This window comes from Xiphophorus maculatus, chromosome 3 (assembly GCF_002775205.1).
Source record: "Xiphophorus maculatus strain JP 163 A chromosome 3, X_maculatus-5.0-male, whole genome shotgun sequence".
In the NCBI taxonomy this organism is placed as follows: Eukaryota; Metazoa; Chordata; class Actinopteri; order Cyprinodontiformes; family Poeciliidae; genus Xiphophorus; species Xiphophorus maculatus.
Window position 1 is genome coordinate 7,805,247 of NC_036445.1, and position 143,409 is coordinate 7,948,655.

The 143,409-nt window shown below is 37.1% G+C and overlaps 7 protein-coding genes across 8 annotated transcripts in view; 5 read left to right on the top strand and 2 right to left on the bottom strand.

The window, feature by feature from the left end:
* The first annotated feature begins 3,131 nt into the window (after positions 1-3,131).
* Positions 3,132-4,869, top strand: LOC111607631 (chondrolectin-like). The gene is made up of 3 exons (XM_023329766.1): positions 3,132-3,459; positions 4,445-4,533; positions 4,611-4,869. Exons 1-3 carry the CDS (start codon positions 3,255-3,257, stop codon positions 4,704-4,706), a joined length of 390 nt encoding a protein of 129 aa, XP_023185534.1. The 5' UTR covers positions 3,132-3,254; the 3' UTR covers positions 4,707-4,869.
* A 2,666-nt stretch (positions 4,870-7,535) lies between these two features.
* On the top strand, positions 7,536-11,318 carry LOC111608193 (macrophage mannose receptor 1-like). The gene is made up of 5 exons (XM_023331516.1): positions 7,536-7,581; positions 8,740-9,138; positions 10,118-10,444; positions 10,964-11,052; positions 11,139-11,318. The coding sequence occupies exons 1-5, from the start codon at positions 7,542-7,544 to the stop codon at positions 11,253-11,255; spliced, it is 972 nt and encodes a 323-aa protein (XP_023187284.1). The 5' UTR covers positions 7,536-7,541; the 3' UTR covers positions 11,256-11,318.
* Positions 11,319-15,441: 4,123 nt separating this feature from the next.
* On the top strand, positions 15,442-39,165 carry LOC102219478 (retinoic acid receptor beta-like). Its single transcript, XM_005799456.3, has 8 exons — positions 15,442-16,678; positions 23,907-24,067; positions 25,238-25,379; positions 29,592-29,758; positions 35,193-35,369; positions 36,182-36,386; positions 36,458-36,616; positions 38,354-39,165. Exons 1-8 carry the CDS (start codon positions 16,486-16,488, stop codon positions 38,512-38,514), a joined length of 1,365 nt encoding a protein of 454 aa, XP_005799513.2. The 5' UTR covers positions 15,442-16,485; the 3' UTR covers positions 38,515-39,165.
* Positions 39,166-42,652: 3,487 nt separating this feature from the next.
* nek10 (NIMA related kinase 10) lies at positions 42,653-73,901 on the bottom strand. Its single transcript, XM_023330654.1, has 29 exons — positions 73,872-73,901; positions 73,700-73,778; positions 73,543-73,610; positions 73,243-73,322; positions 72,271-72,357; positions 57,375-57,599; positions 54,324-54,433; positions 53,896-53,957; positions 53,749-53,820; positions 53,599-53,663; positions 53,048-53,150; positions 52,783-52,911; positions 52,570-52,707; positions 52,444-52,489; positions 52,235-52,356; positions 51,865-51,967; positions 51,706-51,781; positions 49,912-50,041; positions 49,762-49,832; positions 49,481-49,682; positions 49,317-49,404; positions 48,342-48,393; positions 48,175-48,212; positions 47,926-48,026; positions 47,247-47,357; positions 46,071-46,176; positions 45,860-45,903; positions 45,081-45,136; positions 42,653-43,910 (listed from the first exon to the last, which is right to left on the bottom strand). The coding sequence occupies exons 2-29, from the start codon at positions 73,773-73,775 to the stop codon at positions 43,892-43,894; spliced, it is 2,580 nt and encodes an 859-aa protein (XP_023186422.1). The 5' UTR covers positions 73,776-73,778; positions 73,872-73,901; the 3' UTR covers positions 42,653-43,891.
* Positions 73,902-76,644: 2,743 nt separating this feature from the next.
* On the top strand, positions 76,645-97,885 carry LOC102233905 (septin-7). The gene is made up of 15 exons (XM_005799427.2): positions 76,645-76,753; positions 78,227-78,228; positions 79,199-79,301; positions 82,407-82,513; positions 84,833-84,933; positions 85,016-85,150; positions 89,205-89,322; positions 90,250-90,342; positions 90,454-90,550; positions 90,696-90,747; positions 92,058-92,186; positions 92,601-92,621; positions 95,000-95,135; positions 95,445-95,587; positions 96,522-97,885. The coding sequence occupies exons 1-15, from the start codon at positions 76,750-76,752 to the stop codon at positions 96,559-96,561; spliced, it is 1,281 nt and encodes a 426-aa protein (XP_005799484.1). The 5' UTR covers positions 76,645-76,749; the 3' UTR covers positions 96,562-97,885.
* An 11,891-nt stretch (positions 97,886-109,776) lies between these two features.
* Positions 109,777-120,754, top strand: LOC102219989. The gene is made up of 12 exons (XM_005799458.2): positions 109,777-110,709; positions 111,604-111,743; positions 112,651-112,826; positions 113,566-113,726; positions 114,445-114,585; positions 115,661-115,782; positions 116,449-116,617; positions 117,471-117,616; positions 118,736-118,860; positions 118,940-119,066; positions 120,033-120,166; positions 120,548-120,754. The coding sequence occupies exons 1-12, from the start codon at positions 110,288-110,290 to the stop codon at positions 120,671-120,673; spliced, it is 1,989 nt and encodes a 662-aa protein (XP_005799515.1). The 5' UTR covers positions 109,777-110,287; the 3' UTR covers positions 120,674-120,754.
* An 8,402-nt stretch (positions 120,755-129,156) lies between these two features.
* LOC102220250 (collagen alpha-1(XXVIII) chain-like) overlaps positions 129,157-143,409 on the bottom strand; it is a 24,636-nt gene continuing 10,383 nt past the window's right edge. For both annotated transcript variants that reach the window (XM_023330483.1, XM_014468914.2), the window contains exons 14-35: positions 143,349-143,409; positions 142,948-143,016; positions 142,754-142,822; positions 142,137-142,205; positions 141,643-141,711; positions 139,753-139,824; positions 139,130-139,198; positions 138,962-139,033; positions 138,348-138,416; positions 138,203-138,271; positions 138,064-138,132; positions 137,900-137,968; positions 137,494-137,562; positions 136,089-136,157; positions 135,861-135,929; positions 135,674-135,754; positions 135,527-135,562; positions 134,661-134,697; positions 133,318-133,872; positions 132,028-132,215; positions 129,826-130,108; positions 129,157-129,712 (exon numbers count right to left, since the gene is read on the bottom strand). The exon at positions 143,349-143,409 is cut by the window's right edge and continues 8 nt beyond it. In XM_023330483.1, coding sequence (XP_023186251.1) covers positions 129,543-129,712; positions 129,826-130,108; positions 132,028-132,215; positions 133,318-133,872; positions 134,661-134,697; positions 135,527-135,562; positions 135,674-135,754; positions 135,861-135,929; positions 136,089-136,157; positions 137,494-137,562; positions 137,900-137,968; positions 138,064-138,132; positions 138,203-138,271; positions 138,348-138,416; positions 138,962-139,033; positions 139,130-139,198; positions 139,753-139,824; positions 141,643-141,711; positions 142,137-142,205; positions 142,754-142,822; positions 142,948-143,016; positions 143,349-143,409 — 2,383 coding nt within the window. In that variant the 3' untranslated portion in view covers positions 129,157-129,542. The remainder of the gene's footprint in view (positions 129,713-129,825; positions 130,109-132,027; positions 132,216-133,317; positions 133,873-134,660; positions 134,698-135,526; positions 135,563-135,673; positions 135,755-135,860; positions 135,930-136,088; positions 136,158-137,493; positions 137,563-137,899; positions 137,969-138,063; positions 138,133-138,202; positions 138,272-138,347; positions 138,417-138,961; positions 139,034-139,129; positions 139,199-139,752; positions 139,825-141,642; positions 141,712-142,136; positions 142,206-142,753; positions 142,823-142,947; positions 143,017-143,348) is intronic.

Here is a 143,409-nt window from a genome sequence, read left to right on the forward strand (position 1 = left end):
TCAGTGATGGTTTAAGAGGTCGGTTAGAGAAAGTAGAGGAAAAAAAACCCCAAAAAGAAACACAACAATGGAAACAATCGATCAATAAATAGATCAAATATTCAACTTTTATTGCTGCTGTTGCTACCGTGTGTAGTGGAAACATTCGCCTGCTGTTGTCGTCCGTTTCTCTCGTCGTATTGAGCTTATGTAATCAATATTAAGGAATTATTTACTTAAACAAGCTCTGATATCTTGCTGAAAAGTTACTAGACTATCTTATTTAAAGTGTACCAAGTTATTTGCATTAGAAACCAAAAATACTTGGAAAGATTTTGTGTTTCTGCAGTATTTGTTCCACTATGTTGGGCATGAATACATCCCTAGAGAACGATAGCCATCATTTAAATCCTATTTTGTCAATATCCAGGACTTTGCCTTGGCTCCTGCTCCCAGTTTCCACCACGCTGGTACTTCTACGTCAACCAGCCGCTGATCTGGACTGAGGCTCAGCAGTACTGCAGGGCGCATTACACCGACCTGGCCATGTTTGAAAACATGGACGACATAAACCGCCTAGAAGCTCCTTTCTCCTACTCCTTCGCATGGATTGGACTCTGGGATGACCCGAATGCCTGGAAATCTGCACTGGGCAAAGGGACCAACTCCTGGAGATGGTCTGCAACCGGAGAAACCAGTAAAACTGGTTACAAGTCATGGAATCCCACTAATCCAGATTACTACTTGGGAACAGAGACGTGTGTAAATCTGTACTACGATGGAACATGGACAGATGGAGATTGTTCATTTTTATACACATTTATTTGTTACAATGGTAAGAGAAACCATAAGTTTTATAGATTTTTATCTGCAGTTCATAATAAATATGACCAATTAGAAAGAAACTAATGCCTTCAGAAAGCAACAGTTTTTTAAATCTGCATCCCTCATTTCTTTATTTTTCCTTCCATCCTGTATTTGTTCACAGTTGTTTTAATTCTGCTTTTTAGTGAATTTTTAGTCCCATTTTCACCTATTTTCAAAGTAATGCTTCTTGTTTGTGAAGATTTTTTAAATCTAATGTATAAAATTCGAAAACAAAAACTCCTAAACCCGAAGAACAAACATTTGTTGAGTCAACAATATAGAAAATAAATTTAAAATTGATTGTTCATTTGTCTAATCATCTTCTAACAAAGACAGTAAATAATTTATGCTTCATTGAATCTATTAAAAACAAAAAAAACATCAAATCTTGACAGTCAAACTTTTTTTTAAAGATTTTTAGCACTAATGGATTGATTACCAAAAAGCAGATAATCAACTAAACAACAAAAACTCCCAATTTTACCAAGTATTTTTGGTTTAGTTTCTAGTCCAAATATCTTAGTTCACTTGAAATAAGACAAATATAACAAGTAACTTCTCAGCAAGATATAGTTGCTTGTTTTAAACCAATAATTCTTTGACATTGTGTTACAACAGTACTGGCTCCACTGGCAGATTATTTCACTTATGACATGGGAAAATGTCTCATTACAAGTGAAATAATCTACCAGTGCAACTATTACTTTTTCATCAATATTAGGGATTATTGGCAAGCTCCTAAATGCTTCTGCAAGATATAGGAGCATCTAAACTAGCTTTGTTTTATTTCAACTGTACTAAGATATTTGTACTAGAAATTAGACCAAAAATACTTGGTAAGATTTAGCATTTTTGCAGTGTATTGCACAGTTCTTGCATGCTAAACAAGAACTAGCATATCATGCTAGTTGGTCATGGCAACCTGTTGGTGGCCTTGACTTCCTGTTGGTGGCCTTGACTTCCTGTTGGTGGCCTTGACTTCCTGTTGGTTGCCTTGACTTCCTGTTGGTGGCCTTGACTTCCTGTTGGTCACCTTGACTTCCTGTTGGTGGCCTTGACTTCCTGTTGGTCACCTTGACTTCCTGTTGGTCGTCTTGACTTCCTGTTGGTGGCCTTGACTTCCTGTTGATCACCTTGACTTCCTGTTGGTGGCCTTGACTTCCTGTTGGTGGCCTTGACTTCCTGTTGGTCGCCTTGACTTCCTGTTGGTCGCCTTGACTTCCTGTTGGTTGCCTTGACTTCCTGTTGGTGGCCTTGACTTCCTGTTGATCACCTTGACTTCCTGTTGGTGGCCTTGATTTCCTGTTGGTGGCCTTGACTTCCTGTTGATCACCTTGACTTCCTGTTGGTGGCCTTGACTTCCTGTTGGTGGCCTTGATTTCCTGTTGGTGGCCTTGACTTCCTGTTGATCACCTTGACTTCCTGTTGGTGGCCTTGACTTCCTGTTGGTGGCCTTGATTTCCTGTTGGTGGCCTTGACTTCCTGTTGATCACCTTGACTTCCTGTTGGTCGCCTTGACTTCCTGTTGGTTGCCTTGACTTCCTGTTGGTCGCCTTGACTTCTTGTTGGTGGCCTTGACTTCCTGTTGATCACCTTGACTTCCTGTTGGTGGCCTTGACTTCTTGTTGGTGGCCTTGACTTCCTGTTGATGGCCTTGACTTCCTGTTGGTGGCCTTGACTTCCTGTTGATCACCTTGACTTCCTGTTGGTCGCCTTGACTTCCTGTTGGTTGCCTTGACTTCCTGTTGGTGGCCTTGACTTCCTGTTGATCACCTTGACTTCCTGTTGGTGGCCTTGACTTCCTGTTGGTGGCCTTGACTTCCTGTTGGTCGCCTTGACTTCTTGTTGGTGGCCTTGACTTCCTGTTGATCACCTTGACTTCCTGTTGGTGGCCTTGACTTCCTGTTGGTGGCCTTGACTTCTTGTTGGTGGCCTTGACTTCCTGTTGGTGGCCTTGACTTCCTGTTGGTGGCCTTGATTTCCTGTTAGTCGCCTTGACTTCTTGTTGGTGGCCTTGACTTCTTGTTGGTGGCCTTGACTTCCTGTTGGTGGCCTTGACTTCTTGTTGGTGGCCTTGACATCCTGTTGGTGGCCTTGACTTCCTGTTGGTGGCCTTGACTTCCTGTTGGTCGTGGCTTTTGTTTGGTTAAATGAATAGTTTTGTTATGTAAGCGTTGGTCCACTTTAAACTGTAACATGGCCGACTTAACATAAAAAATCTAGACACGGCCCTGGAAATCCATTGTTTAACTGACTCTTATTCTTTTGCAGTTACAGATCAAAATGTGAAGCAGTTTTTTTACATCTCAACTCAGAAAAACTGGAGTTCTGCTCAAACATACTGCAGGAAAAACTACTTTGACTTGGCAGTGATCGAGAACCAGGAGGAAAACAACAAAGCTCAACGAATGATACCGAACAGGGACATAAGTTGGATCGGTCTGTACCGAGTGCCGTGGACTTGGTCCGACGGGAACCACGGCTTGTTCCGGCGCTGGACCTCTTCCTCCCCATCAAACACCGGCGGTACTCGGCACTGCGTCACTGAGAATAATTTACATAACTGGAATGATGAAAACTGCAATACTCCTCATGTTTTCATCTGCTATCAAGGTGATCAGAAGCGTAAAAACTTAACAGCAACATTTTGGTTTATTCAGCCTGTCATATAAAAAAAGTTAATTTTTCAAAGTCATATTTTCCAAACGAAATATTTAGTACACTAGCTAAATATTTCTTTTGAAAACCAAATATTATGCTTTCAAATTAAATACTTTGGAAATAAATATTTTGTTAGCAAAATAAGTGTATAATCTGGAACTAAATATTTAGTTTCAAAATTAGATATTTAGTTCAGACTTAAGCATTTAGTTGGGAACTACATATTTAGCGTAAAGACTGAATATTTAGTTTTCAAATTAAATATTTACTTTGGAAATAAAACATTTAGTGTTAAACTAAATATTTAGCAAAAATAAATACTTAATTTGGAACCAAACATTTATTTTGAAAATTAAATATTTAACTTAGACTTAAACATTTAGCTAGTAACTAAATATTTAACTTACACACTAAATATTTAAATTCCTAACTAAATAATTTGAAAGCTATGTATATGGTCTTCAAACTAAGTAAACATCTTTGAAATTAAATATTTAGTTGTTCCAACACATATTTATTTGGAGAATAAGTATTTAGTTTGGAACAAAACATTTAGTTTGCAAACTAAATATTTTTATTTACCTTGGAAATCAGTTATTAGGTTGGACAATAAATAGCAAGCTAAATAAACGCTTAATTTGGAATCAAACATTTAACTAAATAGTTTCCTTAATCAAATTAGATTATGTATTTAATTTAAAAGCCAAATATGTAGCTTGTAAACTAAATATCTAGCTTGTAAACTAAATATTTAATTTGGATTGCCGACATTTATAAATGTGTAAATAACATGATGAAAATATGGCTTTAAAAAATTAAAATTTTTTCTCTCTATGACAAACTGAATAAAACGCTTAGCTTAGTTTTTTACAGTGTAACTTTAAAATCGACATTTTTTCGCTGCTCCTTTGTGACACTGAGTTTCGTTTCTGCTCAGTGGTAAAGAAGGCCGCCCTGGTGAAGGTGACGACTGTGACCGACGCCGACCTGACCGATCCAGACATCAGCGCCCAGCTCCTCCAGCAGGTACTCCAGAATCTCTGACCTCCTTTTGGTTCGTCACAACATCAAGCAGGAATTTAACACATTTCACTTTTCCACAGCTGGGCGCCGTACTGACAAGTCAGGGATGGACTGATTTCAAAGTACGATGGAAGAATATAGCAAAGAAGAAGGACAATAATGAAAACACAGTATAATTAATGTTCTCTGCATATTTACACTCCGTACAGAATGTGAACCACTGTTGGTGATAATAAATCTTCTATAGAACCAAATATAACTGTCCTCTAGAACCTCATGAGCTGTAATTTTAATGTCAGCCATTCAGAGATGACATGATCTTAAATATGAAAGCCAGAAGGAAACTTATATGCAAAAACTCTACACGTTTTTACGCTTCCATTCGGGTTTTAACTACTTCTAAAACAGGCCAATGCTTAAAAATCCTCCTTTGGGGATCAATAAATTGTTTTTGAATTGAATTGGAAGACGCCACATGTTTCTAGGCAATAATAATGTATTTCGTTGTCTGGAAAATGAGTTTCAAAAACCTCCCTGAGGTACAATCAACGTAGCAACGCCAGCCAGACAGTTACCTAGCAACCCAAGCTGAGCTCCAGCACGTTTAGTCAGCTGGGTTGTATGACTGCATATGTGATGCAGCCATTTTTAAATGCTGAGTTGGGGGCGTGGCCAACAGCACCTTATTTGAATTTAAAGTGACAAGACGCCTCATTACTGTTAGGGCCATTGCAGATAGAAAAAAAACTTGGAAACTTATGAATTTGGAAACTTAGAAATTTCCAAGATTTTTCATAGAATATTTCTGAGATTCATCTCAAAATTTCTGAGTTTGTGTTTTGCAAAATTTTGTCTTTCCAAACTTGGAAACTTCACATTTTTCTTCTAGAAAATTTTTTACTATTTTTCTTAAAAATGTTGAAATGTACTCCTTTTTTTCTGTCTACAAAGACAGAAAAAAAGAACTGCCATACTGAATGAGCTTCATGAACGTCTTTTTCAACTTTTGGTATAAGTTACTCATCTGAAATCTGCTTTTTTATTAGTGTATGAATCATCTCTCATACTTTGAATTTCCTTTAGTTATAATAATATCTTATTCCAGGATACATTAGAAAAAAATCTTCTGATATTGTTTACAATGTTTCCCACAATGTCATAATTCCTTTGTATATTTTTGTCCCGTCTTTACTTCCATAGGTGTGATTTATATATCGCCGTATTGTACTTTAATTGGGTTTTGATATCTGTGGTTTCCTGATTTGTAATAGTTGGTGTGCTGCTGTTCTTAGTCAGGTCTCTCTTGAAAATAGATTTTTAATCTCAATGCGATATAAATAAAGTTCACAAATGAACAAACAAACAATGTTGTCCAGCGTTGTTAAAGGCGTGGCAGCACCTTATGAGAAATACAACATTTTGTCTGTGAACTCAGAGGTAGAGCCGTAAGGCAGCATTTGATCGTAGGACTGAATGTTTTCCTCCATCTTTTATTTCAGTTTTAATCAGTAATTGTGACACAAATGCATTTTATTCTGACAAGACAAATAGCATCTACAGTTGGATTGAATTGAATAAAAGACCCTGGACATTGCAGTAAAAATCTCAGACTAAATACTTTTAACAACATATAAATTTAAAAATACATATTTTTAATTTCTTCTTCTTGCCTGTAAGTAACTTTTGTTGTGTTCACAATGAAGTTTATCAGTTTTATTGATTTTAGTTACAATACAAGAACATTTCACATAGCTGTCAATAATACAGGTGGAAAGTAAATGTTACATTATGAACAAAATCACGTTAAGTTCAACAGGGATGGGGTTTGCATGTGAAACTGACTTTCCAGAGTTTGCAGTGTGCATTTGTTTCTCTTTATTAGCATAAGTAAATATAAGGTAATAATGCAGCAGTGTCAGTTCATTTATGTCATGTTCCGTGTTTTTCTGTGTGTTTATTTTGAGTTTCCTGTGTCTCCATGTTGTCCTGTCGCCCTTTGATTACTCCCAGGTGTTTCTCGTTCCCTAATTACCTCCTGTGTATTTAGTCTCACCTGTGTCTCTGTGTTTTGTCTCTTGTTATGTTTTTCTGTTTGCCTGTTCATTTGCCACGCGTTTATTCTGTTTTGTGAGCCCTGGCTTCCGCTCAGCCGTGCTGCCAGAATCTTGTGGACCGTTTGGAACATTATTTACTGTTAAAACAACCATCTCTCTTACCTGGGTCTCCTGGCGTTCTGCCTCACCACTCATCCACCACACCTTACGACAATTCAGAGAGTTTCCATTTGTAGTTCTGGTATTTATGTCAGGGTTCGTTTTTCATCTGCAATTCATTCTAACTAATTTAAATTACAAAAATAACATCAATTTAAACTTCCAACATAGAAACTCTGAATTATTAACAAAACTGAAGTTTATTTTAGCGTTTTGATTATGTTGAAAATGTTTCTTCGTTCCTTTTGGCTAGTTATTAACTTTCTGTAATAATCTACAAGTCCTGCAAACATTTCAAACTTTGCATATGGAAATTGTGTCACAGTGAGAGAATGAAGTTAACAGTAAGCCTTGTGAATTCAGATATAAACCTCTTTTTGGCATCCAGAAGCTGCACGGTGAGTATTTGATGTTTTATTTTATACACATTTCAGAGATTAGAGTAAATATTCTAACTCTTTTGTCATTCACCTGCAATCTGACTGCAACAAAAAGCAAAGATGAAGAAAATGTGATTTTATTATTCAATTGCAATCTGAATTATATAGAAAAACCATCATAGAAATAGATTAATAGAAGCTTTCATGCTCCTTCTCGAGGAAAAACACCTTTCTCTGATTGTCTTGATCTGATTATTTGCTTTTATTTAATTTAATGGCCTGATCAGATCAGGCCATTAAAGCTACAAATTTGATCCTTTTTAGCTTCTTCCAATGAAGGTAAAATAAACTTAAAGAAATTCATTTCCACAGAGGATGTAAAATGGCTTGTTTGTTCTTGTTTGAAGAAAATTCAACAATGGATCACTGTTTCGCTCTGAGGACTCTCCTGTTCTTCGGTAAGAACTTAAACACAACGTGTATTTAAGTTAAATCCCAGTGAGGTAAATTTAATAGCTTTTTTGCTTTAGTAGCTGTTTTATTTTAATTAGCTTGTGTTTATCCTTGGTTACTTATTTGTTTTATGGCTAAACTTCTGAAAGGCTTTTAGAAGTTTTTTTAATATTGTTTTCATCAGTCACTTTTTGAATCTGGTTTCTATAATCGGCATTTTATGACATTTTATTAAAAAATTTTCTTCGTTGTTGATAGAAACTTTAAATAAACTCTGATTGATTAATTTTTCAAGATATGTATGTTAGGCAATAACTTAGGTATAAAATATATTAATGTGTAAAATTATTTTATTTTTTACATGAAACTATGAAATATATGTCTGTGTACCAGGGCCATTGTAGATATAAAAAGAAGTACATTTCCACCAAAAACTCAGAAATGTTGAGATTAATCTCTGACATTTAAAAGAAATCAAGGAAATTTCTGAGCTCCAAAAGTAAAGAATGTGTGAGAAAAAAAGCCCCAAAAAGACTAATTTAAAAAATATACAGTTTGTAACTGTTATATTAATGTTTAGGGCTGGACGGTATAACAATTTAAGTCTTTCACATCAGTCGATATACTGATTGATTAGTTATTTGTTTTAAACATGTGAAGTACCGCCAAACTGGTGGCGTGACGTTTCGTGTTTTATCCAGTTTTAATTCTGCACCGTTTTTATTTTTAAGCAGTTATGAGGCAAAGTGGAGAAACATTAAACTGCTGCTGCTCCAGTTACTCAACAGGTTGTTGCTAGGCAACAAAAGAATGAGCGAGTTGCTAGGTAACCAAAGAATTGCTGAGTTGCTAGGTAACCAAAGAATGAGCGAGTTGCTAGGTAACCAAAGAGCAGTTGATTCCACCAACCTTGCTTGAGAGTTTGAGTGGCTAAACTCTTTCCTTTGCCTACATCTCCCAGAATTCTGTGCGGTTCTGGGTCGGCATTCAGTGAATATTTTATATGTTGAATATTCTATTAGACATATTATCAATTATCCGTCTATCGTAATATATATTGTCATCGATTTGTTGCCCTATTGGCTTTCAAATAAAGTAAACTAACCACTTTATTTTAATATATTGAAGCAATTCAATAAACTATCGTCTCCGTCAACATCTAGGGTTTATCCTCAATACCTTCTCACAAGTACGGGAGTTTCACTACATCAACATGAGTAAGACCTGGGATGAAGCACGACAATACTGCCGAGAGAAATACACCGACCTCGCCAAGATCGAGAGCAAAGAGGACATCAGCAGACTGAGCGCTCCTTTCTCCTACACCTGGGTGTGGTTTGGACTCAGGGACGACCCACAATCATGGAAAGACACGATGGGTTCTGACGCAAACTCCTGGAGATGGTCAACATCTGGAGAAACCGGGCAAACTGCTTACCACACGTGGAGTTTGGGTGAACCAAACTACATAGACGCAAACGAAACGTGTGTAGTGATGACCGGTACGGGACAGTGGGCCGACCGGACATGCAGCCTGCAGAGAAACTTCATCTGTTTCACCAGTCAGTAAACGATTTAATCCTTTATAGATGTAACTTTTATAAACTTTCACGATGTGACGATGGAAGCAAAGCATATGGAAAAAAATTTAGCTTCTCTGCCTCTTTCCAGTCCTCACTGTGCTAATCAGAAGGTGGGTGAAAGTGGTGTCAATCACCCTTTATGTGGTGCTGCCCATCCTTACATCCCTCTCCCTTGCTCTCTGCTACGCTAGCAGTATGTGCTGTGTATGCTAAGGCTAGTTAGCATGGTCACCGATGGCAGCAGATAAATGGTTTTCCAGCAACAGTAAGTTGCTTCTCCACCATAAGCACATTTAGCAGCGAGTTCACAAGGATGATTAACAGCACTAAGACCCTCCTCCTGGCTCTGATTGCTTGTTTTTGGTTGGGAGCGACGCATTTCTTCAGACGGCAATAATAGCTCAGGAAGGTTATGAAGCAGTTGGATCTTTTCACAGATTTTCTGTCTCATAGCAAAGTCACAACATGGCGACAGTTTAACAAATATAAAAAAACAAAAAAATTTTAAAATAAAAGTTACATACGGTTTGAGCAACAATTCTTTAACTATGTAAATGTGTTATTAGGCGACAGAAACTAAATAAATTAGCGTTTGGTTCATATGAGATCAGAAGTCTAAAACAAAACACAAATTTATTCCTGGATAGTTGAAACACAGCATGAATAAATAATGTGATCTGAGAATTTATGTGTAATCAAAGCAAACAGTTAATAATACAGTCACTTTGAAATTATCACTCTTAGGTATATATATATATATATATATATATATATATATATATATATATATATATATATATATATATATATTTTACAAACTTTGTATTTATTAGCTAAGATGGAGTAGCTTTCAACAAATAAGCAATTTCCCCCTGGGGATCAATAAAGTTTATTCTAATTTGTAAAATGCTGAACACAATTTTGCTCTTAATCTGTTAACTTTAATTTACTTTTGTAGTCACAGAGAGAAACGAGAAGGAATACGTCCACATCTCAGCCCAGGAAACATGGAGCTCTGCTCTGACGTACCACACCGACCTGGCGATGATCGAGAACGAGGCCGAAAACGCCGAAGCCCGAAATGCAAACCCAGCGACCAGCGAAGTCTGGATCGGTCTGTACCGAGTGCCGTGGATCTGGGCCGACGAGAGCCAAACTTTCTTCCAACCGTGGCACTTCTCCCTGAATAACAATGGCGGTAAACAGCACTGTGGAACTGAAAACAACGTCCACCAGTGGGCTGACGAAGACTGCGGTGCCAGGAGACCCTTCATCTGCCATCGAGGTGACTGTTCAGTAGGAACTGTTTGTATCGACAGTAAATCAATAACAATATAGATCCCTATAGACATGTGATCAATAGCAACAGATGATACATCGGATAGAATATTTAATATGTAACATACAGAACCTCTCACAACAAACCTATAAAGGTTGGTGGGGTCAACCGACTCACTCGCTCTTTGGTTACCTAGCAACAACCTGCTGGATAAGAAGAAGTTTCAAATTCCCTCCCAACTGTGGTTACCTAGCAACAACCTGCTGAGTAACTGACGCAGTGGTAGTTTAATGTCTCACCACTGTGTCTCATATCTGCTTAAAAATTTAAAAATGGAGTGAAAACTGAATAAAACAGGAAGCCATGCTGCCAGTTTGGAAGCATTTAAGATATTTAAAACAAAAACCTGGTCTAACGATCATTCTCAACTGATTTTAAACGCTTATATCGTGATACGTTTTTCAGCCATTTTGTCCAGAGTGTGTTGAGCATCTAATTAGTTTGTTATTCTGATGTTCTGTTCAGTTTTAACGAAGTTGACGATTGTGAGGATAAAGTCTGTGACTGACATTGACTGGACTGATCCAGCTGTCAACTCCCAGATCCTGCAGCAGGTAAACACACCTTCATACATTTAAATATTACATTTAAATATTGCAAATTGATTACATTTAGAAATATTTTATTATTTATTATTCAGCTTGGTGCCTTGCTAACCCATCGGGGATGGACCGACTTGAAATTGCGATGGAAGCGTCTGCCAAGCAAAAACCACAAAGAGAAATGTGCAAAATCTGAGTGTAAATCACAAGTTTAGTACTGAATGTTTTAATTTCATACGGCAGCATATTTAGGACTTTGCAGATGGAAAAAAAGGAGGAGTAAATTTCTGGTAAAAAAATCTCAGAAATATTCTAGAAAAAACTTGGTAATTTTTACATTTTTGTTTAATCTCAGGAAATAATCTAGAGGAAAAACTCAGAAAATTTCAGTAAGTTGTAAATTTTCAGCGTTTGAAACTCTGAGATTTCCTCTTTTTTTTTTTCCTCAAAAAATTCAGAAATTAATTTCAAAATTTCTGAGTTTTTTCTATCAACTTTTCAAGCTCTGGGATTTCTTTATTTTTTCTACAAAATTTCTGATCAATCTCAAAATCAGTTTGTTTTTTTGGCAGAAAACTACTTCGACTGCCAGATTATTATTTCACTTATAACAAGACATTTCCCCATGAGAAAATATATCTGCCAGAGGAACTTTTTCAATCAATATTTAGAAATTATTAACTAAAAACAAGCTCCTGTACTTTGTAAGATAGTGCTTGAAATAAGATTAGACTAAGGTATTTGCACTGGAAACTAGACTTGGTAAGATTTTGAGTTTTTGGAGTGAAACAATCAATTTACACAAAATGCAACAATTTTCATGTATTTCATTAATCATTTTATGCCAAAGATTATTTAAATAATTGAATATTTACAATTAGTTTTTGTGAATATCTTGACCTTAACTTTCACTTTAACATCTATCCATTTTCTATATATCTTTAGCACTGATGCATAAGTAACAAAAAAATTATAATAACAAGCAAATAAAATGTTTCCAAATCAGTTTCTTTCAGTTTATGAAACTTTAGCAAAAACTGCAGGTGTGTCTGAGTGTGGTGAATTTTTGGTTAAAACTTGTTTGTTTTTCATTTAAGGGGTAGAAAATCCTGAAATTTTACTCAAAAATAAAATTACTCAAGTAAAAGTAAAAAGTGCAGAGTAGTAAAAATACTCTTAAAAGTACATTTTTCAAAAAAAGTAAATGTAATTGAGTAAATGTAGTTACTACCCAACTCTGGATGCAGGTACTGTATTGTTATTGATGTTATTCCTTTTTTTAATGTAGAGCAATGAACCAGTGAGATCAGGTTTGGATTACAACCATTTAACGGCCCCAATAAATTCTTTAGGAAATAAAACCCAACTTCAAAGAGGAGTTCAACTCCCAAAGAGCCTCTTTTAAACCAGTTACGTCCCCGTCATCCAGTGAGACAGTAAAAATAAGGAGATATATAGCACTAATAAATAACTCCACCATGGCGCCAAGCCCCAAGTTAAGGTTTACAACAAGTAGTAAAAAGAAAAACGAAGCAAAAGGAAGGTTAGGAATCAGTTAAGTGGGGTATAAATGACCAACAACGTGCCATTTGCTACGTTGATGAGTTTGGACAAAATGCTGGGAACACAAAAATGGACAAAATTAGTTTTATTTCGAAGGTTGGAAAGAGTTCAAGGTTAAACGGACTGAGTTCAAAACCTCTGCTGGTCATGCTGTTCATGCAAAAATAAAAACCAAAGGTTAGGAGTCATTATGTGAATAAATGAATGAAAGTTTTCTGCAGTTTGCAGAAGTTGGATTTTTAACAATTTAATTTTCTGTTTGATTGCGTAAGTTTTGTCAGAGAGCAAAAGTGTAAAACTGTGTCCAGTAAAAGCTGTAAATATGTTTCATTTGGTACTTTTTTTCAAAAGTAAAGGTAAAACGACGTAAGCACACATGGACTGAAAATGGTTATTGCCAAACCCAAAAAAACTCTTAAAAACTCAGACTTTTAATATTTATCTAAACTCACAATAGTACAACTTTTCTAACCTTTCTGACATCATTAGGCCTCGTTGCTGACATGTACTATACAAATATACACCCTACAATTATGTATTAGCGAGAGAAAGTGCAGGGATTTGTTGATTTTGCATGAATTTCCACAGTAATTTAATTTGTCAGGAAACAAATAAAATAATTGATTTGATTGATAAAATAATGTTTAAGGACACTGTTATCTTGATGATTCTATTTATTTGTCCCTTTAGAGTCTAGAGGGCCATGTAAAAAGCTGCAGAGGGCCAGATTTGGCCCCCGGGCCTCGAGTTTGACACTTTCAAACTGCATCATCTAAAACACACAGATCATCCACTTATCACAAACGCAACAGAAAAGACAGAAATGATGCAGAAAGGAACGGTAATATTTGGGGGAATGAAGTAATAAAAAATGTGATTAATGGGACAGAAGACGGAGCCTGAAGAGGAGCTGGGGGAGGATGAAGATGAGGAAAGAAAGAAGAGGGAAATAGCGAGCTGGGAGGGAGGTCCATCAGCAGCAGCAGCAGCAGCAGCAGGCTGCAGGAATGTTTCACATGCCTGTCCTCTGCATGACCTCGCCTCCCTGGAGTGTGGGAGATACTGGGAGTAATTAGCCTCTTTTAACATTGGAGCTGGGCTGCCTTTCCGCCTCAATGGGGTTAGCAGTGGCATTGAAGGAGATCAAGTGTATAATTTCAAACAAAGTAACTTAAGCTTTCATTCTGGGCGATGCAGACGATGCATATGCAGATCCCACTTGTGCGTTTTTGTTTATGTTTCAGTAGTTTTCTGTTATTTCCAGTTAAGAAAGAAAAAAGCTTAAATTAATTTAAAACAGAGGAGATGTCCTTCCCCCACCCGCAGAGCCATCTTGCTGCTGACCTACTTTGTCTTCTGCTAGATTTAATTATGATCTCTCAGACTGAAAATATTTCTCACTTAAAGTCAAGGATCAAGAATTCAGAAAGACAGAAATGAAGAAAAACTGGGCCTGAACTGCATCGATTTTTGTAAAAAAGGCCACAGCAACTTGGTTCTAATCACAAAATGTCAATACAGGAAAAAGAGTCACCACCAGCTTTACTTTAGTACTTTCTTTTTAAAACCCCGTTTTAAGGGTAAGTCTCTAATTTATTTTTATTTAAGGGTAAATCTCTAAAACCCACCAATACAAAAAGACTTATAACTTCAGAGGTAGTACGTTGAATATCTTTACAGCAAAATAATCGTCCATTTAGCTGATATTCTGTAAAAAATAAATGTTTTATCTTTTGTATTTCAAAAATAATCCCTCTATACGTTTTACCCTTTACTCTAAAATCTGGAGAAAAACCAGACACGGATTAACTGCTATGAACTACACAGAAATGTTAAGAATTTGAGCTAAAATGGACCCTAGATTATATGCTAATTTCTTACATGTGATCAAATTAAGTTTGTCAGACTTAATTTATTTACACCTGTTTAACGACTTAATAATCTTTATGTATTCACATGGATAAACTTAATTTGATTACTTGTAAAAAAAATTAACACATTTTTTACAGTTTAATCATCAGTTTTCTTTTTTCAGTGTAATCTATACAGTATCCTGTTTTATTTAATATCAAACTTTTATGGTAATTTTAGATTTAGAAGCTCTGTAACTTTATTTTCTTGTAAAAATGCAGTGACCGGCCCTTTAAGAAACACTGAATGTAAACAACCCTAAAACAACTGCATAATTATATTGTATCTTGGCAATAAAGAAATTTTAAAGTCAACTACATGAAATATAATATTTACTTACATTTTTATAGGAAACCACAGAAGAAGAAAAAGGTTCTGCCCAGAATTTTTAGCGAGAGCAAGTAGCAAGAACAGAACGCCATGTTTATTTTTAGCATTGATGCTAACCCAACCGGTGGCTTATTACCGTTGCTAACGGTTAGCAACCGTTGCTAACGGCTAGCAACCGTTTCTAACGGTTAAATAACTAATTAAATAACTAATTTAATGCACAATTACAAAGCGTTTTGCAAAGTGTTCTATTCATATTTATGCTAAGCTAACTGTAAGCATCTATTTCAAGCAGGATGTTAATAACACCAAGAGTTAGCCATTTTTAAGGGAGTTTGCAGCATATCCTAAAGTAATTTAAGATTTTATGAACGTGTACTTTCTTCTGTTTATGCTGAATACTTTCAAATAGAAGACCAAAGAATAAAACAGTTGATTTTAAAGTAAAGTATCATTTAAATCAGACATTATACACAGAAAACTTTTAAATATGGTCGACTTATCTTTAATATAAAATTATAAAATGTATCCAACGTCTTTTTTTGTTTTGTCATTTCCAAAGTGTTTATTGACAAGGAAAGTAAAGATACAATATTTGATTAAAAACTCCACTGTAACATTGATAGTTTAAGTTTTTCTGGAAGTTAATTTCGCACACAGTCTTTACATTTATTTAAGAACCCTCTGCACAATCAAATCACAAATTTAAACTGAATAAAGCTTGTAGCATTTAATCTGGCAGATATATAACCTAAAACACTCGTTTTAATTGTCCCTCGTTTTTGTTTAAGATGTGAAAGAAAGCCAACAGATGGATTTTATGATGATTTAAAATATTTTTTCTCTAAAGGACTTATATTTGCTTGTTTATTAACAAAATGAATCAAAATATGCTTCAATAAACTTCATTTTAGCTCAAATGTCCTGCCTTTGCGGTCAACTCCTGCTCACCTGTTCCTAATTACAGCTAAAACATGGCAAACATAAACCGCTGCATTATGGGTAATGTAGGCATCTGGTTTTCCCTCGATTATCTTGTTGTTGTCGGTCTAAAACAATTCAGAGACGAATGTTTTTTAAATATGTTCGACGTAAATGGAGGGTTTCGATGTTTTCCCACACTGCACTGGTTTGTGGAGGTTTGGTACTGGTTTCCAGAGCCGGTGATGATGTCACACCGAGGCTGGGTCATGTGAAGGGCAGCAGCGGAGGAGGTTCACGGAGAGTTCAGCCGCATACATTAGGTAATAGCGTCGCACGCCGTGACATAACTAGTGCGAAGCAGGTTGAGTTGAGACATTTATCAATAAAAAGAAAAAGCGGAGATAAGATTAAAAAGTCGTTCGGTAAACTTTGTTATGCAAAACAACCAGCAGACCTGGATGCGCGGAAGCTCCCCCACTCCAGCGCCCACGCTGCGCGCCAATACGCACAGTTTATGAGGAAATTAAAGGTCTGTTCCGGCGCGCACACGCCCCTCATAGTGCGATGCTCCTGCTGCATGGTCTGCGCCTCAACGCCCGGCTGTAAACCACAAACCTGCGGAGAGCCAAGTGAAAGTCGTCACCAACAGGAAGGACTCTGTTTTCTTCCTCTTCTTCATGAGGAGAGCATCTTCTCCAGCAGGACTCCGCTAAGGTCATGTTTGACTTCATGGAATTTCAGGTTTTCGGTCCGGGAGAAATCATGGACTTCTACTCGACTTCCAGCCCCGGCTGCGCGCTGCAGGACCTGGATCTGGACCTGGACCCGGATCGGGACCAAGACCGGGATCTGGCAGCTTTCTTCCCGGAGCTGATCGAGTCGGACTGGCCGGAGCATCGGTGCTCGCAGTGTAGGTCTAAACACACAAAAAACGAGTAATAAAATAATTTATGTGTTTTTCTGATGCATATAAATTAGAAAATCTGTGCTGCTTCTTTGCAGTACTGTTTATTCTTTCCATGCATCAGATTCTGCTGAAAGGGCCTGCATGTCATTACAAATAATAATAATAATAATAATAATAATAATTTGTTTAAAAAAAACTATATGAGAGTAAAGGGTAATAAAGTAAAATGTGGCATGTTGATTTATTTTTTTGATTGAAAAAATTTGTTTTGACAATATATTTGGGTAAAAATGGAAAAATGTGGATATTATGGTTGCACAGGTCTTCTCTTTGTTGGTTGATATTTTATTTGCATGCCAAATTTACAGCAGTTGTTGTTTTTTAATATTAATTTCTCTTATTTTTACAAAAATAGTCAAAAATTACGTTGTGAATAGGGCTTTTTGTATAAAACAATAACTTTACATGCAGTGATTATAAAAACAGATGAGGCAAACAATAACAATTTTATTAATTATTACATATCTTTGTAAAGCTTCTCTTATATGCAAGTTATTGCCTAAGGCAGTTCATAGTCTGTTAATTTAAAACAAAATAATATACTCTGATCCTATTTTACAAAATTTTCACAAAAAATGTTTGAAATTGTGAAATTTTATTCAAAAATGCAGCAAAACACATTTAAACACATAAAGCCAGTAAGAAAAATTGTTTTAAAAGTTCAACCAATCATAAAAAGACATATATTCTGCCCAACTGGCTAGCATAAAAAATATTTTAGTAGTGTAGGAGTTTAAGGTGTTTAATTTTGTTTTTATAAGTGAATGAGTGAAGCTCTGTGTGTGTTTTTAGTGAATTTGTCTTATAAACTCAAAGAAAACTAAATCTTCCTAGATTATCATCTGTTAGAATCAGTTAATTTTTATTGTACACTCCAGTAGTGATGAGCAAATGTTATGTAATAATACAAACTGGGCTGCAACTAACGATTGCTTTGTTATCAATTAATCTGTTGTTCTAGCGATTAATCGGATTTAAAATGGCACATTCTGCAGATTTTTCTTTATACATTATTAGAAACATACTTAAAGTTGCAAATAAACAAATAATTTATTTTATAAATTAAGAAAACAGGATTTCCTCAGTGAATGTTTGATCGTTTGTAGCAAAGGATGCATCTGCAGCAAAAAACATATGCAGTGTATGGTTGATCTGTTTATATTTTCTTTTAAATTAACCAATTAATAATTCAACTGCAGTTCTGAATTTTGCAGAGTTTGATCCAGGTGAAGCTACTTGAGGAGTTTTGGTTAGAAGATTTTTACAGAAAAACTTGCTATCTGTATGATAAATGAAAGATTTAAATATATATTGTTTTGTTCAGTTTTGTTATTTTCTCCTCAGAGTGTTATTCTTTCAGAAAACCTCTTTTTTAGTCTATATATTCCAGTTACTGACTAACCGATTGCTAAATTAGTAGACGATTATTTGAGTAATCGATTAATCGTGATTAATTTGATTAATCGATTCAGCCTTAGCGTGTAATAAACCACTGAGTGCGTGTTGTGGGATAAATTAGCGTTCAGAAGTATTACTGCAGCAGCTTTAAAGGCCAGTCCGGACCCAGAGTGAGGTTTTACCCGCCGTCCGGTCGTTATCTGGCCACTGTGAGGCCTGTCAGCAGAGAGCAGAGTGTGAACGCGGAGCAGCGCGGGTCCGTGTGGTGGTCTGCGTTTGGGACGGGGCAGAGCCGGTCAGCCGGGGGTCACCAGCGGGTTCACGGGACGGTCACTGGCTCAGGAGGTGAGAGGAGAGACAGACTGCTTTCCAGTGAAGGTGGAAGTGGAGAACCAGTTCAGCACCAGTTCAGAAAGCATCAACTGTGCAGATCCCAACTGGGAGTAAAATCCAAATGTGTGACACAGTTACTGTCTGGTTTCATAAATCAGGAAGTAAAGATCTACTGAGCTTTAAATGGTACAAAAATTAGCTTTTAGAAATGCCTGATTTATTTTAAGTCACCTTCAAAAATACTGTAAAAAAATAACTGAACATTTTTTTTATATTTTTTTAACCAAAATATTTAATTCAGTTTTCCCATTTTGGAAAAACAGTCATGTACCAGTTTGAACGAGACTCTCTTATAGTTACTACATGACAGTAATTATTATTTAGATTTATTATTTTTACTTTTAATGTTGAGTAAAAAAATCACAGCTTTCTTTGAATCCTAGTCAGAATGATCAATTAAAAAATACACAAGCAAATAAAACACTCTTACATAAAAAACAGGTTTAAATGTTGAAATCATATCTTTAGATTTAGATTAAATATTTAATATTTCAACAGGAAATATAGGATAAATAGTTTATATAAATAAATGAACTTGATTTGATTAACAGTTTAATGACTGAGATCAGAAAGTATTTTATTAAATATTATACTATAGATCCATTTTCTTATTATTATTATAAAAGATGTATTACTTCAACACAAATATTAAAGCAAAATTGTGAGGAAAACTAATATTTATTTCTTTATTTTACGATAGTGTATAACACAAATATTATATCTTTCCATTTGATTTATGGTTATTACTACAGATTTTGTTCAAAGTTTATCATTTTAAATGCCAAATTATGTTTTTAAATTGCAATAGTATTGGAATTAAATTTAACATAATTAATTTATTAGTAAGCAGGTCTAAAAACTAAAACAGTTGTATTTTGGTTTTGAGGTTATTTAGCATAAAATTGATGTAAAACGTTTTTAAAAAAACTTCAGATCTTCTCACTGTAGAAGCTATAATCAGTTTTGTTTGAGTTAGTTGCTACAGATGTAATTATTCCACGTCTACACAGGGTTTCCTCTAAACACCTGCACAGCCTGGTGGTTGGGCATCCAGCAGCCTGCCCTCTTTATGAGTTAAAACATGTTTAAACAGGAAATTTTAAATATCACTTGATAATTACATGTTATTGGACAATTAATGCTTGAACATTGGCTCATAGGTCTTAAAAATGCAAACGTAAAAAAACTAAAAATAAATCAGCAATTCTAAGCCTGGTGGGGGCACAAGTAAAACCTGGTGGCCCGCCAGGCTTATAATACTCTGGGGGTAATCCTGCTACAAATTCAGTTAATAATGTGACTCTTAAAGTGAGTAAACTTAAAGATAAATCACAAAATCTGATATATAAAAGACAATAATCAGTGAGACTGATCATAAAGTAAGACTTTGAGGTAAAAAAAGAAAAGATTTTTGTCAGCATATTGTATGTATGTAGCTCTGTAAATACACTGCAAAAACACAAACTCTTACCAGTCTTTGTTTAGTTTCTAGTGCAAATACTTCAGTTCACTTCAAATAAGGCAAAACTAAATTACAAGTAACTTTTCAGCAACACATAGCAGCTTGTTTTAAGTCAATAATACTTTAATATCGATGAAAAAGTTCTGGTTCCACTGCATATTGTTTATAATATGGGAAAAATGTTTTGTCATAAATAAAATAATCTGCCAATGGAACTAGAACTTTTTCATCAATATCAAGGAAACGAACGTAAAACTATCTCCTATTTCTTTCTGTTACTTCAAGCATGTTGACATATTTGCACTAAAAACTCGACCAAAATCACTTGGTTGGATTTTGTGTTTTTGAAGTTTCAGTTTCGCCTTTGAACAAAATCCCAGAGATTATTTACCAAAATTCACACAGCAGCACCTAATCCAAGCGTGGGGTGATTGTTTACCTCCCTCCGCTGATCAAATCCCTCCCACGCTGCCTTCATCCTCCTCATCAGTCAGCACGGCCCGTGGCGTGCTCCGGTATTGTTCTGCATTGGGGAAACCGTCGGCCCGATGGGGGTTTCCTCATCTGACCCGCCGACTGCAGGTTCAGTCAGAGGCCGCGGGTTCAAGGGGACGGAGACGAGCAATTCTTCTCATTTCAGAAGAGCTTTTCTTAGTTTTCTGTTGAGGAACGCAGCAGAGAAGGTGATCAGAAACGCAGGGGACGGGTCAACCCAGACGAGCCCGGCTGGAGGAGATCGCTTCAGAAAAATCAGGAGGGAGGAGAGTTTTGATTGAACGATGCGAGTGAAGACGCCTGCACTGCAAAAACACAAAATCCTACCGAGTATTTTTGAGCAAATATGTTAGTTCACTTAAAATAAGAAAATTAACTTACAAGTTACTTTTCAGCAAGACATAGGACCTTTTTTAAAAGTAAATAATTAATTAACATTGATTTTAAAAAGAGCTAGTTTCACTTATGACATGGGAAAAATGCAATGTTATAATTGATGATGATTATTATTTATTTCACAGACATTTCACCAACAAAACATAACGATAAAGACTTTCATTTTTCTAAGAGTGAGTACAAAACCTTGCTACCAAATATACATACTCAAGTACATGTAAATACACCACATGTTCAGTGACTGTGATATACAGTATATATACTGTATATATATATATATATATACATATATATATATATAGATATCTATATGTATACTGTATATATCCTGAACCAGATGACATAATCTGCCAGTCAAACTAGTAAATTTTTATCTGTACCAACAAATTAGTTAAAACAAGCTCCCATCTTCCTGAAAAGTTACTTGCTAATTAGATTTGGTGTCCTGAGATATTTGCACTGGATCAGAAAGTTAAACTCATTTTCATTTTGGGTCATATCAGAATCTGAATGCTCTTAAAGGGCCGGTTGTCCCAGAACGTATCGATAAAACCCATTAAAATTATTAATACTGTCCCTCCAGGATTTTGTGATTGTTTTTGTGACTTTTTGTAATCAAAATCACACATTTTGTGATGCTAATTTAGAAACATCTGTAAGGAATGTTTATATTTGCACCAATGTATGATATCAAATGTGACTTTATTTCTCGCCGTATCGATCACAGACTATAACTTAAAATCAAGTAAACCTGAAGCAGCAGTCTGTTGTTCTTGACCAATTTGGATAAAAATTTGCAGTAAAATAAAAAAATGTGGGTATCTGTTGATTTTGTGTGAATTTTGAGGATTTGTTGAAGTAATTTGGAGTCTAGAGGGTCACATAAAAAGCTGTGGCGGGCCAGAACTGGCAGTGTATTTATTTATACACTTATTTCAAGTGTATAGATAAATAATCATTTACTTGCTACAAATTTACCTGCAGGTTAGTTTTATCTAATTTAATTTGCACTAAGATATGTGCACTAAAAAGTAAACCAAGGTACTTTGTAAGATTTTGTGTTTTTGCAGTGATTAATGTTCAGCTTGACCTCAGATTCATTCACCTTCACAATGTTTGATCAGCTGGGATTCAGTCTACATTAAAAGCAATCATGGCAATCATGTAAAGTTTTCTTCTTGTTTTTAGTTTTTAAGCTCACGACTCATTGTCCTACACTGCAAAAAATCTATATCTTCAGTATTTTTGTCAAGATTCTCATGTAAAAATCTCAGGACATTTGAAATAAGACAAAAACTAACTTACAAGTAACTTTCCAACAAGATAGGAGTTGAATTAATGTCAATAATTCCTTCATATTTGTGAATATTGGTAGATTATTTCACTTATAACATCACAAAAATGCCTTGTTTAAGTAAAAATAATCCACCACTGGAACCAGTACTTTTTCATCAATAGTAAGGGATTATTTCATCATTCTGTATGTTGCTGAAAAGATTTTTTCTTTCTTATTTCAAGTGTATAAAGATATTTTCATTAAAAAATAAACCAGAAATACTTGGTAAGGGTTTGTGTTTTTGCAGTGTAGCTGCAGTTATGCTGGATGTTTGTTTTTTTGTTGACTCCCAGCTGCTGCTTCGCGACTCTTTAAGTGGATCATTTATGGTGACAGAGTCCTCACTCTGCTAGATTTTTCAAAGTCCCACTTTATAGTTTTATCTCGCTTTGTACGCCAGACAAATAGCTCCACATTTAACGAGTTCAAGCTGCCTGAGAGGCTTAGTGGGGGCAGGAATGTTTCCTTCTGTCGCTGCGTCAGGATCAGAGATAAAGACTGATGAGATTAGTGCAGATTATAATCCTCCAGCCATGATAGGTAAACAAACTGGAATGTGTCTTTATTTTGTTTAGACAAAAGACAGAAGCAGTGTGTCTGAAAATAAGCGCCCCCCATGAACTGGAGACTACCAGTTAACAATATTAGTAAATTAATTGATAATTATTTCAATAATTGATTAATCACGATTAATCATTACAGCCCCAAATAGAAGAATAGAATAGAAATATCCTTTATTGTCCCACAGTGGGAAATTTCTGTGCAAATAATCTCACACAATTTAACAGAATAAATAATAAAAATATTTCACAGTGAAGGCAAAAATTAAACATAAATACCAAGTAATTATAAAAACTAGTTCAGACCAGTCCAGAAAAAAGTGCAACTGAGCTGATTAATTAAAAATATACTAACTATTTACAATTAATGACAGTAAAAAACTGTGCAGCAGGAAAGTTGTACAGATACCAGCGTGGATGTGAAACATAGTGTCTGAAAATAAATCCTAAAAACAAAGAATCGCTATGTATGTAATCAGGATGAATCGATTTATCAATTATTGAAATAACCGTTAACTAATAAAAAAAGCAATTTGCTGAGAGAACAACACATTCAGAGCAGCGATTAAGTCAAACCTGTACAAAAAATATATACATTTTACATTTAAGATAAAAAACCCAACATTTTTGTAAATATGTTTAACCCATATCTCCTAAAGTGACGTAGTTTCAGCTTCATCTGGTTCCGATTCGGTAAAACAAATCTCCTCCGATTAATTGTCAAAATATTTGATTAATCGATTACTAAATTAGTTGTTAGTTATTAGTTGTTTTTCTATGTAATACCACTGCGCACATCCTACCAGAAATCTTTCTAAAGTAAATCCTAAAGGTCCTGGTGAACTTTGACCTCAGGTATTGTCTCCCTGCTGAAAGATTCTTAGCTTATCTTTGTTTTTCCTCCTGTGTGAATCACTCTGGATCAACATTATTGACTTTTTATTCTTTTGCTCTTTCCTTTGGTTTGTTATTTTGTTTGTATTTCCTTTTAATTCCTGTAAAGCAGTTTGCTTTGCCTTGTTGCTGAAAATGTGTTGTATAAATAAAATTACCTTTACCTCTGTGTTTTTGTAGAAACAAAAGGTTTGTTCTGCTGAGGGTCTGTAAGGTGTTACTCTGTGTGTTTCACAGCAGTGGAAAGCCAGAGCTCCAGCTCCAGCTCCAGTTTGGACGACCCGTTTGCCAGTCCGCCTTCCCCTCCTCCGCCTCCGCGCACCTACAAGCCCTGCTTTGTGTGTCAGGATAAATCATCAGGGTACCACTATGGAGTCAGCGCCTGCGAGGGCTGCAAGGTAGAACTTTGTTCATTCATTCAACAGCTTCGCTTTAGCAAGAGTATCATTTGGATGTGGTCCAGTCAAAGCACAGACCTGCATCTGGTTGAAAATCTGCAGGATGATCTGTGGACCGGAGGCACTAATGTCCAGACAGATCTGGAGTGTTTTTCCAAAAGTTTGATAATTTTGTCAATTTCAACCCCAAAAGATTTCAGTTCAGCTGCACAAGTTGCAGGTCACACTGAAGGTGAGACTGAGACGCTTCGGCCTCATTTTTATGCAAAATTCACATTTTGCACATTTTTATCCTTCCATTTGGATCTAAACTGCTTCTAAAAACAAATCAAGCACTTAAAACAACACTCAGCTGTTTTCTGGCAATAAGTTAAGTTTTTTTTAGATTGTTGATTCTATGTTGCAATTGCACAAAAATCCGTGAGGGACGACGGAGTCCCAGCTCGAAATCCTGTGAAAGAGGTGCGGAGCCTCGTGCCGGAAGCTCGTTGAAAGGCTGTTTACATCGTTTTAAACTGCGTGAGTGGGGATAAAAATAGCAATAGGTATTTCCTTCCATATGACACAGTGGGAGTGTAACAGGTTAACCTTTTATGGATGCGAAAGCAAGAACCCCCCACTTGATGACTTTGTGTTTCTATGTTTGATGTGATGTAAAGCACTTTGAAATGCCTTGCTGCTGAAATGTGCTATACAAATAAACTTTGATTGATTGATTGTACAATGGCTACTGGAGAAGACAAATGTTTTGTGTTGACTTGTCATTCAGAAACCACTCGCTCCATTCTTGTTGGTTGTACAGGAGGCTCCACTTCTGCTTTTCAAAGATGCATGTTCAGGGGCTAACAGCAACTTATTTGGATTTAAAGTGACAAGAGCCCCTAAAACAGTTCATTCTGAAAAGAGCTCAAAAAACAAGGACCAAACAGACTAAAATCTCATTATATAAAATTGATTTTGTGCAAATAAAGTAATGAACATATTTTGTACACCTCATAGAGCTATCCTAACCTGTTCAATGCAGCATAACGGGTCACCTTTAAACCACCTGCCATAAGGTGTGTGGACTTTTTGTTCCACTGTAAATTAAACCTTTAAGCATTTGAAGTTCCCACAAGACTACAACAGGTATTTCCTTTGACTGGGATAATCTGTTGTGTGTCTCTGCAGGGTTTCTTCCGCCGCAGCGTGCAGAAAAACATGGTGTACACCTGCCACCGTGACAGAAACTGCATCATCAACAAGATCACCAGGAACCGCTGCCAGTACTGCCGCCTGCAGAAGTGCTTCGCCGTGGGAATGTCCAAAGAGTGTAAGTGTTGGTTTTACTCTGATTCAGCAAAATAACCTGCAATCCAGGTGTTAAAATCATGATTTAAAGAATAAATGTACATTATAATATATTCCTGTCATTCCTTTCATGACAGGTACACTTAAGGCTGATTAAAAAATACTATATTGGATTAAACAAAATGTTTTTTTAACATCCAAACTGCAGCCAATCAATCAACAACTCAAAGTGATGCAGGCAGAGAGCAGCTAAAAAAAGCCCTGAAATTTTGAGATTAATCTAAAAAAATGTTTAGGGTGTTAGGACTTTCGAAACTCAGAACTTTCCATTATTTTCTAGAAAATTTCAGAGATTAATTTCGTAATTTCAGAGTTTTTTCCACCAAATATTTGACTTCACAAACTCAGAAATGTTTCAGTTTTTTCTACAAAATTTCTGATATTCAAACAATAACACTTCTTATTTTGAAAAGTGAAATATTTGCTAGAAAAAACTCTGAAATTTTGTTTCTTTTTTTTTCTAGAAAATTTCAGAGATTTTTTTCTAGCAAAGTTTTGACTTTTCAAAATAAGAAATTTTGTTGGCTTTTCAGAAAATTTCTAGAAAAAACAACAACAAAATTTCAGTTTTTCCTACCAAATATTTGGCTTTTTAAACTCATAAATTTAATTGTTTTTTCTAGAATTTTTTTAGCTTAATCTTGACTTTTCAAACTCTGAAATTTTGTTGGTTTTTCTAAAAAATTTCAGAGATTAATCTCAAAATTCGTACGTCTTGCAAATGTTAAATTTTGGAGATGAAAAATTTCCTTGATTTTTCTAGAAAATGTCTTTTGGCAGAAATTTTAAATATGATTAATTTCTAACTCCTAACACAGCAATAAAGACATTTTCTACTAGAAAATGTCTGAGAATAATTTCTCAATTTCTGAGTCTTTTCTAGCAAATCTTCAGCTTTTGGAGGTCAGAAATTTCCTTTGTTTTTCTAGAACATTTTAGTTTTCTGGCAGAAATTTTAATTATGATTTATTTCTCATTTTTAAAACAACAATATATTAGCACCATATGTAGGTAATTCAAGTAATGACATGAAATTTAAATTATAAACTTGAAAAAATAAATACAAAACAAAAGCCAAAGCAAACATTTCCAAAGTTTTCATAAATTTAATCCTTATTTAATCCCTACAGTGGTCCTAATCTTCCATCGTAAATGTTACACATATTTAAAATTTGAACGTTAAGAAACAGAGAGTCGTTATTAATAGCTCCATTTACTGAGCAAACACCCATTATAAAGATCAACAAGCATCTGTTTTCAAAAGATATTTTCCTTTTTTTTAAAACCACTCAGAGCTCATTCACGTCCTTCAGCCTGAAGCTTCGGTGCCTCCAGCCAAAGGAGTTCGTTCTTTCAGCTCCAACTGTTGTAGGCTTATATAATCTGAACAGTCCACTGAGCAAAGAGCCGAACGTCTCCTCTGTCTGAAACACTCTGCCTGGGTACAAATGATCAAGCATTCAGCTGAGTGGCCCATTTACGGCGCCGCATTCAGGACAGGAAGGAGTTTTTGCCCTGAGTCTCGCCTTTCAGGCTGCATCCAGGCTCTCCTGTCCTCTATTGGCTGAAGTTATCAGAGCTGAAAGCGGCTCGGCATAAAGTGCTGCAGACACCATTCAGAACTGAACACGACTTCCTTTGTACCGTCAATCTAGAGTTAGGATAAAAATATTAACACGCCTGGTACATTTAGACTCAACATTATTTTTGTTTAACCAAGGATTTCATTTGACTTTGAAAACAAATAATCAATTTATTATTTATAATCAATAATCAATTTATTTATTATGCTCAAGATGACCTACCTTGAACAGGGAAGAATATTTGCAAGAGTGAACTCTGAAATTTTTAGATAAATCTAAGAAACTTTGAAAAAAAATTCTCAAAATTTCAGAGTTTGAAAAGTTTAATATTTGCTAGAAAAAACTGACATTTTGAGATTAATTTTAAAAAATTTCTAGAGGAACAACATTTCTAACTTTGAAACGTTTAATATTTGCCAGAAAAAACTGACGTTTTGTTGATTTTTTTGTAGAAAATTTCTAAAATTAATCAAAAAATTTCTGAACTTGAAAAGTTAATATCTGCTAGAAAAACTAAAATTATGAGACTATTCTCAGAATTTTTCTTTAAAAAAAAACTATAAAATTTCAGAGTTTGAAAAGTCGAATATTTGCTTGAAAAACGTCAGAAATGTTTAGATTAAATAGAAAAACATGCACCAAGTAAGTCTGGGCAGCGCTGCAGCGAACAGCTGAAACGCGGAGCTGTGCGAAACGGTGACCTCGATAACTGAGAATGTGTTACACGACACGCGAGGACGTGTGATTCTGCAGGACGGAGGATCCTCCCAGTTTCATTTTCTCAGTGTTACTCACCCACATTCAGACACAAACACATTACATAAGCACATCACATGTATGAGACAGTTGTACGCCATGTAACTGCTCCCAGGCCGCTCGGTAAGTGTGTAATACGATCGCTGTCTGTTTACCAAATGACTGCTGGATGTAGGGCATCCAGAGAGAGGAGGAGGAGGAGGAGGAGGAGGAGGAGGAGGAGGAGCCGCTGGCGGTTGGAGGGAGGGAGGAAGGTAGAGGCCGAGCTGTTGCGTAATCCTGAGCTTCCCTGACATGTGCGTTGCTGCCTGAGCCAAATCAGCGCAGCGACCCAAAACGTGTCGACGCCAAAGCGATTATGAAAGACTAACCTGCATATTTACCTGCAAGCTGCTTTCACTGACGCAGACGAGAGTTGGACAAAATAAAAACAAAGCTGAAGGACTAGCTTTAAAAAACATTTCTATTATTTAGTAGAAATGTTTTTAAAAATACATTTATTATTAAATAAATTATTTATTTACTTATGCTTCTTTTTAGAACTTTTTAAAATCTGTCTAATTTTAATCTCTGTTTTTTTTCTTGTTGTATTTTGTTTCTTTGAGTTGCCTCTGGCTGAAAGTTATTAAATAAAGTTGCCTTAGATAGTTTTGAGTTTGTGTGTAAGGTAATTTTATTTATATATCACATTTTCAGCAACAAGGCATTTCAAAGTGCTTCGCGTGAATTACAAGAAATACAAACAAAACACTGAAGAAAAACAAAACAACAAAAGTAATTTCTGAACTAATAGGAGTTTATCTAGATAAACAAACTGATAGGAGTTTCTGTGGATCCTCAGCTTGTTCTAACAGGTTTTATTTATAGTGAACTCTTTAAACAGGAATTGAAAGGATGGTTCTGTTGTGCATGGCTTCTCACTTTTCTAGTGGCTGGAAATAGTTCAGTGTAATTTATTCCTGGGTAATTTGTCACGAAGCTGAAATGAGGCTTGATTAATAATCTGAAAATGCAGTTAGGATGTTGCTGCAGTACAAAACGTGTGGTTATTAATAGATGAACATTTTAAGTACCTGCATCTTTCCAATGTCAGAAGATTTTAATATTCTGGGAATAACTTTGCAATGATTAAAAATAAATAAAAATATCTACATCTGCACTCACCACCTGTGCTGGGGGGCAAAATGTGAACCATTTTTAAACCCATTATGCAAAATTTACATTTTGAGTCCTCTTATTTTTCCATTTGGGTATTAAATGCTTATAAAAGCAGCCCAAGTACTTAAAAAGCACCCAGACATTTTTTGGCAATAAGTTAATGTTTCTTGGTGTCTGTAAAATGAGCCCTTTCAAAAGTTAAGTCACAGTCAAGAGGCACAGCACTGTTGCCTAGCAACCACAGCCAAACCCAGTAAACTAGCATCCCACGCTGCGCTCCAGCACGTTTGGTCAGCTAGTTTTATCGCTTTATAATGGCTGCAGTTGTTGACTTACGTTCCAGAAACCACTTGTTTCATTCTTGTTGGTTGTGCAGGAGGCTCAACTAATGCTTTTCAAAGATGTGCGCCCTAAAACATCTCATTGTTATGAAGGACCTCAACTGACCAAGCAGAAATCTAAACTATCTAAGGATGATTTTGAGGAGAAAAAATGTAATGAATATGTTTAACACTTAGACCTGTCCTAACAGGTTCAAGGAAACATAATAGATTTTGTCAGAGGCCTCATAAAATCAGTCCAGGTACCACAAATGGCCCCCAAGCCACACTTTGAACAACCCTGAATGCTGTATTCTGTTAACTTAAAAAATAAATATTTTCATCTCTCTTTCCCAGCGGTGAGAAATGACAGAAACAGGCGGAGAGGTAAGAAGGAAGCGGTGAAGATGACCGTCATGGAGACGTACGAGCTGACGGCCGAGCTCGGCCTGATCGTGGAGAAGATCTGCAGGGCGCATCGAGAGACCTTCCCCTCCCTCTGCCAGCTGGGGAAATACACCACAGTGAGTCCAAAACAAAAAACATTAATTCTGCTGGGATAGACAGAAGTACACAAACGGAGAAATCAAATCAGTTCCTCCATGTCCAGCTGTTTTTATCCATTATGACTCCATTGTGAGTCTTGTGTCCTGAACTGTTCATAATTTATTGACTTAAAGAGTAGAAGATAGTAGACTCAACTCAAATGTTTTACAGTGTATAATTAGACATAGAAGCAGTATTTCTTTGTCCAAAAAAACAAGACTGAGGTAAAAATGTAAACAACAGGATGGATTTAAGCATATAAAATATCCAGAGAAGCAGCTAAAACACCGAGGGCTGTGAGCCGTTGACCTTTGAGCATGTAGAGCTTTTCCTGTTCGGGATTATTGTGGTTGGACGTCGGCGTCTGCTGTGATCCGCTGCAGGGAGGGATTTAAGATAATCGGCATTTAAAGCTCTGCAGATCTGGTCGTTATTTGGAGAGCCTCTCGTTTCTGAAAGGTCAGAGCTCAGCGGAAGAGTGACCGAACAAATGCCTGCTCCTGTCACTTTCTGTCCGAATCACTACTGCAGCGAGGAAACGCAGCACAACACAGCTGCAAGAAGGAAAATGTTTTGTTTCATTTCCACCCATCCTGCGTCTTTGGAGGGTGTGATTCTGATGAGGTTTGGACGTCTCCGCCTAATGTTGACGATGGGGGATGGGTTTTGATCGTCTCTGAGCAGAACAAAGGTCTCACAAATTGAACGTCCGTTGTCCAGACAATGGCGCCCGTCCCTGATTGGCTGGTCATTAGCCCCCGCTGAGCCGATGACGCTGCTGCTTCACGTCTCCAGATGAAACCGTCAGATCAGTGAACTCGACGGATTCCGACTCCAACAATGAAAAACCGACCAAGTATTTTTGGTCGACTTTCTTGGTACATTAGATTTAAGACAAAACTAAATTACAGGTAACTTTTCAGTGAGATATAAGCGCTTCTTTAATATTGATGAAAAAGTACTTATAACAGGAAAAAAAGTCTTTTTATAAGAGAAATAATCTTCAAATGGAACTATTACTTTTTAAAGTCAAAATTAAGGAATTATTTACTTAAAACAAGCTCCTCTGTGTTGCTGAAACGTTACCTGTAAGTAGATTTGTGTTATTTCAAGCGTACTAAGATATTTGTACTAGAAACTAAACCAAATGTACTTGGTAAGATTTTGTGTTTTTGCAGAGAAGGAAATGTCTCTCGTTTGTTAATTAATCTTCAAATTCGGCAAACAGGCGTAGAATTCTGTGCAATAATTGATATGTAATTAAAATATTGTTTTAGTTATACTTAAATTAAAGATAAATGGTTAGTATTACATTACATACAACTACAAAAGCAGTTGTGAGTTATAATTACCACAACAAAATAAAATCTACTTTAAATCTGTCTTTAAAAGTAAGTACACCCTTTGACTCAGTTGTAAAAGCTGCCTTTAGCAGCAGCATCTCCAAAATTATTTTCCGTTTGATTTTTTTCTGTCAGGCCTCATCAGCAAAGAGTCAAACATCTAAAGAGACAAATACATTTTTATGTATTTTGTCTTCTCATCCACATGAAAACGGTTTAATATTACCAAAAATGATCATTTATGAGAAAACTCCACTGGCTCTCTGTGTTTGCGTGTGTAAACGGTGCATTACAGTCAATATATCCACATGTTTGCCTCGACACAATTCCCAACATAAACCAACATCATGTTGGTTTATACGCTAATTGAAAGCTATTTAAAAGTAGCTAAAACCTACTTTTAAGCAAATATACAAGCACATCTTTCCTTTTTCATTCAACCACTAAGAAGAAAATAAATACCAACAAGCATCTTTAAATAAGTAAAGTTTCAACAAACAATGATTTTTGTATTGATTACATCAAATACGAGACGTTTCATGCAACAAATCAGGAGCATCCACCTCTTACAGGAAGACAACAGGTTTCTGTAATAATGACTCACTAGTTAAAGGGATGCATGTTGTTCTGGAGTGTCCTTTACAAAAACACTGTTCTGTTACATAACTGTGGTTCAGTGAGTCACTGGGAGGGATCGACGCTAAAAATAGGAAATGGGAATAAAACGCTGCTGGACTCAAACAATGCTTCCTGTTCTGTCCTGTCACTTTAAAAATAAAAGACAATGTTCCGCATTACTTATTAAATTAGTTTATGAAGCTGCATAAACCAGACTGAATCATTTTTACAGTGCTTTAGTATTTACTTATTTTTAATTTTAGTAGTTTTCTGTCTGCTCTTTTAAAATCTATCCTTAATTTTAAGGACAGATTTTAACACGTTTAAAGATCTGTTGCAGTTTTTTTTAGTCCAACTTTCTTGTAGTGCAGTTTTTTTCTCATGACCTCGTTTATCTGCACTTTCTGAAACAATACGCATCATGCCACAGAAATTATTTTGTTGTTACATCATTTTGGATAATAACTGAGTGTTCTGACCGCTCTGTAATGATCCAGGACATTTTTGAGACTGGGATCACGGATCCAGAGCAACACAAAGGGCTACTTGTTTGATACAGACGTAAATATTCTTGGCTCAGCCTTTATAACAATAATTCATATATGTAAACATGATTTCATGCTGCCTGATCATATTAATGTTAGGGACTACTCACAATAGTTATCAATAAGGACATTATGGTTAATTGCTATTATGTGATCAGAAGTTCTTAGTTCAGAGTTTTAAGTTGGTGAGGTGGGGAACGCCAAAGCCTAAATCTGATTGGTCAGTTTGCTTTTGTTTGTTTCACAGGTTGCCGTTTTTCTGTAAGCTAAACATGAATGAGTGGACTTTGAACCTCCCGTAGTTCTAAGAGCCCGCCTGAGCTTTTTACAGTGTGCGGTTCTGGCGGGTCGCCGGTTCTTTAGGCTCTTCTTTCTCAGGGATGAGCAAAGCAGACGGTGCTCATTTCAAAAACAAATTAGAAAAATTTGTTTTTGTAGACTCTTAATATTTTCATGACTGCAGTGGACTCGGTTATATTGAAGACCAAAACTGCAATATTTATTACATTTTCAGTTGCTGTGGTTCGCTTTCACACCGCACCGTATCAAATGACACGAACACTTTGAAAAACCTGTTCCCCTCCTCGCCTGTGGTGGCGCTGCACTAAAATCCACTGAAGGAAAAAACAAGAAGAAAACAAAAAAACACTGAGCTCAACTTCCTTCTTCACAAAATGTGAACGAAAATGGATTAGTGTTAGATTTTATCAGTTGTAATAATTTTTGCTATTTCTCCAGTTAGCGATAGACTCTCATGTTTGTTTTGGTTGTATCTACCCAGAATGCACTGCACTGTAGTCCACTTCCTGCTTGAGTTTGCTTTCTTGGTCTGCACCACAGATCAATTATGCATTCACACCTCCACAAATCAACTGGACTTTCTAGGCAAACGAACCGGAGTTCAATTAAAGCGGATTAAACGAGGCTGGTGTGAATGTATCCTAAATCCAGCTAAAGGAACTAAACAACCCTCCACTGTGGAGGACATGTTCTTGGTTATGGATGCAACAAGAAATTATACTTTTTAGGAGTTTTTCCATAGGTTCCTGTGCAAAATCTGCTTTTATTATCTACAACAATGTTTTCAAAGTAGCTAGCTGGAAGCTATGCTAGCTATCTTTCTTCATTATCCATCTTTATAGAATAGGCTCACCAGATTCTAGAAAATGTTGTGTTTCTTTTCTAATAGAGGATTCCGTTCCAAAATCTGTAAATAGAAATAAAGTTCAATTTAACATTGTTAGCTTTCAGAGTAAAACTATTTGTACATATGTAGAAAATAATTTTATTTCATAGCAGCAGGGGCAAAAGTGTTGTTTTGAATGGAAAAAGTTGCTGGCCCCTGCCCTGTGTGCTTGTAGCAAATTTTAAACATGATCTTTTGCTTTCTTTACACTACTGAATCTGTCTGTGTCATATTTGTACGTCATATTTGTGGACTGCGTGATTAATAACGTCAAATCATTCAAGTGGAGATTACATTTTAAAAAAAGACAAATCTAAAGTAAAACTACAGAAAAAAGTTTAAGTTGTATTGTTGTCTTTAGAGCTGGGGTTGATTTCGAACGTGTCTTTTTTTATATATATCATATCTCTTAGCAGAATATGAATTAATACAAGCAGGAACAAATTTGCCTCGTCATCCATTGTAAACTATTTTTGTGTGATTAGTTCAGTGACACACACCCATGAGTATTAGGAAAGCCAGTACAGTCATCACTGTTACATAAGTTATTCTGGTATATCCTGGAACATAATGATGCTCCACATACTTGTGGTTTGTTTTTCTGTGTCAAAGGGAACATTACTAGGCTACCGAATGCCTGGGAATCTTTTAGAAATGCCACTTCCTGGTCTGGGATCTCAATGAAATTCCTTTCATGTGTGAGAATTTTACTTCTTTATTTATTTTTACCAAAGTCAGCTTTTTTATAGACAAAAAAAAAATCTGCTTGTAGTGAGACATCTTACTGTGTGTCTGCTCATCTCTTGCCTATTGCCTATTTTCTGACAGTTTCTCTATTTTCTGTTTGATTTTGCCTGGTAGCTGAAACAAATAAACAATATGAATTAGAAGGTGTACTTGATTTACAAGTTAATGCTAATTTGAACTTATCTTCAACTGAAAAATAACAGAAGAATTAGCATCAAACAAACACTGTTACGAAGATAATGCCAGCTTATAATACAGCAGAAATTAAAAACATTAAATAAACAAGAGACAAAGCTAAAATTAGCGTAGAAATTTACACATCAAAGCATTGGTTAACGATCGTTAACGAACTGTTAACTAACTGCCGCTAACGGTTCAACGTATTCCTGAAGACCCCTTAGCTGCCTAACAAGGTGCCTGATGTAAAACACTAAGTTCGGCATTGAAGAAAAACAAGCCGCATTAAGACATTTATAACACTCCAGTCACCCTGGGTTCTTTAAAATTTCCCTCCAAGCAGTCATACTTTCATCACTATTTTAAAGTGATCTTGATAAACATTTCTCTGAAGTTATAATATTGTTTTTCTTTGTATTTTGGCTGCTTAACATCAGGTGGTAGAGCTTTTCTACCTATGTTTAAGTAAAAGTTCAATGAATAACAAAAAAGCAAAATACAATCCTTCAGTGACACAGGCTTACTATTGATCAGCATTTTTTAAAGATTACAAGAACATTTGGCTGTGTTATAAAGAACATCTAAAGAAATAAGTAAGAAAAAGTTATAAAGCATTCATAAACCAAACAACTTTTTCCAACTTGTTACTTTTTACTTAAAATGATGATGCAGGAGGTGTATATAATCAGTTTTTTTTAAATCCCAGTAATAATTATACTCTGAATTTGTTTTTGATCATTTTAAACTCCTCATGTATCCGTTGAAGGCTGAAGACACTGTTTCCTCTTTCACACAGAACTCCAGTTCAGACCATCGGATCCAGTTGGACCTCGGGCTGTGGGACAAGTTCAGCGAGCTTGCCACCAAGTGCATCATCAAGGTGGTGGAGTTCGCCAAGAGAGTCCCAGGCTTCACAGGCCTGACCATCGCCGACCAGATCACTCTGCTGAAAGCCGCCTGCCTTGACATCCTGGTAACCAGATCTGTTTTTATCTGCTTCACACTGAGGGCATTTATTCACCTTCATGTTTAACTGCCATTATCTACGTTTGAAAATGGACCAAAATTACCAAAAATACCAGTAACCGGTCAATATGGCACATTGTACAAACACGCATAACGACAGCTGCTCATGATTTCTTTCTGATTCTCTGAATAAAACTTAGATTTATAGCATGTAAATATGAATAATAAAAGATATATGTCATAATTTTTAGTTTTCACTTGTGTTTTGGCTTAGAACGATTATATTTAATTTTACATCAGAAAAGGAGGAAGGAAGGAAAGAATAAAGGAAGGAGAAAAGGAATGGAGGAAGGAAGCAGATAAGGAGGGGAAAAAGGAAAAAAGGAAAGGAGGAAAGAGAAAAGAAAAGGAGGAAAAAGGCAAAGAAAGAAGGCAGGAAGGGACCAAGAAAGGCAGAAAGGAAGAGAAAAACAAGGGAGGAGAAAAAGAAAGAATGAAAGAGACAAGGAAGGAAAAATGAGAAAGAGGATAAAGGAAATGAAAGAAAAAGAAAAGGAAGGAAAGAAGGAGACAAGGGAAAATAGGAGAAAGGAAAGAAGAAATGAAGGCAAAAGGGAAAGAATGGAATAAAAGGAAGGAAGGAAGGAAGGAATGAAAAAGGAGAAAAAAAGATGGAAGGAAGTAGAAAAAGAAGTAGGGGAGGAAGGATGGAAATGAAAGAGGGAAGGAAAGAATAAGAGAAGGAGGAGAAAATGAATGAATAAAATAAATCGTTCTAACTTTGTGTGAGCAGTGATATTTTCTCTCTTCTTGTCTCAGATCCTCAGGATTTGCACTCGCTACACTCCGGACCAGGACACCATGACGTTCTCCGACGGCCTGACTCTGACCCGCACTCAGATCCACAACGCCGGCTTCGGGCCGCTCACCGACCAGGTCTTCACGTTTGCCGGTCAGCTGCTTCCTCTGGAGATGGACGAGACGGAAAGCGGGCTGCTCAGCGCCATCTGCCTCGTCTCCGGAGGTACCGGCCCGCCTCACACGTGAGATACGCTTCGCCGCCGCCTGAAGTAACCGCGTCTCTGTGGCAAACAGATCGCCAGGACCTGGAGGAGCCGTCAAAGGTGGAGGTGCTGCAGGAGCCGCTGCTGGAGGCGCTGAAGATCTACTCGCGGCGGCGCCGACCCAGCATGCCCCTGATGTTCCCCAAAGCCCTGATGAAGATCACCGACCTGCGCAGCATCAGCGCTAAAGGTGAGAACAACCAAAACGTTTAATTAAATCAAGAATCTTACCCTGGTTTTCTGTAACAAATGTTACATTTACTCAGATACATTTACTTGAGTAACTTTTTTTTTTAAATTACTTTTAGAAGTATTTTTACTACACTGTATTTCTTTTTTTACTTGAGTGATTTTATTATGAAGTATCGCTACTCGTACTTGTTTTCCAAAACAAAAAAGAAGATGCAGAACTAGAAAGTTTGTCCAAAAGTCTCATATATACTGTATATATAGCTACAACTGGTTATCCCTATTTTTATTCTAATAGGGACACCTACTGTCAAAAAGGTGAACTGCAATAAGAGCAGAGTTGGGTAGTAACGCAACTATTCAACTCAAGTAACTTTGAAAAAGTTATTTTTAGGAGTATTGTTACTATGCAGTACTTTTTACTTTTACTTTAGTAATTTTATTGTGAAGTATTTCTACTCTTACTTGAGTTAAATTTCTGGATTTCGTACCCACTGAATGAAAAACAATCCAAAAATCCTCCAGACACACACCTGCAGTTTTTTAAAGTTTCATCAGCTTTTTAGTGAAAGAAAATTATTAGGAAATATTTTCTATGGCCTGATTTAGTTATTTTATAATTATGTTAATTCTATGAATCATTTTGGTCTTTAAAATTACCAAACTGTTCACTTTATATTTTGGTCCAGCTGTTGATATAATTTTTAGATATTAAATGATTGATAATTATAATACTTTTTGACTTTTAGATTTGTTTAAGTGGTGCTACTCTTACTTGAGTTCATGTTTTCTGTACTCTGCCCTCTGAATGAGGGTGAATAGCAGCTTTGCGATGTTGACAACCTAAAAATCCTGACAACTCTTTTTGAGTGCAGAACTTTCCTTAATTTAAAACTAGGGTGCTAGTAGCCTTGTTAGATAGCTAGCTAGCTAGCTACTGGTAGCCTCAACTGCCAGTGCGACTAAAACTTTTGCCTGACAGAAAAGTCCAGAGAGAAATAACAATAAATAAAAATAAACTACATACAATACGAGATTTTACTGTGACTAACACATTTAAGGCCAACTTACATTTTTAAAAATAAATCTTAGATATGTTAAGGCCTTAATTTTACATGCCTCAATACAAGACATTTAAGGAAGCACGGATACGCTGATGTTGATGTTTGTTCCTTTTTTTTTTAGCCTACCATATTTTCCGGACTATAGAGCGCACCTCACTATAAGCCGCATCTACAAAGTTTGTTTTTGTTTTTTTTTAAAAACTGGAAACGTACATATATAAGCCGCTGGCATCTCCAACCTTTCTCGGTTTTTCACTTAATAAATATAAATAAATATATTAAGGACGCAGCCCTGCGTCTCCAACGCCGAACCATGGATTCGTTCATGCTGAGCTTAATACGTGCAGCAGCTCTGTTTCTCTCCTGCACTACCAGATCGATAGCCTTCAACTTAAAAGCTGCATCATATGTGTGGTTTGTGTGGTTTCCATGATGAGGGGGTACGAGTTTGAAAACATTTCTCAGTCATGTCTGCCACTAGCACTTTCTTCTTTGATTTCCAATGTTTCACTTCCTGCTAAAGAGCCCCCTGGCGGTTGAAGAAAAGTCCATAGAAAAGCCGCACCGGGCAAAAAGCCGCATGGTTCAAAGCCTGGGAAAAAAGTAACAGCTTATAGTCCTAAAAATACCGTAACTTTGAGGTGTATTGAAACGCGTTGTGTGCGTTCCTGCAGGAGCAGAGCGCGTTGTGACACTGAAGATGGAGATCCCCGGCTCCATGCCTCCTTTGATCGAGGAGATGATGGAGGATCTGCAGAACCTGGAGAGCAGCCAGCACTCACACAGCCTCTCCTCTCACTCTCAGCACACACACTGCGCCGGCCTTGCAGTCTGAAGACGCCGCAGAACTTTTTCTTCCTCCCCAGAGAGAGATTACTAACGATGTAACAGAGCAGATGCAGTCCAGAAGGTCACTAGTCTCTTACCTCCGTAAAACGTCCGGGAATATTTCAGAGTTAGATCTGCAGACATGACAAATGAGATTCAGCTTTCACATTAACAACATGGTAGTTGCTGTGAGATGAAATCCTGCTTCGAAGGAAGGGAAAAGTAGAACGATGCAGTAACGTTGTAGTCTCTCTTTTTGTTTTCCTGCAACGTTGTGGCAGGCACCTCATAACCTCTGAGAATCACTCTCAGCTTTTGTTTACCATATCTGGGTCTTACGGTATTTATATTTGCATGATGAGTTATTAATTTTTACCTCATTGAATAACGCTGTCAGTATTCAGTAGAAAGAGAGAGCACATGTGGAAAGGATCTGTTAAAGCTTTTTAGTTTATTAAACAGGGAAACAAGTAAAGGGGAAAAAACATTTAACTGGTTCCCAGATTGATGTAGGGGTCTTGATGGAGGAAAGAGGACATTTATGTCATCCAAATAGTGGAATTGTTTAACTGCCATGTTTTTGTGATGAAACAAAAATAAATCCTGCAAAAACACAAAATCTTAAATATTTTTGTCATGTTCCTGGTGCAACTATATTAATACATTTGAAATCAGGCAAATCTAACTTATAAGTAACTTCTCAGCAAAATATAGGAGCATTTTAAGTCAATAATTCCTTAATATTGATGGAAAAATACTAGATTATTTCATTTACAAGGCAGGAAAAGTGTTTTGTTAAATAATCTGCTATATTAATTTCCTTAATATTAAAACAATTTCTTGCAGAAAAGTTACTTTCAAGTTAATTTTGTCTTATTTAAAGTGTACTAAGATATTTGCACAAGGAACTAGATAAAAATATGTGGTAATATTTTGTATTTTTGCAGTAAAGATAATTTCAAAACTTTAGAGCCAAAAGTTGCAATAACTTCTTGTCTGTGTTCACATTCTCTAACTAAGAATCAAGTGAATCCCATTTTATTTTAATTTCCACATTCAGTTGGACCACAACTGGGGATCACACAGTTTTTTATGTCAGATTTAGTTATGGACTTTGACTAGGCCATCCCAAAACATTGACTTTCCTCTTCAGAAGACATTATTTGGTTGGATGTATCCTTTTCATCTTCAGCTGTTTCAATAAATACCTGAAGTTTATTGGGTTTAAACTCACTAATGTTGAAACCATTCATGCCTTCATTCAGTTTAACAAAAAGCTCAAGTTCCATAGGGGTAAAAATAAGTACCACCATGTTTCACTGTGGGTCTGGTGTTCTTTGGTGATGTGCAGTGTTGTTTCTGTGTGAGACATTTTTAGAGTTATGGCACAGAAGTTAACATTTTATTTTGCTTCATACTTTCTTCTAACAGGATTTGGGGAAATTTCCTAATCTAGACATTTGGAAAACACAGGAGATTTCTGTCAACTTGCCAATGTTGACGTCTGTCTCCAAACAAATTACTCCGTTTTATCAGCAATCTTGGAGAAATTTCACTAATGTCACTGCCTGACTATATTTTAATGGTTTTTAATTGCCTCCAAACGTAACACCGTTTTCTCTGAAGTTCTCATTAAGTCCAGCTGACATTAAAATTTCTGGAATAGTCCTTCTGGTTATAGGATCTGTGCACATTTTAAAATAACATTATTTCACCTTATAGTGCAGCAGGAGTGGCTTTATTAAAGAAAAAAAAAATAGCCACTGAAAAATTCAACATGGCGGCCATTTTTCAAGATGGAAAATACATTTTTGCACTAAAATCACCAATTAGATTACTGTGTTTGGTGTCAAATCATAGCCAACATATTTTAAACCATACAGATTATACATATATTTTCTTGATCTTGTTTTCCTCTTTCTGGTGGACATTTTTCAAAATGGTTGTAATTGAGAACTTTGGACCAAAACTGGCAGTAGTTATTGCCAGGGGTGAGAACAGCTAACCAAAAAGTTAAGTTCTCTAACCACAAGTTCACTTAAGAGTTTAACTACACAAAGGTTATAGAAAATTGCTATTTAAAAATAGCATGTGTGAATTTTTAAATACATAAAAATGTGCGCATGCTAACTCTAAATTGAAATATATATGAAAAATATATGAAAAAATTAGCACAAGCTAATGCTAAACCACTAAACACATCAAAATATTTTGCTCTGCTAATGCTATATTGCTACATTTCATACATAAATACAAGCTAATGCTAGTCCACAAAAACAAAACTTAGCAGAAGCTAACATCAACCATTAAGACAATTGTTTCTGTCACATCTTCATCGCTAACAGCTAGTTCTGTTTCACTCTTTGTCTGATTTTGCTTCATATAATCATTTTAAATTTAGGATGACTGAAATCGAAAACATATGATGTGATAAAGTTCATCCAAGTGGTGAAAATGGATCACATTTTATGGCAATAACTGGTTTTAAAGCCTCAACAGCGGCGGCCATCTTGAGAAATGGCCATCATCCTGAAGGTGAAGTGGCTCATGGGAAATTTAAAAGAAATTTAACAGAAATATTCATGCTTGTATCCACAGTTGTAGTATTTTACAAATGTGCTGCATTGTAATTGGTCAGGAAAAGCTTTTGTGGTAGTTGCAAAACTTTGGCCCAACATTTAACAAAGACAAAAGTGTAATCTGAAGAAAAGAAAACCTATAATGGGGAATCATTAATAAAGGACCGTAGATTAAACATTTAGTAAACTTTTCTCTTCTTTTTAATCTTTAAACGTGGTTATTGAAGGGCAGACTGGCACACACACAGCTGACACCACATATTTACATTTACATGCTGAAAATGTAGATGATTTCTTGAGATTCTGTTATTTTTCCTTTGTGAAAACATGACGGTTTAATAAAGGTGTTTTACACTTTTTATATCCACTGTACGTGTGAAAAGACGTAGTAACGTATGAGCTTGTTTTGTTATCAGTTTTGCTGAGTGCGCTCCAGCAAAATGAAACATTTATCACCATGTTAAGCTAAATATAAAATACATATATCTTAGACTTCATGAATGAAATTATCTAAATATAGATTACTATCATTATTAATTTTTGTTGCTGGAAATATTTTTTGCTTGTTTTTTTTCAGGATTAAACATATGAACCATAAAATGATTTTGTAGCCTTTGTTGCACTAATTTACATCCTCTATTTTTATTTCCTGTTTCCAGTTTTAACTACAAAATTAATGTTCTTGTCAGTCTGAGCTGCTTGTTTTTACTACACTGTGTTTGTGCAAACATAACTAAAGAACATAAAAAAACCAACATTTTAGTAAACTTGAAAATTGTTGTATTAATTAGAAGAAGGAAAAGTCGGTCTGAAATTAAAAACGTTCATTTTGGAGAATCAGAAATAATGATATGAATTAGAAGTTATTGGATATAAGCATCGTAAAAAAAACTCACATGTGCCTGCCATTAATGTGCCAATATTTTCCAACATTTAGTTTTTACTTTCCTCTTTTTAAGTTTCTGCTACAAACCAGCGCAGTGTGAAAACTGTTTGTACATATGATCATTTTTCATTTGTAAAATTTCATTTATGGAATCATTAAACATTCACTGGTTTTCTTTGTCTATATATGTTTTTGTATATTGAACTTTGCCATCGTTTTTAAAAAATGTTCTTCACTGCAGGAGTTCAAGTTTCACGTCACTTTCCTTTATTAAGGTGGACTGCAGCGCCCCCTGTTGGTTCAGTAGGAGACTGCTCACTTTGCGCCCACTGATCTGTTAACATTAAATTAAGTCCTAAAGTAGAGTTGCTGCTCCGCATTTCACAATATTAACAAGCCAGTTTCTTTCTTTCTTTTCTTAAAAATATACAGTTAACTTTATGCAGCCACCAGGTTAAAAACAAACATTGTAAATATGTTTTCTTGTTTTATTTTAAAGTGATTTCTTTTCAAGTTTAGTTTTGCTTCAGTCTTTTATATTAAGCCATAACTGCTGTGGAAACACAAAGAACGGACATTATTTAATAAATCTGACCTTAAAACTACTAAATGCCTTAAATCAGAATTATATAGGTGAACAAAATGACATGAAAGAAGTCGTTTATGTTGATCAGCTTTTATAACCCGAAAGCAGATGAATACAGAATAGTTTTTTAAATCAAAGTGCATAAGAAATGTTATATTTAAATGCTCTATACATTACATTTTTTCATTCTGCATAGATAATTTACTTGCAAGGCATTTATAATGTACAAAAAAGCCCCATGTGATCTGGTTTTTACGTTCACCTGCAGTCAGACAGTGAGATGTGCTCAGTCAAAGTGAAAGCTCTTATCAGCCCTTTGACAGATATAGGAGGAGGAAACTGTGGGTTGAAGGTAAAAAGTGTTTGCTGTCACATGCAGCGATGAGCTAAAACGGTTAAATCTGCAGCTCAGAGTTTCAACTGAAACAAAACGCAGAAGTTTAACATTTATACAGAAAGACGTTTCAGCAAAGGTTAAATTATTTTTACATTCACTTTTATACAGACAAACAACATGTGGGGGTGAAATGAATGTTTCCGCTGCGGTGATTATAAATGCTGCACTACTACAGAGTTTAAATATAAATAGTTAAAGTTTTATCTTCTCACCGCTCCATGTTTTTCACATTTTCCTACATTACAAACCAAAACGCTATTTTAGTGCTATTTCATGTGACAGATTAACACAAAGTAGATCATTATTGGAAAATGGAAGTAAAATTACAAACGGCAAAAACACTAACCCTGATCACAGCAGAGAGGTGGTGGCAGCATCATGCTGTGGTGTTGCTTTTCCATAGCAGGAGTCAGAGTTAATGACAAAATGGATGGAAATCCTGAAATAAAACCTTTTGATATGTTTTGGTCAATCACATAAAATTCAAGTTAAATATTTTTACATTTACGGTAGAAGGCTGCCAAAATGTGGAAAAGTCCAAGGGTGGAAAACTGTTTCAGAGCGCTGCATATTAAAATAAGTTAATTTAATTTAACTTTAGCTTCTTTACTCTGTAGATGTGATGAAAGTGCAAATAATTTTAAAGATAAATATCTTTTAGAAATGCCCCAGTAATTTTTCTTTGCACGTTACATTTTTGTCACATTTGAGTTTCCATCCAAATTTATAAAACCGCAGGATCCTCAGAGAGTCAAAGCTGAACGTAGTTAAAAACCCCTCCTGTCATTAATGCACACCATTCTTCTTCTTCTGAATGTCAGGATGTTGTTTTCGTCTTTGCATGTGCTCATGCGTGTGTTTACACGTCCTGCTGATGATGATGATGTCGTCGCGGCGCCATGATCAGACGTCTGGCCAGGTGGAAGCAGGCGGCTGTCAGTTCCCTTCTTTGGCCCTAAGATTCAAACGGACCAAATTAAAGGAGGACAAGCCAAGTTTATTTACAGAGCAGTTTTCAGCAACAAGGTAGTTCAAAGTGCTTCACATGATTAGAAACAACACAGTAAATTATTCTGTTGAGAACAGCAAACATTTTCTCTAAATTATCACGAATCATTGTTATCAAATATTAGAATTAAGACCAGGATTAATTATGTTCAAGTTACTACTACTTGAAAGGAACCCTATGAACAAGTCAGATTTTAGTCTGGATTTAAAGGAAGTCAGTGTTTCGGCTGATTTTCAGTTTTCTGGAAGTTTGTTCCAGATTTGTGGTGCATAGAAGCTGAATGCTGCTTCTTCCTGTTTGGTTCTGGTTCTGCTCTGCATCCCCAGAACCTGAGAGGTCTAGTAAGTTGATACACTTCAAAAACACCAAATTTTACCAAGTAATTTTGATCTAAGTTGTAGTAATTCCTCAATATTAAAAAGTTCTAGTTCCACTGGCAGATTCCTTACTATAATGAGGGAAAATGTCTCGTTAAAAGTGAAACATTGATTTTTTTTTTCACTTGCATGTAAAAATGGTTGCAAACTGATGTGCAATTATACCATTGTGGATCTGTGAAAAGCAGAAGTGGAGCCTCCTGCACAACCAACAAGAATGCAGCAAGTGGTTTCTGAATAGTAAGTCAAACAAAACACTTGTCCTTTCCAGCAGCGTGAAACGGTTAAACCAAACGTGCTGGAGTTCAGCTTGGGTTGCTAGGTAACGGCCTGGACTTTGATGGGGTTGCTAGGTAACGGCTCAATCCCTGTGGAATGTAACTTAACAACTGGGAGGTTTCTAAAATCGACTCCAAAGAGCATTAACTTAGGCTAAGTGGATTCTTTTAAGGTTGTTTTTAGAAGCAGTAAAAACCCAAATGGACGAACAAAAACAAAAAAAATTCAATTTTGCACAATAGATCCCCTTTAAATTTAGTTTAACTGATTCTAAGTAATCTCACCTTTAGTCCAAAAACACAGAAGAAACACACAACATGTACTAATTCAAGATTGGCAAAATAAAAAAAAAAATTGGATAGATATGATTTAAATGAAACGCATCAGGATTTTGGTTGGACAATAATTGATTTTTCATGTTTGTTTTGTCTTGTATTTGTAAAAATTTTAACATTTTCACCTGTTGCTTGTTGCTTGGTAGTAGCTGTTCTCCTCTAAAAGCTCCTCCATGATTTCCTGAAGAGGAAGAGCAGAAGATCCTTTCACTGCAGGCGACTGCACAGCCAGCACAACTACAGCTAAAATAAACTTTATAATACTTGATTTGCTAGGTGTAAATAGAGTTGTTACACATAATAAAACAATAATACCAGTTTACAGCTGAAAAATTAGAGCACTCAGTCAATGTGTTTCTGATTTATTTGCTTTTTTGGGCCATTTTGGGAACTTCAGTCCAACTATTATAACTGCTTGGAGTAAAGGAAAGTTAGAGTCAACTTACAACTTAGTTTTTAAGTTTAGGACAAGAGACTATGTAGACTTTTACCTGACATAGTTGTATCAATCCATCAAGTTTGTTTGTATAGCACATTTCAGCAACAAGGCAGTTCAAAGAGCTTTACATCATGAAAACACGAAAATAAACAGTTATAAAAACAACATACAGGCACCAACCTGAGAAAACCAGTAGCAAACATTACATTTTGTTTGTACATTTTCAGTCTAGATTTAAAGGCACTTTCAGCTGTTTTGCAGTTTTCTGGAAGTTTGTTCCAGATCTGTGGAGTATAGAAGCTGAATGCTGCTTCTCCATGTTTGGTTTTTGTTCTTTAATGTGTTGTGGTGCTAAGCCATTCAGTAACCAGTCAGCAGAACCGTCAAGGTTTTGATAAAAGAAACAAAAAGTTAAATTAAGTCTAAAAAATAAACAAACTTCACCATTACTCTGGAGAAACTGACCTGCATCTGCTGATATGTAACTCCATCTCTGAGACTCTCATCACCTGCCACAATAAACAAGGCAATTAACTTTTTAATAAACTTCAGAACAATTGAAAAAAATCTATTTTGAAAACATAAAGAGATAAAATCTGGCTGAGACAGAAACGGATCTGTTTGTTTTGGATTCCTGCAGGAGTGACTCTGTTTTATTGCAGGGGGATGAATCTACCTGAAGTGTCTGCAGTGAGGCGTTCCCCTCGGAGGAGCTGCACCACATGCTGCCAGTCCAAACTGGTTGAGTTCATCTCCACCAGTTCTGATGAAGCCTGGACCAGCTGAGGCCCAAAAAGAACAACACACATCCAGTAAAACTCAAGCATCGTCAAGGTAAGTTTTCAAACTTTTCCAGCACTGCAGTTTCAATTCACTATTAGATAATATAAGTCATTACTGTTATAAATAATATCTTGTAATGTTATTCTACATTCTATTGTAGATGTAAAGTAAAATATATTATTTTATGTTTTGAAATGCCTCCCAAACATCTGACTGCTCTGACAACAAAACTAAATTATCATTTCCCTCAATTTAAATAACGTCACCGTATAAAATATAAAAACTTTTATTTCAATTACACAGATGAATCTAAGATATTAGGAATGGTAAATATTGATTATATTGAAACAATCCAAACAAATTGTGTTAAGGTAGAAATCCTTCCTGCTCAAATTTAAATTTACACACAATATACAAAAGAAGTTACTAAAAAATCTCAAAAGAATGTTCTCGCTACGTCTTCTGGTATTTAGCAAATCTAAACAATTTTGGTAATTTTAACTAACCTAAAACAATAAAAGTTTAGTTTGATTTAACTTTAAGCTGCAGTGAGTAAAATGTTTGCATGTCTTTTATTAGGTGCCTGAAAATATCTGGTTTCAACTGTAAAATAACGTTTTTTATAACCAAACGTTCGATTGCACTTTATTACAAAACTGTGCAGTTTGAATATCAAGCACTTTCAATGACTTTCCAAAAACTCTTAAACACCTACTTGAAGCATTCTCAAGGATTTCAAGCATTCTCAAGGATTTCAAGCATCCATACAAGCCCTGATTCTTAGTTTGGTAATTTGCTTCAGATAAAACTGATAAAAACTGAGTTACTTTAGGGATATAGTGTTTTATTTTCATATAATTAAAATTTTACTGATTTGTGCAGGAAATTTTAACAACATCCAAAGAAAAACAGGCCCAGTTCCAAATATATAAATTAAAATTCAAGCGGGTTATGAAGCGCTTCTTCAGCCTACTCAACGTATTGTAAAGTTCATGTATTATTAACAGCTGCTCAGTAAAATAACTTGTTTTGTTTGAGTGCTGCTCGGTGGAAACAAAAGCTTTCTGACCTTTCTGAGCTCCACTTTTAGGTTGTACGGATCACTGCCGAGGTGGAAGAGAGACTTTTTGAATCGTTCAACAAGTCGCCGTTTGATGTTGTAGTTCGGAGCTGGAGGAAGCTGGAAATTAATCACATCCGGAAAAATGTTGAAACTGCTGCCGGAAAATAATGTCAGGACAAACATGGATTTAAAGAAAGCATATGTATAATTTATTTGACTCAAGCTCTTGATTTTTAAGTTATTTTTTTATTTATTTTAAAATTAAAAAAATATATATATATATTTTAAAAAATTTATTAATTTTTTAAATATAAAAATGTAAAAAAAAAAACAACTTAAAAAAATGCCTATGTAAAAATAAATGTAAAAGTGTTTCAATTTAAAAATAAGATTTAAAAAAAAATGTTTTTTCATTTTTATTTTAAAAATAAAAAATATATATTTTAAAATTAATTCTATTTATTTAAAAAAAATAAATAAATAATAATTACAAAAAATTTAAATAAAAGGAAATAAAAAAATGAATACAAATTTATTGTAAAACAAAAATCACTTTTAGAATAAATTATATTTATTTTAATAAATAAAATAAAAACTTTTTAAATAAGAACACATTTTAAAAATAAAATTTACTTAAAATAAATAAACATTTTATTTTTTAAAATAAACTTAAAAATGACAGTACTTGAGTGATGAAGATGATTTTGTGCAGCTGAACCAGCAGCCGTTGGATGGGATCGTCGATCTGCCGCAGTTTCCTCTGAGAGACACAGATCCCTACAGACCCTGAGGCGAGAAGAAAACAATTCATCCTGGCTGAGAAAATTCACATTTTATATCAGAGAGGTCACACAACGTGTAAAATGTGTGCATTGAAGACGGCTTCTCTATTTTGTGTCATAACGTTATTGAAAAGCAGATGTTGAAATGGTACCTGGTGTTGATTTTATCTTGGAAGCAGTAAAATCCCCACTGAGAAAAAGAGGAAGTGAGAGAAGCAGTTCAGCAGATTAATATCGACACCAGTTCCTCTCTGACCAGAGGAGGCCGGGGTGGAAATGTAAATTAATGTTAAAAAAATATGTGTCTGTTTTCACCTACCAGGCCACAATCTGATCCGGTGTGGCACAAAGCACGGGCTCCAAGTCTGGAGCTGAACATAAAACAAAGGTTGTTAAATAAAATCCACATGAACTCAACCAAAGAGCCAAATGTTAACTCAAAAATAAAGACGATAAATGTCTCCTTCACCCCACATCAGTGGTGTCCAAACTTAAATCGTTAAATTGAAAGAACATGGGTCACAACATTTTTATATTTAAAAAAAAAAAAGTTTTTGTGCCTTTTTCCATTTGATCTGTTCAATAATAAACTAAAGAATATTTCATTGAGATAAACAAAATAGTCTGATTTTTGTAGAATATTTTTAGAAACAGTTAACCCATTAAACAGTTAAAATATCAATAAATAACTGTTTGTTTCAGCATTCAGTAAGAGATTCTTAAAATTAAGTAACACTTCTTTTCACACTGATCGGTCTGCGCAGGGTTTTGTGATTGTTTTTGTGGTATTTTTGCAATCAAAATCACAGATTTTGTTGTGCTAATTTAGAAATATGTGTAAGGAATTTTTGTGATATTTGTGCAAATGTATGATGTTAAATGTGACTTTTTATTATCTGCCATATTGATCAATGGCTATAACTTGACATGAAGTAAGACTGAGGCAGCAGTCACTTTTTATGGTCAATTTTGAGAAAAATTTGCAGTAAAAATCTGAAAAAAAGTGATTTTTTGTGAATTTTGTGAAAAACTGGAGGGACTTATTGATGTAATTTGAAGTCTAGAGGGCCACATAAAAAGCTGCGGAGGCCACATTTGGCCCTCGGCCCTCGAGTTTGATGCATGTGCTCCAGATCTTGCTGAGACATTAGTCGTCTAATCCTGGAAATGTTGTTCAGGTGATAGAAGGCCGACTTTGTAACCGTCTCTATGTGGCTCGCTCTGAAGGTTCAGGTCAGAGTTCATCACTACTCCCAGATTTCCCAGTTACATCTAATCTGTGTTTGTGCTTCACCTTGCCAGTTTGCCCGCATGGCGTCACCAGAACTGCAGACTGCAGAGGAGCTCGGAGCCACACATTCAGTCTCTGTCAGCCGCCTTTCCTGCATTAAAAAATTATATAAACGCTGGAGCGCTACACAAAGCAAAGTGTTCAAAAACCCTAGAGTCCAGGTTTACCATGTCTGAGTGGCAGAAGTTATTCCTGCTCTGTTGCTTTTCCAAAAAATACTTCTGTGTTCGTCTCCTGTCTTTATCAGCCCTGCGCTGCAGTGCATTCTGGGAGATGTAGAGTCCGTCCATCAGCTTCATCATGAGGTCAGAGATCCTGGAGCTGACGGCTACGATGTCCGGCCGTTGCTCTGGGTCCGAACTCAAACACCTGACGGATTAGCAGATAAAATACTGAAATGCTAATCCAAATTAGCAGCAACATGTCAAGGTCTGCGCTGAAGTCTCACCATCGGATCATATCTGTGAGTCTGTCTGAAAACGCTCCCTCTTCAACCGGCTCATAGACTCCTTCAACGATCTGTCAGTTCAGAACAAGAGCAAAACATAAGTCTGAGGGAATAAATATGAGGTAAATTCATTTGGTCTGTTTGTGTTACCATGCTGGCCAGTGACAACATGTTGCTGCTGTAGAACGGTGGTTGTAAAGTTGCCATCTGGTACAAGATGCAGCCCAAAGCCCAGATGTCGGCTTTATCCCCATACGGCTTGTTCTGCACCACCTCTGGACTGTCAACAACACATGAGCACAAACTCAGAAAAGATACTTCCTAGCTAAAAATCTCATTTTAAATCACTAGAGGCTCTTCAGGTTTCCAGACAGAGTTTACTAAAAGATACTAAAAGATTCTCACTATTAAAGGTGACCTGTTGTACTTCCTCTAACACAGTGGTTCCCAAAGTGTGGGGCACCCACTCAGGGGGGCCGCAGTGCCATTGCAGGGGGGCCGCGGGAAGCGGTATGGATGAATGAAAAAAAACAAAAAGCAGTTACACAAAAGTGTTTCACTGTAAAGATGGTTTGTAGTTTTGTTGCAACCTGAAGTGTGAAATAAACTTCAGTGGAGTTTGAAAACAAAATATGTGTTTAGGTTTATGTCTGGCTGAACGATGTGTGCGCCCAGTTTATTTTTTTTTTCTTTTTGGGGGGATTTTATTGTAATCCATAGGGGGCACAGAAAATCTTTTGGTACCACTGGGGGGGCCCAGAAGAAAACCTTTGGGAACCACTGGTCTAACAGGTGACTTTAGGTCTGTACAAAACATGTTCTTTACATTTTTATGCACAAAATCATTTTCAGATAACGAGATTTTAATTTGGTTAGTTCTTGCCGTTATGATCTCCTTTCAGAATGAGCTGTTTTAAGGCGTCATATCATTTTAAATCCAAATAAGCCGCTGCTGACCACGCCCCCAAACTCTACTTTAACACTCACGAAAATGGCTGCAAGCAGATGCACAATTATACAACTAGACATTTTTGAAAAACAAAAGTAGAGCCTCCTGCACAACCAACAAGAATGTAGCAAGTGGTGTCTGGTTGGTAAGTTAACAAATCACTTATCTTTTCCAGCAGTGCATACAGCAGTAAAACCAGCTGACCAAATATGCTGGAGCTACGCCTGTGTTCTTACGTAACCGGCAGAGCTCCACTGGGGTTGCTAGGTAACAGCCTGGACTTAGAAAGGGCTGCTAGGTAACGGCTCATTTTCCAGACACCAAAAGGTATCAACTTAATATTTTTTAAAAACACAGCTGGGTGTTTTATTTAAAGTGTTTGGGCTGTTTCTAAAAGCAGTTGAGATCCAAATACAAAAATGTGAAATTTCATAATGGGTTCCTTTTAACATCTTCACTTAATAAATGTTTCCAGAGGTCATTGAAGGTCAACCAGCTACCTCACGTTTACAAAGTCAAACAAATTTGACTTTGTAAACGTGAATTAAATGCAAATGTCAATAAACTGTGCTGGACAAACCAGCACCAACGTAACGCAATTCATTCATATCAATTTTATTCTCTGATGTCCTTTAGAAACTTTCTTTTACATTTCAAAAATGATAACACAAATTAAAATTTTCCCCACCCATAGTTGATTGACAACATTTTGTAAATGTGGACTGGCTGGTTGACCTTTGATGATTTTTGGAAACATTTATAAATATCTTCAAAATGATGGCAGTACAAACACAAACGTTTGGCACCAATTTTGTTTAATTGGTGCCAAACACGTTGGTAGAAAGAGGGGCGATATTCCAGATTAAACTGCTAATATTGAACACATTGAGACAGTAAAATTACTATATTTATCCTCCATAATCTACCATCAGCAGCAGCAGCAGCAGATCCATTTTGACTGAAATTTGCTGAATCTTTTGGTTAAAGTTTCTCACCATGAGTAAAGGATGGTGCCGACCACTGATGTCAGCTCACTGTTCTCCTGTTTCTGCTTGGCGAGCCCAAAGTCAGCTTCAAGCAGAGGGAAATATGAAGGTTTAACCCTCCGAACAAGAGAGAACAGGAAGGAGGAAGTGGCGCCTGTTCAGACTCACTGATGGTGACTTTATTGTTCTCTCCCAGCATGATGTTACTGGGTGAAAGGTCACGGTGAACTATCCTCTTCTCCTTGTGCAGGTACCTCAACGCCAGGCACATCTGAGAGAAAACCAAACAGATTCAAAAATTTCATCTGAGATTAGGATAATTCTGTAATTTTATTATTTTAATTTTCTTCCTAATACTCTTTCGACCATCTGTAACTTATCCTCTCATTCCCAAATTTTGCTTTTTCCAATTAATATGGTTTCTTCCCTCCTGGTCTCCTTGAACTGAGTTTTCTTCTACCTAACCAGTGAAGCCTTCCAGATCTTCATGGATGCGTTTCTCAGTATGTAACTAAAACGGTAAATTGAAAAGTTTTACCTGGATGAAAATGTTCCAGATTCTGTCTTCAGTGAATTTTTGTTGCTTGTCCCTCAGAGAGTTGAAATGTTCAGCCAGTGGCACGCCTTCGATCAGCTCCATTACGATGTAAAGCTTGTCGTCTACAAGCAGAGAGCATGTTTGGCTTTTTTCAACGGTTTGAATTAAAACAATCCCCAATGTGTGAAAATGGGAGGTACTGTGATCACCTTCCAAAAATGTCTTGTAATATTTAACTATGTTGGGGTGTGTCATCTAGAAAAAGGGAAGAAATAAATTATGGCCACATATTAAATAAATATATGCAGAAATGTTGAGCAGGATGGGAGCTGTGCCTGTTCTCTGATGACTGTAAGCTCAAAGATGATCTTTTCCACGTTGCTGTCTCTGGACTTCTTGTCTTTGCCAAACACCGGGTTGTGCAGGTTCACCTCCTTCAGAGCCAGGAAGTTCTGACCGGTCTGCTTTTGGACCTGTCAATAAGAGTGTATGAGCTGAAATTGAACATAAACAGAACATTATGTTAGTTTTCTGCATGTTTGTTTTACTTTAAAGACACTTCCAAATGCTCCAGAGCCCAGGTGATCCAATATGGAGTAGCCACCGATTACTCTGAGCGGCGGTCGGTTCTGGTTCAGGGACTCAATATTCTCTCTCAGACAACTCAGTTCCTCTTCCTCCATTAAAATAAAAATAAAAATACATTTATTATTTTACCAGGTTTGAAAAATGAATGAGAAAAGTTATATTTTATGTATTAAAAGGTAATAAAATCCAATTCCAGTACAACAAACTAATATTTCTCTGTCTTACAGTGTAGAGCGACACTTTGGTTTGTAGCTCCTCGTAAGCTGTGAGGTCTCTGACATAATGTCCAACGTCAATAAACGACTCAAAGAGGTCTGTGGGAAAGAGCCTGAGAGGAATGAAAGGTTACAGAACAGCTGGGGTCATCCATCTCTGGTAAATATCAAATTTAAAGAAGAGGTTTGAAGATTTTAATAAGGTTTTTCCCATGTAGAGGCTTAAAAGGCTGATAACACAAACAGTGCAGCAAAATATACAAAAAAAATAAATTCAAACTTGCATTGTAGAAAAATAAAACTGGATTAGTAATAAAAAATAAAATATTTTACTGATACATAATCAGTAACATACTAAAAAAACATGCTTCAAACAGAGCAGATGTCTGCATAAGAAACAAAAAAAAAAAGAAAAAAAAATCATCAGGATTAAAGTTTTATGTTTAAAACCCAAAAGTAAAGTTCACCAGAAACAGAAAATAACATTTGAAACAAAGAAACCAAAATGCAAAATGAAAGCCTGAAAACAAAACTTGACTATGAAGGTCACAGAGGCATTACCTTTTAAAAATAAACCTGTTTCTTTCAGGGCTGAAGAGAAATCGCAGCGCTCGGAAAGCGTAGCACTGCCAAAACAAAATATTAACATTTAATTTACTGAACAACAAACCTGCAGCTGCAGTACTCCTTACTTTGATATGAAGCTGATACCTGTAAAGACGTGACCTTCGGTCCAGAACCTTTTAGCAAAATTAGGTTTGCAATTATGTAGATACCATTTTCCTAATAAAAGAAAAGTACAGTTTATTGAGGCAAAGCTTAAATTAATGTTGTGCTTTATAACTAAGAGCTGTTTACTTGTACGATGTGGTGAGCAGACGTGTCGTCCAGACTCAGCTCAGTCAGAGCTGTACAGCACGCTGAAACAAGAACCAAAAACAAACCCAGATTGCTTAATAAAACTCCGACAGCGACACTTACAATCACAGGACATGTGCAGACATGTGCAGATGTGAGCATCTTTGAACACAAATAATGTTTTTGAACATTATTTAAAATGTAGAACCGTTCTGTAAAACTCTTGATCCAGTCTAAACGTCTCAGGAAATATCTGTTTACATTCTCAGCTCCTGATAAGATTTCTCTCTCCTGATTATCCTTACAGTACCGTAGCGAGCAAGAGCAAACATTTTACATGATTTTCACATTATTTTCTGCCCACTGCTGTCCTTGGTGAATTTTAACACGATGGTAGAGCGTATTTTCTGCACAGAGTGAATGCTAACCGGACTGCAGAGCCACAGCATTCTGCAGCTCCTCATGTGGTCCAAACTCCTCGGCGGCGCTGCTGGGAGCGGGAAGCATCTCCGTGCTGGAGCGGTCAGAGGAGTGCTGCCTGTCATTAAGAGAGTTATTTTACCACCAAGATAAAAACAAACAAACTTAATTACACTACTTAAGGCTTCAGCTTTAACAAATAGACAATCAGTAACATGTTTTCCAATTCTAGCAGCCATTTTAAGTTGTAGTCCAATATTTTCCAGTGTTTTACGTTTGGTATTATTGGTAATATTTCTAGTTTTTATGTATTACTTTATCAATTATTTAAAAAGTTTTTGAAGAAAATCATCTTTTACTGCAGTAGCATAATCTTGGACTGAATATTCTCTAGAAAATATAACCTTTAATTTGATTAATCAGAATAAAAAAACTAAAACAGTTTGAACATGTCTTTAGTAACAGATATTTGTTTATCTTTACAGGTTGGGAAAGGGCTGTAAATACCTGCTTACTTAAAGGTGACCTGGTGTCATGATGTGTGAGTTTGAGGAAGGAATAAAATGCAGACAGGAGCAGGTAAATGACAAAAAAAAACTTGCATAGGAGCACAGGGAGCCAGAGCAGAACAAAAACCATGAAGTCAAGAAAAATGCCATGGGAAGAATTAGGGGGAAAATAACCAGAGGGGCTAGTGATGAGTGTGAGGAAGAGAAGGGGTTAAATACTGTGAGGATGAATGCTGGAACAAAAAACCTGAGCTGACGAGCTAACAGGTTGCAGGTGTGAGGGGAGAAAGAGAGAAAATGACACAGGGGGCGAGGGAGAGGACATAAGGACTAGGAAATTAATCTAAAACTAAAGAATAACATAATTAAACTAGAGCAACAAGGAATAACTAGACACAAGAAATAAATATACTACATGTGAATCACTGAGTCTGATTAAATCAAACAAAGAGACAAAGGAACACAGAATAACCAAACATTGAAAACAACTCAATACATAGCACCTATTGTTGTTCCTTGAACAGGTTAGGATAGGTGTACAATTTTTACAAACTTTGTTTTGCACAAATTCATTTTTAGATAAGATTTCAGTTCTGCTCAGTTCTGCCTATTTTGAAATCATTTCATTATAAGCTGTTTTAGGGCCTCCTGTCACTTTAAATCCAAATAAACTGCTGGCCACGTCTCCCAACTCAACATTTACACTCACACGTGAAAATGGCTGCAATCAGTTGTACAACTGTAGATCATTGAAAAATAGAAGTGAAGCCTCCTGCACAACCAACAAGAATGCAGCAAGTGGTTCCTGGATGGAAAGTTAACAACAAAACTCTTGTCTTTTCCAGAAGCCATTGTACAACACATGAAGCGGTAAAACCAGCTGACCAAATGTGCTGGAAATTTTCTTGGGTTGTTAGGTAACGGCGCAGCGCCTACTGATTTGTGACATTACATCCCAAAGGTTTTTGAAATGGCTTATTCTCCACAGACAAAAAAAACTTTAATTTAGAGCCAAAAAATGGCTGGGTGTTTTTTTTTTTTTTTTTGCACTTGAGCTGTTTTTGGAAGTTGTATAAACCCAAATGGAAGTACAAAAACATGCAAAATGTGAATTTTGTCTAATATTTTCCTTTTAAACTTGACCATATCTACAGTCAGGGTAATAATTAAATTTAAGATACTGTGAAAAACGAGGCTAGACAAGGACCTGTGATTATCTGTCCTCACACAGTGAGAAGGACGGTAAAGTTAAAGTCAGGAGCTCACTGCCATCAAACAGCAGCAAAGAGTGAGATCACTGAATCTCCATAGAAGCCATTTCATGCTATCCGTGGCATGTACACGCTATCTGGTCGTGGCCGTGACGGCAGGAAAATGCTTTTTACATTGTTTTACCACAGCCATAAACATGTGGAGTTTGCTAAATACTTCTGGGACTTTAATTGGAATACTGAGGGCTGGTTAGACCAAACCACACTTTAAGCAACAGACATTCCAGGATAAAACAGAATAGAAAATAGATCATAAATGTCCCTCACTGACCCACAGTGGGAAAATTCAGACGTCACAGCAGCAAGTTAAGGTAAGAGGGGGCATAAAAACTCACTCAAACGTAAAAAATATAAAAACAAGAATAAGGTGCAAAACAGTAAGGATAAATTTAGAACACGAGAAAATGATGTGCAGTTATCAAAGAGGACTTATTGCCCAAAATTCACATTTTACACATTTTGTGCTTCCATTTGGGTCTCTACTGCTTCTGTAAACAACCCAAGCACTTAACAAAAAACACACAGTCATTTTTGGGGAATAAGTTAATGTTTTTTGGTGTCTGGAAAATTAGCTGTTTCAAAAATCTCCTGTTAAGTTACTTTCCATGTGGGCATTGTGCCCTTCCCAAGTAACCCCAGTGAAGCCCAGCCCGTTACCTAGCAACCCATACTGAGCTCCAGCACGTTTGGTCAGCTGGTTTTACCGTTGTGTGCGCTGTAAAATGGCTGCTAGAAAAGACAATAACTTTATTGCTTATTTACCGTTTACAAACCACTTGCTGTGTACTTGTTGGTTGTGCAGGAGGCTCTACTCCTGCTTTTCAAAGATGTACAGTTGTATAACTGCACATCTGTTGGCAGCCATTTTTACATGTGAGGGTAAACGTTGAGTTGGGAGGCGTGGCCAGCAGCAGCTTAATTGGATTTAAAGTGACAGGAAATGTTTAAAAGATGCGCATGTTCATGAAAAACAACAACAACAAACAGACTATTTACACAAAGTTAAGAAGTATTGTTTTCTTGTCAACAGTAAGACCCACACAGGGTGTTTGTGTTTAATTCTTCTAGATTTAATACAGATAGTACTGTACTTCATGAAAGAAAAACAGCATAGAGTAAGCGTAGTACGTGTTGATATTCCTTACATTAGTTTTTCTGCTGCAAACCAAAATGTAAAGAAAACGTTCCGTGGTTCCAACAATAACCTTTCGCTGTAATTGTCCAAACTTAAACACAAAAGATCACAGTAAAATCCATCTTACAAACTTGTAAGACTTACACGTTGAGCAGACGGAGGAGCTGCTGCGCGCCCCCCCAGCTCCGGATCTCAGCCCTGGAGTCTGGATCCTCACACAGCTGGACCAGGACCCAGGTGACGCTCCACAGCAGCTTCAGGTTCCTGCTGTGCAGGAGGCTCAGCAGCACCGGTACTCCCTCCAGCTCCTTCAGCTGGACCCTCACATGTTGCACTGAAGACAGGAGCCTCAGCAGCTCAGCACTCAGTCTGCAGGAAACACAACGCTTAACTTCATGTGGATCATGAGGCTGTTAGAGCTTTTATTGGGGCCTGCCATGCAAAGCAATGGCAGGAACCTATTGCTATTCTCCCAAGAAAAGTTTCTTTATTGGGGCCTGCCATGCAAATGGCAGGAACCTATTACTATTGTCGGAGAGAAGTGTCTCTTTATTTATTTTTCTTCCGTAACCGTTAATGCGGCTCATACCGCTGGGTGCACACCTACAAATGAGGTATCAAAACGTGCAGAAAATTCACGCCATGATTGCTATTACTTTTGGTGGGATTTGGGCTTAACGTGGCGACATAATTCGCAAAAAACTACGAAAAAAATCCCATTATAAGTCAATGGGAAAAATCCTAGAAATACCCTATTTTACCCTATTTTTGAGGATTTTCTGTGTCGTCACAAATTCACCTAGAAATGCCATTCAAATTTCATTTTGTAGATACGTCTGTGATCTCTTCGAAAGTGAAGACGGCTCGTCGATACCAGTTACGGTTTGTCCACAATTTGCCTCTAAGCGACCCAAAGTTTCTCATTTTTCTTCAAATTAGAGTGACAGCAGACCTCGGTTCATATCTGGGCACAACATTTCTTTCTCTCATCACTGTAAATGCTCTGAGTGAGGTACAGATATGAATCTCGGGACTATCGCAGAAGACACATTGAACTGTCATACGCTTAAAACGCTTTTCGAATATGTATTACGGTTCCCGAACAAGAAGGATTTGTTTCCAATGCTTTTTTTCAGTAAAGTGTGTTTGCTCAAACACACTTGTGTGTTTGAGCGCTCAGAGCTCAGAGCTCACACCTGCTGAGACCATTATTTGCCATAGCAACGGATCTCAAGAGGCTATTGGCTGCTGGTTAGGACTACGAATACGCATCACTGTAGTTCTATCTATAGTGGAATACTCAGTTGAAACAGAGGAGGACTGAACTGGCCTTTAGAACTGCTATGGGCTGTATATAACTGATTTAACTCAGTAACTGTTACACATGGGATTAGTTTGGAACTTTAAAATTAAGCATACTGAAAATTTCAAAATAAAAGCCTTGAATATTTTACATGACGTAATTGCTCTTTTTGGCCGTATATGACTTTTTCATCCAAAGCACTGTTACACATGGGATTAGTTCGGAACTTTCAAATGGAGCATAATAATAATTTCAAAATAAAAGCCTTGAATATTTTTACATCAACTACTTTTGTTTTGAGCATTATATAACTGATTTAACCCAATGACTATTACACATGGGATTAGTTTGGCCCTTTAAAATGAAGCATACTGAAAATTTCAAAATAAAAGCCTTGAATATTTTTACATCATGTAATTGCTCTTTTTGGCCGTATATGACTTTTTCATCCAAAGCACTGTTACACATGGGATTAGTTCGGAACTTTAAAATGGAGCATAATAATAATTTCAAATTAAAAGCCTTGAATATTGTTACATCAACTACTTGTGTTTTGAGCATTATATAACTGATTTTATCCAATGACTGTTATTCATGGGATTAGGTTGGCCCATTGAAATGAAGCATACTGAAAATTTCAAAATAAAAGCCTTGAATATTTTTACATCATGTAATTGCTCTTTTTTGGCTTTATTTGACTTTTTCATCCAAAGCACTGTTACACATGGTATTAGTTCAGAACTTTAAAATGAAGCGTAATGAAAATTTCAAAATAAAAGCCTTGAATATTTTTAAATCAGGTAATTGCTGTTTTTGGCTTTATGTGACTTTTTCATCCAAAGCACTGTTACACATGGTATTAGTTTGGCCCTTTGAAATGAAGCATACTGAAAATGTCAAAATAAAAGCCTTGAATATTTTTACATGACGTAATTGCTCTTTTTGGCTTTATTTGACTTTTTCATCCAAAGCACTGTTACACGTGGTATTAGTTCGGAACTTTAAAATGAAGCATACTGAAAATTTCAAAATAAAAGCCTTGAATATTTTTACATGACGTAATTGCTCTTTTTGGCTTTATTTGACTTTTTCATCCAAAGCACTGTTACACATGGAATTAGTTTGTCCCTTTGAAATGAAGCATACTGAAAATTTCAAAATAAAAGCCTTGAAGATTTTTACATGACGTAATTGCTCTTTTTGGCTTTATTTGACTTTTTCATCCAAAGCACTCTTACACGTGGTATTAGTTCAGAACTTTAAAATGAAGCATACTGAAAATTTCAAAATAAAAGCCTTGAATATTTTTACATCAGCTACTTGCGTTTTGAGCATTATATAACTATTTTAACCCAAGGACTATTACGCATGGGATTAGTTTGGCCCTTTGAAATGAAGTTTAACAAAACTTCCAAAATAAAAGCCTCGACAACATTTTAAATCGTACCGAACGGTGCGCGTCCGCCTCGCTCGACGTTCTTGCGGTTCTCCGCGTGCCGCTGATCGCGTCGCGGCGTCCTTTGGCGTCGACGCCGATTTCTGGCGTGACGACGCCGGGCCCATGCCCCCCGGGCGCGCCTCGGCAGGCCCCGGCTAAATTTCTTCCGAAATTTTCTAGTTATTATTGGGGCCTGCCATGCAAAGCAATGGCAGGAACCTATTACTCTACACCCAACAAGCGTCTCTTTAATATTATTATAATTCTTTATTTTTCTTCCGTAACCGTTAATGCGGCTCGTACCGCTGGGTGCACACCTACAAATGAGGTATCAAAACGTGCAGAAAATTCACGCCATTGGAGCTATTATTTTTGGTGGGATTTGGGCTTAACGTGGCGACATAATTCGCAAAAAACTGCGAAAAAAACCCCATTATAACTCAATGGGAAAAATCCTAGAAATACCCTATTTTTGAGGATTTGCTGTGTCGTCACAAATTCACCTAGAAATGCCATTCAAATTTCATTTTGTAGATACGTCTGTGATCTCTTCGAAAGTGAAGACGGCTCGTCGATACCAGTTACGGTTTGTCCACAATTTGCCTCTAAGCGACCCAAAGTTTCTCATTTTTGCTCAAGTTAGAGTGCGTTTCTGGCTGCTTAGAGTGAGAGATGAAGACAACTTTTTCAACCCAAATCATTTTTGAAATCGCCATCACGCCCACAAATATCGCACGATTAGTATCAAAATCGGTCCTGACATTGATACGCCTGTCTGCTCCGGTAAAATGTTTTCGAAATTTATCTAGACCGTACGGTTTTCTGTCACGGTGCTTCAGAGCAAAGTCATGCGACAGGATTTTCTGAGGCTGTCTGAGGCTCTCTCCCATGTATTTGAATAGAATTTCAGATCTGGGCACAACATTTCTTTCTCTCATCGCTGTAAATGTTCTGAGTGAGGTACAGATATGAATCTCGGGACTATCGCAGAAGACACATTGAACTGTCATACGCTGCAAACGCTTTTCGAATATGTATTACGGTTCCCGAACAAGAAGGATTTGTTTCCAATGCTTTTTTGTCAGTAAAATGTGTTTGCTCAAACACACAATTGTGTGTTTGAGAGCTCAGCGCTCAGAGCTCACACCTGCTGAGACCATTATTTACCATAGCAACGGAACTCAAGAGGCTATTGGCTGCTGATTTGGACTACAGATACGCATCGCTGTAGTTCTATCTATCCTCAGTTGAAACAGATCAGGACTGAGAACTGGCCTTTAGAACTACCTGCTGCTATGGGCTGTATATAACTGATTGAACTCAGTAACTGTTACACATGGGATTAGTTTGGAACTTTAAAATTAAGCATACTGAAAATTTCAAAATAAAAGCCTTGAATATTTTACATGACGTAATTGCTCTTTTTGGCCGTATATGACTTTTTCATCCAAAGCAATGTTACACATGGGATTAGTTTGGAACTTTAAAATGGAGCATAATAATAATTTCAAAATAAAAGCCTTGAATATTTTACATGACGTAATTGCTCTTATTGGCCGTATATGACTTTTTCATCCAAAGCAATGTTACACATGGGATTAGTTTGGAACTTTAAAATGGAGCATAATAATAATTTCAAAATAAAAGCCTTGAATATTTTACATGACGTAATTGCGCTTTTTGGCTTTATGTGACTTTTTTATCCAAAGCACTGTTACACAATGGAATAGTTTGGCCCTCTGAAATGAAGCATACTGAAAATTTCAAAATAAAAGCCTTGAATATTTTTACGTCATGTAATTGCTCTTTTTGGCCGTATATGACTTTTTCATCCAAAGCACTGTTACACATGGGATTTGTTCGGAACTTTAAAATGGAGCATAATAATAATTTCAAAATAAAAGCCTTGAATATTTTTACATCAGGTAATTGCGCTTTTTGGCTTTATGTGACTTTTTCATCCAAAGCACTGTTACACATGGGATTAGTTCGGAACTTTAAAATGGAGCATAATAATAATTTCAAAATAAAAGCCTTGCATATTTTTACATCAGGTAATTGCGCTTTTTGGCTTTATGTGACTTTTTTATCCAAAGCACTGTTACACAATGGAATAGTTTGGCCCTCTGAAATGAAGCATACTGAAAATTTCAAAATAAAAGCCTTGAATATTTTTACGTCATGTAATTGCTCTTTTTGGCCGTATATGACTTTTTCATCCAAAGCACTGTTACACATGGGATTTGTTCGGAACTTTAAAATGGAGCATAATAATAATTTCAAAATAAAAGCCTTGAATATTTTTACATCAGGTAATTGCGCTTTTTGGCTTTATGTGACTTTTTCATCCAAAGCACTGTTACACATGGGATTAGTTCGGAACTTTAAAATGGAGCATAATAATAATTTCAAAATAAAAGCCTTGAATATTTTTACATCAGGTAATTGCGCTTTTTGGCTTTATGTGACTTTTTTATCCAAAGCACTGTTACACAATGGAATAGTTTGGCCCTCTGAAATGAAGCATACTGAAAATTTCAAAATAAAAGCCTTGAATATTTTTACGTCATGTAATTGCTCTTTTTGGCCGTATATGACTTTTTCATCCAAAGCACTGTTACACATGGGATTTGTTCGGAACTTTAAAATGGAGCATAATAATAATTTCAAAATAAAAGCCTTGAATATTTTTACATCAGGTAATTGCGCTTTTTGGCTTTATGTGACTTTTTCATCCAAAGCACTGTTACACATGGGATTAGTTCGGAACTTTAAAATGGAGCATAATAATAATTTCAAAATAAAAGCCTTGCATATTTTTACATCAGGTAATTGCGCTTTTTGGCTTTATGTGACTTTTTTATCCAAAGCACTGTTACACATGGGATTCGTTCAGAACTTTAAAATGGAGCATACTGAAAATTTCAAAATAAAAGCCTTGAATATTTTTACATCATGCAATTGCTGTTTTTGGCTTTGTATGACTTTTTCATCCAAAGCACTGTTACACATGGGATTAGTTCGGAACTTTAAAATGAAGTTTAACAAAACTTCCAAAATAAAAGCCTTGACAAAAATTTTAAATCGTACTGAATGGTGCACGTCCGCCTCGCTTAACGTTCTTGCGGTTCTCCGCGTGCCATTGATTACGTTGCGGCGTTCTTTAGCGTCGATGCCGATTTGTGGCGTGACGACGCCGGGCCCGAACCCCACGGGCGCGCCTTGGCAGGCCCCGGCTAAATTTCTTCCGAAATTTTCTAGTTGGGGCCTGCCATGCAAATGGCAGGAACCTATTACTATTGTCGGAGAGAAGTGTCTCTTTATTTATTTTTCTTCCGTAACCGTTAATGCGGCTCATACCGCTGGGTGCACACCTACAAATGAGGTATCAAAACGTGCAGAAAATTCACGCCATGATTGCTATTACTTTTGGTGGGATTTGGGCTTAACGTGGCGACATAATTCGCAAAAAACTACGAAAAAAATCCCATTATAAGTCAATGGGAAAAATCCTACAAATACCCTATTTTACCCTATTTTTGAGGATTTTCTGTGTCGTCACAAATTCACCTAGAAATGCCATTCAAATTTCATTTTGTAGATACGTCTGTGATCTCTTCGAAAGTGAAGACGGCTCGTCGATACCAGTTACGGTTTGTCCACAATTTGCCTCTAAGCGACCCAAAGTTTCTCATTTTTCTTCAAATTAGAGTGACAGCAGACCTCGGTTCATATCTGGGCACAACATTTCTTTCTCTCATCACTGTAAATGCTCTGAGTGAGGTACAGATATGAATCTCGGGACTATCGCAGAAGACACATTGAACTGTCATACGCTTAAAACGCTTTTCGAATATGTATTACGGTTCCCGAACAAGAAGGATTTGTTTCCAATGCTTTTTTTCAGTAAAGTGTGTTTGCTCAAACACACTTGTGTGTTTGAGCGCTCAGAGCTCAGAGCTCACACCTGCTGAGACCATTATTTGCCATAGCAACGGATCTCAAGAGGCTATTGGCTGCTGGTTAGGACTACGAATACGCATCACTGTAGTTCTATCTATAGTGGAATACTCAGTTGAAACAGAGGAGGACTGAACTGGCCTTTAGAACTGCTATGGCCTGTATATAACTGATTTAACTCAGTAACTGTTACACATGGGATTAGTTTGGAACTTTAAAATTAAGCATACTGAAAATTTCAAAATAAAAGCCTTGAATATTTTACATGACGTAATTGCTCTTTTTGGCCGTATATGACTTTTTCATCCAAAGCACTGTTACACATGGGATTAGTTCGGAACTTTCAAATGGAGCATAATAATAATTTCAAAATAAAAGCCTTGAATATTTTTACATCAACTACTTTTGTTTTGAGCATTATATAACTGATTTAACCCAATGACTATTACACATGGGATTAGTTTGGCCCTTTAAAATGAAGCATACTGAAAATTTCAAAATAAAAGCCTTGAATATTTTTACATCATGTAATTGCTCTTTTTGGCCGTATATGACTTTTTCATCCAAAGCACTGTTACACATGGGATTAGTTCGGAACTTTAAAATGGAGCATAATAATAATTTCAAATTAAAAGCCTTGAATATTGTTACATCAACTACTTGTGTTTTGAGCATTATATAACTGATTTTATCCAATGACTGTTATTCATGGGATTAGGTTGGCCCATTGAAATGAAGCATACTGAAAATTTCAAAATAAAAGCCTTGAATATTTTTACATCATGTAATTGCTCTTTTTTGGCTTTATTTGACTTTTTCATCCAAAGCACTGTTACACATGGTATTAGTTCAGAACTTTAAAATGAAGCGTAATGAAAATTTCAAAATAAAAGCCTTGAATATTTTTAAATCAGGTAATTGCTGTTTTTGGCTTTATGTGACTTTTTCATCCAAAGCACTGTTACACATGGTATTAGTTTGGCCCTTTGAAATGAAGCATACTGAAAATGTCAAAATAAAAGCCTTGAATATTTTTACATGACGTAATTGCTCTTTTTGGCTTTATTTGACTTTTTCATCCAAAGCACTGTTACACGTGGTATTAGTTCGGAACTTTAAAATGAAGCATACTGAAAATTTCAAAATAAAAGCCTTGAATATTTTTACATGACGTAATTGCTCTTTTTGGCTTTATTTGACTTTTTCATCCAAAGCACTGTTACACATGGAATTAGTTTGTCCCTTTGAAATGAAGCATACTGAAAATTTCAAAATAAAAGCCTTGAAGATTTTTACATGACGTAATTGCTCTTTTTGGCTTTATTTGACTTTTTCATCCAAAGCACTCTTACACGTGGTATTAGTTCAGAACTTTAAAATGAAGCATACTGAAAATTTCAAAATAAAAGCCTTGAATATTTTTACATCAGCTACTTGCGTTTTGAGCATTATATAACTATTTTAACCCAAGGACTATTACGCATGGGATTAGTTTGGCCCTTTGAAATGAAGTTTAACAAAACTTCCAAAATAAAAGCCTCGACAACATTTTAAATCGTACCGAACGGTGCGCGTCCGCCTCGCTCGACGTTCTTGCGGTTCTCCGCGTGCCGCTGATCGCGTCGCGGCGTTCTTTGGCGTCTACGCCGATTTCTGGCGTGACGACGCCGGGCCCATGCCCCCCGGGCGCGCCTCGGCAGGCCCCGGCTAAATTTCTTCCGAAATTTTCTAGTTGGGGCCTGCCATGCAAATGGCAGGAACCTATTACTATTGTCGGAGAGAAGTGTCTCTTTATTTATTTTTCTTCCGTAACCGTTAATGCGGCTCATACCGCTGGGTGCACACCTACAAATGAGGTATCAAAACGTGCAGAAAATTCACGCCATGATTGCTATTACTTTTGGTGGGATTTGGGCTTAACGTGGCGACATAATTCGCAAAAAACTACGAAAAAAATCCCATTATAAGTCAATGGGAAAAATCCTAGAAATACCCTATTTTACCCTATTTTTGAGGATTTTCTGTGTCGTCACAAATTCACCTAGAAATGCCATTCAAATTTCATTTTGTAGATACGTCTGTGATCTCTTCGAAAGTGAAGACGGCTCGTCGATACCAGTTACGGTTTGTCCACAATTTGCCTCTAAGCGACCCAAAGTTTCTCATTTTTCTTCAAATTAGAGTGACAGCAGACCTCGGTTCATATCTGGGCACAACATTTCTTTCTCTCATCACTGTAAATGCTCTGAGTGAGGTACAGATATGAATCTCGGGACTATCGCAGAAGACACATTGAACTGTCATACGCTTAAAACGCTTTTCGAATATGTATTACGGTTCCCGAACAAGAAGGATTTGTTTCCAATGCTTTTTTTCAGTAAAGTGTGTTTGCTCAAACACACTTGTGTGTTTGAGCGCTCAGAGCTCAGAGCTCACACCTGCTGAGACCATTATTTGCCATAGCAACGGATCTCAAGAGGCTATTGGCTGCTGGTTAGGACTACGAATACGCATCACTGTAGTTCTATCTATAGTGGAATACTCAGTTGAAACAGAGGAGGACTGAACTGGCCTTTAGAACTGCTATGGGCTGTATATAACTGATTTAACTCAGTAACTGTTACACATGGGATTAGTTTGGAACTTTAAAATTAAGCATACTGAAAATTTCAAAATAAAAGCCTTGAATATTTTACATGACGTAATTGCTCTTTTTGGCCGTATATGACTTTTTCATCCAAAGCACTGTTACACATGGGATTAGTTCGGAACTTTCAAATGGAGCATAATAATAATTTCAAAATAAAAGCCTTGAATATTTTTACATCAACTACTTTTGTTTTGAGCATTATATAACTGATTTAACCCAATGACTATTACACATGGGATTAGTTTGGCCCTTTAAAATGAAGCATACTGAAAATTTCAAAATAAAAGCCTTGAATATTTTTACATCATGTAATTGCTCTTTTTGGCCGTATATGACTTTTTCATCCAAAGCACTGTTACACATGGGATTAGTTCGGAACTTTAAAATGGAGCATAATAATAATTTCAAATTAAAAGCCTTGAATATTGTTACATCAACTACTTGTGTTTTGAGCATTATATAACTGATTTTATCCAATGACTGTTATTCATGGGATTAGGTTGGCCCATTGAAATGAAGCATACTGAAAATTTCAAAATAAAAGCCTTGAATATTTTTACATCATGTAATTGCTCTTTTTTGGCTTTATTTGACTTTTTCATCCAAAGCACTGTTACACATGGTATTAGTTCAGAACTTTAAAATGAAGCGTAATGAAAATTTCAAAATAAAAGCCTTGAATATTTTTAAATCAGGTAATTGCTGTTTTTGGCTTTATGTGACTTTTTCATCCAAAGCACTGTTACACATGGTATTAGTTTGGCCCTTTGAAATGAAGCATACTGAAAATGTCAAAATAAAAGCCTTGAATATTTTTACATGACGTAATTGCTCTTTTTGGCTTTATTTGACTTTTTCATCCAAAGCACTGTTACACGTGGTATTAGTTCGGAACTTTAAAATGAAGCATACTGAAAATTTCAAAATAAAAGCCTTGAATATTTTTACATGACGTAATTGCTCTTTTTGGCTTTATTTGACTTTTTCATCCAAAGCACTGTTACACATGGAATTAGTTTGTCCCTTTGAAATGAAGCATACTGAAAATTTCAAAATAAAAGCCTTGAAGATTTTTACATGACGTAATTGCTCTTTTTGGCTTTATTTGACTTTTTCATCCAAAGCACTCTTACACGTGGTATTAGTTCAGAACTTTAAAATGAAGCATACTGAAAATTTCAAAATAAAAGCCTTGAATATTTTTACATCAGCTACTTGCGTTTTGAGCATTATATAACTATTTTAACCCAAGGACTATTACGCATGGGATTAGTTTGGCCCTTTGAAATGAAGTTTAACAAAACTTCCAAAATAAAAGCCTCGACAACATTTTAAATCGTACCGAACGGTGCGCGTCCGCCTCGCTCGACGTTCTTGCGGTTCTCCGCGTGCCGCTGATCGCGTCGCGGCGTCCTTTGGCGTCGACGCCGATTTCTGGCGTGACGACGCCGGGCGCAGGCCCCGGCTAAATTTCTTCCGAAATTTTCTAGTTGGGGCCTGCCATGCAAAGCAATGGCAGGAACCTATTACTATTGTCGGAGAGAAGCGTCTCTTTAATATTCTTTATTCTTCCGTAACCGTTAATGCGGCTCATACCGCTGGGTGCACACCTACAAATGAGGTATCAAAACGTGCAGAAAATTCACGCCATTGGAGCTATTATTTTTGGTGGGATTTGGGCTTAACGTGGCGACATAATTCGCAAAAAAGTGCGAAAAAAACCCCATTATAACTCAATGGGAAAAATCCTAGAAATACCCTATTTTTGAGGATTTGCTGTGTCGTCACAAATTCACCTAGAAATGCCATTCAAATTTCATTTTGTAGATACGTCTGTGATCTCTTCGAAAGTGAAGACGGCTCGTCGATACCAGTTACGGTTTGTCCACAATTTGCCTCTAAGCGACCCAAACTTTCTCATTTTTGCTCAAGTTAGAGTGCGTTTCTGGCTGCTTAGAGTGAGAGATGAAGACAACTTTTTCAACCCAAATCATTTTTGAAATCGCCATCACACCCACAAATATCGCACGATTAGTATCAAAATCGGTCCTGACATTGATACGCCTGTCTGCTCCGGTAAAATGTTTTCGAAATTTATCTAGACCGTACGGTTTTCTGTCACGGTGCTTCAGAGCAAAGTCATGCGACAGGATTTTCTGAGGCTGTCTGAGGCTCTCTCCCATGTATTTGAATAGAATTTCAGATCTGGGCACAACATTTCTTTCTCTCATCGCTGTAAATGTTCTGAGTGAGGTACAGATATGAATCTCGGGACTATCGCAGAAGACACATTGAACTGTCATACGCTGCAAACGCTTTTCGAATATGTATTACGGTTCCCGAACAAGAAGGATTTGTTTCCAATGCTTTTTTGTCAGTAAAATGTGTTTGCTCAAACACACAGTGTGTTTGAGAGCTCAGCGCTCAGAGCTCACACCTGCTGAGACCATTATTTACCATAGCAACGGAACTCAAGAGGCTATTGGCTGCTGATTTGGACTACAGATACGCATCGCTGTAGTTCTATCTATCCTCAGTTGAAACAGATCAGGACTGAGAACTGGCCTTTAGAACTACCTGCTGCTATGGGCTGTATATAACTGATTGAACTCAGTAACTGTTACACATGGGATTAGTTTGGAACTTTAAAATTAAGCATACTGAAAATTTCAAAATAAAAGCCTTGAATATTTTACATGACGTAATTGCTCTTTTTGGCCGTATATGACTTTTTCATCCAAAGCAATGTTACACATGGGATTAGTTTGGAACTTTAAAATGGAGCATAATAATAATTTCAAAATAAAAGCCTTGAATATTTTACATGACGTAATTGCTCTTATTGGCCGTATATGACTTTTTCATCCAAAGCAATGTTACACATGGGATTAGTTCGGAACTTTAAAATGGAGAATAATAATAATTTCAAAATAAAAGCCTTGAATATTTTTACATCAGGTAATTGCTGTTTTTGGCTTTATATGACTTTTTCATCCAAAGCACTGTTACACATGGGATTAGTTTGGAACTTTAAAATGGAGCATAATAATAATTTCAAAATAAAAGCCTTGAATATTTTTACATCAGGTAATTGCTCTTTTTGGCTTTATTTGACTTTTTCATCCAAAGCAATGTTACACATGGGATTAGTTCGGAACTTTAAAATGGAGCATAATAATAATTTCAAAATAAAAGCCTTGAATATTTTTACATCAGGTAATTGCGCTTTTTGGCTTTATGTGACTTTTTTATCCAAAGCACTGTTACACAATGGAATAGTTTGGCCCTCTGAAATGAAGCATACTGAAAATTTCAAAATAAAAGCCTTGAATATTTTTACGTCATGTAATTGCTCTTTTTGGCCGTATATGACTTTTTCATCCAAAGTACTGTTACACATGGGATTTGTTCGGAACTTTAAAATGGAGCATAATAATAATTTCAAAATAAAAGCCTTGAATATTTTTACATCAGGTAATTGCGCTTTTTGGCTTTATGTGACTTTTTCATCCAAAGCACTGTTACACATGGGATTAGTTCGGAACTTTAAAATGGAGAATAATAATAATTTCAAAATAAAAGCCTTGAATATTTTTACATCAGGTAATTGCTGTTTTTGGCTTTATATGACTTTTTCATCCAAAGCACTGTTACACATGGGATTACTTTGGAACTTTAAAATGGAGAATAATAATAATTTCAAAATAAAAGCCTTGAATATTTTTACATCAGGTAATTGCGCTTTTTGGCTTTATGTGACTTTTTCATCCAAAGCACTGTTACACATGGGATTAGTTCGGAACTTTAAAATGGAGAATAATAATAATTTCAAAATAAAAGCCTTGCATATTTTTACATCAGGTAATTGCGCTTTTTGGCTTTATGTGACTTTTTTATCCAAAGCACTGTTACACATGGGATTCGTTCGGAACTTTAAAATGGAGCATACTGAAAATTTCAAAATAAAAGCCTTGAATACTTTTACATCAGCTACTTGTGTTTTGAGCATTATATAACTATTTTAACCCAAGGACTATTACGCATGGGATTAGTTTGGCCCTTTGAAATGAAGCATACTGAAACTTCCAAAATAAAAGCCTTGACAACATTTTAAATCGTACCGAATGGTGCACGTCCGCCTCGCTTAACGTTCTTGCGGTTCTCCGCGTGCCGCTGGTGACGTCGCGGCGTTCTTTGGCGTCGACGCCGATTTGTGGCGCGACGACGCCGGGCCCGAACCCCACGGGCGCGCCTTGGCAGGCCCCGTCTAAATTTCTTCCGAAATTTTCTAGTTATTCTTTATTTTTCATCCGTAACCGTTAATGCGGCTCATACCGCTGCGTGCACACCTACAAAAGAGGTATCAAAACGTGCAGAAAATTCACGCCATTCCAGCTATTACTTTTGGTGGGATTCGGGATTAACATGGCGACATAATTCGCAAAAAACTACGAAAAAAACCCCATTATAACTCAATGGGAAAAATCCTAGAAATACCCTATTTTTGAGGATTTGCTGTGTCGTCACAAATTCACCTAGAAATGCCATTCAAATTTCATTTTGTAGATACGTCTGTGATCTCTTCGAAAGTGAAGACGGCTCGTCGATACCAGTTATGGTTTGTCCACAATTTGCCTCTAAGCGACCCAAAGTTTCTCATTTTTGCTCATATTAGAGTGACAGCCGACCTCGGTTCATATCTGGGCACAACATTTCTTTCTCTCATCACTGTAAATGCTCTGAGTGAGGTACAGATATGAATCTCGGGACTATCGCAGAAGACACATTGAACTGTCATACGCTTAAAACGCTTTTCGAATATGTATTACGGTTCCCGAACAAGAAGGATTTGTTTCCAATGCTTTTTTTCAGTAAAGTGTGTTTGCTCAAACACACTTGTGTGTTTGAGAGCTCACAGCTCAGAGCTCACACCTGCTGAGACCATTATTTGCCATAGCAACGGAACTCAAGAGGCTATTGGCTGCTGGTTAGGACTACGAATACGCATCGTTGTAGTTCTATCTATCCTCAGTTGAAACAGATCAGGACTGAGAACTGGCCTTTACAACTACTTGCTGCTTTGGGCTGTATATAACTGATTTAACTCAGTAACTGTTACACATGGGATTAGTTTTACACTTTAAAATTAAGCATATTGAAAATTTCACAATAAAAGCCCTGAATATTTTTACATGACGTAATTGCTCTTTTTTGGCTTTATTTGACTTTTTCATCCAAAGCACTGTTACACATGGTATTAGTTTGGCCCTTTGAAATGAAGCTTAACAAAAATTTCAAAATAAAAGCCTTGAATATTTTTACATCAGCTACTTGTGTTTTGAGCATTATATAACTATTTTAACCCAAGGACTATTACGCATGGGATTAGTTTGGCCCTTTGAAATGAAGGTTAACAAAACTTCCAAAATAAAAGCCTTGACAACATTTTAAATCGTACCGAACGGTGCACGTCCGCCTCGCTTAACGTTCTTGCGGTTCTCCGCGTGCCACTGATCACGTCGCGGCGTCCTTTGGCGTCGACGCCGATTTGTGGCGCGACGACGCCGGGCCCATGCCCGACGGGCGCGCCTTGGCAGGCCCCGGCTAAATTTCTTCCGAAATTTTCTAGTTTTGAAATGTTTTACCACACCAGAAGTGCATCAACTGAGAAATTATTTAAATTTCCAACCTCTTTGAGAGCAGGTCATATTCCTGCAGTATTACAAGAAGGCTGTCCACAATTTGCAGTTCTCCGATTTCTGTTCTGCATTCAGAGCTGCAGAGAAACAAGAGATTATAATATTTATGTATGAAATATCTGTTTCAATTTGAACAATTGTTGTGAAAAGTTAAAACTATGACTTTTAAATTATAAAATTTACTTGCTAAACAAATGCAAAAAGGTTTGATTATGATTGTTTATTTGTTTTATGAGACTCAGCTGGAATCCTTTGATGTTCTAGAAAAATATACAGAACTGATTCTGCTCTTTTAATTTTGATCTTCTGGTCTTTTATGTATAAAAAGTGAAGGCATGATTAGGTCTGTTGCAAGAAGCAATAAATCAATAAATCGCATGATACATTAAAACTAACTCAATAATTTATATTTCCATGATTTATCATTTTTCTCTTTCTACCAAAATATGGACGACAAAAGTCTTCAGTCTGCTGGTTGGGTTTCAACTATCCCCTTTGTTGAAGGATAATTTTGTTTACAGAGACTTCATTATTCATTTTATGAGACTTCATTATTCATTTTATTTGTTGTTTTTATTGTTATGTTTCTTTATTTTGGAAAATGTCTTCAGATCCAGTATTAAATGTTCATTACAATCTAAAGTTTATTGATCTTTGAGAATGTGGCCTTGCATTATTATCCCATTATCATTCTAATACTCATATATCTTAAAACAACAATATTATCATTTATCACAAAAACTTTTGGGACAATTTGTCATTGTGGCAAGCCTAACTATAATAACTTAATGTTTTACGTCTACACTTTGTGTTCTTGCCACTGACAGGAATTTAAATATTGTTTATCTAAGCAAAACAGATATCCAGTACAAGTTTGAATAATTTTTTTATGGAAATGTTAAAAACGACTGAAATAAATGAGGAAGAAAAACAAATATATATCTTTGTAGAGGCGTTCCTACCTCTTTGCCAAAGTAGTGAGTGCAAGCAGAGCTCCCTGTAAAACGCCGTGGTCTGTGGTGGAGAGGAGTTTCACCAACGTCTGACCAATTTAAAAGTAGAAATTTATTTCTGTTCCATATATCAGGTCATAGTACATTTCTGTGTGACTTGATGTTTCTTGTAGTTCAAGAAAATTGGTCTGCGATTAACAGGAAATGCTCTTTCTATTCTTCTTTTTTTAATTCAACCAATAATCAAACTCCTAGTTATAAAAATTACATGCTTTGGACAAAGGCCCTGAGTATATAAATGAAAATTACCCTGTGTGCGCCACTCTCAATGACCCACAGCCTTTGATTATCAGCGGTCGACAGCTTCTGAAACATGTCTGTAACAGAGATCAAATCTGTGATTCTGCTGCTGATTGAGACAAACCCAGCTCCATCTGCTAGTGTTTCTGTGGTTCTGCCTACTCACAGGTCATTGTAACGAGCTTCTGTGTATCAAACACCTCCTCACCGCAGGATATGTACTTGGCAGTGACAGACTCCATATACTGCAGAGAAACAGAAGGCCAATAAGAGTTGCATGGGATATATTTGGATGAAGAGGTTGTTTGAGGTTATAAATAAAACCCTGAAGCATTTACCTTGGCAAGCAGACTGATGCCTTCAAGCTGGTGAAGAATATTCTGTAAAAATACCAAAATATCATAGTTCTTTTACACAAAAGACAGAAAAATAATATTTAATTTGATTTTTTTTTTTTGGTTTGTGCCTGATAATTGGGATCCCTGATCAGCAGTCGAAGGCAGATCAGAACTCTATTGACGGCTTCAGGTGTTGCATGGTCGATCCATTCACTTTCAATAAATAATAATAGTTAATAAAAACTTTACATGTGAAAAACTATGAAAAGCTCAAGTATTTCCACAGTAATTTACCTGCAGAGTCGGTTCCTGACCAAGGATGTCAGAATGTCCAGGAACAGTTTACTCAACGGGTGACTGCTGAAACATCTTTGGTCTTTGTATATTATGCTGGAAAACAGAAAAAGGTTTTATAATAAACACGACAAGAAAATAAACCACATTTAGTTTGGTTCTTTGTAGAGAGAGACATTTAGCTTTTAAACCTTGGAAGAACTACAAATTACAAGTTCATTTAAAGGTTACCCATTATGCAAAACTCACATTTTTATATATATTTATACTTCCATCTGGGTCTCTGCTGCTTCTAAAACCAGCCAAAGCACTTTAAAAAACATCCAGTAGTTTCTTGGCAATAAGTTCATGTTTTTTGGTCCCTGGAAAATGAGCCGTTTCAAAAACTTCCAGATTATCAAGTCACATTTGACAGGCACTGTGCTGTTACCTAGCAACCTCAATCCGTCACCTAGCAACCCAAGAGGAGCTCAAGCAAGTTTGGTCAGCTTCTTTTACCACCATATGTGATTTTCAATGGCTGCTGGAAAAGACAACAACTTGCAACTGTCTTGTTGGTTGTGCAGGAGGCTCCACTTTTGCTTTTCAAAGATGTACTGTTGTATAACTGAGCACCTGTTTGCAGCCATTTTCACGTGGTAATGTAAACGTTGAGTTGAGGGGCATGGCCAGCAGCAGCTTATTCTGACAGGAGCTTAAAATAGGCAGAACTGGTCAGACTAAAGTCTCATTATCTGACAATGATTTTGTGCAAAAAACAAACAAAAAAACAAATATGTTTTGTTTTTTTGATCTATCCTAACCTGTTCAAGGAAGCTAAATAGTTCACCTTTAACACCTCTAAAGGCTTTAGTCGACACTTACAATAAGATGGAGAGATTATTTTCACCTAAAACTTAACTATTTTGTATCAGGGCTTCTGAGAGGCTAATTTATAAATTTTTTATAGAGATTAAAACCTCTTTATGTATCTTTATAAAACTCCCAGCAGGCATAAGCTAAATGGTTTTATTTTCTAAAATTGGACTTTCTACATTCGTATTCTAACTCACTTTTTATTTAAAGGGGCAGTATTGTGTATTTATAGGTGCATTTGTTGCATGTTTATATTTTCTCCTGCACTTCTTTGCACTCAAACTTCCATCAATATAGAATACAGCACTCTGGATTTAGTCACTGGTTTATGATTTAAGTACATTTGATTTTTAAATTCAGTATTGCAGAGTAAATTTTAATTTTACACTGTAGGAAACCTGAATTTTTCCAGTTGAGCCACTTCATTGTCGGGGTAAGTTTCACTCCTGAGCCTGCTGTTGTGTTTTGGAGAAGGTGAGGATCTGATGGCCCTGCTGTTGGCTGCTTTACTGTGACTCAGTGTTGACACCTGAAACAGAGAAACGATCACATTACAGCGCAGGTCTGACAGGAGAAAAATGAGCTGTTATGTATATTTTCAGAAAGTCAGGACATGCTGCTTCAGGGTGGCATCATGTGCTGCTCTTCACCTCTTGTCTGGAGCTGCTTTTGGCAAGCAGGGACTGGAGCCTCTTGAGATCATAAGATGCCCTGGGAAACATGCTTATCAGGTGATTTGCTCATGTCAGATCAGGCAAATAAATTTAAAAATTGCAAGAGGAGGAGATAACCAGTCTTACTTGCTTTGGGTTGCTGTATATTTGAGAGGCAACTTTTGTCCTGGTCTCACTTTCTTTGCCAAGTTGGACATTTTCAACATTTTACATTTTGTTTTCCTATGAAGCAAGAGCTAAATTTAGCCAAACATTTTTTTTTAATCTAGCCTGTTTAGCCAGACACTTATCACTTCAACGGGTAAAAACCCCCGAATGAAATTACTTTTAGTGTTAGCTGTTTGGTCCAAAATAAAACCGGTTACCGAAAATGTCTTGTTGTCAGATGAGCTAATAATTGTTAGGTTTCTTACCCTTTTTCCACCTCCGTAAAAACAGATAGTTATTTTTAAGAAATTAAATACAAATGAAATATTCCAGAGTTACAGGCAATACATTTTATGTTTGCGAAACAGCTGACGTCCTAAATGTTATCTCATGAGAAAAAGAAACGGCAATTTTCTACATTGTCTTCGTTGCCATGGGTACAACTGACGCTAGCAGCTGTCTGTAGGCACTGTAGCTATTTCGACGTTATACGGCTCTAGATTTGATCTGGTTTATTCATCTATTTAGAGCAATGTTGATTTGAATAACCGCCGTTATTAAAAGAAAACAGAAAAATACAGCTTACACATACATTTTAACAATATTTCAGTGCTTTTCTAAATAAAACTGGTCCGTTTTGTGATGCTTCTTTCAACTTAAAGGTTGTGGTGTGTGACTTATCGCGAGAGCGCACTTCCACTCAAAGGAACACGAAGATATCACGAGATCTACAATGTCTCCGCTCTACTGGCATTCACGTAGATTTACGTCAGTTTTTCCATCGTAGCTGCCTTGAGTTTGAAGGCTCTTACGTGACTCACTGTGCGTAGCTCAAGCAAAAGTAGCGAGAAGGGGGAATGTCGGCTTGTGAATGATCGGTGTTTGAGGCGGCAGGGACCGTTAACGTTATGGGTGAGATTACCACTGTCAGCTGCGGTTACAGTTTAGCAAAAAGCCCAATTCTAAACTGTTGTGTTTGTTGTTTTACTTAGAATCGACTGCACTATTTGAAGCATTTGCTGCCGTTTAGCTGCGGCAGTTGTTGGAGCAACCAACGCCCAGTCCGCCTCCACTTGGATGGGTTGCTATGCTAGCAGGCTAACCTTTAGCTTATGTTCGCTGTGTAACCTAACGGGAGTGTCATTTCCTGTCGTTAGCTTTGTAGCGAAGTATTTTAGCAAGCGCTACTCCTCTGTTCTATATGAGCTCTTTGAATAAGAAACCAAAATGTAAATTTTATAGTTACACATATCTGCTTTTGGAAGCTCACCATAAAAAAGCAGCATTTTGATAACTAGCTTCCTTAAGTGTCACATTTTGGGTAAAACTGCTCGATGCGATGCTAAGTTTTGTGCCCTGAAGTTACGGGTAAATGACAGGAAACATTTGCGAGCTGCTGTGAGTTCCTGCAAGATTAAATCCTCCCACTTTAGGTGCCCGGAGCCGCATTTTGTACTGAAATTAATTTTCAGGACCTGTGCGACCTTTGCTTTGATTAAGCCGACATGACTGGAGCATTTGCGTTTGGCAGGCAGAGTCAGACCTGATGTCAGGTTAGACATAAGGAGGTTAGGGCTGCCATCTAATCTGGATTACAGTGGATCTAACACCTCAGAGTTCATGTTTTGACTTTACAGTTGGTCGCCTTTGCGTTGCAAGTCTGTAAATAAGAGCCTTGCATCTGCTTTACTCGTTTATTCTCAAATTGAAACCTAATATTTATTGTTCAGTAAAGACGAGGCCTCCTACATTTGCATGAAGATACGAGCAAAACTGATTCCTCCACCTGCCTCCACTTCCTCTAGTAGACCTCTGTGATTATACCGGAAAGGAAACACGGTTGTGATTTGAAATTGCTGTTCACATTTAGGTTAATCATGAGCATGTTGACTATAGGTTACCTGCTTTGGGAGCCCATTTATTATCTCTCCCTCCTCCCACCCCTCACAAACAGGAACAGTGTGATACTACTAAAGCTGAGCTGCACATCCTGTAGACAAATCAGCATTATCACGTCCCAGAATCGCACTGGAGACGAGTGGGCTGGTGTTGGCAGGCAGAAGATGCTCTGGCATAAGAAGCAAAAATCCTCTCCTAGCCACAGGCTTGAAGAAAAGGCTGTAACAGGGCACAGCCTTTGCTTTATGGTGCTGCTGACATTAAAGGAGCAAGTGGAGTGGAACGTATACAACTCTGGTCCAAATATCTGTGCCGCTACAGTTGCTTGGATCATGAATACCTTTGCCCCAGGCTCCCGGAGTTAGAAAACAGAACCGGAATCATTTGTTTGTCAGATGATCTGATATTGATTTTTTTCTTTTCTCTTTTCTTGTGACCTGGGGGGAAACTGGATCGTTCAACATTTCACTGATCGGCACAATGCAGCTGTAAGTATAGAAATCATGCTTTTTGCTTGACCTAACTGCTTTTAAGAGATAAATATCTCAAAATGAATAGATAACGGTTGTTAAAATGTAAGGTATGATACTCATGTGTTTTTGTTAAATATTATTTTTGGTAACTTAGATTTCGCGTAGAGGGATACTGTCACAATAAGCAATAAATCACTAAATCAACATGTGTCAAACTCAAGGCCTGCGGGCCAAATCCAGCCCACCATAACCATTTCTGAGGCCCTTTAGACTAAAGAGACTTCAAGATAACAGTTTTGTGCTAATATATCATTTTATTAGTTAAATCAAATACACTTTTATCTGTATAAATATTATTTAATTTTAAGAAGTACTCATTGAGTGCAGATAAAGTTATAATATTTTAATTATTAGTTATTTTTATTAATACATTCTCCCTCAACCGGTCCTTAAAGGACATTTAGCCCACAACGGAAATTAGTTTGACACTCCTGAATTAATCGCGTTATAGATTAAAATGAGCTTAATCATTTTTTATTTTCGTTATTTATCTTTTTCTTTTTTTGTCTCTGTTTCTACCAAAGACTGGATTATAAAAGTCTTCTGTCAGATGGCTAGCTTTGTTCTCAACTAACCATTTTTGTTTATAGAGACCTTATAATTTGTTTATTTGTTGTTTGTTTTATTTACTTTGGATATTTAAAATGTCTTCCAGTTACAGTGTTAAATGCTCATTCGAATTTAAAGGTCATGGATCTTTCAGAATGCATTATTATGCCAATATTACCATTATATTACTTGAAAATGGGCTCAAAACAACAATATTATAATTTATCGCAATAACTTCTGGGACTATTTTTTGTTCAGCAAAAATTGGTTATTGTTGCAGGCCTAACAATCAGCCTGTAACCTATTAGGAGCAGCAAATCACATTAGGAATATTGATCCCCAGTCATCCAGGACTAATAATAATCCTGTTTTACAGCAACAAAAGAACCTGGATGGATACGTTGGCTTTGCAAGCCTCCCCAATCAAGTGTACAGGAAGTCTGTGAAGAGGGGCTTTGAGTTCACCCTGATGGTTGTGGGTAAGAACACTCTCTCCTCGGTTTGCTCCTGTTTTTCATTGAATCATCTCATTGTGTTCCTCATGGAAGGCATTTAAAGTCCTTCAATGTGGTTTGTCTTTCAGAGAACGATATAGCTGTGCATGTTTGTGAAGCCATATTTATGTGCAGAGAACATAAATAGTTTTAAATGCTGACTCAAACGTTTTTGGAGATTGGATTTCTGCCCCTTTTCATCTGTGTCAGGTTCCTTTAAGACCATCTTGCAAAAGCAAAACATTTGGTTTGGGTTTATCCATTTCTGCAAGTCAGAAACGGACACTTCTTTTCCTTTTTTTTTTTTCTTTCAATGCCTGGATGTGGCTGTTGACTCTGGGCCAAGATGTTCCTCAGCCGTATTTGGAGGGAAAACGTGTCCTAGGGTCACAACCATTTCCTGTGGTGGGACCAACATAGTTTGTGCTCAACAGGCCACTGAAGAACGCTGCATTTAGTTCACAGCAGTTTGAGTCTTATTTCCACAGTACCATAGACTGTCTTTTAGCAGTTCGCTTGTATTTTGCTTTCTTTTGGAGATGGTTTAATCAATATGGTTAGTTAGATGGTGGAATTGGCCAAATTACCATTGATTGGTTCTGATTGCAGATCAGGAGGCCATATACTGAATTTAATTAATCAAAATAAAGAACTGCCACCATTTTTAACATTCACATTAATGCATTTTAACAAGGCTGCAACTAATGATTAGTACTGGATTATTCTATCAATTATTCTGATGATTATAGAAATTGCCACACTCTGCAGATTTATTTATGTAGCCAATTAAGTTTTTTATAAAGTATTTAAAATACGTAAGAATATACAAATCCATTCCTTTTTAAAGAAGAAAATAAACATTTTATTGCCTAAAATGCAACAACATAGCATTCCTTTAGTAAACGCTTGATCATTTGTACCAAAGGATGCATCTTCAGCTAACTTCAACACGTGAAAAGCTCAGCGCTTTCTACTTTGACGTAACATCAATACAGCATAGCGCTGACCTGTAGATTATTTTGGGATTAACCCATTAATAATCGGATGTAAAAGGTTCTTAAAAGCATATTTTTTTAAAAGTAAAATTTGACCGGGTGAAGCAAAAACTTCCACTTAGAGAGTTCTGCGTTGAAGAGATTTATGGACAAAGGGGGTTTTTTGGGGGGAGGGGTTGTCTTAATTTTTTTTTTGTCTTAATCTATCTTTTGTATAGATTTTTGGCTTAATTACCCTACTTAACGATTAATCGATAGCTAAACTAGTTGATGGTTATTTCAGTTTCATCACAATTAATCCGATTAATCGTTTCAACCTTACATTTTAAATCTAATACAAATAAAACAACACCTTTATTTACTTACTTTCTGTCTAATTCAAAACTACTACCTCTATCAAACAACCTGCTCTACATTTTTCTCCTTCGATGTAAAATCTTCAGAATAAAATAAAAAAATCTGAATTGATGCGTCAGACTTCAAAGAAAACAAGAAATCGGTGTCGGCCTGGAAAAGCCAGATTGGTGCTTGTCTACCTGTTCTCTGTTTTTGACTAAATCTTTGTTTTGAGAATAATCCCTGAGATTATAAATGTCATGGCAACAAGGACAGTAGAGGGGGGTCCTCTGGACTTTCTGATACTTAAATGCATGACATTTGTTTTCACACACACACAAAAAGATGCACACGCATGCAATATTCTGCTGTTCCTGGCTCTGATTTGCTGCAGGCCCACATGTCCCTGCAGTTCCCACATGCAATGTGTCACTTGTGTGGTGCGAAAGAAGAAGAGAGATTGGTGCTGCATTGCCATCAGTGACTGGCACATCTATGCATAGCTCATAAAACACGTGACCAGCAACCTGTTCACACATTACCAAGCTGCTCTTTTCAGAGATCTATCGCCACTTCCTAATGCATTTACCAGGCTGATGTACCCAATCCACACAGTCGGAGACCTGGACCATCGCTACAGATGAAGGGAGCACGTTACCCATTAACTGTAGCTGTGGGTGTAAATACTGCATGGTTAAATATTGACTTCTGGCCATCAGCCACACTAGGCTGCGCCAGTGCTCATTTCCACTAATGATCCTTTTCACCGGGAGCTTGGAAACGAGGCACATAATGGTCAGCCGAGTTGAGAAAACACCGGGACCACACAGCCAGTCGGTGACGCATAACAAGAGCCATTGTCTGCGTTGTTTATCTTGCCCTTTAACTGTTTAACCCAAATAGATTGAGATATCTGGCTAAAGTCATTCCTAGAAAACCACATGGCCGTGATTGTTTGAGGAAAGACAGCAGTGAAGTTCAAATAACATTTTAAGGTAAAACTTTACTTGAAGGGGTGTGCATAAGACACAGCACCTGACATAAACACGAAGGAGTCTTCATGAATGTTTGACTGTTGTTATGAAGTGCCATTTGGTAAATAATGCCAATTTTAATGCAAAGTTGCCATTTTTAATGCAGATTGAATGTGAGTTTTAATGCAACATTGTTTTAAAAGTGTAATTCTTTACCAAATAATAAGAAAAGTTGACACTTTTAGTGGACTTTTAATGTTAGCTTTCATGCAACGTTGTTTTGAAAGCTTCATTATTTACTGAGTTATGCAAAGTTGTCACTTTTAATGCAAGTTTTAATGCAAGTTTGCTTTATAAGTGTCTCTATTTACCAAAAAAATCCAAGTTAACACTTTTATTGCAAGATTTAAACTAACTTTGCTTTAGAAGGGTCGTTATTTAGCGAATTATGCAAAGTTGACACATTTTATACAAGTCTTAATGCACCTTGGCCTTAAAAGCACCTTTACTTACTGAATAATGCAAAGTTGACACTTAATTCAAGCTTAAATCAACTTTGCTTTGAAAGTTTTATTATTTAACAAGCAATACAAAGGTGACACTTTTAATCCAAGTTTTAATGCGACTTTACCTTAAAAATGTCATTATTTACCAAATAACATTTCATGACAACAGCCATAAACATTTATGAAGACTCCTTCATGTTTGTGACTGTTATGTCAGCCATTTCAGCTTAGCGTTTCTGTTGGCATCTTCTGATAGTAGTGTTGTGTTTTTGTTTCCAGGCGAATCCGGCCTGGGGAAGTCGACTTTGATTAACTCGCTGTTCCTAACAGACCTGTATTCAACAGAGTATCCTGGACCTTCACACAGAATCAAAAAGACTGTACAGGTATTTTTCTCTCTGTGTTTAAAATGAGTTAAACCTGCCTGCTTCTGCTACTTTCTAACCCATAATATTGAGTACATTGGCACCATGTAACTGGTCAGATATCAGAATCAACCCATTTTCCCTTTATTGGCTTTGATTTATGATTGAAAGGTCAAATACTTAATAAATATTTTATTTCTACTCGTAATATGCAGAAAAATATTGATTTATTAATAATGATGCTCTCATGGAACAAACGGTGGAGAAAATGGTAAAAATAATATTTCCAATCTTATTGTCAGATTTTTTTAATTTACCATCAGTAACTGAAATGTATAGTCACAACAATAAATCAAATTCTTATTATGCAAAGAAACTTCTCAATATTTGATCAATGACACGATTAATACCCTCCCCTAAATATAAATGTTTTTAACCAAACTGGCTTTTGGGTCAGTAATGGCAGCTTTATGTCTCCCTATGTGTTGTATATTTTGTCATATGTAGCATTTATTGATTATCTTTTGCAACCAATAGTGGAAGAGTAGTTTTATTTTTCTAATGGTAACAAAAACAAAACCATAACATAATTTCTCATCCATAATTCCCAAACATGCAGCAGACAAAGAAAATTACGAGTCAGCTTACAGGCAGAACAAGAAAAATTGGGACATTTGTCAAACAGTGTCTGGGGAAGATTTATTGCTTCCCTTATTTTAATAATTTATCTCTCAGGAACAAAAACAGTGTAACATCCTGGCTAGAAATCACTTCTGTGCTCTCAGTTAATTTCTTCTTCTTCTGTTGAGTCAAAAAGAGCGTTGCCGTCTCCCCTGAGACAGAAATAAAACATCTGTATCTGTGAGCAAAGCGCTCCGGTTCTGGTAAACCAAACATTGTGTGAATTTGGGTTGAATATTTTCAACTGTGGAATTTCTAAAAGATAAACATAATGAAAGTTGTTATAAAGTAGACAAGTTTATTACTGTTTTTTATCACTTCGAATTTTCAGACTCGGCTCTTTTCTGTTTTGCATTTTAAACTGTTTTTAAAACAGAAATGTGATCATAGTTAGAGTTGCAGTTCAAACCCATCGTAATTATAAATATTCTGAGATGAAGAGCCATTAGATAACTGGCCTGTCATATTCAGCTCTACAGTGTATAGACTTAGACTTAGACTGACTTTATTGTCATTTTGCATGCACAGGGTGTATACAGAACAAAATTTCGAGTCAGCATAAAAGGCATTGTTTTATGTAGGCCTGTTGCAAAAGCAATACATCCATTAATCTCATGGTAAATTAGAGCAGACTTAATCATTTCATTTGCATTTAACAGATATTTACTGAATGTTTTTTGAAAAGCTTCCTGTTAGGATTCCCTGTTCAAAGGGGTGGAATTAGACTCCACAGATCCTGCAGTGAGTGTTTTTGAGGCCGTTTGTTAAATGCGGTCTTGGATTTTTGAGGCCTGCCGCCTGTGGCGCTCCCTCTGTCTGACTCATATCTGAAACTATTGCTCTCTCCGGCTGCCTGTGTGCTTTGCTGGTTCCTCTAGGCAGTTAAGTAATGGAACTAAATGAGAAGGCAGGTTGCTGCATGCTGCTTGCTACTAAATATTTTCTACTTGGTGTAATATTCAGTCTGTAATGATTCTGATTGTGCAGTTCGGTTGTTTTGGAGAGATAATCTGGTGTAATGTCTCACCTTTGGCAGAGAATCTATTTAACAAGCTGATTTTGATGAAACAGATTAGTTTTACTGCTAATGTAGGGATTTAATATATTGGATTTGAAGGTAGTTTACAAGCAATTTTACCAATAATAAAAACAGAACAGCTGTATACTATGATTGAATTGTATGTGTATAATAATGATACATATTAATCTGGAAGAGGTAGCTAAGTGTAGCCTGTTTCTGCAGTTAGCATCACTGATTAGTGGTTTTCTTATGGCTGCAGCAGTTCAGACCCAATTCATTGAGTTTCCTGCTGTTGTTTTTCACTACATTACTCAAACATGATTGTTCCCCACGATCCTTCCAGATTTTAATAATGCTTCAGACAGTTTTCAACCCAATTTCCTGTAATCTGAAACAATCAATCAAACTGGTAATGTCAGATCCTGATTGATTGAAGATTTGCTGTCATTAAAACAACTTTTACTAGTAATTTTACAACTTTCTTTTGATATTTTTGTCTTTATTCTGCTAATATTATGACTAAAGCAAAAAAAATCTTATGGACTACTTCCACATCACAGTTAGCTGGAACTTTGCGTTCATCTATCATAGAAGCAGAAGCCATGTTCACATCTGAATCTGTTGTTTTCCTGCGGCAGGTGGAGCAATCTAAAGTCTTAATAAAGGAAGGAGGCGTCCAGCTGCTGCTCACAATAGTCGACACCCCGGGGTTCGGAGATGCCGTTGACAACAGCAACTGGTGAGGATCGCCTCGTCTGCTCACACATTATTTAAACATTTATCACGCTTCAGCAACGTGACGCACAACTTCTCATCTTCAGCTGGCAGCCAATCATCGACCACATAGACAGCAAGTTTGAAGACTACCTGAACTCAGAATCACGGGTGAACAGACGACAGATGCCTGACAGCCGGATCCACTGCTGCCTTTATTTCATCGCTCCCTCCGGACACGGGTGAGTTTAGAGGAGGATTTCAGAAGACTCATTGTTAATTATTCATGAGAATTTTACCACAAAATCATTTAGTGGGACCTCTTTTGCAAATTTCACATTTTGCATGTTTTTGTGCTTCCATTTGGGTCTGAGGAGCTTTTTTGGCATTTTTTTGGTGTTTGTAAAATGAGTCGTTGCGTAAACCTCCCGTTAATGTTAAGGCACATTCGACAAGCCCAGCACTGCCAAGTTGGGCTCCATGACTTCTGGTTTTATGTATGTGCTATTCAATGGCTACAGGAGAGGGCAAGTGTCTTGTTGTTAACTTACCATCCAGAAACTACTTGTTGCTTTCCTGTTGGTTGTACAGGAGGACCCACTCATGCTTTTCAAAGATGTAAGGTTATATAATTGTGCATCTGTTTGCAGCCATTTTTCTCTTGTGAGTGAAAATTCACATTTTGCACGCTTTTGTTCTTCCACTTGGGTCTCAGCTGCTTCTCCACACACTTGAAAAAACATCCAGCCGTTTTTGGCAATAAATTAGTTTTGCGGTGTGTGGAAAATGAGGCTTTACCTAGCAAACCCAGCTAAGCCCAGCCCGTTACCTAGCAACTGCTGTGGAGATCTTCCCGTTTTTCAACAACACAAGCTAATCTCCAGCACATTTGGTCAGTTGTTAAGGTTGGTGCCCATCTGTTTGCAGCCATTTTCATGTGAGAGCTGCGTTGGGGGCGTGGCCAGCAGCAGCTTATTTGGATTTAAAGTGAAAGGAGCTCAAAATACGTAGAACTGATCAGACTGAGTCTCATTGTGAAAGAATTATTTTATGCAAAACATGTGATGAACATGTTTTGTACAGCCAATAGGCCAGTTCTAACCTGCTTAGGGAAACATACTACGTCACCTTTAAGATGCTAAAGTGTCAGATTTTTTTTAATTTTTAGTCAAGAAAATGAAAAGAAGTAGATAATTTAACTTTACTGCAAAACCTCAGAATTTTGGCAAGTTTTTTTGGTGTAGTTTCTGTTGCAAATATCGTAGCAAACTTGAACTAAGACATAACTAACCTACAAGTAAAATTTTAGTAAGGTATAGGGACTTGTTTTAAGTCAATAATTCCTTAATTTTGATGAAAAAGTAACTATTCCTATGGCAAATTATTTAACTTCCAGCCAGGCATTTTTCCCATGTTATAAGTTAATTTATCTGCCATTAGAACAAGCAAAAATACCTGGTAAGATTTTGTGTTTTTGCAGTGTGGCACCAGAAACATGTAGGGAGTGAGAACTGCGTAGAAAATGAGTAAAGAAATGGAGCAATGAAAGTTGGTCGGTTGTTTCCCAAAACTCATAAAATCAAGTTTGTGTTTGTTTGGCTAACAGAGTGCTAGCTACTTCACCACTTTAACTTTAAATATTTTCAGCAAAACACTATATTGTTGCTGTACCAACTCCTCCTGGACTGAACAGTAGTTACATTGTCAGGTTCTCGGTCTGTCTTGTTAAACAGAGGTGAAAAACTGAGACGCTGTAGAAAGGTAAAGGGAGTTGGAAGGTTTGGTTGTGCTGCTAAAACGCCAAACAGATGATGCAGATCGCCTTGATAAAGAAACAACAGGATTTTTAATTATGATGCTTCACAAGCTACTAGCTACTAGTCTTTATCTTAATTTAATTTATTCTAATTGTCAAATAAGTGCTTACTTCCTTCCCCTAATAAAATGTCAGTGTATAATAACCGCTTTTTAAAAATATTGTTTACTGAGATTTCATGTATAAAATCTGCTGCGTTCTCACGCCGTTTGTTTGACGACTGTGTCTTTTTTTACTGACGAGTGAAAAGACGCTGCTCTGTTTCTGTCCTTGTCGTCTCGGTCCTCTCAGTCTGTCTCTCCTCTCGGGAACATTTTGTTTGTACAAGGCTGCGCTCTGTACCCACACAAGCATTACTTTATTACTGGAGGATGGGCACCGTATGCTGTCAGGGAGCATCCCCTCCTCGCAGCAGCTGGCGGTTCTCATAGCAACACACTGACCGACCCGCTGCAAAACAACGCCTGTTGCCTTCAAATAAGAAAATAAACATTTTAGTGCCTGAAATGCAACAACACAGCATTGCTTTAGTGAACACCTGATCATTTCTAGCAGCTAAAAGTAAATACTTCTAAAGATTCTGCTGAACTTCAATACAGTGTAAGTCTGATCTGTTGATTAGTTTTTGGATTAACTGATTAATATGTATTTTTATACATAAGCAATAAATGAGTTAATCGCATTATAAATTAAAACAAACTCAATATTTTCCATTTGCTTAGCTTATGTTTTTTTCTTTCTACTAAAAACTGGATAACAAAAGTTTTCAGTTTGGTGTTTTAGTTTCAATTAGCCCTTTTTATGAGGATAATTTTGCTTTCATAGACTTGATAATTCATTTCATTTGTTTCTGTTGTTTTATGTATTTATTTTGGGTATTTAAAATGTCTTCCAGTTCCAGTGTTAAACATTAATCAGAATTTAAAGTTTATTTATCTCAACCGTCATATTACTTGAGAATGGTCAAAGCAACAATTTTATCGATTACCGCAATAACTTCTTGGATAATTTATCGTCCAGCAAAATCTATTATTGTGAGAGGTCTACCGTGTGAAGCTAAAACTGGGCATTTTATTTTAATGCAAAATATTTATAGTTTTTATTTAATTACTGCTCTGACTGTGTTGTACTTTCAGCAAATGGCCTGTTTTAGAGTTTGTATACTCCAGTTAACGATTAATCGGTTACTAAGTTAGTTGATGATTATTTTGAAATTCAGTTAAATTAGTCATTTAATTATTATTAGTCAATTATTAGTCAATTATCAAAATGATACATTTTTCATCCAATTTTAGTTTGATTCTTTTGATTTTGAAAGAGGAGGAAGTTTTATTTATATAGCACTTTATCAGCAACAAGGCAGTTCAAAGTGCTTTACATGAATAAAAAGAGAGAAAAAAATCTTATATAGTGGATTTACTTAAATCTTCATAAAGTGTTCAAAAACATCTTATGTAATGGAAAATTGCAACAAGGCAGTGACAATGTAGATGAGCTAGCTGTGACCATTTTCTTTTTCAGTGCATTATAGCATTTAGTAAATTCATTGAGATGAGATACTAAGTATTCGTTTTGTTGCTGCTACAAGAAGTTTTTTGACAATAAATCTGTTTTATCCAGATTTATAGTTGAATGCTGGACATTTCACCATCAACCTCTTGAAACTTTGACTCCAGCTGTTGGTTAGATTTTAACTCTGAGACATTTCTACTGCAGCCGCACGCAGATTAAAAGAAAATCAAATTTTAGAAATAAGTAAAACAAATTCAAAGCTGTAACTCAATAATACGGCCTTGTCAAATGTTATTTTTCCAGCTGAGAACAGCAGTTCTTTCTCATGACTTTAAGGTCGTTTCATAGACATAGCAAACATCAGACAGACTTCTTTATTTGGTTTAAGTCGTTTTATCTTTGTTCCAAGTGTTTCCAAGAAACTGTCTTCTTTCATAAACCCGAAAGCCGTCCTTCAATGAGACAAGAGAAGATTGATTTTGTTTTATGATCTACACTGCAAAAACACAAAATATTACCAAGTATTTTTGGTTTGTTTCGAGTGCAAATATCTTGGCACACTTGAAATAAGACAAAACTAACTTATAAGTAATTTCAGCAAAATATAGGATCTTGTTTTGAGTCCTAAATATTGATGAAAAAGTACTTGTCCAATTGGTAGATTACTTCACTTATAGGTTGAGGAAAATGTCTTGTTATAAGTGAATTTATCTGCCAATAAAACTGGTAGTTTTTCATGAATATTAAATAATTATTGACTTAAAACAAGATCCTATATCTTGCTGAAAAGTCATTTAAACTGACACTAAGTTAGTTAAGTATTATTTAAAGTGTACTAAGATATTTGCACTAGAAGCTAGACCAAAATTACTTGGTAACATTTTGTGTTTTTGCAGTGTAGGCTGCACAAAGCTGATGATTTGGCACAGTTGATCAGATAAAATGGTTGCAACTTCATGTTTCTGCAGACTGAAGCCCTTGGACATCGAGTTCATGAAACGGTTGCATGAAAAAGTCAATGTCATCCCGCTGATCGCCAAAGCAGACACTCTCACCCCAGAGGAATGCCAACAGTTCAAGAAGCAGGTCAGTGGTTTCCACAGCTGCAGGCAGAGGGAAAAACCCCCCTCTAAATAACGCTCTTTGGTACGGACCCAATGTTTTTCATCACAAAGCGACATCAGTTTAGTGTAGCAGCTGTTTATCTTTACATTGATATCTGGTTACGCTGGTGGTTTTCCTTTCTGTGACTTATTGTAAAGAAACTTGTTAAGTTTGGGTTCAGATTGCAGTGGAACTTAAATACAAACTCATCTAAACAGGTTTTCTCCAAATAAAAATGCTGCATGACTGTAAGACGCGAGTTATCGATTAATGAATTCAACTAAAGTTGATTGATCTTATCACTCGACTAACAACTAACTGAAAGGTGGCCAAACTACAACACTAAAAGAAGGTTTAATCTGTTGGGAACTAAATTTGATTTAATAACTTTTTAATTATTTGCATCATTAATCCAGAGCCTTGCAATATTTATAAAAATGTTATAATATTATTTACTCTACAGCGACTTTCAAGACAAACTCTACCTGTTGGAGCAAATTTACTTCCGCTGTAGTAAAATCGTTATTATAGTTGACAGCAATGCTTTGAAAATATAAATACATTCAATACATTTTATTTAATTAATTTTTTTTTTACATTTCTGAGCTTTTTTTCAAAGAGTTAACATATGGCTGCCAGTTTTCAAAGCTTCTTTCCTCATTTTATTGTTTCATAAAAGAAGTTTTTCCAAGTTTGTGGAAAAAGACATCCAAAAAGGAACTTGGATGTATGTGAATAAAACTTATACATACATAACAGTAGATACATAAACAAATACAGTAAAACATTGCAATGTGACAGACTTGCTTAACTTCCTCAAACTTGAGAAAATGTGTCAAAAAAAATCTATGAAAGTATAAGTACCGCCTCAGAGGTGTCTGCCTTTAACGTGGTCCATTTTACATCTAGATCATGAGAGAAATCCAAGAGCACAAAATCAAGATTTACGAGTTTCCTGAGACGGACGACGAAGAGGAGAACAGGCTGGTGAAGAAAATTAAAGTACGTTCTCTGCAAAATCCTCATGCCTGTGTATCAGAGTGTAGCAGTGATGCAAACTCGCATTTCTGTGCTTCTAATAGCTTGTTTTGACTAATCGCTTTCTTCATCCAGGACAAGCTGCCGCTGGCTGTGGTGGGAAGCAACACCATCATCGAGGTGAACGGCAAGAGGGTGAGGGGAAGACAATACCCCTGGGGAGTTGCAGAAGGTGAGACTGTTTAGTTAAACATTAAAAATGTGATCAAAACTAACTTTTATCATATTCTAACAAGATATTTGGTATCTAAAGTTGTTTGGGCTTTTTTTTTTAACCCTGATAGTTTAATGACAAATGTTTTATTGTTTCCTGTTAGTTGAAAACAGCGACCATTGTGACTTCACCATCCTCAGGGACATGCTCATCAGGTACTGAAGCTACAGGAAGACCGTTTTGTTAAGGTTATTTAGGTTGTTCAAGGTGTCAAAGAGATGTTTGTATACATATTGAGGGGAATTTTATGTAGAAATTTTATGATGAAGAAATTATTCACTAGTACTACTAATGCTTGAATTTCAGTTAGGTGTTTTCAAGGTATGGAGAGTCCTTGATTTCTGTATGAAGTCCTTGAAAGTGCTTGAAATTCAAACTGCATAATAAAGTGCAGTCTAATGTTGGAAATATGGAAAACGTTACTTATAGTTAAAACCATAATTTTAAAAATCTAATTGTGTAGATTTAATAAGAAATACAATTTTTCTTACTGTCTGAAGTTAAATCAGACCAAACTTTCCTTGTTTTAGGTCAGTAAGAATTACCAAAATTATTTATATTTGCTAAATGCCAGAAAACTTTGCAATTTTTTAGGACTTTTTTTGTAACTTGTAAAATATAAGACCTTTGTCTTTTACAGGGTAGTTATTGAAACTGCAGATTTTTTATTTATTATTATTTTGTTAAATTAGTGTTTTGTTTTCAGACCTGATATATAGGTTTTAAAACATAACATTTTTATTATATTTTAGTTTACCTTGTCCCTGCAGTAGACTGTAAAATACTACCAAAACATATTAGTAACAGTAACAAATTACATCATTTAATAGTGAACTGAAACTGTCTTTTTTCAGTTCATTTGTATTGTTTTTATCTCTAAAGTGTGGTACTGAAATAGTTTGAAAACTCTCTGATAATGCTTGAATTTTATTGTCGGAAAAGATTTGACCAATATGGGCTAAAAAATCAAGTTTGAGTCTAAAATATGGGAAAAGAAACACTGAATGTTGCTTTTTTTTCTTGTGTTATTTCAAATAATGACCTCCAAATATATTAACATTACCGTATTTTCCGCACTATAGGGCGCACTGGATTATAAAGCGCACTTTCAATTATTGGTCTAGTTTTGATCCTTTTTCACATATAAAGTGCACCAGACTATAAGGCGCCTTAAGCAAAACAAAACAGTCAGATAAGTCAGTCAGTCAAAACACAGTATGTTTACTCCGCTGACTATAGTAGTCGTAATGTAACTAAAACATTTTGACAGAGCGCCATGTACCACACAAAGTCGCTTAGAGGTCAGTAAGTCAGAATTAATCCATATTAATTCACTAGAGGGCGCTGTTTTACTCCAGAACAATATATAAGGGGCACTGTCATTTTTTTTGATAAAATTAAAGGTTTTTAAGTGCGCCTTATAGTCCAGAAAATACGGTAAATCGTATTAACATTCTGTTGCCAGGACTCACATGCAGGACCTGAAGGACGTGACCAACAACGTCCACTATGAAAACTACCGCAGCAGGAAGCTGGCCGCTGTCACCTACAACGGAGTGGACAACAACAAAGCAAAAGGACAGCTGTCCACCAAGTAAGTCCCAGTTTCACTGCATTACCCAGCTGGTTTTACCTAAATCAGAAGCTTATAGTCATGTTCTGGACCTGAGCAAGTTTCCAGGTGAAACGTGGTGCCAGTATTTGAGGTTTGAGACGGTTTTTGTTGCTGCTAACTCATGCTTTTTGCATATAATAAGTTTTGCTATAGCGAAAAACACAATCGAACAGCTAACCGTTTAAGCTAACTGACTCCAGGTAACACACTGCTGATTCTAACACACAGCTAGATATGTGAGCACTGCTGTTAACTTTTTCTGTTTTCCATTTGCAGTAAGAAATTAGCTCCATGTCACACATTGCATTTAATGACTTAGTGTTTTTGTTTCAAGCGCATGACCTCATCATTGCATGCTGTGTGTGTGTTTGTGTGTGTGTTTTTTTTTTTTAGTATGGACACAGTTGACGGAATGTAAGTGAACATCTTATTCACCTCATTTGTTTGAGCTGTCGCCACCCTTCCTCTCTGCTCCTTCAGAGGTTTTCTCCTCTTCACTTGTTTCTGTCAGATGTTTTACTTTCATGTTTTGTGGGAAGAAAACTGGTTTGTTTTGTTTCCTAAAAATTCATGTTCTCCACACAGGGTTGGGGTGCTTTAATTGTTTTTCTAAGGCACAAACTCTTTCCATTTGCAATGCAGACTCTGCTGACTGAGCTCTGTTTGTCGACAATCAAGGTCGACCCATGAAATGTCTGGAGTGGTTGCCTCTCTAAATGAGACAAAAACCAACTCAAAAAACCTGAAAACTACTTTAAAAGATTACAAAACTGTGAAGTTGTTCAGCAAGGGTTCTCATAGTAACTTTACAGTCTACTTTTATTTACTGTAAAGTTTTTAACTCCTTTTCCAGGCAACCGCTCCTCATATTTCACAGCATTTCTTTGAATGTCTAAACAGCAATTCACCCAATTTTGGGTTGGCTTCTGCCTGGGCTGGGCGATGAATCAATTTTATCAATTAGATCAAATTTTTGGTTTTATAAGATTTAATTTTTGGAAAATCTGGATTTTTTTTTGTACTCATTTGGTTTCCATTGTTTATAGTAGGGCTGGACAATAAATCAATAGCAATATATATATCGCGATATACGCATAATTAATATCAATATAGAAAATATTCACTGAACTCTGATCCAGAACCGCACAGCATTCTGGGAGTTATAGGCAGATTTAGCTGCTCAGCCTCTCACGGCTAGCTGAGAAAAATTTGTGGAATCAACTCTCTCGCTCTTTGGTTACCTAGCAACGACTTGCTGGGTAAGATGAAGCAGTTTCAAGTTCCCCTCTAACGTTGGTTACCTAGCAACAACCTGCTGAGTAACTGGCAGTAGCAGTTTAAAGTTTCGCCGCCATCGGGCCTCATAACTGCTTAAAATTAAAAAACAACGGAGTGAAGTGAAAACTGAGTTTAAAAGGAGGTCATGGCACAAGTTTGGTAGTATTTCAAATATTTAAAACAAAAGACTGATCAATAACTATTTATCCACTAATATGAAACGCTTAGACCATGAGAAGGTTTTTTTTATTAAAGTCCTACACAAAAAATTATTGAGCATCTTGTGAAGCTATACTTTGGTGTAAGGAAATACTTAATCTTTAAACACACCAGCATTAAATTATTATTAGCCACAGAACTCTGAAACAAGTATTTTTTGGGGGAAAAAACTAACTGTAGTGTTTACGTCAGATTTTTATAAGTCTCTTAATTTTGAGGCGTTCTGGTAAAATTCTGCTAATATTATCCTACTAATGTTATGGCTATATTCTCATAGTTGAACACAAATTCTCAGTAGCACAACTGAAAGAACGGATAATTAAAAAAAAAAAAAAAATTCCTGACATTTGTAATTTTCTCTTTTTAGAAAAGAAACTGAGAATAAAAAAATCAATTTAAATCAGATCTGATATTTTAAAAAAATCAAAAGATTTTATTTTTTACCCATATCGTCCAGCCCTAGCTCTTACTAACATTTAATAATAAACTACTGCTACTAACACTGGTGTTAACTTTGGCCCACTGTTTTCCTCCAATATGCCTCGTGGTTCTTTTCCAGTTCCTGTCTTGTTGGATTCAATCTGAAGCTTTTCCTGTAGCTTCCTCCTCTTCCTGTTGGGTGTCTGTGGAGAAGCAAGATAATGTTTTTCAAAAGGCTGAATTTTAGGTTTCTGTACTTTATCAAAATGTGGTGTCGATTTGGATGCTGTAACTTTTATAAAACAAGTTCCATGACATTTTAGCATCCATGTTGAAGATTGACACAACAAGACAAACAGAACCTTAAACCTAGCTCCACAATTTATGCAGATGTTGAGGAATATGTTAATTTAATAGTCGATTACACTTATAACATGGAAAAAATGTCTTGTTATAAATAAAATAATCTGCTGGTGGAACTAGAACTTTTTCATCAATATTAATGAAATTGTTGACTTAAAACAAGCTTCTATAAATTGCTGAAAAATTACTTGTAAGCCAGTTTTCTTTTATTTCAAGTGTGGTATGGATATTTAAATTAAAAACTAGGCCAAAAATACTTGGTAAGATTTTGTTTTTGCAGTGAAATTGATCAATCCTATAATGAACACCAAAAGCTATTTTTTAATTTAGAAAATATTGATAATTATAAAATCTGACTAAAAATTTCAGCAGGAAATCCCTGGGATTTCTCTGAAACCCGACAGGAAGTCTTTGTTAGTCCATGACTTTACTGGTTGGTAGACATTAGTTGTTCTTGCTGATTTGAATGTCTGAGCTGCTTGTCTGACGTTTTGTGTGCGGCCGCTCCGCAGGAGTCCCCTGGCCCAGATGGAGGAGGAGAGGCGAGAGCATGTGGCCAAGATGAAGAAGATGGAGATGGAGATGGAGCAGGTGTTCGAGATGAAAGTCAAGGAGAAGGTGCAGAAGCTCAAAGACTCTGAGGCAGAGGTAACACACACACACACAGCTTGGATTTCAGTTAGGTGTTTCCAAGGTTTGGAAAGTGCTTGAGTTCCCTATTGAAATTCAAACTGCACAGTTTTGTAGTAAAGTTCAATCTAACACTTGACTACAAACCTGAATTTGGAAAGCGTCACCTACAGTTGGAGCCATATACAAGTGCAACATGTCTGGTTAAAGTCACGCAAACTAAAAAAGTTTTTCTTGCTTGTAGAAGGACCTTTACCAGCTGAAACTTTATTTGATCAACCTTCTTAGGAGGAAAGTTAAGTGTGTTTTCATCTGTTACTGTTGCAGCTTCAGCGGCGTCACGAGCAGATGAAGAAGAACCTGGAGGCTCAACATAAGGAGCTGGAGGAGAAGAGGCGCGTCTTCGAGGATGAGAGGTCAAACTGGGAGCTCCAACAGCGGCTGGAGCAGCAGAAGATGGAGGCCTCCAGGTACAGATACCTACTACACTACGGTCTGGGGTTTGAGTTCATGATTGGTTTTCTCACAACTGTGGGAAAATTAAAATTAAGAATGAAAATTTTTTTTGACTTTCTGGACTTTATATCTTGTTTTAGTATCTAAATTAGAATAGAATATACTTTATTGATCACCAAGGGGAAATTTCTTATTAGTCGACAACTCCATCCAAGATGTTAAATATTAATAATACGAATATCTTCGTAACGAGAACGCCAACACAAAAAATTACCAAAAATTAAACAGGAATGTTGAGCATCTTGTAATGTTACAAATGTTATCTGTAACATTTATGGTATCAATGTTACAGATAAGAAAATACTTCTTTTATCACATGAAATCATTATCAGCTCCAGGACTTTGGAACGACTCTTCAAACAACTGAGTCCATTTCGAAGAAAGATCTACACAAACTATGCTGGTCATGTCAGAAACTTTTGTTCTGATTAAAATTACTTTTTTCTCTTAATTCAAGATGTTGTTCTGGTAAAAATGCTTCTTTTTTTTGCTAATATTATGACTAATCAGCAAATTTCCAAACAACGGTAGACATTTTTTGTTTTTGAGGAGCCACAATTTGTTATGGCCTTCAAACAAAACAAAAATTCTTGTGGCCTAGCCCTGATAGTCCGTTTCTAATTTTGTTTTTAGAAAACAAAGCAAGAAAAATAATCTCCACTTGAGGAGTTTTGGGTTGAACATATTTAGAGACAAAGAATGTTTTTTTTAATTATTATTTTAAATGCAAAATTTATTGTTTCTTTTGTACACTTTTGGCTTATTTTTTCATCTAAGAATGTTGGTTTTTGAGTCGGTTCACACCAGTTAAAGATTAGTCGATTACTAAATTAGTTGACGATTATTTGAACAACTGATTAATCTGATCGTTTTGTTTTTGTGTTGCAGGACTCTGGAGAAAAACAAAAAGAAAGGAAAGATCTTCTAAAGACAGTCGGCGGGACGGGACCAGCCCAGTTCCAGTTATTTTTGATTTGCCAACGTTGCCGGTCAGAACACCTGAATGTGGCGCTCTGACTCCACCCATTACTCCCACCTTCATCTCTTCTCCTCTTTCCTGTTTTCTCTCTCTCCTGTGCTCTTCCTGCTCCCAGCCAATAGAGGTAACACTCGGGCCAGTTTTTTTTCTTTCTTTCTTTTATTTTTATTTTTTATTCAAGCCAGAGGTCAGAGTGCGGTTTGCGTGTACAGCCAGAACTCCTTCTCACTGCCCAGGACTCATCATCGTTAAGGAATGTGTTTACCTTAACAACAGGAAAAAAACTCCCCTTCAGTAAGGCCAAACCCACATTATTATTTTTAATTATTATTATTATTATTGATGTTATTATTATTGTTGTTGTTATAACTCAACTACTGTCTCCACCCTTGGCTACTGCTCTTTATTTTTGTTTCCATCCCCAAGGTGGCTTTAAATGACCATTGTGTACAGATTTATGGAGAGCAAAGACGAAAACAAATTCTCGTGAGTTATGTTTGACAGTTGAACAATCAAGTTTTTCTTTAATTTCATGTTTACAAGAAAGAAACAGTGTTTGGAAAATTAATCAGATCTCACACAATAAAAGAAGTTTTTTTTTGTTTTTTTTTTTATTGAAATCTGCAAACAAACGTCTCTTGAATAAAAACACCGATAAAAAAATAAATAAATCTGAGATCAAGAGAAAACATAGCATGCACCTTGGGCCTTTTTATAGACTTTTAAGAAATGGCTAAAATTCATTTTATTCTGAAGTGTAACAAGTTCTTTTTCCTCCGTGTTTAGCTGTTTCCTCTAGCCTTGGACCACCATTTATAATAAGTGTTATATTTCACTTTAGTTTATTTTTATATATATACCGAGCCAGCCAGCTGAAGTAATAACTTTTGTATGTTTAGCAAATTCTCACAGACTGACAACAGAGTTCTCTGTTGAAGTTGTGTAAAAGTCCCATGGGGGCTTTGAAAAGATAAATTGGCGTCACTGTGGAAACGGATCAGTGGGAAATGAAGAGTCAACACCACATTTGCTTTGGCTATGTACTCCATCTGTATTTTTAATTTTATTTTTCATTTGTAATGTACAATGTCACTTAATAAACATGTGATGGTATTTACAAGTGTGATGGTTTTGTTACGGCTATATTATGAACTCGTTTTGACCGGTTGTGACGCTTTAGCAGTGTGTTTTCATGACTCACCGCTAGATGTCGTCATTGTACCTGTGTTGTTCAAAGGGGACTTGGCGTGCAGAATAAACATTTTTGAACGTTTTAATGCTTTCATTTTGGTCTCAGCTGCTTCTGGAAAAATCCCAAACGCTTTAAGGAAAACTACCCAGCTGTTTTTGAAAAAATAAATTCATGGTTTTCGGTGTCTGAAAAAAAAGAGCCGTTGATTGTCAAGTCACATTTGACGAGCGCTGCAGCGTTACCTAGCAACCCCAGCCGGGCCTAGCCTGTCACCTAGCAAGTTACGTGGAGCTCCAGCACCTTTAGTCAGCTGGTTTTACCGCTGTATGCCCTGTGCAAAGGCTGCTGGAAAAGAAAAGTGTTTTGTTTTGACTTGCTATAAAAGAACTTAAATATTTCTGCTTTTAAAAGATGTACAGTTCTATAATTGTGCAGCCGTAAACGTTGAGTTGGGGATTGTGGCCAGCAGCAGTTTATATGGATTTAAAGTGACAAGACGCCCTGGGACGTCTCAAAATTCACAGACTAATATCTTAACTGAAGATTGTTTTTGTAATGAACATGTTTTTTTCTATTGCCCTTAGGGATTTTGCAACCGGTTCAAGGAGGCATAATAAGTCCAGTAGAGGTGTATTTCAGCAGATAAAAATATAATGTAAAGTTTTTCAATAATTCAAATCAAAATAAAATGTTCAGTTATGACTTACAGCTAATGAAAGAATATTACATGAATAAAGAACTTAACGGCCTACTGAAAAGTATGTTGATAAACCTGTGACTGCTGAGATGCTAAGGAAGTGCACATTTTCCTTCCATTCAGCTTTCCATTAACATGCTTAATGGAACAGCTCATCTCTTGCAATGAGTCTAGTGGTTTACCCTAACTGCTTTGGGTGCCAAAAGTCTTTTCTTTTTCAATTATGTAATATTTTATTTCTTTGAGGAGCTGTATTCTTGTTTTTTTTTCAGTGACTGTAAGCCATAAACAAAAAATATAACAAACTCTTAATTCACCATTAATCTGTATTAAAAGTTGAACTTTTTGTATTAGATGAGCACTTTTTTGCTCTCTAATTTACTGAGATGCACCTGTGTTTTAACAATATACTGCATTTTACAATTGAATAAAATAATGTTCAACAAAAATCAGTTTCGAAAGTGAAGTGAAAAACAGTTAATTTCCTTCCCTGATGTCATCTTGTTCACGGCGCTTCTGCAGAGAGAACGTCATCAGTTACTAGGTAAATTATCTGCTGTAATTTACCTAGTAACTGATGTGCGGCAACTTCATATAACCTTCATATTTGGAGCTCCTTTTGCCCTTCAGACTTACAAGAGTTTGAAATTTATGCTCTGATGGAGGTAAAAACAAAGATTTAAACATAGTTCAATCAATTTTTGTAGTTTTTAAAATCAAAAATAAATCATGGCGGCGCTTACATTTGCGTGCTGATTGAGTTTTAACTGTTTAATGGAAGAAAGATCATTAGTTTTCAGTATATAATCAAATGGATAAATACTATTCATGATTTACATTTAAATGAAACAAAAGATGAACATTTAATTAAGATCTCTTGATTTATATTTGCATAATTTAATCAAAAATAAAAGTGTATTTTACACAACTTTATTGTACATTTTTAAAAAGCAATTAACATATTATTTAAAGACGGATCAAAAGACAGATCTATGGAGAGTGAAGAGTTTTAATAAATTAATGACACACTTCAATAATTATTATATGAGTTATTTATTGTTATTTGACACTCTCCATAAGAGTCAGGATATACTGGAGCAGCAGTCTGGTATTAAGTTTTGAAAATATAAAAAGCAAGTTTATCCCTCATATAGTTTTAAGGTTAAAAACGATGGATATAGTTATATATTTATATATATAAAAATATAAGTACATTTTTGCTGTTTCTCAATTTTTTTTCTAAAGCTGTATTAGTTTGTTCTTAGAAAAATGTACATTTTGAAAACTTAAAAAATTAAATCAGTCCTACATTATAAAAAATGAATATAAAATTGAGCTGTTTCTCTAAAATATTCTAAAAATATATTAGGGATAGATTATGAATAAAACACATAGTGCTAATAACATGAGTTTTATTATTATTATTCGTTTCTGTCTTTGCAGTTGGGCAGGTTTGACAGGTTTAGGTTTATCCTGTGTTTGGCCTGGAAAATGTCAAATCTAGCAACAGTGGCGAATGGCGCCATTTTTTAGGGTGACGCGCATGCGCCTGCTGGATATAAATATGACGCAGCTCCTAGGTGAGCGTTTTCAAAAAAAAAAAAAAAAAAAATGCGGCTAGCATTTTGTCGCACGGAGACACGGAGCTGTTGGTCTGATTGTCATGGACATTTTGACCTGGATTAAGAAGGATATATTCTGATCTCCCAACACGCGGAATCCAAGCGGACGCCCAGCTTGTGACTGAAACTTTTGTGGATCCAACTGACACCGAGTCGGTGTTTATCGAGGCCTAGTTTTGGCGTCTTGTACTTGACCTGCGAGAAGGCCGCAGTGACGCCAAGTAGGCCGCGGGAGCGCCATGTTTGAAATCGCTGCGTTGGTTATTCGGCAAGTTATTTTTTTGGAAACCTTATTATAAGTCGTTTGTCTTTTTCCACCGATGACGTTAGTGAAGCCATTTTTTGTGTCTAGAAAGAGCAGCACAGAAGTAGAGACCCGACCACGGCCTCTCGGTGGTGGTTTGTTTGGTTGCTGGCGTCCCTGAAACATCTGAGGAGATGTAATGGCGTCTGGAGCGAGCAGCTGATCGATTATGGATTTACTACAATCAAGCTGAGGATTCCCTTCAATCAAGCTGAGGATTCCCTTCAATCAAGCTGAGGATTCCCTTCAATCAAGCTGAGGATCGCTTCCGTCAAGCTGAGGAATCGCTACAAGGTGCCTGGCGGATCCGCCCAACCCGTCAAAGGTTTGTTAAGTCAAAGAACTGTTCCAATGGCGGGTCCAGAAGACAACTCAGGGTAGGAGCTGTTGCGGGTTTTGCTACGCTGCTGATGCTAACGCTGTTGAAGGCCAACGCTAGGCCTCTCGATGTGCTGGTTTGGTTTGATTCTCTGCTGAGAGTCAATGAGCTGAGAAGGATTCTGCTGTTTTAAATCCTTCCGTCATTGGGTTTTTAGTGTTTGAAACAGTTGCTGTGGTCTTGTGACCTGTGCAGGTTTAGGTGTAAATAGAATCTGATATCTACAGTCTGAAATTCCTGGCTTAAAGTCAGTTGTCACGAAAGAAAGATGGCTGCCAAGGATTTGGCAAACACAGTTTAGAGGCTGTAAGACGTGATTCAGCTTAGGTTTTGTAAATATCACTAATAAATCTTGATAGCATACCTACTTATCAGTGCTAATCTAATGTGGCTATGTTCACATTAGCATAGATGCATTAGGATAATTATATTCCCAATGAATATCAAATATGTTTTTGGTTGAAAATGAGATCTTTATACTACAACATGCATAATTATTTTTTTATTTTTTGTACCTACTTAATATTTAGTTTGAAATTTAGGGTGCATACTTTAATAACTCAAACAAATTTAATTTACGTTCAATTTAAACGTGAAAACCGATTAATTTTTTGCGCCGAAACAACGCGTGGCCTCGTGCGACTTCATTTCTTCTGGACGACAACGGAGAGATCTCCTGGAGCTGCAGGCCGGACGTCACAGAGGTAATGTTCACACTGTAATCCACCATCTCTTATTTGCAGGTTTTCAGCTGAACTCCATGTTTTCCTTCTGGAGAGGATCGACTGGGACCTGTCCTTCAGTGTTTAAGTTTCTTTTAACCCATTTTTTTTTCTCCTAGCAACTGGCAGACCTTTTGTTGCAAATAACTTTTATTTTTCCTCATAGATGATTCCACCAAAGGAGCTTCTACTACAACTAACTCTTTTCTCCTATAGAAACAGTCCTGGAGCAGCTCTTTCTTTTTCTGTCTCTCTCTTTATCCTGTCCTTTCAAATCCCCCGGGGGTAGTGACAGATGGCCTTTCATACAGAGCCAACTTCTGGTTCTGCTGGAGGGTTCTTCCTGTTAAAGGGAAGTTTATCCTCTCCACTGTCACTACATGCATCCTAAATATGAGGCATTGATTTAGCTTACTTAACTGTTAACCAATTTAAATAAATGGTACAGTGTTGGCCTCATTTTGGAAAGTCTTCCTGTTAAAGGGAAGTTCTTCTTTTTGGAAAGTCTTCCTGTTAAAGGGAAGCTTTTCCTCTCCACAGTCACCACTTGAATCCTCAGTAGGAGGCCTTGCTTAAGCTTACTTTACTTTTAATGAATTTAAGTGATTGGTGCAGTGCTTAATTATTTTTTTGGAAAGTCTTCCTGTTAAAGGGAAGTCTTTCTTCTCCACTGTCACCAGATGGATAATCAGTACAAGTCATTGCTTTAGCTTAACTATTAACCAATTTAAATAATTGGTCTAGTGTGTTAACCTTATTTTGGAAAGTCTTCCTGTTAAAGGGAAGTTTTTCCCATTCTTCTTACCATGTGGATCCTCAGTAGGAAGCATTGCTTAAGCTTATTTTTAATGAATTTACGTAATTGGTGCAGTGTTTTTTGGAAGTCTTCCTGTTAAATGGAAGTTTTTCCTTTCCACTGTCACCACATGTATCCTCAACATCAGGCATTGCTTAAGCTTTCATAACTTTTAGCCAAAGTTTGGTAACTGGTTTTTATTTTATTTATTTTTGGAAAGACTTGCTGTTAAAGGGAAGCTTTTCCTTTCTGTCACTACATGCATGTTCATTATGAGGCATTGCCTAAGTTTACTTGTATAACTTCAATTTAAATTGGTGCAGTGCTAACTTCTTCTAGAAAGTCTTGCTGTTAAAGGGAAGTTTTTCCTCTCCACTGTCACCAAGTGGGATTCCCAGTACAAGTCATTGCTTTAGCTTACCTTTTAACCAATTTAAATAATTGGTGCAGTGTTAACCTTATTTTGGAAAGTCTTCCTGTTAAAGGGAAGTCTTTCCTATTCACTGCCGCAGCATACATTTTGAATACAAGTCTCTGCTTCAGCTTGCATAACTTTTAATCAATGTTTGATAACTGCAGTTTTTTTTTTGGTTTTTGGTGGATGATTGTTTTGAGCTCATGGTTGGGAATTTAAGGCCCTGTCAAAACATGGTATATGGACCGGGAAGACATGGAATATGGACATGGTTTATGGACCGGGAAGACATGGTATATGGACCGGGAAGATGTAGAAGCCGATCACCGATCAATAGTTTTTGTTGAGGTGGAACAACAACTCTGAAGACACCAGATGGCCTCGGTGTGTGAATCCAGAGCCAGAAAATGTGGTTTGGTACTTCTGTAGCCACTCCTAAAGGCTATGAAATCATCGGATGAGTTCAAGGAATTTGGTAACAAACGAGTACAATGACGGGATCGATCCACTCCATTCACAATGCTCCTCGAAAGAAAAACACGGTAGGCTATTTGAAAGTTGGTTCTGATCTTGGTTACAAAAGGTCACGACGGGTAAAGGGTTAGTTGCCCTTCGGTTGAGTGTGTGTGAAAACTAACCCTCACGGCGGGAAAAGGGGTTAGTTGCCCTTCGGTCGGGTTTGTGTGAAAACGAACCCTGCTGACGAGTAAGGGGTTAGTTGCCCTTCGGTCGGGTTTGTGTGAAAACGAACCCTGCCGACGGGTAAGGGGCTAGTTGCCTTTCGGCCGGGTTTGTGTGAAGACGAACCCTGCCGACGGGTAAGGGGCTAGTTGCCTTTCGGCCGGGTTTGTGTGAAAACGAACCCTGCCGACGGGTAAGGGGCTAGTTGCCTTTCGGTCAGGTTTGTGTGAAAACAAACCCGACCGACGGGTAAGGGATTAGCATTACCCTTCGGTCGGGTTTGTGTGAAAGCGAACCCTGCCGACGGGTAAGGGGCCAGTTGCCTTTCGGTCGGGTTTGTGTGAAAACGAACCCTGCCGACGGGTAAGTGGTTAGTTGCTCTTCGGTTGGGTTTGTGTGAAAACGAACCCGACCAATGGCTAACAACCAAACTTGGATTCTATTGCAGTGACGGCAAAAACCGACAAGAGCAACGACTCATTGGGGGGAAAAGTCCTCAAGTGGCTCATCCACTCCCTGACTGCTCCCGACAATGACAGACGGAAAAGGCCATCACCCTCACCGCTGATGGATGAACTCAGTGATCCTACCATCAGGCTCAGAAGTCTTCCTCAAGAAATGCAGCAGGTATTTTGCTATTATTTAACAGATCTTTTGAGTTTTTGAAATGTGATGATTTCAGAGTTGTTAAAAGGTTTAACCTTAAACCTGCATCCGTCTTGTCTTTCTGTCCCGTTTTCCTTCAGGAATCCTCTTGGATCATCTGGTTTATCGTCTTGGATTTCGCCCTTCATCGGACCCCCAACGACCAACGGAAGAAGCTCTCATCGCCCCGACGACGACGGAAGAAGACCCTCATCGCCCCATCGACGACGGAAGAAGACCCTCATCGCCCCATCGACGACGGAAGAAGACCCTCATTGCCCTCCCTTGCCCCTGCTGATGGATAATCTTAATTGCCCTACCATCAGTCTCGGTAGTCTTTCTCAAGAAATGCTGCAGGTATTTTGCTGTCTGATATTTACAAGTGTCAGTTTTTGAAATTTGACTATTGATTGAGTTGTCAAAGGGCACCCGTCCTGTTGTTGTCCTCCTGTCCTGTTGTCCTTCAGGAACCCTTCTGGATTGTTGCCCCGATGATGATGGAAAAGAACCTCATCGCCATCCTGCTGATGGATGACCTTAGTGACCTTACCATTGGGTTCAACAGTCTTCCTCAAGAAATGCTGCAGGTACTCTGCTTATTTAATTAAGTGATAGTTGCGTTTTTGAAATTCTGAGTTAAGTGCTTGACCATAAACCTACATCTGTCCTGTTGTCCTTCAGGAATCCTCCTGGATCATTTGTTTTTGTTTCGGATTTCAGCCTTCATCGGCCCACAGAGGAAAATGGCTCAACTTAAAACATTTATCAAAACAACTTCAGTTTATCTTTTTTTTTTTTCTTTCTACCAAAAGCTGGATATGTCTTGGGTCTGGTACTTTGGCGTCATCTAGCCATTTTTTTCCTTTTTTTTAATGGACAATTTTCTTTAGAGACTTCATAATTAATTTTGTTTTTGTTTATTTATTTTTGATATTTAAAATGTCTTCCAACTTCAGTGTTGATGTTAAAATGTAATGTTTATTTATTTGAGAATATGTTCTTGGATCATTTTAGCATTACCATGGTTATGGCATTGATTATGAAAAGGCTTGGACTGGTGTATTATGATCTGTCTGTATTATGCTGCTGTTTGTCATTTTCTGTTTCTACTACATTATTTATTTAAACTGGGTTTTTTTTCTCTGTCATTTTTCTCTCCATAGAAGCTACACCTGGTCTGGCGTCGACTAGCTGTGGTTGCTTCCTGGAAAAGGGCATCGGTTGACATGATGCTGCCATCACCTAATCGTTCTCCCTTTCATTTCCACAAACATGGAAAGTTCTCCTGATCAGTTGATCTGTTGTTGTGTCTCTGCTTTGTCTTCTCTCAGCTCCAGTCGGTCATGGCAGATGGCTGCTGGTACTGAGCCTGGTTCTGGTTCTGCTGGAGGTTTCTTCCTGCTAGAGGGGAGTTCTTCCTCTCCACTGTCGCTTCATGCAACTTCTGCATGAGGAACTGCTAGGAAGTCAACAACTCAACACAAGCGATTTGCTGTCGCCCCCTGCTGGTCAGATGGAGTGAATGGTGTAAGTAATGACTCCATACAATCTGCTGGGTTTTATTTGGTACCAACTTTTTAAACTACTTTAATAATCAACTGTAGCAATTGGAGTACATGTGATTAAACTAACATTACTTCAAAGTGCATTGAGACGACATTTGTTGTGAATTGACAATATATAAAATTGAACTTTCAAACTAACAAATGAGCCCCACCAATAAACAATATAATAAAACAAACAAAAACCCCAACAACCAATACAAGAAAGTTCAAAACCCCAAAAGTAGACACCAAAACAGTCAAAACCCCAAAGGTAGACACCAAAAAATGAAAAGCTTATAATTATAACATTAATTCACAACAATGTTGTTTTCAAGGCATTTTATGAAAAGTCATTTCAATTTAGTCAGATTACTATTGGTCCAAGTTATCAATTCATTAGCTTGAGTTAATTATAAAGTAGTTTAAAAAGTTGGTACCAAATAAAACCCAGCAGATTGTATGGAGTCATTACTTATACCATTCACTCCCCCTGACCAGCAGGGGGCGAAAGCAAATCGCTTGTGTTCAGTCGTTGACTTTACAGCAGTCCCTCATACAGGGCATGCATGTTGTGACAGTGGAGAGGAAGAACTCCCCTCTAGCAGGAAGAAACCTCCAGCAGAACCAGAACCAGGCTCAGTACCAGCAGCCATCTGCCATGACCGACTGGAGCTGAGAGAAGACGGAGCAGAGACACAACAACAGATCAACTGATCAGGAGAACTTTCCATGTTTAGAATATTGAGTCGCTACGTTATCAAAACACTCAAAAGAAGAAAAACAAAGAAAATTGGACACACACTTCTCACACACAGCAGATTGTTCATCCATGTGGAAATGAAAGGGAGAGGGATTAGGTGATGGCAGCATCATGTCAACCGATGCCCTTTTCCAGGAAGCAACCACAGCTAGTCGACGCCAGACCAGATGTAGCTTCTATGGAGAGAAAAATGACAGAGAAAATAAACAGTTTACTTTCTAACTAAACTTTTTAGTTAGAAAAGGTTTAGTTTCTAACTAAACTTCTTGTTTAGTTAGAAACACCAGAGCGCCACCTTCTGGCCTCTCTCCAGATCAGTTCAGGTCAGAGAATGGAACTGTTTCTGTCTTCATTTTTCCCCTCCGTGGGCTGCCACCTTATCGTGGTGGAGGGGTTTGAGTGTCCCAGTGATCCTAGGGCTGTCGGAGGCTTCATGCCTATTTGGGTCAGGTCTGCCGGGGCAAACGGGTCCTAGGTGAGGGATCGGACCAAGAGCAGCCCAAATGTCACTTAGAAATATAAACAGTGTTCCTGTTTAGAGACAGCGATATAGACAGGGTTCCTGCCTACAACCAGAGCTATAGACAGAAGTCAGTTTTTCCAGTGTTTTATCAGCCTTTATTTCCCCCCACCAGGCTATGGGTTGTTATTTTAAATAGGGATTTTTCTCCACCAGTGACAGTAAAGACAGATTAGGCTAAAGGTTTATAGTTGAGGGATTAAACTGACAGGAGTTGTGAACCAATTGTGCTGTCCCATCAGTTGCCTGTTGGCTTCACATGCTGTTATTTCTGAGTTTGATGCCTGATCCTGCACCTCTGACTTTCTGTAACTTGACATTTTTAACCCAAACACGCAGCAGACCACTGATGGATGATCCCAGCAGCTCTTCCACTGGGCTCAGCATGTTTTCTGGAGGAAACCCTGGAAGCTTTCCCAGGTGACGCTTCCTGATTGTTCTCCATTTTGACTTGAAACTTTCTTAGAAATCATCTTTATGGAATGCTGCAGGTATTTTGCTGTTTAAGTGAGTTTTTAAAAAGCGGTGATTTCATTCCGAGTCATTAAAGGGTTAGTCGTCACCCTAACCTGGAAACCTGCACCTGTCCTGTTGCCTTTCCGTTCTCAATTTCCATTTGCATGATTTGCTTCTGTTTCTACCAAATACTGGATGAATAAAGTTTTCAATCTGGTGTTTTGTAAACAAAATTGTTCTTTTACGAAAAGGGTTTAGTTGAGACCAAAGACTTCATAAATCCTTTTATTTTGTAGTTTTGTTTATTTAGGATAGGATTTAAATGTCTTACAGTTCCAGGATTAAATATTCAATAGAATTTAAAGTTTGAGAATGAAGAGGACTTCTTCGCTTTGGTCCTCCACTCAGCAGCTTCTTTCTTCTCAGTTGGGTTTTTAAAATTTATTGGTCTTTGAGAATGTGTTCTTTCATTATTATACTGTAGCCATTGTATTAGTTGAAAATTGTCTCAATACCGTTTTTCACAATAACTTCTGCTCTTTCTCCTTTTTATTTGTGTCTGAGCAGGGAGCGATTCATCAGGTGTCCCACAGCAGCTCCATGGACTCGGACTCCGGTGCCGTCAGTAATGAGCCGAACGGGTCGGCGGTGTGTCGCTACGACTCGCTCATCTGAGGCTCCATTGGTGGTAGAGATTTGAGATCAAACGGCCTAAAAACGGCCTCGCCTGTTCAGTTTGAGTCTCTACGTCACATTGAGCCGACGGACACTGAAAAAGAGGAGACGCAGCGAGCTTCTCCTACTGACCAGATCTGAGAAAAGAAAATGAAGATTTAACTATATCGTCCTGATGAGTAGCTGCTTTCTGACCCAGATGAACTCCATCCATTCCTGGTTCTGTCCCTCCAGCCATCCGGGTTCTCTCCATCCATCCATCCTGGTTCCCTTCCATTCCTGCGTGACCATTTTTATGTCTTTACAGGGATGTTCTCACAATCTGTTAAAATAAAAATTAATAAAACCAGAAAATCCTTGGAGTTTGTCTTTGAATGTGGAGATTCGACATGAAGATTGCTTTGAGATGACAGAAAAGGAGGCGATATTAAACATCTGGGACAATGTTATCCCCAATGTTTAAAGTTCTCCAGGATGTTTAATGTCCCCAATTTATTTTATCTCCACTGCGTAACATTACCCTTAATGTTTAAGGTTTACTGTATCTGGACTGTTTTACTTTATTTCCAATGTTTAACACAAAAGGTAACTTTTCTGGAGATGAAATTGGCAATGTAAATATAAATAAATATTTATTTGGATTCAGGTCAAAGATAATTCAGTGCTGTAACAGCTATTAATTAATGGAGATGCTCATTGTTGCTCTTATATCTTGTCTGTTAACAGTCTACTTCAATAAAGAAACCTGCAAAACCACAAATTCATTACTTGGTGTGCTAAAACTACATCACTGTTTGGCCATTTGTTCTACTATAGAAACAAAATAAATGATTTATTTCTGTTTAGTAAGATGAAACAAGGGAAAGTTGAGGTGTGTCTTACCTTTTGGATTTCTGAGTGACCTGTCAAATTCTTGAGAGAAAACACTGGAGACAAGCAGGGAAAGTAAAAAAGACCACATATCGCCATTAATCTCTGAATTAACAGCTTTATTCTGGATAATTAATATTTTACAGCTTGATGGTTCTGAGTTTATAGAGAGGAATTGTGGGTTTATAACGGGGCATGAGCACGCTTTTACGCACAGCCTGAGGCAATTATGTGGGAAGAAATTCTTCTGTGAATATTGCTGGCATTTATTACATTAATTCTTTGGCATTTAGTTTCCTCATCCAGAATATATTAACTGTACTAAAATTATTCAGAAATGATAGTCAAATTAAATTTAAGAGTGCTGTTTTTAACAACTTATTTCGTACATATATAAAAAAAATTATAATTTTTCTATGGGATGTTGATGTGGAAAATAATGAAGCACTTAGTTTCCACCTTAATTAAAAAAAATAAATACATATTACTGATACCTGTCATTTTGTTGTGGTAATTAAGTATAGGATTTATTAAATGCAAAAAATAAAAATGCTTAAATCTACAACGATTTATTATTAGCGCCTTTGTAGATAAAACAAGTACATTTTTGCCAAAAAAATGTAGAAATTTTTAGATTAATCTCAGATGTTTTTTAGAAAAATTATGGACATTTCTGAGTATGAAAAGTCACAAATTTCCAAGAAAAAATACAGAAATGTTTAGATTAAGGAAACTCCGTAATGTCCAAGTTTTTTTTATATAGAAAATGTGAGTATATCTTCCTTGCAATTTTTTTGCCTTCAAGCTCAGAAAGGTATTTTTTTTTATTTTTTAGAACATTTCTGAGATTAATCTCAAAATTTCAGAGTTTTTTTCTACCAAATTCTTGACTTTTCATGCTCAGATATGTCCTTGTTATTTTCTAGAAAATCTCTGAAATTATCTAAATTTACATCTTTTTTTCTACCTGCAATTATGCTGTCGTAAAAAAACAATCTGTATTATAAATATAAAGTCTTTTCAATTATTGATTTTGGATTTTAGTCTAAGAGGATGGTCCAAAGCGCCTCTTGCGCTATAGAATAATCAAAACATTGAATTATTTTTGCTCTTTACTGGAGTTGTTTACCTACACATAAATTGTTTTGCGGATTCAAAGCAAACTAACTAAAATAAATAAAATAACCGCGGAGACTAAATTAGCTTCTCAGCTTTTTGGCACTGCAGGGCTGCCGTAAAAGGCGGCCCGTCCCGCCTCCGAATCGAAAGTGGATGTATGAAGATAAACGGTGAGTTCTGTTGTGTTGGAAGCGTTTTAAGTCGGGTGGACGTTTCTCGGTGATGCAGGTGCTGAGCTCTCCGTGGTGAGTTCATTGTCCTGTGTGGCGGTGGGAAAAATGGCCTTGCTGCTCTGGCTCCTGCTTGTTGCGACAGCTCATGTGACTGACGCTCAGCTGGGGCCGAAGAGGAGCCGTCTGATCCTGACCGAGACTTCCCATCTCCACCCAGTCACCTCCGGTCCGCAGCCCGGTGCCGGTCCGGAGCCTGGCGACCGGGCCACCGCTTTTCACGTCCCGACTTTGGACGGGATGTTCTCCTACCAGCCCGATGGTGGAGCCGTGAAGGATTCTCTGGTCATCCACGCCTTCACCAACAAGTCCGGGTTCCTGGAGTGTCTCTGGAGCTCCGAGTCCTCCCTGAAGAGTCTGGTTGAGGGGCTGCCGAACCGGACCCAGGTGCTGTTCCTGTCACTGGACGACTCAGCGGTCAGTGATGCCCTGTGGATGCGGGAGCAGCTGCACCGGGCCGCCGCCAACAGGTGAGCTGGGAGGGACTCCCTTCTAGTGGGGCTCAGTTTGGAGCTAAATATTTAGTTAGGAGCATGTAACTTTTATAAAAATAAATAAAAAAGATCTTTTACATTTTGTTAAAACTGTCACCATATTGTGACAGCATGAGACAGATAATCTGTGAAAAGATCGATTTCCTAAGACCCGCCTCCTGGCTCTGATTGGTTGTTTTTAGTTGGCACTGGGAGAAGGTTGACAAGCTAATTTTTTAATTTGGAGGAATTTTACATGTAGCAGCACAGTGACAAAATATACCCCACTGAGTATAAAAAAACAATATAAACAAATGTAATAATTGAAAATGGAAACCTAAACATCTGTTTGCAAACAAAAAGCGCCAACTCTGACCAAAACAGCCATAAAGGGAAGTGTGGAGTTTTTTTTTTTTTATTTCAGATGAGGAAGTGAAACTGAAGTGAACTCATAGTAGCACTCATGTGTTTTTTGTTTTGTTTGTTTTTTTGTGGTTTATGCTCATAATTCCTTAGAAAATTTTCATCATCATTGAGCTTTCCACATTTGCATACATTGCAAACTTCAATGTAATTTATTGGGATTTTCTAAAATGAATTAACACAAAAATTTTGGTACAGAATTTAAAACTTGCAAATGAAGCATGTTTTTAAAAGCTTTTCACCAATAAAACTCTGGAAAGTGTGGTGTGTATCTGTATTTGACCCCCTGGTGCCTCTAAATATATTAGAAGATTGTTTTTATTGTGATTAAATGTGAAAAGTGCAATGGATAATAATATTCCTGCAAAGCTCTGTGCTTTGTCACACTCCTTGCTAAAGCTAACAGCTGTGTGAAGAGACAAACTCGGTGCTGAGTCTTTACTTTAACTAGACTCTTTGGCCCAACAGCAGGAAGGAGGTTCTGACCCGGCTGCACTTCTCTCCAGTGCCGGTCTTCGCTTTGGGTAACTGGATCCCCTATGTGCTTTATTACTGGGGCTGCCTGGGACACAACTGTGGCCTCTCACAGGCTGTTTTCATCTCTGATGGTAAGGAGATTATGCTAGTTATCGATTAACGAGTTAATCTACAATTCATTGATCTTATTGATTTATGGATAAGCGGCCATTTTCTTAAAAACCTGTTTACTCTTGTACTAAGAGGGTCAACTGTCTTTCATAACACAAAGGGCCTTTCCATAAAGGGTAAAGTTTTTGTAACTGCTGAATTAAAATAAATAAATAAATAGTCTCAATTGTATTAAATACTAACTAAATAGACTGAAAGCTGTGGGGTTTGTTACATTATTAAACTTAGACTTATCTATAAAATATAGCAAAACAATAATATCTTAGGTTGCTAAATGGAAAAATAAAAGATAAAAAGAATAAATTATGTGAAACTTCATTTCCCATAAACAGAGATATGTTCATACAGAAGTACCGTCTGTCGTTACTTTTTTAAAAAGTAAAAACTTAGCCTCATGCATTAGCTCATAACATGGCCCCGTCATACAGCTCGGCTGAATAACCGCTATTAATTCAAATTTTAAAAATAAATTGATAACTTAATGATTTTTGTCGAGTGTTTATTTAAAAACAGATCAGCTTAAAATGCGTTTAGCGTCCCACACCGGACTCTGTTTGGACCGTGTCCCTTTACCGTTCAAGAATAGCTCCGCCATCTTTAATTTCTTTATTAACACTCTGGTTAAAGATGACCAGCGGCGCCCTCTGCAGGATGGCGGTCAAACTACAACACTAAAAGTTTATAGCCTTATTTATGGTCTAAGCGGACATTATTAGTTAACCGATTGAAACTAATTTTAATCTAATAAAAAATTAATTGTAAATAGATTAATTAGTTGCATCTCAATAGAGAGGAGTTTTATTTTGTGTTAGTTTTTTGACTTTTGAAGACCAGGTCGTCCATTACTGACCATGCTACTTCCGGCAGGGTGGAAAATGCCTATCATTGTTAAGAGGCTGGATGCCAGGTATGATTGGCTCATGGGACGCTGGAGTCCGAAGACGTATCAGCTGGCTGATGCTGGAGATGGGTGTGAACCCTCACCGCCTCTAAGGGGCGCTGTGGCCTGGGTGTCAGAAGGGAACTGCTCTTTCTTCACTAAGGTATGTTAAATTCAACTCTTAAAAATTAAGAAATATCTAATAGCTGTATTTTTCTAAGTATATAAAGTGCTGTGAAAAAAGTTTACACTACCAACTATTCCTTTCTGTCTAGCAAATGAGCCAGACTTTCACGGAAATGTTAAAGTGGTCTTTGTTGACAGTTCTCCAGGCTTTCCAAATGTCTTTAAATGTCTTATTTTAAATCATATTTTTAGTCTTTTTGTTTAATACCTAAACAAGGAACTGCATAGATTAACTAGTTGCAAAGAAACATTACAGTCTGCTTATAAAATGCCACTAATATGTAGACATAAAATAGGTTATTTACTCTTAGCGCATAGTTTTATTTTATTGATTTGTGTTGTCATTTACATTGGCTATTTGCATTTGACACACAGAACTTTGATGCAGTAAAGTGCTGTAGAAATAAATTTGACATGGGACATAATGTGCTATGTGTCTCTAAAAATAAGGAAATTTAGATTTATTTTAGGTGAAAACATGAAGAGGAGATGTTGTCAAACATTTAAGGCTTTAAAAATAAATCCTACTGCTAGTTTTAATGAGTAAAAAATTAACCATCAATGGGAAATCAGTTTGTTGGCTTAAAAAAAAGCATGGTGAAAGAGAAGTTGTGTGTTTTATTTAAACTCCCTTTTGAGTACTTTAATAATACACCAGGGGCTTGAATTGTGACTAATGTTGAAATCAACACTGGCTGATTAATTTGTTCCTCCAGGTTAGGAACATGGCTAAAGCCAACGCGTCCGGCGTCCTCGTCTACTCGCTCCCCGGCAACCCGATCCAGGATATGAACTGTGAAGGAGAGGAGTGTTTCTTTCCTCTCGCCGTCCCGGCTGCCATGGTGCATCAGGAGTTTTCGGTCGCTCAGGCGCTCCGGTAAGACCGGCTCAGATGGGGATTAAAAGCCTCCCAATGTTGATGCTGGTTTCAAAGGTTTCAGAGGCAGAAATCTGGACGGCCGGATTAATTCACTTTGATGGAGGATTAGGGCAAGGCTAAGAAAATAAATAAATACGAGAATAAAGTTATAATATTACTAGACATAAAGTAAAAAAAATACGGAAAAATAGTTATAATAATATGAGAATAAAGACCTAATAATGTTACCAGAATAGTCATATTGCAAGAATAAACGTACATCATAAAAGGCATAATAGTACAAGAATAAAGTCATTTTATTAGAATACAGTCCAAATATTTCAAGAATTAGGATATGATATGATATAATAAATTGTAAGATTAGATGAATGAACATATATGACAAATTTAAAATAATACGAGAATAAAGTCATAATCTTTTGAGAATACAGTCCTAAAACGATGCTAAAAAGTTGTAATTGTATCAGAATAAAGTTGTAATAAACTACTGATAATTTCCTCATTTGTAAAACCAATGTCAAAGAATAACTTCACAGCAATTGCAAAGATTGTTTTTTTGTGTTCTCATAATATTACGACTTTATTCACGCATCTATTTGTCTATTCCTAACCCACAGACCACATTTTAAAGCCATTTTTTAAAGTTTTATTTAGCAATTATTAGTATTTTTAAGGTTCAACCTATCTTTCTGCTTTTTTTTGTTTTGTTTTGTAGGTCTGGAAAGTTGGTGAATGTTTCCTTTCAGACCACACCGTCCCCAAATTTCTTCATGAGTATTGACCAGCAGGGGGCGCTGGCTGAGACGGGCTGGTTCCTCTACCCTTCATTTAGCTTCGTCAACTGGCAGGCCCAGTGGTGAGGACAATAAAATCACTCTTTATTGGCTAAAATCTGTCTAAGGCCTGGAAAAGGGGCAGAGTTTAACTTTTTTCCCCCTCCACTCATTATTACTGCACAGTCTCCCCTCAGTCTGTCAAATGTAAACATACAAGGTATCCATGGAAACGTCAGAATCTTGGCTGGAAGCTGATAAGAAGCATTTGAGTTTAAGCCCAATGGTTGCAGTACAGAGTCAAAAAGACATTGTATGGAGTTCTAGTAGTGCCAATATATATATATATATATATATATATATATATATATATATATATATATATATACACATATACTGTATGTTGATGGTTTAATTTTTTTTCTTCTTAGTAAAGTGTGCCTAAATAATTTATCTTTTCATTTTACATTTACTGGATTTCCAAAAATTACCGTTCAATTGGAGCCAAATATAATTTTTTTAAAATTGTTTAATTGTAATTCCGTAAAATAAATTCAGGTATTTAAAAAATTAGACATTTAAAAATAAGTTTAAGTTTGTAAGTAAAAAAAAACAAGAACTATCCAGTTTTCTAGGTCTGATTTTTAGTGAAATCTCTGTAAATTTGTTTTATTTGTACCTACGCTGCATCAATCTTTGCACAGGTATGTCTGTAGGCGGATCGATAGTTTCCAAAAATGTATAGCCTTATTTATGGCATTTCTAAAAGGTTCATATATTGTATATTGCAAAAAATAAAATTATTTTGTGATCCATCCTCATTTTCTCTGGAACTATGGCAGCTGCTGATAGTTGCACTTCGGATGGAGTCGACCAAAGTGTTAACTTATTGAAATAGAGTTTGTAATTGATGAGAAAAACTAACATAGATTTGGGTATATTATTTTAAATACATACTTCAGAAAACCTTGTGGAGCTATTTTAAATGCTGCATTATGTTTCATTGGTTGATTTATGCAAAACCCAAAGATGATGCCCCCACCATCATGCCTGATTATTGCCCATACGTCTTAAACCTTTGTCAGCTGGTGTTATATTTAAACATACAGCAGAAACTTCTCTCACACTTTGTTTTTGCTGGGGGTTTTTTATCTCCAGGTTTGAATTTGCTGCTGGTCTGCGTAACAAAATCCAAAGTCCTGCAAAAATCATTCCAGTGTTTGACCAAGTCACGATGCAAGGCGACAAAGGAGCAGTGGCCACAGTCGAACTGCCGGCAGGTGAGATAATCAGCTCTATCTATGAGATACGAGAACCATTGTTAAGTTTGTTTATGCACCTGCTAATGTGACTGGTCACGAGCGGACTGGTTGTACAGTTCATCTGTCGGTAGATTAGTTTTTAGGTCATAAGAAACAGGGTTTGTCAAAGTTGTTTTTCAGAAAGTTGTAGGAAAGATGAGAGAAAAAAAAAGTAAAACCATTAAAAGCTGAATTTCATATTTTTTTGGTATTCTGTTATTCAATGATTGTTTAAAATAATTGTTTTAAATGTTGCTTCTGAAGGTCATTTTCTGACTGACTGCCTGTCAAATTCATCAGGTTGCTTGGTAATAAACTTGTAATCTATTGTCTGGAAATGACATTTTCTGCCACAAAACTTATTGCCATGTAAAATAAGACGTTATGAGGAAGCATTTATGCTAAATGAATGTACTAATTATTGAATAGTGAATAAAATATATTCTTAAAGTTGATGCTGCTTTATATATTTTGTTGCATTGTCTGTGCATTTGCAAATGAGGTCAAAGGTTAATGCACTTAGGGGGGAAATTACATGGAAAAGTTTGGATACCCCAGACACAAAAAGTGAAAAAATATGAATTTTTCTCTTGCATTTGACTTCAGACGCATGTTTTATATTTTATTTGTTTTTTTTGTTGGCAGATGTGTGGGACTCTGACACGCTGGAGCTCGACGCGTCGCTGTCGTGTCCCGGCAGGAGGGACTCGTCCTGCGCTGAGTGGGATCACACCGTCCAGCTGTTCGTCTGCTGCGATCAGCTGAGTCCGTACTGCAACACGGAGCTGGGACGGTGGATCACTGCCTTTCGACGGTAGCGCCTCCAACATGCTGCTGCTTCCTGCTTCTTCTCTTTCATTTGAACACTTTATTTTACAGGAAAGGAAGCATAAAAACATCACAAAGTGCTGATATTTTAAGATGCAATGCATCTTTTACAGCCTTCAGTTGGCTAAACTATGTAGCTAAAATCAGATGCAACTTTTCAATAATGTTAATAATAATAAATAAGTAAAATTGCAACTCATAAAGGGAGAAGAAATAAATGCACATTTTAAAAAAATTGGTTCTTTTTCTTTTGCTGAAATTAAAGTACTAACTATTTGAAGGCAGAAGTTGAGTTAAAATATTTTTCAATTGTTTAAGTTGAATTTTAATTAGACTTTATCATTTTTAAACACCTGCTCATAAATCTCTGCATACAATTTTTTTCTCAATTGAGTCAAATGGAAAACTTCACAGTTCTATTTTAAGATTATGATTTCTAGACTCTTGAAAATTATTAATACCCCTTAAACTGTCTTGAGCCAAATGACAACAAAAATTTATTTTGTTGCAAAGTAGTGCATAATTGTGAAGGTAAAAAATATGAATTTAGTTTATATTTTTTTTATTCTACATGAAATAAATATTACTCTTTAAATAAAATGCACTCCAACAAGTTGCTTTCAGTTGACAAGTAGGAAAGAGTTTTAAAAAAATATCTTTATGTCTGTGGTCATTTCATGACAAAATCTGAAAAAGTTCAAGGTATATTAATTCACAAGTTTGCAAGGCACATTTAAAATACAGAAATATCAAAAGGCAGACTAAAACACCTGCATCCGTGTATTTGATTGCTTATTTTGCTGAAGTGTGAGACATAAGAGTCGGTTTTGTTTTGGCAGAGGGACTGGACACTGGCTGACAGATGTGTCCCCTCTCATCCCTGTGCTGGACAGCAGCAAATGCACCTTCACTATGAAGACGGTGCCCTGGGCGATGCCCTGGGTCGCCTCCCTCAACCTCAGATTTAGCGTCAGCAACCACACAGGTAAACATAGCTCCCGATTTAAAGGAGATGCATCATGCAAAATTCACATTTTCCCAGTTTTTAATGTTTCATTTTGGGATTTTACTGCTTCTAAACGCATCTCAAGTGCTTGAAAAACCCCACCGAGCAGTTTTGGATGATAAGTTAATAATTTTTAGGACCCATTTCAACAACCAGAATGTAATGTTATAAGTCAGCAGGCGCTGCCCCGTTACCTAGCAACCCAAGCTGAGCTCGAGCACATTTAGCCAGCTGGTATTAGTTCTGTACAAAGGCAGCTAAAAAAGGAGTTACATTTACTAGAGTAATGTTTTTTATTATGCAGAACATTTTGCTTTTACTTGACCATTTTTATCAAAAAGTATCGCTACTCTAGAGTAAAATTTCTGGATTCTCTACCCACTGAGAGTAACTTCTCAGAATTAAGACCTGCAGTTTTTGTGAAAGTTTTTTTTTTTTTTTTTACTTTTTTACCAAATACATTTTTACATTTTAAATCACCTACCTAGCAACCCCAGCCCAGCCCAGCCCAGCCCCGTTACCTAGCAACCAAAGCAGAGCTCTAGGAAGTTTGGTCAGCTAGTTTTACCGCTGTATGCGCTGTACAAAGGCTGCTGGAAATGACACGTTTTGTTGTTGCACTCTTGTTGGTTGTACAGGAGGCTCCACTTCTGCTTTTCAAAGATGTACGGTTGGAAAATTGTGCATCTGTTTGCAGCCATTTTCATATGCGAGTGTAATGTTGGGTTGGGGGCGTGGCCAGCAGCAGCTTATTTGGATTTAAAGTGACAAGACGCCCCAAAATACAGAACTGATCAGACTAAAATCTCATTATCTAAGAATGATTTTGGGCAAAACATGTAAATTACATGTTTTGTGCAGCCCATAGACGTATCCAAACCTGTTCAAGAAAGCATAATAAGTCACCTTTATAAAAATATGTATTTATCTCCATTTTCACTTCCATCTTATAAAACTTATTTCTAAATCAGACATAAAATCTTTTGTCACATTTAATGTTAAATGGAAGCTGACAAACCAGTAAAGCTTTTAGTACAGTTTATTTGTCCTGAACTAAAAGTATATTTGTGTAATAGATACAAATATTTGGTATCACAGATGAAGATATGGCCAAGCTTCATCCATTCAAAGTGACGCCTCTGTTCAGTGGGGGAACCTTTGACAAAAACTACAACAAGAGGTACCAGCCAACGAAGATCCTCATTCCTTCATTTACTAAGAAGGTACCAGATGGTTTGGAAATCAATGGCTTTTTTACATCCTTCATGTCTGGAGTGTCTCACCAGCTGTGGTTGGTTCCAGGTGGAGCTTTATGCCGTTATTACGGGCCACGGCAGCGACGAGAATGGCTGCGGGGAGTTCTGCGTCACTTCCCACCATTTCCTGATCAACGGCATTTACAACAACACTCACACGTTTGACACGGCAGGTAAGAAAAGCTCACAAAAACACTTTTTAACCAAATACTTGATTAAAATGAATAATGTTTAATCAATAGATACAGAATAAGTAATGAAACAAGCGCAGTGTTTAAGCAAACCTCAGCTATTTTTCCTCAATATTACCTAAATTTTCAAATTCAGGTAATTGTTTATATCATAACACTAGGAAGTGATCAGTAAGCCAAAAAATTATTCAGATCAATAATTATCCTTCACTTCTGAATGCAGTTTTAGCTAATTTTTTTGAACCATAGAGGTTAAGGTTTATTATTGTTATTTATTATTGTTGTTATTGTGTGCAATGCTGGGACAAACTAAATTTCCCCCCTTTAGGGGATCAATAAATTATTATTATTATTTAGCTCTAAATCATGATTTGATACATTTTCAGGTTTTCAATCAAGAGAAACAAAAGTGGCCACCATAATAGTAACAAAGATTTGGTTTTATTTATTATTATTATTTTTGCTAATTATTTTTATCTTTGTTAGCCACTAAATTGATATACATATAAAGATATATTCTTTTTGTTATTAATCTAAACAATGATGTATGATGTATTTTTAATTAAAACAATAATCGTCAGATCAGCCCTACACTGTATTGATAAGTCAAGTAGACTTATCAATTGGCTGAGCTTTTCACATGTTGATGGTAGAAATATCTTTAGCTGCAAATAATCAACTGTACACTTAAGGCTGCTATTAAATTTTATGCAGCAAAATGTTTTTATTTTCCTATTTAAAAATTCATTGAATTGTTTATTTGGATCTTTAGCTGTATTTCTAAATTTGTGTAAAATAAGCTAAACTTGTTAAATAAAAAATCTGATTAATCATCATTATGATCAAATTGTCAATTGCCTAAAATCCTGTGTAAAACTGGTAATGAAGTGAGTTCTGCACTAGTTGTTGTGCATTAATGTGTTTTAATTGTGGCATTTGGACCCACAGGAACGGCTCTTGGTTGCACAATGCGGGTAAAAGACGGCGCCGTACCGAATGAACACGGCACATGGCTGTATGGGCGAGGAGGCTGGTGTGATGGCCTGCAGGTTGACCCCTGGAGGGTCGACGTCACCAAACAGGTTTGTCCACCAACACAAAGCTTCGTTCTTACAACATGTAATCAAACAAGAGATGTCAGTGAGAGTTGAAGTACATGAATGAAATCATCCTGGACTTAATATTTCTGAAGTTAATTAGAACCGAACGATTAATCATTAGGTTGCATTTTCAAATGATTAATCGTTTCAGCCGTAATGTATTAGATGATCTTCCATAGCATAATTACAACAATTCTCCACAGCAATGAATGTCTGAAGCAAACAATTAAATCAGAGGAGTCCTTAATTACACTGAAGTGAGATATTGACCTGTTTTCATGTTTAAGATATTAGACTTCACTAAGTAATGCTAAATGTCTCAGACTCACTATATTTCTTTTGTCTCTTTCTGTCGTCTTTCAGTTGAACATGAGCGACTTTGATTCCAACACCGTTGTCTATTTTGGCTGGTTTAACGGCCAGGATCCAAATCCAGCTCAACAGCCTGGATATATCATCATGTCGTCTTTTCTCATCTTCTACAAATGATGCCACTACAATAAATCTTAATCCTGATTCAATATTACTTTTAATGTGTAATCAAAGAATAAATTTCTACTTTTTCACTTTGTTTTTCAGTCTTTTATTTACTTTATATTTCCAGGAATGCTGTGACTAAAGCATCTAGCTTTTAAAATGTTTTCTTCATTCACCAAGAGGACTCTAAACATCTTACACTCTTCAAGAAACTACCTTGCATCTCAAGAGCCTCTTCTCCATAATTGCACATAATCATCGTTAATTTGAAACTCTGAAGCTCAAAAGATTTTCATTTAATTCAAAATATAAATTCAAACTTTTCTTGTTATAAATCAAAGTAAATTCAGTAGTTTTCTCTACTTTTGTTTTGAGTTTGTATTCAGAGCTCAAATAGATGAAAAAATGTTTCTAAATAGTTTAAACTTTGTCCTCAAAGTCACAAATTGAGATTCAACAATTGATTTGAGTTTCCCAAGAGTAAACTTTTCCCAGGGAGACTAACAAACTGTAATGAGATATAATACTTATATCTCATAACATAAGTATGTCACATACCATAGATATGCAGCTAATAGCAAAATCATGCTGTTCACCACTCAGTTCAGCAGGTAGTGTTTGTGAAAGTATAAAGAAGAGTATATTCAATTAGTAATTACATTTTAAAATTTTTGTACTTTCATTAAGGATTTCTATTGCTTCTATAAATAGTCCAGGTGCTTAATAAAACCCGTCCAGCCACTTTCTGGCAGTAATTGGATGGGGATGTTTTTTTGTGTAGGAAACTAGCAGTTTCAAAACTACTTTATTGATCGGCGGATACTGCGTCCTTTTAAACATTACATTTTAAACCTCCTACGTCACATTCTACGGGCACTGCGCCGTTACCTAGCAACCCAAGCGGAGCTCCAGTACTTCCGTCGGTTGGTTTTACCCATAGACATGAATACGTAGCATGTAATGGTTGCTAGCTTGGTAAAAATCAGCCCCTTGTTTTATTTGCTTCGTACGGAGGGCCTAGGCTCCCCGTCGCTTCCTGGAGTCGTGGACTGTGTTGAAGTCTCACATTTGAGCTAATCGCTACCGTTTGCCCCCGACATGCGCCAGTTCAACGCTAAGAAACACATCGGAAGTTGCCTGCGCTGTAAACGACCACATTCTACTGCAAGGAGAGAAGAGACGAGCTGACGGAGGTGGCTGCTGATGGTCATTCAGTATGTGGAAGTGTAGGTCTGAACGGTACAAGCAGACCACAACAGCTCATAAACGTTCACACCTTCTTCTGTTTGCTGATTGGCACGGAATTGCACAGGAAGACAATGGCCAGGCTAAGTGGTTGCAGGAAAAGGTACCATTTTTTTTGTTCATGGGTCTGTTGACTTGCGTTCAGAATCTGCTGAGGTTCCACGTTCTCTGCTTCTGGGGAAAACTCACTGTCAAAGATGTATGGTTGTACAACTGCGCATCTGTTTGCATCCATTTTCAAGTATATTAATTGTAAGTGTAAATGTCGAGTTGGGGGTGTGGCCAGCAGCAGCTTATTTGGATTTAAAGTGAGAAGATGCCGTAAAACGGATCAGAAAGGTACGGTGGCCCTGAGGTGCAAACCACTGCAACATGGACCTTACCACAGGGGCCGCTTTTCATTGGCTGATGCCCATTCTACGTGGTCACGTGCGTGGCCGTCTCACAAACACACTTAGCTTCCCGTTAGCTAAGTACAGCGTAATGGCAGAACTGGTACAACTTCTACACCTTGAAGCCTGTCTGCTACACAGTCTTATGTTAGGTTATGATATTATGGTGTTTCAGCATCTGAATAATTTATGTAACTAAATAAGCACAAGAAAATTGTAACTAAGCAAATATTTTCCACGGTAATGCCAATAAAACTATTTTATTTTCCACATAAAATAGTTTATTATGACTTGCAAAGTGATTCGTACAGTTAAATGATTAAAATAATCTGTTATATTTTTATAAACTATATTCTTTAAAAAGTAACATACATATAAATGTATTTATGTGACAAAAACCCCTCAAAATTTGTAACTCAGCAAATACGTTTTTACATGTAGGAGACGCATCTCTGAGGTCTTTGCTGGATTTTCTTGATTATCTGATTTTGCAGCTACTGTTTGAATGATATTGTATTTTTTAGGCTTTATATTTCTTCTGTTGTCCACCTTGTTTTCAATTCAAGTCTATTTTTAGGAAGCTAAAAATGAGAAAATTAGAGGTGAAAAAGCACCAAAATTATGAAACTAACACACTTGACAGCAAAGATGATTGTTGATAACGTGTCATTCTGCTAAAGAAATAAACAGTTCACAATATAATGTATGTTACTTATGTATAGATGGTATTGAATAAACTGATGTTTTCTTGAGTATTTGAAATATTGCAGTATCAGTTTTTGAATCTACTAGAAAACTGATTTATCTCTGACTGTGAAAGAAGGATGTCGTCAAACCAGCTTATCGTTAAGATAGATACACCCAACAATGTTGTGAGAGAAGTTGAGCCACAGACGACGAGGCACAGTGAGAAAAAGAAGGTGCCCTTCAAGATGTGTTTTGAAGAACATAAACATAGTTTTGATGACAATACTGGAAATCTTTACGATTCACTGATCATTGAAACCATCGCTGGAACACAGGAGACTGTGGATGAAAAAGGAAAGAACAGACCACCTGAGAGGAAGAGGAAGAATAGGAAGAAGCAGCAGCTACCATTGCAGGTCTGGGTGGAGCTACGCGCTCCTATTGATCAAAAATATTTCAGTTGAAATCACTGAAATGCAAGAAGCCTTACTGATCACCATAACAGAAACCATCCCTAAAACACAAGAGGCAGTGGCTCAAACACAGGAGGAACAATCTATTCAGGATGTTAAGAAGACCTTAGAAGAAGTTTTCCCTCCAACATCGGGTTGTAAGATTTCATCCACGGATGAAAAACGTGATAGTAGTCTTCTGAAAAAACAAGATGATCTGGCAGACTCCTTATAAAAGGAGGCTCGTGCCAGGGAAACTGTCTTCTCTACTCAACTGGTTACTGAAAATGAATCCATGTCTAAAACACTGGAGACAGAGGATGAGCCAGCGGAGAAAGTGGACATGAACAAAACACTACAGTCTCTAACTGTGTCTGAACCAGAACACATCCAGGTAGAGAATGTCCCTGGTGTCTCTCACGAACAAACCGGAGAAAATGTTCAAGTGGACAATGTCAATGACGAACAAACCCGAGGAAATGTTGAAGAACAGAATGTCCCTGGTGTCTGTCACAAACAAACCCACGAAAATGTCCAGTTAGAGAACGTCCCTGAGGTCCTTGACCACCAAACCTCCGAAGCTGAAGGCTACAAAACTCAAAGTCACAACAACACTCAAATCCCCATCCCTTTTTTTCTCCCTTGTCCAAAAGAGCCACAAACTTTACTTAAACTGATTGTTGACCTTCAACAGTATTTACACCATCTGCTTCAAGAACTGTGGAAAACAACTGCATCGCTACCTGAGGGAATTGAGAGGAGAACTTTCTTGGAAAATAATTATGAGTGCTGTTTGACACAGCTCCACCTCTATGAAGAGATGCGACTGCTTGAAGACTCGGCAGAAATAGAAAATTTGCCCAAGTCCCCAGAACCTCAAACAAAGACAGCAAAGTGTGAAGCCAGATCTGAGGAGTCTGAGATGGGACAAAATACAGCACAGAAAAATCTGATGAAACTGCAAAATGAGATGCACAAAAACAATCTTCAGCTAAATGCTAAACTCAAGTGCCAGGAAAACATGCTGAAGAAAATTAGCTCACAAGGAGAAAACAAGAACAAAATGGCCTCTATCAAAACACAGACAGAATTTCCAGAGACCTCAAAGTTGAAAACAGTCCATCGCCAATCTGTTTCAGCAAAGAAAATCAGGCGGCAATCAAAAGCAGTCCATCCAACAATTGTCACACAAACCAAGATGGACGTACTGGAAACCAGGCGTCAGTCAAAACCCGGACAAAACCAGCACAACATCTCTGACGAAGACGATAGCCCAGTAAAAGAGGTTTCACTTTGGAGGCGTTTTAAAAAAGCCGCCACTCCATCATTTATGCGGCAGTATAAAGACAAGAGAAAACCACCCAACATGGACCTCTGATATTTTTTATTCAAAAGAGAGGTGAGAGTTAGCTAATCTGGGCCTCCCTAGTATTTGCTTATTTCTATTAGTTATTTTTAGTTAAATATTGCTTGGTGGAAGTTTTAGTTCTTGTATTCGTCTGTTTAAAAAAGCGAGGGCTGCACGGTGGCAGAGTTTCCCCGTGTATGCATGGGTTCCCTCCGGGTACTCCGGCTTCCCCCATTCAGTCCAACATCCACGTTCATCCATTGCAGTGTTTATATCTGACTCTAAAAATGCAACCAGTAATTGGTTGCAATTTATTGCAATCAATAAATTGTTTTGTGACTTGTTTTAATTCATTTTTAGAGTGTAGTTGGTCATTTTTATTAGTTATTAATTGATTAAATTTTGCTTTGTTTTATTATAGTTTTTATTAGTTACAGTAGTTTTAGTCCTTTATACTTCTGTTTATAAAAAAGCAAGGGCTGCAAGGTGGCAGTTTCCACGTGTATGCATGGGTTCCCTCCAGGTTCTCCGGCTTCCCCCATTCATTTTATATATATATATATATATATATATATATATATATATATATATATATATATATATATATATATATATACACACACACACAACATACTATGTTAAACATACAACATACTATGGAAAAACGTGATGGCCTTTAAAGGAATTCAATACAAGACATTTCAGAGAAATTCTGTCGATTTTCCACTTACAGCTAATGATGAAAACATGACATGCTGAACGAATTGTTCTCAGTGCTCCAGTTAGCTCCACTACACCACCAAACATGACAGAGATACTTCATATAAATAAACATAACATGAACCAGTAATAATGTGAGGCAACATATATAAAAAAGCGAGCGCTGCACGGTGGCAGAGTTTCCCCGTGTATGCATGGGTTCCCCATTCAGTCCAACATCCACGTTCATCCATTGCAATCTTTATATCTGACTCTAAATAAATGGCTAACACAGCAGAGGTTGATTAGCTACGTTAAACACCTGCTCTACTGATGATCTGTCAGAGTTCATATGTGGGTCGCCGTTTTCTTGCAACTGAACCGCAGAACGCTGCATTCCTCAGCACATCTACACGTTAAGGTTGTCAAAGTCAAGCTAACTTAGCTAAAACCAATGACAGTTGGTGAATGGTTTTCTTCCCTCCAACAGGGAGCTGAGGGCCGAGTCTTCACAAGAGAACAGTCAAGCCCGGATATTAGCACGGGTTTACCGGGACTGCAGCCCGGGGCCCCGGCGTTTGGAGCCAAAAGATGCCTTGTATTTTTGTGAATGAATAAGGTCAGAGTGCCTTAATTTTATCGCTGGCTAAGAGGATTTAATGTCTGATTTGTTCTGGCAAACGTCCATCGTGTATGTTTGATTATTGGACCTTACCACAGGGGCCGCTTTTCATTGGCTGATGCCCATTCTACGTGGTCACGTGCGTGGCTGTCTCACAAACACACTTAGCTTCCCGTTAGCTAAGTACAGCGTAATGGCAGAACTGATACAACTTCTACACCTTGAAGCCTGTCTGCTACACAGTCTTACGTTAGCTAAACAGATCAATATGCAATGTGTCTGTATCTGACATACACTAAAGATTTTATTTTAGCAGAAAAGGCTTTGGACTAAACTGTTACTCGTGTTAGCCACGTTAGCACCAAGTATAGCTAGTCAATCAACCATCGCTGTGTTCAGGGAAGCGCTGATTAATAATCGAGAAATAAATATGAAGCCTGGAAACTTGATATCGTAACGGACTGAATGTTATGTTTTTAACGTCTTTGGTCTTGCGGGGCGCAGGCGGTTGCCATGGTAACAGGTGTGCTTAAACTAAAAAGAGAGAGAGAGTAAAAAGGTAGGAGTGGTTTTGAGTTGATCACCTGTTCGGGTTATTTTACCTTTGTTTACCTTTGCGCATTACAGCCGCTGTAGTTTCTAAACGTTGAACTAATTACCTCGTTTGTTTGTGAGTTTACGTCATTCACAACAAACATCAAATAGAACAAATATATTTCATAAAATTTTAAAAAACAAATGGCTTCTACCGCGATAATTATGTGAAATTAAATGAATTATAACCCAACTTCAGAAGATTTGCCTTTACCTTTCCAGAGCTCTTTGGTTCCTCCTATCAGTCTGCAGCTTCTCATATTGACGTCATCAAACCAAAGTTCAGATCTACCATAACTGACTGACACCTGCTGGCCTCAGGTTTGCAACCAGCTTGTGACTGAGAAACCAGTAACCTCCTCCCAGATGATGACATGAACTTGTTAGTTCCTCTGTCCATTGTAGTAGCTGATATATGGTGAAAATCCGGTAGAAATGATGCACTAATCAAGTCATGTTTACATAGAAACGAGGCGCCGCGAGGCTTTGTGAGACTTGCGGTCACGTGGGTCGGTTGTGGGCGGAGCTTGGTAAGGTCCATTAACGAAGCACAATGGGCTCTTTGCACCTGCCGCGCTGACGTCACAACCGCATGAGCAAATGCGGCTCTCTGTTTTCGCTTTGAGTTACCATGACAGCTAGAAAAGACAAAGTCTTATTTCAGACGCAAATAAAACAATACTATGAACATTGCTGTCTTCCTAATATAATGGGCTTTTAAGTTTTCATGGATATCCAAGCGATCCTGGATTAAGAAGACGGTGGCTTGTAAATATTCATCGCTACCAGTTAAAGCTAACGCCGCACAGCAAAGTTTACAGCCTTCACTTCACTCCGGATCAACTTCTTCAGCCTAAAGCAGAAGGTAAAGGAGCCTCCTGTGTTATTTCCATGGGATCACTTCTGTATTCAGCCTGAAAGAGTTTATGGGAACCAGAGAGCAGACCAGAGCCAGACAGCCGAGCTACTGATACACACTGCTGTAAACACTGTCCTGCTTCACAAGAAACATGCAAAACTAATAAAGCGAAATAACACGGAGACCTTAAGGAACACGGCTATATTTTTCTAAAAGCAACAACTGAACCTGAACCATCAGCTGAACTAGAACTCCAACACCAGAGCTGCTCTACTGTTAAGCTATGGGCTTGTTGTTCCTCAGGCTTCAGAAGCAAAAAGCCTGAACCGTAAAATCCCCGTTACTTGGTCTCTGACACTAACGACAATAAACACACATAATATACTTGAAAACAAGATAAAAACATTGTCCGCTAGAATGGATGAAAAATGTTTAGATACTTAAATAGCACATTTTTACAAGAAGAATGTCTAGCATAAGCTAAAGCTAATGTTAGCCACAAAGTTTAAAGAAAGTAAAACTCACCTTCGTATCTGTGTATAACGAGGCGAACATCTTAAAACCTTTCTCCAGCTTACTAGTAGGGGCTTCGGATCATGTACATTATTAACTGTTACCTTGGACAAGCCCTGCAAACACCCTGTGTAAAGAGCCATTTTCAATAGATCGGAAATGGTTGAGCCGCTTTTCCCCGAATGCGGAAGCTGAGGTGCAAAGAGCCATAAATTCAAAAGCTCTACAACATTAATGAAACCACATTAACAAAACGGAAAGGGTATGTCCCAGTTAGAGACCTGAGAGATGCTGATTGGACGACAGTGCTTTTGAACCGGAAATTATCGCTTGAGGTTGTTGCATATGTTATAGCGTCCGCCATATTGAAAGTAGCTTATCTCCCTGCAAGCTAATACAAGTAAGTGGACCGAACTTCATAAAGTGCCGTTCTGCAAAGTATTTCAAGTTAATGAATGCCACTGACACAATCTCTCACACATTATTATATATAGGAATAATAAAAAATACAAAAACAAAGGACAATGTTTCAAACTTTTTGATGTGATTATTTAATTGCTTTGGGGCACAATAATTACATCAAATCGTCCAATCAGCGATCTCTCAGGTCTCCTACTGGGACGTACCCTTTCCGTGTTGTAGTGGTTTCGTTAATGTTGTAGTGGTTTGCACCTCAGGGAAACCGTAGAAAGGAGCTCCAAATAGGCAGAACTGGGCAAACTAAAATCTCATTATCTAAGAATGATTTTGTTCAACAAAATTAAATGTAATGAACATGTTTTGTATAGCCCATCCTACGAAGGACAGGTTTTTCAAAATGGGGCCTCAAATTTGGAAGGAAGATGAGGGGAAAGAAGCAGAAATAAAAACATTTAATCTAATTTTTAACAATACAAGTTTAATTATAGTTTACCGTAAAATCAAATGTTTAATTATTATTATAAAATAAGTTGAAATAACATAAATAAATATTTGCCATCTCTCTGATTAGAAGATTGTCAAATTGGAGGACAAGCAAATATTTAGCTTAATTTTACACTTGGGACAAACAATGATGCAAAAACAATTTCTAGAAACCATCACCTGTTAGTTGAATTCATTTTATTCCATGTTTGGCAGCCTTTTTCATATTTAAAGTTTCTGTTAGTATAAATCTTTCATCAACCACCAGGAGGGACTGCAGTCTTGGCAGACCAGTCCTTTTCTGTGCTATAGCTTTATTCACACAATATACCAACATTTCCTGTCAACAGTATAAAGAAAACATACATTTATTCATGACCATCCTCTTACATTGTAAAATTGTAATCATTTGTTGATTTGATCTAATCACTTCATGGTTAGTAATGCTCAATAATAAAGAGAAATGAAAGCACTAAAGAGGAAATTACTGGAACAGTCACATGTATATCAGACCAAAATGTTTCACTAGTGTTTACGTAATAACATACATTTTTATTCCTAAGAGAATTAGACCTTTACACAGGTTTCTCTACATTTCTTCTCTGTATCAAACCGGTTTTGGTTTCCTTGACAGCCGCCAAACCAGAACTGGGCGCAGGAGTTAGATGTGGCATCATAGTACCACTTCACCACGTAGTCCCGACATGGGCCTGGATCCAGGTTCTGGCTGCAACCCGCTGTTAGTGGAAAAAATGTCACAGTTCTCAGGAAAACAAGATTTGGTCTGGAAATAGAACTTAATTCCTCACAGATTGAACTCAAAAACTGTTCTTCGGTCCAAATATTGTACCTGATCTCCAGGAGTCTGATGGCTTTAGTGGAGGAGAAATTACCAAAGACGACTCTTTCTTGGTCAGAGCCCTCGTTGAAGCACCGGCTTGTCCGTTGGCTCCAGGCTCTTGGTGTTTGGGTTTGTTTGCATCAAACGGTGGGAGGAACTCTTCTACAGGTCGGTAAAGCTCCCTGTCAAAGAAGGGGAACCTCTGAGGTTCTGTAGGATTTCTGTCCTCGTCTGTGTTTGGTCTCTCGGGAAGGACCAACTCCGGCTCTAATTGGGATGCTGGGTAACCTGGCTGTTAAAAAATATATATTTAAATGAACTTAATAAACTGCTCATCAGCAAGTGTGACCCCTTCCATAAAGAAGGAGACTTATCTATGTTCCTATTACAAATGGGCGCAGAACCTTGTCAATATTCCGCTAATGTTGAAAAACAATTTCGCAATTGGGGTGTTTCCATTAAATAAGAAACAGTTCAAATCTGATGTAAATAAATTTAACGCTGTGAGTCTTCTTCTTTGTTTCTGCCAGTAGTAACATCCGGTTGTTATGGGAAAATGTTTCCATTGCAGTTTTGCAAGACGCACCAACTTTGATACAGCTGAAAAACCCCGATGACCTTGGCGCAAAATCTTTTTATCAAAATGAGTTTTTACGACATTGCTGTGTTTACATTAAGCAAATTTCTGGGGTTTTTTTTTCACATGACACAAGTCATGTGATCAACAACCAGATGTTGCTACTGGCAGGAAAAACAAAGATGATGACAGGAAGTGGTAGGACGATGATGTCACGGCATATTATCTAATGATTTATCATGTAAATAAACATTCATGTGGAAAATTGTGTTTTTTGCCATTTCTGGAACATCTCTAAAGTTTTTGCACACCTTTGAAATAGGGCTGGGGGATATGAGAAAAATCTAATATCTTGATATATTTTTTTGCTATATCACGATACACGATATATATCACGATATTCGTAAATGAGCTCCAATGTTATTTTAAACTATAGATCCCTTGCAGCATGATGTCACCCACGCACGTTCCCGCCCCCATTTCCCTGCTAAACTTAAATGTAAGCTCATATAAAACAGGATGCCGTGTTTTGCTATGAACTGTCTACACTGTGACTAGATACCAAGGTGAGAAATAAGTTTTAACTTAGAAAAAAAATGGCAAGGGAGAGGGACGTAGGTCAGTTATGCTTGACTTTGACAAACTTAACAAATAGATGTGCTGTGGAATAAGGTGTGTTTTGGACAGATCATCAGTAAAGCAGGTGTTTAAATTAGCTAATCAACCACCGCTGTGTTAGCGTGGCTAATAGCAGCGGTGGCTAATCTACCACAGTGATCACTTATTAATAAAAGCAAAATACACATCAGGTCTAAAAGCATAAAACTGTAACGAACTGAATGTTACGCTCTATGTTTGAGTGTTTTTGGTGCTGAATACTGATACAGAAAGTTGCGTTGTTGTCTGTTGCTATGGCAACGAGTCTGCGTGTATCATAATGCCGACAAGAGCGAGATAATAAAAAAAAAAAAGAGTAGTTTTGAGTTATTTTTCCCATTTCCCAGCACTAAATGCCACTAAATCCAATTTCACTTTAACGGACTAGTTCTACCGCGGCAGCGCGGCTATGAACGGCATGTAACCGAATAGTCTGAGTAGGTGGTGAAATAAATTTGTGGTACAACCTTTTGTGGCAATAGTTTTATAACATGTTTCGCAAATTACCTCATTTTGTTCGACATCCTCCATATAAAATCCAAACCACTGCCAAATTATTGATCCAGCGCTGTTTCTCTTCGGAACTAGACTAGTTCATCTGATTCGTCTTCAGTTACCGTCTCATTCAGCCGCTCGCCTCAAACTCTCCTGTCATCGTATCGTTTGTTTCCTTCTCACAGCGTGATTGGTAGAAAATGTTCAGGTTGGGAGGGCGGGAGAGGAACTAGTGATGCATTCACAGGGTGTCGGATAAACCATACTCGCAGTGAATTTGACGGCGGAAGTTTATTATTTGAACAATTTATTCTCGATAGTTGCGATATAGCCATTTTAACTATCGTAAATTGAAAATATTGCGATACATCGAGTATATTAGATACATCGCCTAGCCCTACTTTGAAATGGAAAAGCAGCTACTGATAAGGTAAAGTTGGACTGTTGTGACCAAGATAAGAGAAAAAGTTCCTTCTTCTTACCACTATCTTGTCCCTCCTGGAGTCTCCTGGGAAAGTGGGAGTGTCTCCACCAGTCCTAAATGGAGCTCTTCCATTTTTACCAGTCCCTTGTGAAATCCCAGGAAGAAGGAACGTGGCTATCGTTGGGTGGTCAAAGAGGGCAACCTTTCCTTCTTCAAAGACACACCGCAGGAGTCTTTTCTCAAGAACTGCAAAACCGAAAAATCAACCATGAGCCTGAAGCTCCGTTGGGTTTCATTCAGGCCAGCAGTTTGTTTTTTGTTAGCAAAACTCAGTCTGAAATATGCACATCTATTTATGCTTTTTTAAAAATCTAAATATCCACTACACAGGAAGTTAACTTTTATGGGAACATCTGCTCTCTGGCCCCACGATGTGTTGCAAAATGACGGTTGTATATTTTGAATGCGCCCTAAATGTTATATTTTTAAGATTAGTCAGACATTAAAACCAATAATTTGACCACTCTTTTGACTAATTGTGAAAAGAGAAAGAAACATATTTTCACCATGTTATTCATTAATTTAAAAGTGTCAGTTTCAATTTAAATATTTATTTAACAAGTTAAATGTTTAGTTTACAATCTAAATATCTAGCTCCATACTATATATTTAGAAACTAAATATCTAGTTCAAAACTTGATACTTGCTTCCTAAATATTTAACTATATGTTTAGTTTAAACTAAATTTAATTTGGATCAGACCTGGCTAATTAAATATTTAGCTTCAAATTAAATAAATATAAGACATTTGGGATGGGGAAAAGTTTAAAGGAGTTGTACACAGTGTGCTTGAATGTACCATAGATAGCTGTTGGGCATTTATAATTGTAATTTATATTAAAAGTTTACTTCACAAACTAAATATTTAGCTCCAAACTGCCAACTAAATATTTACCTTATTAGCAACATATATAGCAAAAACCAAATATTTTTTAGTTAAATATTTCGTTTGAAGCTACCTATTCAGTTTATTAACAAAATATTTAGCTTGCTAACTATTTAGTTTAAACTGAGACATTTTTAATGAATAAGTTACATGGTGAAAACAGTCACAAAAAGAAAAAGGAGCAGTGCATGTAAACTTCTGACTTTGGAAAATGTTGTGCAAAGTCCTAATATCCTGGCATTTACCAAGTATGAATATTTTACTGATATTAACTGAGTTGAATAGGAAAAGTTTAGAGTGATTTAATGTGAAGGAAAACATGTTAGTGTTTGGAAACAATTGGTTCAAGCTGTAGCTTAGTGCTAAAGGTAAAAAAATGCCATAAGATTATGAACATGTCACCTTTAAGCACTTTGAAGTCTTTGATCAGGAACATGTAATCCTGGTCAGGATCTGAGGCGATGAAGTTGAGCTCCTTCTTGAACTCCTCTGAGTTGGGGTCACTTTCATTCACAACGCCAATAACAAACCTCTCAATTTGACTTTCATTAGCTTTCAGGACCGCGCTCTCCAGGCTAACCACGTCCCTTGTGTCAGTCTGTCCATCTGTGATGATGACCGCCACCTTCCTCACATCCCGCCGTGCCGCCTCAAACATCTGGTTGGCTTTTTCGATGGCGCTGCCCGTGTAGGTTCCCTCGCCCAGGTAGTCCATGGCGTAAACTGCGGATTTGACCTCGTCCGCTGTGGCTTCCTGCTTGAGGTCGACCACGACTACGTTAATGTCGCTGTAGAGGACAACACCCACACGCGTGGCGTTCCAGCTGACTGTGGTGCGGTCCACCACAGCGTTCACCAAGTCTTTGATCACTTGGAAGTTTTGAGGCCCTACGCTCTCTGAGCTATCGATTACAAAGACCAGTTCCAGAGGTTTTTGCTTGCAGGACTCGCTACAGTCTGATGAGGAAGAGCAGATAAAACAGAGGAAGGTGAAGAAGGTTTACATTGGTAAGAGGAAGTCACGCTCAGCATCAGCTGCGTTTCCATTGACTATAAATTTGCGCAAATTGGAGATACAAAACTAAATTTGCTTCATGTGTTTTTCAATAAAAGTTTTTGCACTAGGATGCGGTGGTTTTTCAGCCTTATCAAAATTGGTGTATTTTTCAAAACTGCAACTTTTTTTTCGTATTGCACGATGTCATCAGCAACCGGATGTTACTACTGGTGGAAACTTTGAAGAAGACGACAGGAAGTAGTAGGAAATGGTGTTTTCTTGACATTAGCGGAATATTGACAAAGCTTTGTGGACATTTGTAATGGAAATGCAGCTGCTCTCCGCATCAGTTGGAAACATGGCGGTTTAAAAATAAAAGTTTTTCGATCAAAAGTTTTGCACTAGCATCAGGTGGTTTTTCAGCCATCTGAAAATTTGTGTTTTTCTCAAAACTGTTATGGAAACACTTTTGCATCACATGCGTCACGTGATCAACAACCAGATGTTGCTACTGGCAGAAACGACTAAGAAGATAACGACAGGAAATGGCAGGAGGATGATGGCACGGCATGTTTTTTTTAATGACTTATCGCATTAACAAACTTATTCACCTGCGATTTTAAATGTAGTTCATATGTAATAAACACTGCAGTTGCGGGAAAAAAAAATTTGACAGAAGATTATCGACAAGGTTTTGGGCACATTTGTAATTCAAAAGCAGCTAATGTAGCTAAAATTAGACACTTACTGCATATCTTTCTGATTAGCTCTATAATCTCAGTCTCCTATGGGAAAAAAAGAGCAAAGATTGATTAAAAACTAAGATGATATACCAGGGATGTCAAAACGTTTTGTCACATGGACCACAATCAAGTGAAAAGGACTCAAAGGAAAATTAGTTTTTCCTTCTTACCAATAAACTAAGCCTCAGTACTTTAATCAAGTGAAGTAGTCAGATTTCTTGATTTGTAAATTACTGTAGATATAAAACGTAAAGAGTTTTGCAGGTTTGCCGCCTTAAAAGAAAGGCATCCAATTTTCAAATGTATTTATGTCTCAATTGAAAAACAAAACAGATTTGGTAAATAAATTCTCAGCAATAAATAAAAACAAGATTTGCGCCATTCTTTATTTGAAAATACTACCTGTATTTATCCAAGTTTAGTAAATTTATTAAAAGCAGATCTGGGTGGAGCAAAGTTTGCTTTTGTCGTAGTCAGAATCTTCTACTGTAAAAATATTTTTAGTCTGATCTTTTTTTTTTTGCTCCATTTTGAAAAACAAAAAGACTTTGCTTAAACCAACCTTCTGCCTGGGGGGCAAATTTTAATTCTTTTTTTAATTGCAGTCAGGAGCCGCAAGAAAGTGTCTGAGGGCTGCAAATGGCCTGCGGGCCACCCTTTGGACACCCCTGTCTTATACAGTATACTTGCTGAAAGCTTAGCTGTTTTGAAAACATATTACAGATTACAAAATCTTTGGTTGAATGAAAATCATTTCAAATCTAAAATCTGCAAGGTGTATAAATCATCTTGGACCCAAAATGGCTTCAGATTAGAAGTTTGTAAAGTATTTTAAAGCATTTATTAATGAAAAATAATTCTTTACACTCACTGTTAGTCCAGCTTCCCCTTTCTGCCCCATTCTGCCCTGTTATTCAAAACAGGTCATATACAATGAGCTATGAATTAAACACTTAAACTTAACTAAAATCACAAACTATCAACCAGTGATAGAATATCTGGTGACAAAGTGCATTACCGCAGATCCTTTGTCTCCTGACTGTCCAGTCTGTCCTCTGTCTCCCTTTTTTCCAGTCTCACCTCTGAGTCCTCTGTCTCCCTGCAGGAGCAAAGTAACTCAAACATCTTCATCTTTTTCTCACATAATTAAAAACATAAACAATAAAGTTTTATTTCAAAAACAAATCTAAAAATTTAAATAGTACCTTGTCTCCTTGCAGACCTTGTCCTGGAGGACCTCTGGGTCCTGGAATCCCCTGAAATCCACGATCCCCCTGGAAAAAAACAAACTCCCTTTATGAGGGGTTACAACATAGCCACACTATCTCTAGGAAGGAAGTGGTTTTTATTAAGAACAACGGTGTAGATGTGGGTATGTTGTATTTTATACAGTAATTCAACTACCAATGTTTTAGTGTAGAATAAATTGGTACCTTCTCTCCTTGTGCACCTTCTCCTGGTAAACCTGGAAGGCCAGGAGGTCCAGCCGGACCTGGTGAACCCTGCAGGAAACAAATATTGTTTAATTGCAGACAGTAATAGCAATGTAAAGCCATTTGATTGCTATTACGTTAAGTTTTATAATTAAGTTTTAATTATAAAACTTAACCTAACAGCACAGTTTTTTAAAGTTTTTTTTAAAGGGGACCTATTATGCAAAATACATATTTTAACGGTTTTATATTTCCATTTGGGTTTCTACTGCTTCTCAAAATAATCCAAGTGATTAAGAAAAAACACCCAGCTTTTTTCTGGCAACAAGTTAATGTTTTTTCAGGGTTTCCCCCAGAAAACTTGCTAAGGCTGAACTTGCATGATGAGGCTAGCGCTGGTTCGCACCGACCACCCGGGGCCATACAGAAACTCCACAGGGAAGACAGAGCCACACGCAGGGCAGCGTGTTCAGATGTAAACGGCGGACATAATTCTGTCCACAACGATAAATCATTCTCACCACTCGCTCAACGCGCAAATGGCCGCAAACAGACCCCGACTACAAGTTATTCCTGCGGTTCACGTGGAGCTGCGCAACCAGAGCTAACACGGTGCTCTGGGTTTAAACTGCTACCTTGATATAGAGTTCTCCAAAGAAAATAACTACCCACACTGGGTTGATGTAAATATCCATACAGGTCAGCCTGTGTCCAGTTCGAGTGAACAAAAACCTCCAGATTGTCAAGTCACATTCCACAGGAACTGCGCCGTTACCTAGCAACCCTAGCCAAGCCCAGCCCGTCACCTAGCAATGTGGAGCTCCTGCATGTTTGGTCAACTGGTTTTACCACTGTATGCGCTGTACAGTGGCTACTGGAAAAGACAAGTGTTTTGTTGTTGACTTACCATCCAGAAACCATTTGCTGCATCCTTGTTGGTTGCGCAGAAGGCTCCACTTCTGCTTTTCAAATATGTATGGTTGCATAATTGTGCATCTGTTTTGCAGCCGTTCTCACGTGCGAGTATAAACATTGAGTTGGGAGGGGTGTGGCCAGCAGCAGCTTATTTGGATTTAAAGTGACAGAGCCCTAAAACGGCTCATTCAGAAAGGAGTTCAAAATAGACAGAACTGACCAGACTAAAATCTCATCAAGAATGATTTTGTGCAAAAACCGTAGTGAACATGTTTTGCTATTGCCCATATTCTTATCCTAACCAGTTAAAGGAGGCATAATAGGTCACCTTTAAAAATATGTTTGTATCTTATAAAACCTGTTTGTAGATCAGACATAAAATCTTTTGGCTTACTATCCTCTCTACTCCAGTGACTCAGAGAGATTCCAGAGTTCTAATTAAAGCCAAAAATATTTTATTCTGAATTTGTATTAAATGTTAACTGATTACCTTAGGACCGAACAGACCAATTCCTGGAGGCCCAGCAGGACCAGGCGGTCCAGGAAAACCCCTGTCCCCCTGAAAATCAAACAGGCTTAAGACAACATATATTGATGGTTTTATTAATAAATTAGTTTTTACCACCAAGAAACCACTTGGTGCATTCCTGTTGGTTGTGCAGGAGGCTCTACTTTTGCTTTTCAAGATGTACAAGCTGCATAATTGCAACTGCACATTAGCAAAGATTGTTTTTTCCATTATATTTTTCTACAATCTATATTTATATTACACATCAGTGGTTCTTTACATCATAGAAACATTGGAGTTTTAGTAAAATATTATTTATTTTATAAATTTTTTGTTTAAAGTTTTGTTCATGAAATCATGTTTTCATGCTGGATGGTGAGACATTTACCTTGGGCCCCGGCAAACCAATGCCATCAAGTCCAGTCTCTCCTGGCAGGCCAGGAGGTCCTGGGAGTCCCTTTTAAAAAACGACACACATCCCAGATCTTAGTGGACTTTCCTGCAACACCAAAATGAATTAAAAAAAATCTTCTTGAGTCGTTTGATACTCACTGGAGGGCCGACGAAACCGTCACCTTTCGGTCCTGGAGGCCCAGGAGGACAAGGCGGCCCTCGGTCGCCCTGCAGAAACGGACTTGGACTCACTCTAAAGATTTCCAGTGAAGATCATGAAAACCTGAACTGGTCTCACCTTGGGTCCAGGTAAACCAACACCAGGCTCTCCCATTTGTCCAACTGGACCTGGTGGGCCTTGATCTCCCTGAACAGAAAAATAAATAAGGAAACTGTTGTTCATGAAAGATGCGAGGGTTTTAGTTTGAGAACCATCCACTGACCTTGGGACCAGAAATGCCCCTCCCTGGAGGTCCAGTCGCTCCTGGCAGTCCGACGTTTCCTGAATCGCCCTAAGACGGAAATAATTATCAGAGGACATTTTTAAAAAAGAAAAATCATGAGATTTCACTTTTAGTGTAACGAGACTTTTATACATATTATAATTATAATATTAGGGCCACAATCAGAAAATTAAAAAAATTAATTATGAGACTGAAGTCATAATATTATGAGAATAACAGTATTTTTTATAGTAATTTGATGATAAAGTCATATCACAACCTTATTCTTGTAATATTAGGACTTTATTTTCTATTACAACTTCGTTCACAAAATATGACGTCATTCTGGAAACATTATACATTTCTCCTCATATTATTATGACTATTCTCACAATGTTATGACTTCCTCCTCATTATGTTATGATTTTATTCTTGTAATATTTTGACTTTATTCCCATACAATTTTATTCTCATCATTTTATTAGTTTTTTCTTGTGATTAATTAATTGATTAATTAATTTAAATTTTATGGCCCCAATACTCCGTCATACTTTTAAGTACCTTGAAAAATAATTCACTCCATTAACAGATTTTCCTACTCAGGCTTCCCATACCTTTGGACCCAGTGGTCCCATTGGACCGGACGGACCTGGCTGGCCTCTGCTGCCCCTGTCCCCTTTGTCGCCCTGCCAAGGTGTCATCAAAAATGTTTTACTTTAATCAGAAACAGACAGAATAAACCCCAACATTTTGTTCTTCAACAAATGTCCATTAAATGCTACCTTTCCTCCAGGAACTCCTCTCCCGGGAATCCCATCAGGTCCTCTGGGTCCTGGCAAACCAACATCACCCTATTGTTGTTTTAAAATAAAGTCAGAATAGAATACAGAAAAAATAACGAGCTGGTTTGAAATGTTCCAATCCGGGTCCATTAGGGATGCAAGTTATAGATTAATGAGTAAGTCTAACGTTGATTGATCTTATTGATCGATTAACAATTCATTGATTTAAACAACAAAACAAAAAAGTTTTCTCTTGCCGATCGAAATATTCTGACGCTGCTCCGTCATGCAGTTCGGTTGAGCATTATTGTGGTGATAACTTTAGGACCTTGTTTATATTTCAAAACAGAACCGCATAAAGTGCATTTTCCATCCCACACCTCCTTTGAGCCGTTTGGCCCCGCCGCCATCTTTAATTCTTGTATCAACGGCTCCACTTAAGGATGACCAGCGGCGCCCTCTGCTGGATGGGGGCCAAATTACAACACTAAAAAAAGAGGTCTAAAGTGGATGTTATTAGTTATTTGATTAGAACTACTTTTTATATGATAAACATTAATCGTAAATCGATTAATTGTTTGCATCCCTAATTTTAACAAAAGAGAAAAGTGCTTAAATTGTACTTTTTGTCCTGGACTCCCGTCCTCTCCCGGTATACCAGGGAATCCTGATGAACCTGGAACTCCAGAATCACCCTAAAGAGAGGAAAAGGAGATAAAAATGAGGATTAGACTGTTCTCAGATTTGTAGAAAAAAAAAAAGGGTTACATATTAAAGAATAAATAAGTTATGTTTTCGCCCATCTAATTTATAAAGTCTTGGTTGAGCAATCAGAAAATGTTCCTGATAGTTTTGAGGAAAATAAAGTTAAGATATTTTTGTTGGATGGTGCATCTAGTAGCTAATTTACTCTACACATTGATGTTTATAGTATATGAATAGAAAAGTGTTTTAGTGGTGAGACTTGATTTTTTTGTTGAGTTAATTGCAGGGCTTGTAATTAATAAAATTTAATTGCACTATAATTGAAAATATACATCTACAAAACAGACATATACAATTCAAAAACCATTTTTGGTGCTAAATTAGTAAATAGACATATTCCTTCCATCCATCCATTCATTTTCTTCCGCTTTATCCGGGGTCGGGTCGGGGGTAACAGCTAAAGAAGGGAGGCCCAGACTTCCCTCTCCCCAGCCACTTGTTCCAGCTCCTCCGGGGGAATACCAAGGCGTTCCCAGGCCAGCCGAGAAACACAGCGTGTCCTGGGTCTTCCCTCGGGCCTCCTCCCAGGTAATCTGAACTGTCGTTCGGCCCGTAAGCACAAACAAAAGTCAGAACCCGCCCCTCACCCGTAGGCGGAGGGAGGCTACCCTCTCGTTCACTGGGGTAAACCCCAACATACAGGCGCCGAGATGGAGAGCAACAAGTATGCCCACTTCTGCCCGACGCCTCTCACCGTGGGCAACTCCAGAGTGGAAGTATGTCCCGCCCCTCTCAAGGAGGCTGGTTCCAGAACCAGAGCCATGCGTCGAGGTGAGACCGACTATTTCTAGCCGGAACCTCTCAGCCTCACACACTAGCTCCGGTTCCTTCCCCACCAGAAAGGTGACATTCCACGTCCCAAGAGCCAGCTTCTGCAACCGAGGATCGGACCGTCAGGGCCCCCTCCCTCGGCCATCACACCTATGAGAGGGGACCCATTTGGCCCCTCTCATAGGTGGTGGGCACATGGGAGGGGGACCCATGTCTCCTCTTCGGGCTGAGCCCGGCCAGCCCGGGCTGAGCCCGGCCAGACTCCATGGGCCTGGCCACCAGGCGCTCGCCTCCAGGCCTGGCTCCAGAGTGGGGCCCCGGTGACCCGTGTCCGAGCGAGGGAACACCAAGTCCATTGTTATAACTCATCCTAAGGGGTCTTCAGGCTGCGCTTTGTCTGGTCCTTCACCTAGGACCTATCTGCCTTGGGTGACCCTACCAGGGGCATGAAGCCTCAGACAGCATAGCTCCTGGGATCACTGGGGCACTCAAACCCCTCCACCACGATAAGGAGGCAGCCCAAGGGGAGGAATAGGCATATTTATTGTTTCTAATCTGTTTCTTAGGTTATTCAACCATCAGATTGGTGAAAAGTGCAATTAAACCCATCTATGTGTTTCAGCAACCCCCGATCATTCATGAAAATCCTACAAAAACTACTTTAGAAATTATGTGGATTTGCTTAGCATTTACATTTACTTTTAGCACAAATTGCACTCAACAGCCTTTTTCAGCATCAGATCAGATTGTTTTTGGAAGTGAAAATTAACCCCAAGTGGGCCCAGAGAAGCGGCCTTGTCAGTCAAAGCTTTGTTTGTGGATTTAGCCTGTGCCTAAGATTTATGGCCGTACCAGAAACGTACAACAAAGGTTCCGGCTTGGGACTTTCGTATGTAAAAAGTAACAAAAATGAAGCAGTTAATTGCATTAAAATCTACTGTATGTAATTATTAATTGAAATTAACATGTTAATGTACCTTTGGTCCTGGTGCTCCCGCTCCCCTCTCTCCTGGTAGTCCAGGCTCACCCGGGAGACCCTGGTTCCCCTAAAAATTATTGGTCAGAAAGTAATTTTAACATTACAGTAAAACTGGTGTAGCAGTCTGTATTACACTGTTTTGTTCCATTTATTAAGTCAAATGGTAGAAAAAAGACTATCCAAACATATAAAACATACATTTGTCTGTTGTTAGGTAGACATATAAGCTGTTGGTTTTTGTGAAAATAAACTGGAATTTGAAGAAACAAACATGGTACATTTCAGTTTGGACCATAAACAGAGTCCAATCGAAACGTTTACATTGAAAATAAAACTCTAATCTGAATTTCAAATCTAAAATAAATTGGCTTAACTCTCTGAACTAAATGCAGAACAACGTTTGTATTTTAATTACTTCGCCAATAACAGCTCATGTAAATTTAACTCAGTCCAAACAACAGTGACCTTTAAATTTAGACACGGTGTCCTTACCTTTTGCCCCGTTAGTCCTATTCCTGGAGCTCCTCTGGGTCCTGTAAGTCCAACTGGACCCTGGACTCCCTAAGAGACAGAACATTAGGTTTTACACTTTAAAAATTAAACAGCAGAGATTTAGTGGGGATTTCTGGAGGTTTTCATTTGCTGCCATTCTTTCTGAGCTATTCCACAAGTTAAGTTAGACTTAAATAGTCTACTGTGTTCTGCATCATCAACATTCACAAGAGAAAAAAAAATATCACAGGGTTTATATGGGTGCTTGAAATCCTTGAATTTCAATGTGGTGTTTTCAAGGTTTGGAAAGTGCTTCATTTTTGTACAAATTGATTCTGTAGACACAAATCGAGTGTTTATATTTCATAACATAATTACTTAAAGTACATTTTGCATCCCACACTATTTAGAGCGTTTCTCTTTACCATTCAGGTAATGGCCGCCATCTTTATTCCTGCATCGCCTGGCTGCCTTTAAGGATAATTAGTGGCGCCCTCTTTTGGATGGCGGCCAAACTACAACACTAAAAAGCAGGTCTAACTGGATGTTCTTAGTGATTTGATAGGAACTAATGACAATTAATCATAAATGAGTTGCGTCCATAATCTAATTTGTACCTTTTCCCCAGGAAGTCCAATTCCTGGTTCACCAACTGGACCTTGGGGTCCTGGAAGCCCATAATTACCCTGAAGACAATGAATACAGAACCAGTTCTGAAAAATGTGACAACTACAAGAACAAAACAAAACAAAACAAAAAAACAACTGGAGACAGTTAACTTTAATTAATAATTTGTGTTTTATTTCTGTACCTTGTCACCTTTGATCCCGATACCAGGAGGCCCGCGGTTTCCTCGTGGACCTTCAAATCCTCTGTCCCCCTGCAACAAAAATGACTAAATTTAGCATAGAGTGGCCACAAAATATCCAGGTTATAAATATATGTATGCTTTTACTTCTAGGGATAAAAACATTTTAAGTAAAGGAGATTTCTTTTTACTTTTCTTTTTACTGAAGTCAAATATCACTCTGCGTGTTTTTGACAAGACTTTGTTTGAGTCATAAAATTAAACAAATCACAAATTTAATTTAATAATGAATCTGAAAAAAATAATAAAAATTGTAAATAATACCTTATGTGCTAAAAATATTTTCAGCCATAAACATGAGAAATTTGTGCAAGGCTGAATGCCAGCGTTGTAGAATTACCCACTTTTGGTCCTGGAAACCCTTCTCCTGGGATTCCAGGTTTTCCTTGGGGTCCGGCTGGTCCT

What these genes read in the sequence shown, in the direction of transcription:
- nek10 (XM_023330654.1), bottom strand. Translation starts at nt 73,775, where the DNA reads ATGGAGTCTGTCACTGCCAAGTACATATCCTGCGGTGAGGAGGTGTTT. An exon ending in TATGACCTGCTCTCAAAGAG is followed by an intron (nt 57,600 to 72,270) that starts GTTGGAAATTTA and finishes TGTTTCCTGCAG; the next exon opens with ACTGAGTGCTGAGCTGCTGA. An exon ending in AAATCATCTTCATCACTCAA is followed by an intron (nt 47,358 to 47,925) that starts GTACTGTCATTT and finishes ATTAATTTCCAG; the next exon opens with CTTCCTCCAGCTCCGAACTA.
- LOC111607631 (XM_023329766.1), top strand. Translation starts at nt 3,255, where the DNA reads ATGATACCGAACAGGGACATAAGTTGGATCGGTCTGTACCGAGTGCCG. An exon ending in TGTTTTCATCTGCTATCAAG is followed by an intron (nt 3,460 to 4,444) that starts GTGATCAGAAGC and finishes GTTTCTGCTCAG; the next exon opens with TGGTAAAGAAGGCCGCCCTG. An exon ending in GCGCCCAGCTCCTCCAGCAG is followed by an intron (nt 4,534 to 4,610) that starts GTACTCCAGAAT and finishes ACTTTTCCACAG; the next exon opens with CTGGGCGCCGTACTGACAAG.
- LOC102219989 (XM_005799458.2), top strand. Translation starts at nt 110,288, where the DNA reads ATGGCCTTGCTGCTCTGGCTCCTGCTTGTTGCGACAGCTCATGTGACT. An exon ending in GGCTGTTTTCATCTCTGATG is followed by an intron (nt 111,744 to 112,650) that starts GTAAGGAGATTA and finishes TACTTCCGGCAG; the next exon opens with GGTGGAAAATGCCTATCATT. An exon ending in TGGATCACTGCCTTTCGACG is followed by an intron (nt 116,618 to 117,470) that starts GTAGCGCCTCCA and finishes TTGTTTTGGCAG; the next exon opens with AGGGACTGGACACTGGCTGA.
- LOC111608193 (XM_023331516.1), top strand. Translation starts at nt 7,542, where the DNA reads ATGGATCACTGTTTCGCTCTGAGGACTCTCCTGTTCTTCG. An exon ending in GAGGACTCTCCTGTTCTTCG is followed by an intron (nt 7,582 to 8,739) that starts GTAAGAACTTAA and finishes GTCAACATCTAG; the next exon opens with GGTTTATCCTCAATACCTTC. An exon ending in AAACTTCATCTGTTTCACCA is followed by an intron (nt 9,139 to 10,117) that starts GTCAGTAAACGA and finishes TTACTTTTGTAG; the next exon opens with TCACAGAGAGAAACGAGAAG.
- LOC102233905 (XM_005799427.2), top strand. An exon ending in AAAGGACAGCTGTCCACCAA is followed by an intron (nt 92,187 to 92,600) that starts GTAAGTCCCAGT and finishes TTTTTTTTTTAG; the next exon opens with TATGGACACAGTTGACGGAA. An exon ending in TCAAAGACTCTGAGGCAGAG is followed by an intron (nt 95,136 to 95,444) that starts GTAACACACACA and finishes TTACTGTTGCAG; the next exon opens with CTTCAGCGGCGTCACGAGCA.
- LOC102219478 (XM_005799456.3), top strand. Translation starts at nt 16,486, where the DNA reads ATGTTTGACTTCATGGAATTTCAGGTTTTCGGTCCGGGAGAAATCATG. An exon ending in CGTGGGAATGTCCAAAGAGT is followed by an intron (nt 25,380 to 29,591) that starts GTAAGTGTTGGT and finishes TCTCTTTCCCAG; the next exon opens with CGGTGAGAAATGACAGAAAC. An exon ending in CATCTGCCTCGTCTCCGGAG is followed by an intron (nt 36,387 to 36,457) that starts GTACCGGCCCGC and finishes TGTGGCAAACAG; the next exon opens with ATCGCCAGGACCTGGAGGAG.